Source organism: Melampsora larici-populina (assembly GCF_000204055.1).
Source record: "Melampsora larici-populina 98AG31 unplaced genomic scaffold MELLAscaffold_11, whole genome shotgun sequence".
Lineage (NCBI taxonomy): Eukaryota > Fungi > Basidiomycota > Pucciniomycetes > Pucciniales > Melampsoraceae > Melampsora > Melampsora laricis-populina.
Genome location: NW_006768775.1, coordinates 1,136,322 through 1,272,160, shown reverse-complemented (window position 1 = coordinate 1,272,160; position 135,839 = coordinate 1,136,322). Strand labels below are relative to the sequence as shown.

At 40.6% G+C, this 135,839-nt stretch overlaps 21 protein-coding genes across 21 annotated transcripts; 12 read left to right on the top strand and 9 right to left on the bottom strand.

Annotated features, from left to right (window-relative positions):
• Positions 1-8,337: 8,337 nt before the first annotated feature.
• On the top strand, positions 8,338-9,696 carry MELLADRAFT_104944 (uncharacterized protein; the record flags this gene model as incomplete). The annotated part of the gene is made up of 2 exons (XM_007408154.1): positions 8,338-8,960; positions 9,642-9,696. 2 exons carry the CDS (start codon positions 8,338-8,340, stop codon positions 9,694-9,696), a joined length of 678 nt encoding a protein of 225 aa, XP_007408216.1.
• A 5,194-nt stretch (positions 9,697-14,890) lies between these two features.
• Positions 14,891-19,677, top strand: MELLADRAFT_115985 (uncharacterized protein; the record flags this gene model as incomplete). The annotated part of the gene is made up of 11 exons (XM_007408155.1): positions 14,891-15,471; positions 15,582-15,698; positions 15,761-16,582; positions 16,681-17,297; positions 17,373-17,548; positions 17,618-17,866; positions 17,938-18,069; positions 18,146-18,454; positions 18,541-18,673; positions 18,747-18,898; positions 18,973-19,677. The coding sequence occupies 11 exons, from the start codon at positions 14,891-14,893 to the stop codon at positions 19,366-19,368; spliced, it is 3,684 nt and encodes a 1,227-aa protein (XP_007408217.1).
• A 581-nt stretch (positions 19,678-20,258) lies between these two features.
• Positions 20,259-21,978, bottom strand: MELLADRAFT_104942 (family 61 glycoside hydrolase; the record flags this gene model as incomplete). Its single annotated transcript, XM_007408049.1, has 6 exons — positions 20,259-20,348; positions 20,423-20,472; positions 20,554-20,695; positions 20,783-21,233; positions 21,315-21,548; positions 21,626-21,978. 6 exons carry the CDS (start codon positions 21,976-21,978, stop codon positions 20,259-20,261), a joined length of 1,320 nt encoding a protein of 439 aa, XP_007408111.1.
• Positions 21,979-24,819: 2,841 nt separating this feature from the next.
• On the top strand, positions 24,820-26,452 carry MELLADRAFT_77338 (uncharacterized protein; the record flags this gene model as incomplete). Its single annotated transcript, XM_007408156.1, has 4 exons — positions 24,820-25,343; positions 25,452-25,781; positions 25,862-25,961; positions 26,050-26,452. 4 exons carry the CDS (start codon positions 24,926-24,928, stop codon positions 26,150-26,152), a joined length of 951 nt encoding a protein of 316 aa, XP_007408218.1.
• A 1,731-nt stretch (positions 26,453-28,183) lies between these two features.
• On the bottom strand, positions 28,184-28,792 carry MELLADRAFT_124053 (uncharacterized protein; the record flags this gene model as incomplete). Its single annotated transcript, XM_007408048.1, has 2 exons — positions 28,184-28,275; positions 28,342-28,792. 2 exons carry the CDS (start codon positions 28,790-28,792, stop codon positions 28,184-28,186), a joined length of 543 nt encoding a protein of 180 aa, XP_007408110.1.
• Positions 28,793-30,083: 1,291 nt separating this feature from the next.
• On the top strand, positions 30,084-31,653 carry MELLADRAFT_84706 (uncharacterized protein; the record flags this gene model as incomplete). Its single annotated transcript, XM_007408157.1, has 3 exons — positions 30,084-30,266; positions 30,340-31,395; positions 31,477-31,653. The coding sequence occupies 3 exons, from the start codon at positions 30,084-30,086 to the stop codon at positions 31,651-31,653; spliced, it is 1,416 nt and encodes a 471-aa protein (XP_007408219.1).
• A 958-nt stretch (positions 31,654-32,611) lies between these two features.
• Positions 32,612-34,148, top strand: MELLADRAFT_71427 (uncharacterized protein; the record flags this gene model as incomplete). The annotated part of the gene is made up of 3 exons (XM_007408158.1): positions 32,612-33,030; positions 33,096-33,838; positions 34,056-34,148. 3 exons carry the CDS (start codon positions 32,938-32,940, stop codon positions 34,138-34,140), a joined length of 921 nt encoding a protein of 306 aa, XP_007408220.1.
• A 743-nt stretch (positions 34,149-34,891) lies between these two features.
• MELLADRAFT_84704 (uncharacterized protein) lies at positions 34,892-38,243 on the bottom strand (the record flags this gene model as incomplete). The annotated part of the gene is made up of 8 exons (XM_007408047.1): positions 34,892-35,127; positions 35,195-35,942; positions 36,020-36,935; positions 37,029-37,342; positions 37,418-37,620; positions 37,693-37,925; positions 37,992-38,176; positions 38,238-38,243. The coding sequence occupies 8 exons, from the start codon at positions 38,241-38,243 to the stop codon at positions 34,892-34,894; spliced, it is 2,841 nt and encodes a 946-aa protein (XP_007408109.1).
• A 2,334-nt stretch (positions 38,244-40,577) lies between these two features.
• On the bottom strand, positions 40,578-41,543 carry MELLADRAFT_124116 (uncharacterized protein; the record flags this gene model as incomplete). Its single annotated transcript, XM_007408046.1, has 5 exons — positions 40,578-40,651; positions 40,739-40,810; positions 40,894-41,004; positions 41,091-41,195; positions 41,282-41,543. The coding sequence occupies 5 exons, from the start codon at positions 41,541-41,543 to the stop codon at positions 40,578-40,580; spliced, it is 624 nt and encodes a 207-aa protein (XP_007408108.1).
• Positions 41,544-48,280: 6,737 nt separating this feature from the next.
• On the top strand, positions 48,281-49,611 carry MELLADRAFT_104936 (uncharacterized protein; the record flags this gene model as incomplete). The annotated part of the gene is made up of 5 exons (XM_007408159.1): positions 48,281-48,490; positions 48,566-48,672; positions 48,738-49,070; positions 49,158-49,210; positions 49,511-49,611. The coding sequence occupies 5 exons, from the start codon at positions 48,281-48,283 to the stop codon at positions 49,609-49,611; spliced, it is 804 nt and encodes a 267-aa protein (XP_007408221.1).
• Positions 49,612-55,351: 5,740 nt separating this feature from the next.
• On the top strand, positions 55,352-56,436 carry MELLADRAFT_71426 (uncharacterized protein; the record flags this gene model as incomplete). Its single annotated transcript, XM_007408160.1, has 1 exon — positions 55,352-56,436. The coding sequence occupies one exon, from the start codon at positions 55,649-55,651 to the stop codon at positions 55,970-55,972; it is 324 nt and encodes a 107-aa protein (XP_007408222.1).
• A 2,752-nt stretch (positions 56,437-59,188) lies between these two features.
• MELLADRAFT_115980 (uncharacterized protein) lies at positions 59,189-63,724 on the bottom strand (the record flags this gene model as incomplete). The annotated part of the gene is made up of 7 exons (XM_007408045.1): positions 59,189-60,161; positions 60,240-60,404; positions 60,516-60,843; positions 60,956-62,685; positions 62,743-63,045; positions 63,137-63,293; positions 63,389-63,724. 7 exons carry the CDS (start codon positions 63,722-63,724, stop codon positions 60,130-60,132), a joined length of 3,051 nt encoding a protein of 1,016 aa, XP_007408107.1.
• Positions 63,725-78,103: 14,379 nt separating this feature from the next.
• On the bottom strand, positions 78,104-78,880 carry MELLADRAFT_104933 (uncharacterized protein; the record flags this gene model as incomplete). The annotated part of the gene is made up of 3 exons (XM_007408044.1): positions 78,104-78,242; positions 78,294-78,415; positions 78,818-78,880. The coding sequence occupies 3 exons, from the start codon at positions 78,878-78,880 to the stop codon at positions 78,104-78,106; spliced, it is 324 nt and encodes a 107-aa protein (XP_007408106.1).
• Positions 78,881-79,266: 386 nt separating this feature from the next.
• Positions 79,267-82,646, top strand: MELLADRAFT_61811 (uncharacterized protein; the record flags this gene model as incomplete). The annotated part of the gene is made up of 14 exons (XM_007408161.1): positions 79,267-79,580; positions 79,640-79,781; positions 79,865-80,096; positions 80,179-80,281; positions 80,381-80,419; positions 80,499-80,643; positions 80,701-80,749; positions 80,813-81,032; positions 81,097-81,207; positions 81,321-81,442; positions 81,525-82,197; positions 82,320-82,381; positions 82,497-82,571; positions 82,603-82,646. 14 exons carry the CDS (start codon positions 79,267-79,269, stop codon positions 82,644-82,646), a joined length of 2,331 nt encoding a protein of 776 aa, XP_007408223.1.
• Positions 82,647-84,127: 1,481 nt separating this feature from the next.
• On the top strand, positions 84,128-85,675 carry MELLADRAFT_55582 (uncharacterized protein; the record flags this gene model as incomplete). Its single annotated transcript, XM_007408162.1, has 4 exons — positions 84,128-84,762; positions 84,829-84,949; positions 85,026-85,185; positions 85,248-85,675. The coding sequence occupies 4 exons, from the start codon at positions 84,321-84,323 to the stop codon at positions 85,260-85,262; spliced, it is 738 nt and encodes a 245-aa protein (XP_007408224.1).
• A 4,785-nt stretch (positions 85,676-90,460) lies between these two features.
• On the top strand, positions 90,461-90,894 carry MELLADRAFT_34889 (Non-catalytic module family EXPN; the record flags this gene model as incomplete). The annotated part of the gene is made up of 2 exons (XM_007408163.1): positions 90,461-90,594; positions 90,687-90,894. Coding segments are annotated over 2 exons (342 nt in total), but the record flags the coding sequence as incomplete, so codon positions are not given.
• Positions 90,895-92,292: 1,398 nt separating this feature from the next.
• On the bottom strand, positions 92,293-93,308 carry MELLADRAFT_104929 (uncharacterized protein; the record flags this gene model as incomplete). Its single annotated transcript, XM_007408043.1, has 5 exons — positions 92,293-92,425; positions 92,532-92,587; positions 92,855-92,946; positions 93,035-93,116; positions 93,285-93,308. The coding sequence occupies 5 exons, from the start codon at positions 93,306-93,308 to the stop codon at positions 92,293-92,295; spliced, it is 387 nt and encodes a 128-aa protein (XP_007408105.1).
• A 2,056-nt stretch (positions 93,309-95,364) lies between these two features.
• MELLADRAFT_74506 (uncharacterized protein) lies at positions 95,365-96,501 on the top strand (the record flags this gene model as incomplete). The annotated part of the gene is made up of 2 exons (XM_007408164.1): positions 95,365-95,646; positions 95,720-96,501. 2 exons carry the CDS (start codon positions 95,393-95,395, stop codon positions 96,117-96,119), a joined length of 654 nt encoding a protein of 217 aa, XP_007408226.1.
• A 1,370-nt stretch (positions 96,502-97,871) lies between these two features.
• On the bottom strand, positions 97,872-99,012 carry MELLADRAFT_52166 (uncharacterized protein; the record flags this gene model as incomplete). The annotated part of the gene is made up of 8 exons (XM_007408042.1): positions 97,872-97,914; positions 97,983-98,053; positions 98,118-98,179; positions 98,263-98,348; positions 98,425-98,519; positions 98,578-98,601; positions 98,666-98,752; positions 98,821-99,012. The coding sequence occupies 8 exons, from the start codon at positions 99,010-99,012 to the stop codon at positions 97,872-97,874; spliced, it is 660 nt and encodes a 219-aa protein (XP_007408104.1).
• Positions 99,013-129,733: 30,721 nt separating this feature from the next.
• Positions 129,734-130,444, top strand: MELLADRAFT_104926 (uncharacterized protein; the record flags this gene model as incomplete). The annotated part of the gene is made up of 4 exons (XM_007408165.1): positions 129,734-129,843; positions 129,934-129,971; positions 130,066-130,255; positions 130,333-130,444. 4 exons carry the CDS (start codon positions 129,734-129,736, stop codon positions 130,442-130,444), a joined length of 450 nt encoding a protein of 149 aa, XP_007408227.1.
• A 3,223-nt stretch (positions 130,445-133,667) lies between these two features.
• MELLADRAFT_104925 (uncharacterized protein) lies at positions 133,668-134,857 on the bottom strand (the record flags this gene model as incomplete). The annotated part of the gene is made up of 3 exons (XM_007408041.1): positions 133,668-134,178; positions 134,697-134,711; positions 134,847-134,857. The coding sequence occupies 3 exons, from the start codon at positions 134,855-134,857 to the stop codon at positions 133,668-133,670; spliced, it is 537 nt and encodes a 178-aa protein (XP_007408103.1).
• Between the last annotated feature and the right edge of the window lie 982 nt (positions 134,858-135,839).

The window sequence follows — 135,839 nt, the reverse complement described above, 5'->3', positions numbered from 1 at the left end:
AGCTACCCATCTAGCTTTGTATTTTATGATGTTTCCGTGTTCGTCACGTTTCCTTTTTAAACGCCACATACCACCTATGACATTTGCTTCTGAGGGGGCATCGACTAGTTCACCAACGTTGTGAGAGGTTAATGAATTAAATTCGCTTTCCATGGCCTTGATCCAGTTCTCTCGTTCGCTTCCTCTCATTGCCTCAGTGTACGAAGGACAATCGGCACTTCTTTTTGCTGCGTAGATTGTGAGGTTTCCGTAACATAAAGGAGGTTTTCTATCGCGGGCAGGGCGTAGAGAGGTAGGGTTGGAAATGATTTTTGGTTGTTGTTTATTTGATTTTTGCTCTTGAGGTTTCTCAGAAGGATTGGAAGTATTGTTATCTGATTTGTGTTGGTCTTCTGATATAGGATCTGTATTTTCATTGTTGGTATTTGTTTCATTCTTCTTTTTCGGAATTTCTTTTTCTTTTTCTTTATTGTTCTGAATTTCATTGATATTGTTATCTTTTGGTCTTTTGATTTTGATGATTATTTTGGGTTGTTCTTTTTCTTTTTCTTTTGCTTGTTTTTCTTCTTCAATTCTTTGTGTTTCTCTTTCTTTCTCTAATTTTGATTCTAATTCTTTTTGATATCTGATTTGGTTTTGTTTTGCTGTTTCTAATTTTAATTCTAATTCTTTTTGTTGTTTAATTTGTTTTTGTTTTTCTTTAGCTAATTTTAACTCTAGTTCTTTCTGATGTTTGATTTGTTTTTGTTTTTCTTTTTCTTTTTGTTGTTCTTTTTGTTGTTCTTTTTGTTTTTGTTGTTCTTTTTCTTTTTCTAATTTTGACTCTAGCTCTTTTTGATGTTTGATTTGTTTTTCATTTTCATTTTGTTGTTTTGATTTTAATTCTAATTCTTTTTGATTTTGATTTTGATTTTGAATTTCTTTTTCTTTTTGTATTTGTACTTGGTTTTCTGTTTCTTTTGATGACGTGGTTTTAGGTGCATGTATTGATTGTGACAGAGGAATGAGTTGCTTCGGGGTGAATTCAATTACTGATTCGGGACTGCGAGGTGGATAATTTTGGATATCAGACAGTGAAAGTTCCGAGAAATTTGGAGAGATGGGTGTCAGTTGTTGAGGAGATAGGAAAGGGGATGAATTGATTGATATGGTATCATTTTGGCGAGGAATTGACTGCAAGTTTGTTTTGTCAAATGGGAGTTGTGGATCATGGGATGGTGGTTGAGAAGGATGTTGAACTGGATTATTACCTTCAACAATTTCCAATGTACTTTCTGAATTGTTGACGGGTGGCTGAGTCGTATCATTTGTGGATAGTGTTTCCTGATTAAATGTCAGGTTTGATGGGAGAAAGATGTCATCAGTGTTAGATCTTTCTGCAACAGTGTTAAGTTTGTTTTTGAACGGAAATAGTCGTTCATTAAAAATTACGTTACGTGATACGATAATCTTTTTGGTTTTGATATCCCAGAGACGATAAGCACGAGCACCTTGTTCGTAACCAACATGGACACATAGGCGAGACCTTGGTGATAATTTATTGAATTCTGATGATTTTAATAGAGGATACGCAGCACATCCAAGTGCTCTTAGGAAGTTGTTATTGATTTTGTGGGCGCCAGGGATGTCTGAATTCCAGAGTTCATAAGGACTTTCCATATCGATTGAAGCGTTAGGGGAAACATTAAGAAGAAAAGATATTGACATTATAATTTCTCCCCATAGATGGTTTGGAATATTTGCTTCTATCATAACAGATCTTGTTCTTTCCATGATTGTTCGATTGAATCTTTCCGATACTGAATTTTGTTCAGGGGTTTCTGCAGGAGCACGCTCAAAGGAGATACCCTGTTGGGATAGGAATTGAGAGAATTGATTTGAGGTATACTCTCCACCTCTGTCAGACTTCAAGATGACGACTCTCTTATTGTGGTATCTCTCAAATTCAGTAACAAATTGCACAAAATTTGAGTATACTTCTGATTTCGATCGCATGATTTTAATACAATTATACCGAGTGGCATCATCAATGAATGAAACAACATATTTGCCACCACCAATGGATGTGGTGGGCATAGGACCTAGTACATCACTATGTATGCGGAACAACGGAGTATCGGATTTGGGAAAGTGAGATGAAAACGGAAGGCGGTGAGATTTTGATAAAGAACAGGGTTCACAGTCAAGCTTTGTGGACGAAGAGGGAGTGACTTTAGACAGGGATCTGTAGTTTAGGTGACCATATCGTCGATGCCAAATGTCAGCAGGGACATTTGCAGGAGCAGCGAAAAGATTTTGAGATTGACGTGCCTGAACTAGAAATAATCCATCTGTTTCATGACCAGTGAGGATAAAGTTTTCTGTCGAGTTTTTAAGAACGATAGCAGATTTTTCACTTGATAGGATAGCTCCGTCTATGATCATTGATGAGACTGATATGATATTAACTCCAGCATTGGGTGTCAAAAGTACATCCTCTATGGCAATAATTCGTGGTTCACCAGAAATGGTTGTTCCTTTTATGTAAGCGGTGCCAGCTAATTTCGCAGAGACTTGTTTTTCATGTCCTCCTAGTCCGGATATATTGACATAGGGAATAGTATGTATATTAGAAAGTAAGTCTGCATGACAAGCAATATGAGTATTGGCTCCACTATCGATTAAGAAACAGTTGTTTTTAGTGATTTTTGTGGAAGCGTTATAAGCAGAGTATGTGATGAATTCATCGGTGGGATGGTTTTCAACAGCTACATGGGCAGATGCTGAATTCGAATTGTTTGGTTTAGTTTGATTTGAATTTATCATCATTGCTTGATATCGTCTAGCCATTTCTTCAGTAGACAGTGAGCTTGAATCCTTGTTCTCATTTTTCTTTTGTGTGTGACATTGTTCGTTTGTGTGTTTGGAATTAAAGTGAATGTGACATATGTCTTTAGGAGACTTTCCTACACGTCTGTTGTCGGATCGCATAGGTTTTTGAGTTTTAACTGAGTATACTTCTTTTGGTTTCTCTTCACTGCTGATAGTGGAACTAGCTTCGAGTCTCAGACGAGCACAGACGTCGCTTGTAGAGATTGTTTTAATGTTTGATAGAAAATGTTGGATTATAAGTCCGAAATCATTACGAGGAAGGCTGTTGACTAGCAGTATGGCAAATAGTCGATCGGATAACTGTAAGTCTTTATCTCCAGCAGTTAGATCGCGAATCTTGCTGTGCAGGTCTTGGATTTTGGCGATGTAGTTAGTGATCCCGATGGAATGGTCGTATTTTAAGCTGAAGAGTTCCGTGAGAGTGTTTGCGGTTACAATGCCATTGTCAGATCCGTGTTGAGATATGAGAGTTTCAAAGGCCTTTTTGGGATCTTCGAGTGATTCGATTGAGGATAAATTTGCTGAATCAATAGTGTTACAAATCGCGTATAGAGCGGCAGCCTGTCGCATGTCAAAACGAGACCGTTCTTGAGAGTCGGACGGGCGTTTGATTTCTTCTTCGATAAACTCGTAGAGGCCATTCATCTTGAGATAGATTTTTAATTCGGTTTTCCATGCATATATGTTCCCCATGGCTAATTTGGGAATGGATGAGATTGCGGATGTGCTGAAACTAGTAGTTCCCGAATTGGAGTTCGACATTTTGTAATCGATTGGAGGTTCGGCTGGTTTGGTGTCAAGGATTTTCGACATGAGAAGAAGGACGAGTGTAGTCTTGAATGGAATTTACTTTGTTAGTGCCTTTGATGAGTCAAAGGGTGATATTTGATATAGAGGGCGCGTCTAGAGCGCTGGGCTCATAACCTATAGATGTAAAACGTCGTGTGACACAAGCGTGAACAGCTGATCCAGAGCTGTCACTTGAATGCGAAGAGATGCGAGGATGAAAGTGTCACGAAGGGAATACTCCGAAGAGCGAAAGCATATAATGTGGATCTAATAATGATATTAATTTCTTATCTGTGTCAAATAGGAATGAAATGAATCACAAGAATAGATATATTATATACAAGAGTTCTGAGCTGAGGCAAAGGATCAGGAAAACTGATTCTTACAAGATGAACAAAAGAAAAACTCAGCATGTGATTCTGATCACAAGAAGACTGAGTGCTGAGACTGAGGATAAGTGTCGAGTATTTTGTGATACACTATTGAGAGTATCAACAGTAAGGCATGTTTAACTTCCTGATTTGGAACTTTTTTCTTTTGAAACTACATTCAAAGCCACAAATGAGGCACTTGAAGTTTCTTTGATGATAGTGTAATGTAGACCGACAAATTCCCCATAGGTTGTCCCGACAATGTTCAAACAGTATTGATGGTTTTAACAGCTGTTGAAGATGTGTTTCTGTTGTCTTACCCAGAGGTGATGTTAATTCTGGTAACCTAAAGCAAGGCAATTGTGGATATAAAAAGGTGGTTACAAGAATGCTTGTGAGAATTGAAAGGAAGAAATGTCCCATGTCACAAATAAATTGATTGTTTTCTGTGTCAAGATCAATTGTGTAGCCACTTACAACCCATTCATAGTGAACTTGCAAGAGGTCCTGCATTGCAATCAGGCTTCATACTGGACATACATAATAAGCTACCTTGAAAACTATCATCTATCTGCCTATTGAGGAAACGGTTGGCAAGGGATTGGTGAGGAACCATTTTTGAAACACATGACAGAAGTATTGCAATCTATTTACACCACTATAGCCACAGCTGTGGCCTTGTCATAGGACTCTTCTTGTACAGTATAAAACTTGACAATGATTTCTAACTTGGAAACTGTGGTATTGTTTGCCAAAAAAACCTTTTCTTTTGGTGAGGTTTCCAAATTTTTATGTTCAATTTCATAGAATTAAATCTGAACACTGTTTTCAACATTTGAGGCCACCATTTTAGACTTATAAAGAACATAGACCCCATCAGTCTTCAGCAAGCTATATTTGTTTGAGTATGCTGAAAGTTTAATTTGGTATTTGTAGGGATTATTCACATCAACACACCTGCATAAAATTGAACTACTTACATCCCCAAGTTGGTGAGTTGCAGTTGAATTTGTCTCCAACTGAGGAGACACAGTGGAGGTATTGTTAAAAGAAAAACATTGAAAAAGATTTGAGTATGTTGAACAACATAACAATCTGATGAGAATAAATATGATGTCCTTCTGATGTGTCAATAATGATTGAGATTAGCTGCGAGTTACTTGGGTAGTCAAAGAGGGACAAAAAAGACTGACATATATGTCTGTCATTAGCTGTCTGAACAAGGCTTCCAATTATCCACTAACCTGACCGGCTCGAAGTCTTAGCTGGTGGCCCAAGACGTGTTGAGATCTGACCTATATGATCTACAAAATTTAATGTTGGTTTTCCCATGATATTTGGCCAGCCATCTCCAAGGGTCACTTGATCAACATTGACCAAGGCACCAAGTACCCTATCTCCTTACACAGCATGTTGGAACTGGAGAGCCAAATCTGGTCCTTGAAGTTCATTTGTCTTTGGTTCTATTTGGTCAGAAGCCACATTCTGTTCATTCTTCTCTGGAGAACTGCCCATAATTTTGTAGACACCATCAGAAGTTCTTTTGAAATTCATCTGAAATTGCTTTTGAACCTACCCCAAAACATTTCTCTGAAATCACTTTGAAAACTTCTTGAAATAGTGGTAGTCTCTGGCCTGCCAGTGACTAGTAGCTGGGGGCAATGAGGTAGATATCACCAGAAATCCAGCAAAGGTATTCCATCACAAGTCCAGATATTTCAACATGTCATTTTTTGTGACATGACCAATGAACCACTGTAAACTAAATGAGTATTGAGAGGACCCCAGATAGCTCCCCATAATCCAATCAATGTCTTTGGTATGATCCGAGTGGTTGAGATCTTGTCATGTTACCAAACAAATTGGTACAAAACTGGCTAGTTGATTAACAAACTTACAGATATGGCCAGCATGATTCTCAGGATCCTTTTCTTGTAAGTACAGCATACCAATGTCTTGGGCACTGAATGGTATGGAAACATAGCTTTGTAGAGTAAACCAACAACACCCACGGCGCTCCGCTCCGCTGCGCTATATGGGCTGTTTTGCCAAGTGGAGCGGGTTTGCGCTAGGTAAGAAAGCACTACCGCTCCCCTATTAAAGTTAAATTGCTCCAACATCTCAAAGTGGTGCGGCTTTAAAAATTGCTCCGCTCCGTTAAAAAGGTTGAGTGCTTTCTTCTGATGGGCAATATTACCATGTTTGAGTTGCTTTTGAACCGCACAACTGGCTTATTGTGGTCTGTTGAATAACAAGAACAATCAGTTTTTTGTTAAATGATTGATTGAGATGAGAGAAAAGATTACCAACCCAGTTGATTGTAGGCTGATAACATCAACTCTGCACACTATGGGTTGCTATGTGACCCCGTGGCACTAAGCGCTTGTGGGCGCTACGTCACCACATAGCACTGCGGATGTCCAAACCGCTATGGTGGTTGGGGGTAGGACCATAGCTATAGCAAGGCCAAGGACCCGCTATCCGTCAAAAACCATAGCGTGAGAGGAGCGGGAGCTGTGCTACTGCCCCGCTGCCGCTATCTTGGGTGGAGCGCTGGTGGCGTTGAAACCAATATCTATAAGCCTTCTGCTTCTGATTCTGGCCAGTGTTGAAGATTGTAATAATAGGGCGGTTCAAGAAGAACCTTTACAGCCCTTTTTTAAATTTTATGTGTTGCTCGGTGCCTTTAAAAATTAAGGACATTTTTAACTTTTGCAAACCAGCTCTAGAGATGGTTCACGATTTTGCGATCTCTTATTTGGTCTTAAAAATCTTATGATAAAAAAAAGTCAGGCCAGCAAAGCCGATGATTTTTTTGTTTTTTTTCCTATTTTTTGTTTGCCGTCTTTTTTTTTCTGTGCCTCAATCTAACGTTGTTTTCAAAAAAAAAAGAAGTTTTTTTCTTCACCTCCTTCATTAAGAACCCAAAACGGTTTCAAATGGTTCAAACCAAACGATACCCGGAGCTCGACCATCATAATCACGGCCTCATGATTACCCCGGTTCCGAGGGCATGCAGTTCCTCCCACTATCTCGCCACAAGCTTGGGTAGCAATCCCTGGTCTCCCCTGTTGCCTTCCTTCTATTCTCTAGACTCACTCAACTACAACTATCGGCTTCAATACTTCCCTCTACTCGCAACACATCATCTCTCGACTTGGTCTCCCCTGTTGACTTCATTCGATTCTCTAGACTCACTCAGCTACAACTATCGGCTTCGATACTTCCCTCTACTCGCAACACATCATCTCTCGACTCCTATCACCGTTCACCGCGATAGAAGAACCATGGCACCTAATGTACAACCTAACGGAAAGGTCAGTGATTTTGGAAACTCACTGCCTGGTTATTTCAAAATGCTGAGCACTATGACCTTCTTTCGATTCCTAGGCTCCTCCAAGAACTCGTTGGACTAGAGCCCAAATCGAAGAGGACCTCCTTGCTTCCGGCATACCCGCAAACGCTCGGGCGACACCTGCCGCTGTCAAAAAATCACGTTTAGCCGCCCAAAAACGGGCTCGAAGTGCTTCTGTGTCTGCTTCAGCTAAAGCCCCGAACAGAGACAGCCCCGCTTTTGAACATATCGATTACCAATCCATCGTCGCATACCTCGGTAAACCAAATGTTTGTAACTCTCTTTTTGGTGGTGGAAGTCACACTCGCGTCTCTGGCATGCCTATGAATCCCAAGTCCATTTTGAACTGCCTCGCTATTAAACTGAACAACAATTACAACATGCGACACAACTCCACCGACATGCGGCTAAATGGGCGCGTCTTACATCAACGTCTCAAACGGTATAAGTCCAAATACTCCACCACTAAAGCCTTCTCCTTGAAAACGGGCAGCGGTCTCTCCGCCAAGAATGTTGCAGATGGTCTTCGTATGATGGAGGACCTATTAGAAAGCATGTGCCCATGCTTCAACGAAATGGACGTCTTATTCCGTGACAAAGGAAATGTCAATCCTTTTGGTGTCCTCGACACCGGTGTTGATTTACCGGGAAGTTCTGACGACTACGAAAATGACGACAATGGCAAAAATGTTCCCAGTGATGCAGGAAGCGTTTCCGACGGCCACGATCACTCTGTGGTGGAGAACACGGCTTCAAAGTTGAGCAGTACAGTCAATCTGGCTCGTGGTAAGCAATTTTGTTCTCTTGTTCAGACTATTTGGATCCTGAAAACTCACCCTGATTTTTGTTGATCTCACCCTGATTTAATAAGTAGGTCCTCCCATCGGCACCGTTGCAAAAATAAATCCGCCTCGTAACCTTGAACGATTCTCCAGTCCAGATGCTGACGAAATGGAAGCATATCAAGAGCTTCTGGATTCACAAACCACCACCAATGTCATTCCCACCCCCGACATGGCACTCAATGCTCACTATCGCGATTTCCTTGACGGAAACGATGACTCACCGCGACCTACCCCTGAACCAGTCGAGGACACGTTAGCCAAGGCCTCCAATGTGCAACCAAAGCCTACTCAGACAATCACGCAACGTAAACGCTCCAAGAAGGATGGTCTCACTGCTGAAGAACGCGCTCTAGATAGCTCGTCAGAAGAAGACTTTGCTTCAGTCAACAAGGCCTCCGCTGTGCGACCAAAGCCTACTCAGACTAAGACACCCGCGCGGCAAATCATGCAACGTAAACGCTCCAAGAAGGATGGTCTAACTGCGGAAGAACGCACTCTAGATAGCTCGTCAGAAGAAGACGGCAACACCGCTCCAACTGCGTCCACCTCGAAACCCGGACGCAGTGCCAGTCGAGCTACTCTTGCACGCTGTGCAGTAGATCCTCTGCCTTCTATCGACCCTTCAACTGTGCGCGGCAAGGAGCACAAACACCCGGTTGCAACTGCAATGCAAATGGGCAATGCGGCAAAGATCGATATGTTATGTTCGGCCAACGAATGGCGCCAACAGTTCGACGCTGCTAAACAGCATTCTGAGTTGGAAGCGCGCCAATCCGACCTCAATTGGGCAAAGGAACGTTTTTTTCTCGAACGTGAAGAAGAGCGCAATTGGATTGCCCTCGTGGCCAGGAACGAGCGCAAAGCTTTTTGTGAAAAGCTTGTCCTTGATGGCAAAACCCCTCAAGAGCTCAAGGCGTATCTTTGCCTGGTATATCCAGAAGAGGCGCAAACTTAGCCTATATTTTTCTTCCCTCTATCTCGTCTCTGGTTGTAGTGTCCCCTTATTTAGTTTTGGTTTTGTCCTTTTTCTCGTCTCTCGTCTCTCGTCTATTTTTTTTGATGGTGTACCGTTATTCAGTTTCGCCTTTGAGCTTTTGCTCTCTATTTTGTTTTAGACCTTTTCTCTTCTCTCTATCTCGTCTATCATGTATCAATTGGCTATCCTGATTTGCTTTCAAGTCCTAGATTCTCTTTCAACTTCTCGCTTCTCAGTCTTTTGTTTAAGAGTTATTTATACATGTCATCCTTTTTTTCCACTTGTCGATTCTCAGTCTCTTGTTTAAGAGTTTTTTTAACATATCATTTTTTGTCAACTTGTCGATTCTCAGTCTCTCGTTTAAGAGTTTTTTTAACATGTCATTCTTTTTATTTTCCCTGTTGTTTTGTCTACTATCCACTCTTGTTTAATAGGTGCTGTTACCTTTTTAGCTTTCTGTTTTCCTCTCTGTGTATGTGGAATGAGTAATACATGAACTGAAATTTAACAATAAGTCAACCTGAATACACCAAAAGTCCTTCTCATCACGATAAGATGATTAGAAAAAGGCCATTATGATGAATTTCAAAAGTTTCAAACTGAAAGAGCACAACCTAAGTTTCAATTGCAACGAATACAAACTACAAACCACAGAGACACAAATGAATTCAAACACAACATTGAAACAAAACAAGAGAAGAACATTCAAACACCACATTCACACAAAACGAGAGAAAAACAAAAACATTGAAATACAAATTGAAACCGAGCGACAAGAACAAAAAATTGATTAAGTATATATGTAAACGATGTGAACCAAAAGATGGAGATTGAGAACCTGAAGATAATATGAAATCTTGCTCATTGAACAATTGGAAGCCCGCCGCTTTCCCAGTTGTATGCCACCGCGAAGTCTCGCACCGCCTCACGCCGAGCTCTTCCTCTTTCCACGAAAGCTATGTCTGCCTCCAGTTCACGAAATCTGTCCTGCCCCGCCCCACCTCGTTCACCAATTACAAGTTCTTCGCCCTCGTCCTCCCGTTGTAGTAGCTTTGACGCTGCAGCGGCAAACAGTACTGAGAGAAATGAAGGAACTCAACACCTTGGTAGAAGCCAGTAATCAGGCTATGATACGTCTAACAGTTCTGAACACTGTGACAAAATGTAACACACCTATAAAGGTGATAACAACATATGATAATCTAAACAACATGATAGAGTGAGCTGTATTCAATGAAGATGTGATAAAAGATAAGAAAGAGCTTACACGCCAATCTTCCTCAGTGAACTGGTGAGGAAGAGAGGCGTGTGTAGTGTCTGTGATCTAATTTATATGTGATACAATGAGATTCAGTTAGGTTAGATATCTTGATGAATTAGGTCTGAGTTTGAATAATTAAGTTTTGAATTTGTTTGTAATTGAATTTGACTTAATGTAGTTTGATTTTGAGATAATATAGTTTGATGTGTTTGAAACTGGAGTTTGTATTCTAACAAGTACTCGAGAAGGTTCAACTAGCACTCGAGAGAAAGTAAGGTGAGTGATAGTAGTGTCAGAGACTGCCCTCTCTTGTTAACGATGAAGTTCAACACCTGACAGGATGTTATTCCCTTAAAGCTGCTTCACGCGACGAGATAACAACACTCAGATTGAATTACTAGCCAAAAAAAAAAAAAAAATGTAACGAGATAAAGAGATAAATGAAATATAACTATGCTTAAAATTAAATATCTCCCTCGTTCTGAGGGGGCGGATTTTTAAAGTGACCTGGGACTACAAGCTTGTGTTCTAATACTACTATAGATTGTAACACTAGCACTGCGATGTCAAAGATGATCCCCAAAAAAAAGAAAAAAACCGACTCTTCAGCGCGTCCCACCTCTTTTATACCCGTCTATTCTGTCCATTCACCATCCTTTTCCCAATAGCGCGAAGATAAGAACCAATGCTAACGCACAACCAAAGAGTAAAAAAAAGCGAGAAAAAAACCAAAAGAAGAAAAACATAGGCAGAAGGAAAAGAATCTAAAGAACTAAAAGAAAACGGCCACGGTCTCACTCAAGTACCAACTTCATTCACTAACCCCTATCGGTCTTAGCTCTCCCCCTGTACGTCCTTTCACAACCCTCTTTATATCCCAGCTCCGCACAGCAACTAAATTATCCAATCGACACTCCGTAAATCCAGTAATTATTTGAGCATTCGTACTAGCTTCTTTCACAATCCGGAATTCCCGGTTGACTTGTCATTTTCTAATAAGATATTCTCATTTGTAATTTATTATTATTCTTTTTTTTGTTGTCGAAATATCCTCTTAAGTAAACCGCCGTAATTGCCAGGATCAGATGTTTAACCATGTTACAGTCATAAGGAGAATTGGGGCCCTCGATTAGTTCGTGATAAAAAATAAAATTTAGTCAAGTGCCTCTCGGTAGCTAGAACGTATTATGACCAGATTTATTAATCTAGAAGAGAGTTTGTTATACTTTGATCGTAGGTAACTCAGTATGTCTAATGAAACAGACTATTGACCTAATGCTCAATATCCAGGATAAGAGAAGAAAAAAAAGAAAAAATATCTGAAGTCTGGCTGGCTATAAAGTCAAAAGTTTTCTTGGTCCCAGCTAATGCTCACCACACCGTGCATTTCCAAGACGAGCTAACATGTTATGAAGGATGATACAGCATTGTACCCATCGCAGGATATGATACATATCTTCTCGTTCATTCAGAGCCAATCGTAAGCCTTGAAGAGATGCCCATCTTGATTTCAGAATCCCAATGCAATGTTTGTTGCGAACACGAGCCTTCGCAACACACCAGTTGAACTGTCTGTTTCTCTCAACCTTGGCTGCCTGGCCTTTGTATGAGGGAACAACAGTTTCCGAAGGCATATACACTGAATCCGCGATTATATATTCGCCTGATAAGTCATACATCAGTGTCAGACAAGTAAGTGGATCAAGAAATATTTTGACATACCTTTATCAAAATATTTATGTTCATCATTAGCCACATTGGCTTTTGAATATACGGTGCTGTCACAGCAAGAGCCCGGCCAACCACCGTAAGCATACGTGATTCGTCTGTCACAGTCACAGACAATCTGAATATTAATGGAATATTGGTGCTTTCAATCAAAGAATACTTCGCCATCACGGCCTGGTCGCTGGAAGAGCGGGATCGTGGTGCCATCAACGAAGCCCACACAGCCTGGGAACCTGTCGCGTTCTAAGACCTTGGAAATCGCTTTGCGTCTTTCGGAATTGGGCCAAGCGACATAATGAGCACCTGCGGTGAGAATAGCAGAGATCACCCTGCGGGTACAGTTGACTACCGAGCCTTGCCCAACCTTGTAGTTTCTCGCAAACCTTCCAACTGACGCCCCATTTCCATTGCTTCCAAGGCGTTTGAGGGTGATTGCGAGTTGTTGTACCACGGGAGGTTGGGGATTGTTGGAGTTTGAAATAAAGATTGGGTCTTGATGAATCAACTCCAAAAGGGCACAGAAGCCTTCCGGTGTGGTCCTCATCGCTTGTCGGAAGTCAGTTCTTCTGGTAAGCAACATGTCACGAAGATCGAAAGCGTTTGCAAGTGGTACACGAAATCGAGGCTCGAGATATCGCCGCGAGATGACAGTACATAGCATATCCGCCCACTGGACTTCCTCGTCAAAGAGGTCATCGTACAACGTCACCATAAGCTCGTCATGTGGAAAAAAGATTCGTCCATCGCTAGGGTCCGGTGGATGTTCATCACCGCCAGGTGTGTCAGTCGCGGCATCCATATGAGCAAACATGCACAAAGTGGTTAGATCTCGTATCGCGGTGACTCGGTCAGATACTCGAGGCATTAGGATGGTTTGAGTGCGGTGTAGACAATGGGAGACAGGTGAAGATGATGATGATGATGACCAGGAGCAGGCGATGAAGAGAGTAGAGAGTTCAGACTGAGATGAGAGATCAGATTTGATTGACTGAACTGACCTCTCTCACAAGTCCATCTCTCCAAGGTGGTCACAGAGACGTCACAGTTGATCAATCAAAAAAAAAGATGTGAAAAAAAGTATTAAAACACCCCTACCGTTGCGTTTGAAACAAGGAAATCAGGACCATATTTACATTTTTCAAACGTTGAACCTTTTTTTAAGTGGCCATAAAACTTATTTTTACGGTGTCTGCCACTCTGCAAACACAAAATTAAAAGACCGGACACACCTAAAATTTATGTTTGGCAAAGTGCGGCGCATTGTCCGCTAAAACTGACTTGAACCGCCCTAATGTATCCTCAGCATAACCAGCAACAATATGGTCTTGACATATGCAAGAGCACACACCATTAGGGTAGTTCAAGAAGGGCTTTGACAGCCCATTTTCAAGTTTTATATTTTGTTTGGGCACCTTAAACTTTCAGTAAAAGTTTGGTTCACAGTTTTAAGATCACCAAATCAGTCTTAAAAATTATAAATTGCCTCCCTGCCATCCCAAAAAGGTCAGGGACAATGAGCAAAAAAGATATTGCTTCCACCTTTTTTTCTTTTTGTTCTTGTTCCTGGATCATAATGCTTTTTGGTCAAATACAAAAGATTGGGTACTTGCTGGGCTTGAAAGGTCACGTGTGGGAGATGATGTGCTTCCGCTGATCTCATCACAACCACTTAATCAGGATGTTGAGTTTCATAAACACCATCAAAACAAAAAAATGAACTAGAAAAAAAAGACGTTGGAAACAAAGTCCCTGAAATTATAGGTCCTTAAAATATAAATTTAGAGTGTTTGGATTTGTGCAATCAATCTTTCTAAGGACCAAACAACCCCAAAAAGAGTGATTGCAAGTCAGTGCCCATGTGGCTTGTGTCACTGGACTTGGACCACCCTATTCAATCAGGCCAACAAGCCATGCCATCCTGACCAGCCACTGTGGCCAAATCCTTCAGATCTTGCAAAACATGCAATTATTGCCCTTTGGGTGTTACTAATGTGGCTGGGATGAACATGAGGTGCTTCTTTTCTGATCTAAGATGTTACTGACAAAATTGGTATGAAAGATCCAAAAACTCGAGATTTTCAAGTATGAAATTTTTGAAAATCTGGGATTTACGTTGGTTGCTTCAGGAGGACCTTTCTGGGGTCCTGTACTGAGAGTTCTCCCCTTGCCACATGCCTCAATATGGGTCAAATAGCATAAATTCCCAAGACTCAGGTTTGTATCTGGGGTGAAATATTTGTTTCTGAGTGCTCGCCGGATATTTGGCGAGGGATCTGGTCGGGTGTCGGGCATGGATTTTTCTTTGCAAAGATACCAATTGGTCATTCCGCGATGAAGTCAGATGGCAATTTGTCAGTCGGTTTGGGGGTCGGATGAGCCAGGATTGACCGGCTTGTCACCGGATCACAGGTTGGATTCGGGATGAAGGTGTTTTTTTGATTCGTTGGATTGAATTTGAATGAAGAAGCGAGTTGAGAATGGGATGGAAGTGGAAATTTGAATGATGAGTGTTTCCTTGTCAAGATGAAGTAGAAAGTTGTTCAACTCTTTTACAGATTAAAAGCAAAAATTCAATTTCGCCCTTGAAAAGTTTGTACATACAGTCCGTTCGTCAAATATTCTGGAGTTTTACACATTTACAGCCAATTCTCAACAACACCAAGATATCATTTCATTCGATTCTCCTTCACCAAGATGTCTCGTATAGCTAAATCATCAAACAGCCTCAACAGTTCAACCAAACCAACTCAACCTACCACAGCCTCAAGTCATCCTCCAAGTTCAACAAGACAATCTACTCGAACTCGTCTTACTTCAACTTCAAGTCTCACTCGTCCACCATCCAGAGTCAATCAACCTCAAACACATTCACGCTCTACAACCTCTGCAAAGAGAGTCCCAGAACCTAAACTATCGCAATCCAGTCATCATTCAAACTTTGATTCTAAAACTTCTCATACTGAAGCAACCGATGGACCCATCAATTCTCAACATCCTGGCGCGAATATCAAAGTGGTAGTCCGATGTCGTGGATTGACCGAATTAGAACGCGATCAACAAGTTGTTTTGTTCACCGGAGGCGTTCGTGGTCGCGAACTGACTGTCAACGTCAACAATCAGCCCACCGGAGGCGCAGGAGACGCGACAGGTTCAAACGATGCCAACTGTCCTCCCGATGATCCCGTGCCGCTTGACACAGGTTATGGATCCTCTTTGGTTGAGGACCCTAAAAAGAACGCGAATACCAAGACATACCCTTTTGATCACGTTTTTGGGTGAGTTATTTGTTTGCTCCGAAATAAGAGTTGGATCTACACGGCCCGATGATTAAAAAACCTCAGTCGCGCTAACAGGGACATCATCATCATTTATCTTTATCTGAAAGGCCTGATGCCGATCAATCCCTTATCTTCAACGATGTCGTTTCACCTATTTTGACAGAAGTACTTCAAGGTTACAATTGTACTATCTTTGCTTATGGTCAAACCGGTACAGGCAAAACGTAAAGCAAATCACTACATTCTTCATGAAGGCCTTGTCTCACATTTGGTTTTCTTTATTCAGATATACGATGACAGGTGATTTGAGCATTCCCACCACCACTACCATCATGCCAACTATCAAAAGCTCAGAAGGTTCATCCTCTCCAATGAATCCAGATGGACTTCAAAACTTATCCCCTACCTCAGATCCTACACCTCTCATCATCCCAACTTCACTTACTAAATACTCTACCGAAGCTGGAATTATTCCTAGAGTACTTCATTCACTCTTTAATTTATTAGAAGATTGTAGTGAAGAAGAAAAAGTCGAATTTAGTGTAAAAGTTAGTTTTGTAGAACTTTATAATGAAGAATTAAGAGATTTGAATTATATTGGAACAGATTCAGAAACGAATACGAACAATAATACTGGAAATTCGAATACCAATGGAGCCCCTCCAATTGGTTCTACTAATTTGAAAATCTTTGAAGATGGCACATCAAATAAGAAAGGAGGAGGTTCAGGAGGTTCAGGAGTTTATATACAAAACTTAACAGAAGCACCTATCAGTTCAGCAAAAGAAGGAATCAAGATTTTAACATTAGGTTCAGCTAGAAGACAAATTGCAGCCACTAAATGTAATGAACAATCATCTAGATCTCATTCAGTATTTTCTATAACGATTCATGTTAAAGATACGAATGGAAAAGAAGGAAAAGAAGATCAATTGAAGATTGGAAAATTGAATTTGGTTGATTTAGCTGGGAGTGAGAATGTGGGAAGGTCTGGGGCTGGAAAAGAGTTTGGTAGAGCACGTGAAGCTGGGATGATTAATCAAAGTTTACTGACTTTAGGGAGAGTGATCAATGCATTGGTGGAAAAGAGTAGTCATGTACCATACAGGTAAGCGTTGCCATTGCTAGCTTCTAATTCTGTTGACTTCTCGCCATAGCTGCATCTGCGGAATGGTCACTGATCAATTGCTTGTTCAACCATCGTAGGGAGTCCAAGCTAACCCGACTCTTACAAGACTCGTTAGGAGGAAAGACCAAGACGTGTATCATTGCGACGGTTTCACCAGCTCGAATGAATATTGAAGAAACCCTTTCAACATTAGATTATGCACTTCGAGCCAAATCGATCAAAAACCGACCAGAATTGAATAATAAGATTAATAAAGCAGCCCTCATTAATCAATATGTACATGAGATTGAAAAATTAAGACATGATTTGATTGCTACACGTACGAAGAATGGAATTTATTTTAATGAAGAAAGGTGGTCAGAGATGGTAAATGAATCAGAAGGTAAAAACCGAATGATGATTGAATCACGTAGAAAGATTGAATTGATTGAATTGGAATTGATGAGAACCAAGAAAGAGTTTGAGAAATGTTTAAGAATGTTAAATGTTAGAGAAGGAGAGATTAAAAAAATTCAAGATGAATTGAATAAAAGGTTAAATGAATTAGATGAATTGAAATCGATTAGAGATCATTTAGAAACCGATTTGGTTCAAGAGAAAGGTGCAAGAGAGGTGAGTGAAAGAAGTAGGAGTAAATGGAAAGGTAGATGTCAAGAGGCTTATGAAGAGAATGAAGGATTAAGGGCCAAGATTGGTGTGTAATCAGTTTCAATCTGATATGGTTTGTAAACCCGAAGCTTTTTTCTGACTCTATACATCATTATTTTAGGTCGAAAGGCAGCAGTTGAGGCTCTTAATCAAGATACAATCAAAGTAGTCGATCAAAGTATGAAGGCAACTAGTAGTAAACTTCAAACTGAATTAGACGGATTTAAAGTCAACTTTAATCAACTTCATAAGACTATGCAAGACCGACTTACGAAATTTGGACAAAAGCATTCAGAAGTAAGTTGTCTGTTATTTGTCTTTGTGATTTAAGTAGTGGATTTTTAACTGACCTTTCTTGACGAGTAGGAAATTTCAGCATCGCATACACATTTAGAAGAAAGACTGGAAGGTTTAACACAATGCCATACGAAAGCAGCGGAGATGATTGAGGATCTTGAAGGGACCGGTCAGGATTTGATTGGAGACCGACTTTTGAGGAAGATGATTGGGGAAGAGCTTTTGAAGGCTCATTCAGATCATCTGAATGAAGTCAACGCAAGAGAATCAGTAAGGTTAAATGGATTGCAATCTATGATTGAAGAAATCAAAGAAGAGGTGAATGCTTTGTGGAGTTTTGATGCTAGGGACTTTGGTATTGATGACTATCTTTTCACGATTTGTAAAAGGCTTTGAACTATAGTGATCGGATGTGGGGATGTGCAGAAAAGACGGTAGAAGTGATTCGGAAGAAGTTTATAGAGGATCGAAAAGGATTGATCCAATCGCATGAAGAAGAGAAACGAGAGTTGCTGGAACAGGTTCGCCATGATTATGTAGCAGAGATGCAGTGTTCATCTTATTGGTTATTGACACGAATGTTTTGTTTCTCTTTAGACAGATTTACTTAAACAACAAATTGAAAAACTTCAAGAAGATTATAGAAAAGAAGAAGAACAAGGATATTTAGATACAGAAGAATTGATGAGGATCATCAGTCGACAAAGAGAATCGAATCTGAAAAGGAAATTGAAAGAAACAGAATCAATTGTTCAATCACTTGAAGATTTAAGTCAAAGACAAGATCATAAGAGAAGAAGGATTGATGAATTTCAAGAAGGTTTTGATTTGGCTCACAATCGATTAGAAGTTCAATTATCTACGGAGTTAGATGGTACACGGGTTACTGTACAAGGGTTTGATGAGGTGAGCTTGGTGATCGATTCTTGATTCATTCTTGTCTGTTTTTCCTTTCTTGCGATATTCATCTTTTGGCTCTCTGTCTATTGTAGAACTTGAAACAGAAAGCTAAGGCGGCTTCGAAAGCGCTGGTGACCGATCACGATCAAGCTCTTGAAGCTTCTCAAGTCTATTTTGAAGGAGTAGATCAAATCGAAACTGAAATGAAGACTACATGTAACCAACGTAAGTTCTAAGCTACTACCCTTTCTTTGGAAACATGTAGATTACATTTCCTGAAACGTTTTTGGTTCTTTAGTCTTGGACGAATTTGAACAACGTGGCGAAAAGCTTGAGTCCAGTTTGACAAGAATGTTGAATGAGACGAAAGAGAGTTATGGAACACTAAGGTCTAAGATGAAAACGGTTGAAGATGCAGTGGAGGATGTAGTTGAAGAAAGTAAGAAAGAGGTCAGTAGTATTGATTTGAAAGATCTATTGAAGTTTCCAAAGTTACTAACTGTGATGTGTGTTATTTTGGATAGTTAAATGTACAATGCAATTCAACAAATGAATGTATAGAGAAATCTATCAACTTAATGGCCAATATCCAACAAGACGTTCATACTTATCTAACAAAAGAAATCAAACAAGACGTTGTAACAGGACAAACACCGAGAGCTAAACGAGTAGTACCAGAAGAAGAAGAGGAGGAGGAAGAAGAGGAAGATAATGAGAATGAAGTCAAAGGGAATGAAGAAGAAGAAGAAGGAGAAGGAGAAAGGCTAACAATGTTAGGTATGAAGAATATGTCTTCTGCTTGTAAAAGGAAAAGATCGATTTCTGGTTCATCTGGTAATGGTCATAGTCATGGTGGAAAACATAGAATTCATATTGGAATTTTACGTGATAAAGCTAATCAAAGTCTTTCAAGGAAATAATTCTTTTCTGATTCCTTTGGTAATTTTTCAATACATACATTTATTTTTTCAAAAGCAAATATACAATCACTTTTTGAATGTTTAATTGTTTTGATTTAATTACTTTTTTTTGAGTTTTTTGAAGACTTTTTGTTAGAGATTGTAATTAGGTTCTGGAAAAAACGGACACCGTTTCTTTTTGGTTTTCTTTCTTGGTTTCTTCTCGTAATTTTTGATTTGATTAGTTATATTTTATTTATCATCGTCATCGTCATCGTTGTAAAGTTCGGTTTTATCAGTCTTTGTAATTTGAATGTTTTAGTATTTGTTAAAGAAAGAAAAACAAAAACATACGCTTGGACTTGGACTTGGACTGTCTCAATTTCTAAGGCACATAAAGTCGTTAAAGCCTCAAGCAGTTTCTGCCTGATCGTGAGTGTGATAGCGAGTTTCACCATAATATGTAGTCAACTATCGCAAGTAAAGCTCATTGGATTTATCTTCCTCATACCAATCCACTTACAAAGCTTCTTGTTCGACAGGATTATGTGGAAACGCTGATCTTAATTTTGAAAATCCATCACTCATGAAGATTGTATAGAGAAAGAGGCAATTGGGTTTTCTTCTAGGCTACCTGCGCAACGGTTCCAGTTCAGATGATGGAAAATTGATGAGGAATGAGGAAGGAGGAGTGAAACACATCTCAAAGGTAATCAACGGCAATGTCTCTCATTTATCGGGCTTTCAATTTCTTTCTCAACTTTGAATCATGAGACATTCAAGTACCCTTTTGATATTGGAAGTTCTCTTATTGAGAATAGTCAGATATAAACGAACAAAAATAGACATAGGCGCTGCCTTGCAATTCAAATTATATACGATAAAAACAAATAACTAAACAAAAGAATGAACTATCTATTTCTTCGAACAGGAGAGCTGGTAATCTTATAACATTTTTCATAAATCGCATCCGAGGCTAATCTGATGGTATCGGTGTTGTCCTACAAAAAAAAGCAAAGCAGAAGTTGTATCAGATGAGTGAAGAGATTGTCAAGTGAAAGGTTTTTCAACTTACCTGACAGTTTGTCTCGGCACATTTGGCCCAAGCACAAACGGCTGCGTGGTCTTTACAAACACAGTCCAAGTCTCCAGAACGACAAGTAGAACGACCAAGTTGTTTTCCAGATCCAAAACACTTGTTCATACAACTTTCAGATTTTGAGATCTCCTTTGAAGATGGATTTTGATGTTCGGGAATATAATCGGTTGTACTTAAACGAGAACGTGAGGATAAGATCGCTCCACATTTCGAATAAACTTCATCAGATGCCTTTTTGCTCTCGTCTCCCTAAAAATCACAATTGATTAGAATCTCGTCAGTTCATAAAACTTGGAATATGAAGGAACAGTGGAAAAAATCAGAAGAAGAGCTTACCTTGCAGTTTCCTTCAGCGCAGGATACATATGCACAAATCCATTTATGAGATCGACATAGACAAGAGAAATCTTCGGGTGAACAAGATGGGGCTAAATGCTTGAGTTCGTGAGCAGTGGTCTTGGCTTTGAAACAAGTACCATCACAAGCAGTCAGTTTGGTTAATTGATTAGAGTTGAAGGTCGATTTTTTCGGTTTGCAGTCCTTGGATTTATTTCCCTTGGGCTGTTTTTCTTTAGATTGATTTCCTGCAACCTTTGAGATCACCTTGGGTCCTGGAAGATGGTCTTTAGGGATGTTCCCAGACTTGTAGGCTCCGGGAAATTGAACCGAATCGAGACGACTGAGATCATGGGCGGGAGTTCGCGAACCTGTGACATGGATCTGACCACAGTACACGTAATATTGATCTTGTTTTCCCTCCTGGTCGCTCGATTGTCCGAAAGTAATCCTAGAGAACGAAAAGAAACATTTGAGCACGTTGTGATTGAAAAGATAATGAGAACAGAAGGAGTGATAAGAAGGTACCCACAATTCTAATCTCATTATATAGCTACCTGGAGGAATAAATGAAGGGATCGGTATGTTCCATTTATTGCCATCTGCCTTGTGATCAAAGTTTGGACGCAATTTCTCAGAAATTGCGTTTACCTCGGCTTGAATTTTAAAGTAACTAGCTTTGGCAGCATCGAAGTTGGCACATGAATTCGCTTCGGCACCACAATAACCAAGATAAGTTTGAATATGGCCATTAGGGTGAGGAAATCTAAAGAAGAGAAAAAGTCAGTGATCAACAGACAAGAGGGAGTAATGGTCATCGAATTCGAAGAAAGAAAGTCTTACCCTTTGCCAGGTTCACCGGTGATCACAAGGTCAATTTCTCCTCCAGCTTTAACTGATAAAGTCTTCTTCGCAGCTTGATCAGACGTGTGGAAGAAAGGAGCGATAGGGGCGGCAATTTTTCCTTTAGGAGTATCATTAGCACCACAAGTAATAGCTGGAGTTTCGATAAATTTACTACCGATCCATCCAGTATTCTTTGAGACACCTCTGAAGGCTGTATTACCTAAAGGTTGCTTTTGAGCATTTTCAAATTTACCACCATCGGCCGACCAAGTTTTGATGTAAGCGTGAGCAGAAACTGTGTTGAATAAGTGAAGGGCTTGTAGAAAGGAAATCTTCATGATAGTATGCATTTGTTTGTTGTGTGACGTGGGTTTAGATAGTATGATTTGGAGCGTGATTATCGGTATTCAGGTTTTATGAGCTTGACCGAAAGGTTTATTGATGTTCGGAAAGCTGGAAAGGTCGTATAGATCTTTGGCGTATTGTGGATTAGATTGAGTCTGATTGACCTCACTTATATACCTGAACAGTCTGAGAATAGCGCTCAGCTTAGAGCTCCAAAAGCGCGATCATAAAGTCAAATGAAATGAGATAAAATAAAAAAAGTTGAGGGAGTTTAAAGAACTTTTCATCCTCTCAATTCGCTTTCGATCAATTAAAGTTTTCCTTTGGAATCGTAAAGAGTGTTGTCACCCCCTTTTGAAGTTCCTCAGATGAGTTGATACAAAGGGAATTTGTTACGCATTTATCATAAAAAAGCTGAGTGTTCAAACGCGTGGATCTTCATAAAGAAAAACCCCTTATGTTTTTTCAAACTAAGCTTTTAGTGATGATTAGCTTTTGTGATTCACCTGAGCTTTTATTTGTGCTTTGGAATTATTTTGTAGGTACGATTGGAAAAAGTATAGTAAATGCTTTTGAAAATGATAATTAGAAATGTATTGGGCATTCGGACTAAATACGAAATATGTAAGTGGAAAATGACGCTGAATAAGCATTGAAAGAGCCATACGTAAAAAGCACATCTTAAGACTGTTGGAGTGATGGTGAGGAAATGCTATGAGAGTAGAGATGGTATGTAGCCATTGCCCATGAACGCGTTTGGCTATGGGAGAGGCCCTGTTCATGACTTATTAAATAATTATCCAAACTATACCGTAACGGTGTATGTAACACAAGTGACCATCGTTGGTTTGATATGGAAAACTCGTCAAGCTCACGCACACATTCAAGGATCGATCTGTTATGATCCCAAGCAAAAGGTGTGCTCACGATATATGAAGATCTCACTGACCCCACTAGGGTCTGGAATAACGGAGAACTTTACTTCAGAAACTATGTACCACTCCTCATCTTGGCTTAGTCATGTTTAAAGCGACTTTCAGCAACACTCTCGTCTGAGCCCCGGGTGTTAATGATGACTCAAAAATAAGCTTACAAACTAGCTCATTCCGAGAAATTCTCACAACGGTTAAGCGTGAGCTTCATTCAAAGTATTTTAATTTTTCACTACCTTATAAATAAATCTCGCTACTCTAGGAAACACTGATACCGGAAGGCAAATGTAGAGCAACAAACCCAAGAAGAGAAGTAAACCTTTTATAAATATCTGTCACCGTCTATCCAGTACTTGAAAAGGACAAATGAGATACTATGACAAGGGCAGAGCTCTGAGATACATAGACCTAGGAGGTTTGACTGAGAAGATAAAAGACAAACTACATACATCAAGCTAATTCTCGAGTCCTGGCAGAATATCAGGTTTTCTACATACCCCGGCTTTTAGCAGGTCGAGGATGATCAGCTCAGCATTTGACAAGAGTGACTAAGATACTACAGCGAGAGAAGAGATCTAGGCTCATACAGACTTGTAAAGTAAGAGGGATAAGATGAAAGACAGAATACTGACCAAAGTGATAAACTGATGACCAGATGATTGAAATTTAGTGAAGCGGAGTAAAGGACTCAGGAGGAACAAGATTCAGAACACATTTCAGTAGGTGGGTACCCAGATTATATTCATGTCAAGCAGCTTGATCAAACAAAAACACATAAATCCATGACTTGTCCAAAATTGTTCTCCTCGACTAGGAAGAAAAGGAATCAGTGACACGAGGTGGGCTAGGGCCGGGTTGCAATTTTGTATGCCGAATAGCGGGTTCGGACCTGAAGGAGTAAAAAACTGCGATACAAGAAGGCTTGAAAAAATGAGAGTGCTGTGGGAGGCCACACACGGCGCTGACACTGACAGTCTCCACTGGAGGCGTCCCCTACGCTGACCGAGTTACATCTTGCGAAGAGAAAGTGAGAGCCCTGGAACTTAACCCCTGTCTGACAAGAGGGTGGCGGGCAGGAAATTAAAAAACTGAAAAACAAATTGAACTATTGAGAGCTGGAGAAGTAGTTTTCGATGTGATTAGGATACGTATTTCTATACTACTACGTGACCCCTTTAGCCTTACTGATTCCCCTATGTTAATAGCAGTACCAATTTCAATTCTTTTCATAGGTAGCCTTCATCTTTCAGCTATATGGTTTGCTATCACAATCTTCACGGCGTACAAACCACTTTGGATCAGGGTGACTATCGAATAATCCCTTGAGTTGGAATTTAATTTCTTAATCTATCATTCAGTTATCGGTGAGTACAAAATCCCGGTCACTGAACCCAATCACATTCCTGCTATTCAAGCATCGCATAAATGGGTGATCTTTTGGGGGTCATATCATTTATGCTGATTCAAATGATACACTACATCACATTTTCTGTGATGGATACAACATTTCAAGTCTATGATAATTTCAACAGGAGTTATGTATGCAAAATCAAGTTCGTAAATCGGGAGTCAGGTTTAGTGAGTTACATACTTTGGGGGTTAGAGAAAGATTTTAAGATGATGAATGAGTGAGTATTTCAACTGAGATGAGCTCATCTGCGGTCAGTCTGCTTTCACTGAATATTCTACTAGATAGCACTCCTTTTGGTGAGCTTGAGATTGAGATTGATGGTGATTCTGATTTCTTGAGACTTAACATCCTCCAAGATATATAATCGATCTTCTTCCTTTCTTCCCACATTTTTTTTTGTTTCTCAGAATTACAAACTGAATTAAATTATAATCCAGTTGAGAAGTACTGTTGAATTTAATTTGACGAAACCAATTCGATCGACTTTGACACCACCGTGACCTACACAACCACTTGGAACCTTTCTTTTCTTACTTTCTCATCGAAACACTTTCATTTCTTATCTTGCTTTTTCAAATATACCATCATCATCATCAAGAACATCAAGAAATGATCAAAGATCTCATCACAATAATCGGACGGGCTATCATCCTAACCATCTGTCTTGGCATCCTTCACATCTTACACCTATTCACTCATGCAACTCGAGTGATCATCGGATGTGGAACTCGTCTTAGAGATATGTTGGAAGATGGTTTAATTCTAGCTGGATTCAAATCAATGAATTCAAATGAAATATCAACTTTAAAGAAAAAACCAAATCATATAGCCATCGTTTGGGTTCCAATCAATACAACTTTAAATCGACTATTCTTCTTCAAGTTTTTATTTGATCGTTCTTCAACTTCGGATCCAGAGAAGAAACAAGATTTGTATGAAGTTAATGCTATGGCAAACGATTTACAATGTCTTATTACTTGGTCTAAACTTAGTGGGGTTCAAGAAATATCATTTTATGACGAAAGAGGTGAGTTACAATCCAATCCATACATTCTTCAAATCTATCAATAAGATAATCTGCAAGCGTTACAAATTGATATTTTTTCAACTGTTTTTACGGTTTAAATCTATGTAGGACTTCTCAAAAAATACCAATATGACGTACTAGAATCACTCGCTTCAACATATATAATCGGTGTAAGAGACTCGGTTGAATTGATTTTACCTAATCAAGAACATGGTGTAGATCAGGCAGACGTATTAACTAGTTTCTTAATCAAATATAATATTCATGGATCAAATTCACAACCTAAACAAACCTTACGTCTCAATATCCTGACTCGTCAACATGGTCATGCACATCTTGTTCAAGTGGCTCGTCAACTGGTGACTTCAATGCGTAATAAAGATTCATCTCTTTCACTAAATGATCTGAATGTGAAGATTATTGGTGATCAGATTTGTTGTAAGTTGTCTTTTGTTTTTTTGGAATTTTAAATTATCTTTAGCTTGATTGACTCTTTGCTTCTTTTCTTTGACTTTTAGCTACTTCTATTGGTCCTCCTGATCTGATTATGGTACTTGGAGGTCGATCACTTCGATTCCGTGGTTTTCCACCTTGGCAATTAAATCTCGCTGAGATTTAGTAAGCCAACTTGTTCTGATCTTTTTCATTCTGTGAATCTTCTTCTAGAGTGATAAAAAACTGACTCCTTCCTTTTTTGGTTTATTAGTCATGGTAGATCATACTCTATCTTACCTTATCAAGTCACTTATCGAGAATTTATGGCAGCTATGAGAGTTTATAGTGATTGTGAACAAAGAAAAGGTGCATGAAGAGAAAAAGACAAGAAAACAATCAAAATGAAGGAAAAGGTAATTAATATAGAATAGAATAGAATAGAAAACAATGAATGACAGATAAAGAAATCAAACGAAATGAGCTTTTTTCATCTGAATGTCAAAAACTTGGAACTTTTTCCTTTCAATTCTCAAAGATTTTTTTAACAACAAACTTTGTATCATATGTACATGGGCTTTCTAAAAGCCTATTTGTGTAATCCGTTAATTCAACGTGTTTTTTTTTCTTACGGTGATGTATATAAGAGAATGATTGTATCATGATATTCATACTAGAAAAATAATCTCAGGGATAAACTTGGAGAACTAACCAAGAGAGAGGAGAGATGAGGAGTGCTTGAGGTTCAGATGAGGTAAAATTTTATGGTGGAAGTTGAAGATGTTTTCTAAGTAAATCATATAGATCTTCAAGGATTGGTACGTCGTGAGTTTATTTTATCTAGGGAAGGAAAATAGAATGAGGCAAGTCTAGCTATTCCATGCTCAATCTCAAATACCATCTTCTCTGCCTTTTCTTTTGTATTCATTTGGTACCATACTCTAATGATTTCTAACTAAAGATAATATACGCTGTATCACCTCAAATGGTTCAATCTTCAATCTTATGATCATACCAAACCCTTCTAAAAATTGACTGGTGATCAAATTCTAAGAGATCATATATGAGCTGATTTTAATTGTATTTCAAAGCTTTCCAAAAATGATTAAAATCTTTTAAAAGTAAATGTACTTCACCTACAATTCTGAAGTCATTTACCAATCAAATTGAATAAAACATGGTGACTTGGGGTTTTGTTTACACTTTTTTCTATTAAATAGTTGAGATCTTTTTTGTATATATAGGAATAGGTTTAGAAATTTATGAAAAAAGGAATTGAGATGATTCAGATTTTCTGACGTATCAAATTTGTATTACTTGTTCAACCCTTTCTACATCATGATTGTAGAAATTGAATTGATGAACTTCAAGCTAGGTTATGTATTGTACATGTATCAGACTTTTTCTTTACCTTGAAACATTCAAGTCTATGTTTAGTATTTTGACCTGGAATCATGAGTTCTAGATCAACTTCTAGGAAAAAGGCCCAAAGATACCTCAAGACCTTTTTCCCACTCATTCAACACTATGAAGAATTTTTCAAGACTTATCCTCATTGATTTGTATGAACTCAAAGAGACTGGTGATACTTTGGGATCACAGACAGAGTTCAGGAGAAATGTACTGACGTATAAAAAAGTATGGCCCAAGATCAGAAAATCCTGATAGGTGGCCTACAGAAAATCATGATCATAACTCAATCTGAGAGCACCTCACTTTTAATGGGAATGTGAAGGTTGAATTACATCTCATGCTCATTGTGAACTCCTTAGCGTTTGAAATCAAGTCCCTTCAAAGTATCATGATTGTTTACAAAGTCAGTAAAGCCTCTGATATTCACGATTTCATGTGTTCAAGACCATGTTGTTTGGGCAACTCAAGCGGCATCGATCGGTACGGTCGTTATCTGGTTGTTTAGAGACAACTTTGTTTTGAGGCAAACGAATTCTTACCAAGCGTTTTTATTCCACAATCACGCCGGAGGGAAGGTCTGTGCTTGATATGTAGCAAAAATCGTTTTACAGGAGTTTGGAACTCTCTGACTTGTCAAAGATCGAGAGAAAATCCAGAAGTTGTTGTTTTACAATAATGAGCCTGATATCTACACAACCAATGGAATCAAGGTATCAAAGATTCAATGAGATACCACAGTAATAACAATCATTTGAGTACAACTTTGATGGACAACAAGTACATAACAGATAGGCTTTAATTTTATGTATATGAAACGCGAAAGGATAACTAAAAGTCAAATTTAATGAAAGTTATATAACATCAACAATAAAAACGCTTCAATTGAACCTGAAATATTCAATTCTGTAACGGAAAGAGGAATCGTCAATAAAAATTGCTTGTGAACTTGAGTTGAAGGATGCAAGAATTGGAAATAGAAAGATACCTAAAACCAATCAAGAAAAGCTCCAAACAAAGCACAATTCATGAAATGACGTATCCGAAAGTCTTTTGAGAAACAAAGCCATCCATCTTGCTCCTTTACGTCCTAGAATCAAATTATTAATCATTAGCAAAAAGAGCAACAGATAACAAGTAAGAATAGAGGACATACTATTTGAAGACCGAGATCTAGATCTAGAATTCCCATTGCGTCTTCTGCGACGTCCAGATCTAAGAAGAACCATAAGAAAGTTTGCATCTTGTTCTTTATATTGAGGAGGTAAATTTGTAAGATGAGGTTCACTAGGAGGAGTCACAATGATAAGAGGAATAGATAAATGAAGCAAGTCATAGAGATCATCATCAAACTCCTCATCGTTTTGATTCGAGAAGGAATAGACAGCTAAGAATCCAATAAGGATAACACAGATTATGAGAAGAAGTAGAATTGCTATGAAAGAGCCTTCTGAAGGTAAAAAAGTTAAGATCAGAACACCAATTATGACTACTGATTGGAATTTTTTTGGGAAGAGTAGGCGAGCGATCACACAAAGTAGAATTATTGGTAAAACAGAAATCAAGAAGGTTTCAAAGAGCTTATGGTGGAGTGGTGAAGGATTCATGATGAAAAGAAGAGTGGACTATTTGGATAATGGGAATGTAAAGGTAAAGATAAAGGTAAAGTTTGAAAAGACTATCAAGTTTTGAGATGGTAGAGGTGATGAAAGGATACGACAGCTCTTGGCCTGAAGGAAAAGTTTAAATCCCCCGTCTCTTGCTGATCGTGATCTGATCAGCTTTTTCGAATGTAGCATAAAATTTAATACACTGCTACCATGAACGGGTCATATATAAAGTCCCTTTCACAATATCTATCCAAGTATCGAAGACCAGGTCTTTTGGTTGAACTTGTTGAACTTGACAAATTTTTAATCTGTAACTCCAAACCAAAGTTCTTGATGCTGTTGTTTTTCAACGAGCACATTTCAATTTGATAAAAAAACATCAGCAGTGGTTGTATCTTTGACAATCACTTCAAAGGGAAACAGTCTTCTGGAAAAAGTTCAGCCTGCATATGTTCAGCCTCAGGTGATGTCTCTGAGTTATCAAATATATGTTGTATCACTAGTTCAAAGGCCAAAAACAATCATCATCTCCGGACTCTTTATCCATAAAGTCCTGCAATCACTTGGTTTGATCTTTGGAGGACTTTGATCAACAATCCTTGTTTGTAGAATTTTTTAATCTCTTTCAAGCAACATTCAATAGCTTCTCAGGCAAACAGAATACAAAGGCGCCGAACTTCTACCGCAGCTGGTGACTTTCTTCAAATATTTCCATACTTTGTACTTTCCATAATATCCTCATGAGTAAAGCCATGAGACAAGAACAGACGCAACTTCTTCAACCAGTCCCCAGAGACTCCAAAACGCACTGTTAAGCACAACATGGATAATCCCAAAAAGCCGGCTTGCTTGAAACCAATCTACCCGAACTTATTGAGTCTCTCCACGAAAAAACCCGCGCAAGTTGTGGTCTCCCAGCTGCGACCGATTGACCGCCGTTGAATCTCTTGGGTTGATAAATTAGACACGGCAATCGGATTGGATCTTTCCAATTGGCAGTCTCTGAAGCCGATTAGAAGAAGTTTGAATTCCATCATGTCCAAATTTCCTGAACTTATCGGATCAAGAAAGACAAAGCTGATGGCACCGGATAACAAGTAGCTTTGTGTTGTATTGAAAGACTGAGTGCCAGGTTCAAGCAAGGTGTTTAAGAGTGAAAGCTATGTGACAGGTTATGTGACAGTACATTTATCGGATCCCGAGTAACCGGATCGAAAGTCCAAATTCTTGTAAAAAGCTTGTTGACCAATTTGGAATTCTAAAAAACCATCAGAAACGAAGTCATAAAATGTCTATCACACCAGAAGAAGTTCCTAAACCTGAAAACCATTTCGCACCGATCGGAGAAACTGCTGAAGCTATTCAAGCTCATGAGGATTCAGTTCAGGATGACGATGATGGAAATGGAAATGAAGAACATGTAGAAGGTGTAGATTCAATCGAAAGTCTTTGTATGGACTGTGGCAAGAATGTAAGCTTTCAAGATCATCGATATGGTTTTTATAATCTTCAGGAAAATGATTGCTAATATGATTGCACTGTAGGGTATGACTCGAATGTTGTTAACGTCAATTCCATTTTTTCGAGAAGTGATTATCGTTTCCTTCAAATGTCCACATTGTCACAACTCGAATAATTCAATTCAATCAGCTGGTCAAATCCAACCACGTGGATCAACTTATACAGTCAAACAACTTTGTTCAGCAGCAGATTTAAATCGTTCGATTATTAAATCTGAACATTGTGTTGTGAAACTACCAGAACTTGAACTTGAAATACCAAAAGGAAAAGGAAAGATGACAACAGTAGAAGGATTGATTAAGGATTGTATTGACGATTTAAGTTTAAATCAGCCGGTTCGTCAACACACTGAACCGATCGTTTATGAAAAGATTGAAGCTTTACTCGAAAAATTACAACGAATCATTGGTCCTGATGCTGAACCTGTGACTGTTCAACTTGAAGATCCTAGTGGGAATAGTTTTATTGAAGCTATCGGAGGTTTAAGTGATCCGAAATGGTCGAAACGCGAGTTTAATCGAACTGCTCAACAAAACATGGAACTTGGCTTACTACCCGATGCAGATCAACCTTTACCTGAGACGACACTAACGGACGATTATGAGGTTGAGAAACCTGAAGAAGTTTACTCATTCCCTTCCACCTGTACTTCATGTGGGAAGACTCTTGAAACTTATATGAAACCTATCTCGATTCCTCATTTCAAAGAAGTCATCTTAATGTCAACCAATTGTCATTCTTGTGGATATAAAGATAACGAAATCAAATCAGGAGGTGCTATCTCTCCTTTAGGCACTCGACTCACTTTAAATGTTAAAGATAAAGAAGATTTAAGTCGTGATATTTTGAAGAGCGAGAGTGCATCATTATCATTACCAGAGATTGATTTACATCTCAATCCAGGTACATTAGGTGGGAGGTTTACGACTCTTGAAGGATTACTAAATCAAGTTTATGAAGAACTCGATCAAAAGGTCTTTGCAAGAGGTGATTCAGCTTCTGTCAACGTAACAGCTGACTCGTCTGCGCCCAATGCGAATAAGTCAAATATGGAATCCTTTTTGGCTAAATTGAAACAGGTGAGTCGAAACTTTCCTTCAATTGATATTTTTGAAACTGTTAGGATCTTAATCTTGTCTTTTTTTTCGCAAAATCAATAGGTTATAGATGCTGAACTGCCTTACACAGTCATCATTGATGATCCATTATCAAACTCGTATATCCAAAATATCTATGCACCAGATCCAGATCCAGAATTAACAAAGGTAGAATATACACGCACGGCAGAACAAGATGATGAATTAGGATTAAGTGACATGAAGACTGAAGATTATTAAATCCTCAAATTGATGTTCAGATACTTTTATGTAAGGTGCAAGATTGGTTTGAGTTGAGTTGTTGCAATTAAAATAAAGTATCAAGATTAGTTTTCCATCCCTCACCTTTTTGGTTGATTTATAGATTATGTTGTAGAAAGCTATTCTTTCAAATTTGTTTTTCTTTGAGTGATAAAGAAATTAGATTTCTAATGTGTATCAGAATTTAAGCTTACATTTGATTTCTTCAAAATTATGTGTTTCTTTTACTTTTTTCCCTTTCACCATTCAACATCTCAAATATTGAACATACGTAGCACTTTCAAGCATATTTCGTCATAGGTCTTAATCTTGATCTCTCCTGCATCCCACACTATCGAATTAAACGGATTACAGTTTGCAGTAGAGTCAATTGCTACAAAATAAGAGAAATACCTGCATTATACAAGTTGATCAACTGCAACGGTCACGTCTTCTTTACAGGTATGTACATACTCAGAGTCGACCATAACCCGATGGTTGGAGAATGACAATGACTGCTCTAGATCACTTCAAGGTTAGTCTTGGATTGGATTCTTTTTTACTTGTGCGCTTTCGCATGTTTGGCATCTTTTAGCATTCTTTTAGCTTTCGGGGAGAAAGCGAACTACTACACGTGTATATTCCTCTTGCGTCAAGCTAACCACTCAAGCTATATTTTGACATAAGTATGTGTTTTCATATGCAGCACTTCTTTCGGTTGTTTGCAGCAGAGTGGATGCGTTGGATAGTTTGTTTTTTGACCTGATCTAAAATGCATGTTTTGGTGTGGAAGATCATCATAGACCTTCATGAACGGTCGAAGCCCGATTCTTTGACATCTTGTCATAATTATATCTGTCGCACTGATCCCTTGGTCTCATAATCTGCTGCCATTCAATAGACAAACTAATGATCTTTTAGTAGTTTAACTTTGGATTTTAAGTGTCCATGCTTTCACAATCCTAACATTCATCCTTTCCTTACCGAATTCTGGTTCCGACTCGTTCAATCAAACTTGGTCGGGGTTTTTAAAATCGATGGAGATTATAAATACTCAGACTTGATTCATGGTGGCAGTGGTGAAGTCAAGACCTCCTGATCTCTTATCTTTGATTCATAATTTTCTATCTTGACCTCTTCGTAAATTCATTAAAATCCTCTTTTCAACTTCATCCCATATTTCCTACTCCCAATTTTTTTTTGCAACTGAAGCTCAACAATATTCAAAAGTTTATATATACCTTTTAAACATTATTTCTTGCATTCTTCTTGTCTTGAAAAGATATGTCATACATAGGATTCGTCTTCAATGGTCCCTTTTGGTCAAAACTCACTCGTAAGAACCGATCTAGAAAATCAACACCTTCTAGTATAAGTGTGAGTAAAACTTGAATGATTAGATTATCTGATCAACTTCTGACTAATGATGATATGATTTTTAGAGCTCTTCGAATTCCTCTATCGAATCTACACCTAAACCTCAAAGAACTAGGAGTTTCATTCATCAAGGACGTGAACCTTCTAGAGTTTCAATTTATGGTACTTGCAGACCTTTAGATTCATCATATGATCCAGTTTACTCGTATGGAACTCCACAATCTCAACCGTCTACTGGCACTCCTACATTTGCAATTGATAGTCAAATTTTACATGACTCACCTAAACTTATCGATTCTCAACATCATGGATGCCATTCTTCTATCCAAGTAATGTTCAGCCTTTCAAGTTATGAAGAGAAAGATCAAAAGCTCGTAACAGGTGCTTCATTACTTATTGGACCTAATCCACCAATCGAAGAGATCGAAAAACCTCAATGTAAATCAAGTCTTCAACAAGTTTTTATACCAGATCAAAAAGATTTGGAATCAGAAAAAGGTTCACCTACATTAGGAGCAAGTCTTGTGACAAGAGAAAGATCAAATCTGAGTCTTGAGTTACAAAGTTATTTTGAAGATGATACCAAATCAGAAACAAGTTCATTATTAGATTATCAAACTGAGATTGAATGTTTACCAAGATCGATTTTTGAAGATGATAGCGATGATGAAGCAGAAGGATCGATTTTAACTAAAAGTAGAGCTCGATCATCTTCAGTTGGTACAACTAATACTACTTCGATTTCGATTCCTTCGATCGTTTTGTCTATACCGGTTGGAGATGATTCTTCACTTGTTGATCAACATAGGTACCGCATCAATTATGATCCTAATTTTCTTATGATCCCTTCTCGTTTTTAATCATCAATCAGAAATGATTCTAAAAGAAACTTTGATTCTCTTTTTTCCCATTAACTACGACCTGCTTTATTCATTTATCTTTTTTGTTCTGTGTTTTGTGCTCTGTTTCTGTTTTTTTTTCTGTTTTGGATTGGGTCAATTTTGGTTTCTGTTTTTTTTAAACAGGTTTCGGATTAGGAAGAATTTGAGTGAGATTTCACTTCGATTGAAAACTAGTTTAAAGAGGACAAATAATAAAAATGTAAAATGAATGTCTCCAGTTCTAAAAGGGAGTCTTTCTCTTGTAAAATTGTATCTTTACTATGACGACTACATCTTTTCTGTTTATAGGATTTTTTGTTCAACAGATCCTTTTTTGATCTTGTAATAATTGTATTGCATGCTTTTTCTTTTCCTTCTACTTGAATTTTGTTGAAATTTTGTGGCGAGGAAATGAGAGTGGTTAAAGAATGGGGAGGGGGAATTTTACACCGACCCGTTTACACCGAATCATTCTGTGCAAAAGCGGGTCAGTGTAAAATTCAAACAGGGGGGGGGGGTTCTTAGAAATTTACACATGTTTTTTTTTTTTTTTCTCGGTGTTAAAAAAAGTTGTGTGGAAAAGACTGTGCAAAAATCTTCTCGCCGGAAGAGACATTTATTTTTACATTGAATATTTTACACCGGATGGTTCAGTGTAAAAAAAAACAGCGTAAAATTCAAGACAAGGCAACCAAATCTCATTTTTGCACATGAAAACTTTACACCGTAAAAGTCTGTGTAAGCAACTCACGTGCAAAAATAATTTTAGGTATGCCTAAAATGAATTTTGCACCGAACCGTTTACGCAGACTTGAGAGATGAAAACATCAGATAACCGCGCAGAAAACATGTATTTGCGGTTTGTAGTCAACACTTTTATAGCCAACATGTATTTGGGGTTTGTAGACAACAACTTTATAAGCCACAAAACCAAAGGAAAAAGAATAAAAGTAAAAAAATCCAAAAAGTAAACACCATTATTACTCCTCCCGCAACTTCTTAAGCCGCATGCGCTTCTCAGCTGCAGCCTTGCGGCCCTCCGCAGCTGCAGCCTTGCGCTTCTCAGCCGTTGCCCTTCGCTTTTCTGCCGATGCCTTTCGTTTTGCTGCTGCTGAAGCGTTGTCCACGTTAGACTTAGCAGCGGGAGCCTTCCTTTTACCTGCGCTGTGGTCCGCTTTCAAGGGAACAGACTTAGCCTGGCGAGCGCTTTGGGTACCTGCGGCATTGAAAGACTCAGTCAGTGCCAGCAGTTGATGGACGCTGCTAAGAGGTAAGTGACTTACGAGGTGGAACAAATTCCTCTTTCACATGATCAACCTTGGGGACCGCCAACTTGATCTTGAATTTCACAGCGTTCAAAGGTGGCCCGAGTTCCTCAGAATCAGAAGCTTTCTCAGAAGAATGTTGAGAAAGCGCATCTTCATCAACGTTGGCGGCGGCCTCCTCGGTCCCTATGATGTCATCCTCAATGCAACGGTGTAGATTCCCGTAGAGAAGGTCTTCATTCATTTGATTATGATCAATTTCGTGTCCCGCATTTGAAAGTTGACGTGGTGAGATGTCCATGTTAGTACCAAGGTCCATTGTACCTCCATCGGGCAAGATGGAGGTACTTAAAGGGGATTCAATCGGCTCTTCAGCTGAGGGAAGCCCTCCTCCGAAAGGTGAGGTGTTGGTCGGCATTGAGAAAGGGATCCTGAAGTGCTGGTTAGGAAACTTGTTCATCATTTCAATAAGTGAATGCTTGATCTTGGTTTTTTCAGGTTCAAAAGGAATCCGCATGTAGCACGTCCAGCTGGTTTCCGGAATACACCCAGCAATAGTGTCCACGTCGCGGGAGACCAGCTGGGCAAAACCTCCGTTTTTAAGCTCGTCGTAATGCCAAACTCCTAAAACGCCTTCCACTGAACGCACCAGCTGACACCAATAGTGATTACCGCCCCAAAAGCCACGTGTTATCAACTGATATTGAGCCACTCCAATGATGATTCGCGCTGGCCAGTTGGCGTCGCCCATATAACGTTTTCTTTCCTTCAAATCTAACCCGGCGACGTTGTCCAAAAGAAAATAGAGGTGCAAAGGTAAAGATGAAGTTTCAATCTTCATACGTTGTTCGAGCATTGTTGGCTCTTTGACTTCGTCGCCTTTGAGCGTCTTTGGATGACATTGACGGCATACCAAGCCAGGTTGGGTGATGATACATCGTTGATCCATTCTTGGAGCAAAGTGTCGAGTTCTCCATACGCAAGGGAAGTTTCTCTGAACATCAAAGGCAAAATCCGTAACACAGCTATAGATCTAGTTGTGCTTCGAGTATGTTGGATGTTGGAAGGGCAGATCAAGGTCTTCGTTACGTCGAGTGCAAACATTGGCCTGATGTAAGCGTGCTCTACTATCATATCCATGAAGCCATCGGCAGAACAGAACTCGTCAGACTTGTAAGACTCGGGTTTGATCTTTTGAATTTCCTTGTGAATTATGTTCTGGCCTCGGGTCAACAATCCAGCGAGGTGTTTACCTTCATTCAATTCAACGTCCAATCGCCCAGTGAAATGTCGGATAATGATAGTGACTAAAGATGTTCCATTAACATGGGTACGGTCGCTCCAGAGAGGTCCCCAAAGCGCGTATAATGATTCGAGTGTGGCCGACATCCAACAACGGTTTCGCGATCCCACAGTCCTTCCCGCGGTATAAGACTGATACGTGGTTAAAGCGCTTCGATTAATGTTCTGGGAACCTTGAGGGCGTGCAGGGCCTTTTTTCTTTGACGCTTTTTTTCCTTTCGATTTGTCGTAATCGAGGAGTTCCTTCGTGGTGTCTGGAGCACGGCCGTCATTGGCGACGAAACGACGTTTGGTTGGTTTGGCCATGCCTAAAGAGGTTACAACCTCTTGCCACGTTTCCTTGCTGGAACCATAAGTGACAGGAATACCTTTCAACCGAGCCTGGTAGTCGCGCTCTAAGCAAGAGACAAAGGCAAAGAGTTGTATCATCCCTTCGATGATACTACACTTGCCATCACTAACACACCGCCAGCACCACAGAGGACGATGTCAGTCAGGCTTTGTCAAAGGTTATTCGATTGAAATCAAATGAGATCCAATTGAGACTTACCAGAGCATGTAATAAACACGATGTAAAGATTCTTGTGCATTCGTTGTTTTTGGCAATTCAGGGCGCCTGCGTCGCTTATCTCGATTGCCTGTCTCGTCTTCTGAACTGTCCTCTTCGGGCAACGGGGGGTCATCCTCAGGTATGCGTTTGCGCGCCGGGAAGAGCATTGCTTGAACATCGGCCGCGTGCCACCAGTCTATCCACCTTTTCGCTAAGGGAAACAATCGGCGCAACTCTTTGAATCGAGTTTCGAGGTCTTCGCGGCCAGGTTCGTCCGGAAGAAGGAGTTCTCTACATTTAGTCTTCCAAGTAGCCTGTAATGATGGAACATAGCAAACATGTTAGATTGCAAGAATTCGACAGATTAAGATTAAATGGGTTCGACTTACCACCATATTCACCTTGACAATCTTATGATTTTTCGAAATTCGAGTGACTGCTTGTTGATAGTGTTGTTCGCATCCATGCAGCTTCAAGAATGCAATTTTTCGATCATGGACGTTGAACACCTCCATGTAGGCATCTATGAAGCCATTTTTCTGCGCTGCTGAAAAATCTACTACCTGTTCGACCAGTCTTCTTTTTTCCCGATCTGACAAATCGGTCTTCTGGATTTGTTTGAAAAGTGTGGCGAAATGATTCTTGTAATGGGAGTTAGACAGACCTCCTAGCCATGACAGTAGGATGGGGACCCAGCGCTGGAGTTTTTCGTTGAACATCGAGGTAGTTAACAAGTATCCGTTTAAAAAAAACTTGTATGTCACATCCGAGAGGAGGCCGCCTGAGTATGCCTCGCCGTCTTCTTCTTTAAGGACTAACATGTCGGCCATCCACGTTGTTTGAAAAGTGAAATGGTCGTCGTCGTCCATAGATATCGACACCATCTTCATCCCTTTCCTGTTGTCGGACCAACAAGAAAGGTCAGTATATATATATCAGTATATAACATAAGATCTCACTTACTTGGACCAATACTTGATCTGCGTATACCATTTGTCTTTACCTTCCCTATCATTTTTATCGTCCATTAACCCGTGTTTACAGAGAATCTCGCGGCGCAAATACCCCAGGCGGTCCGTATGGCCAAAAGACGAATGTAAGTCTGTGACCGAAGCAATCGGATGGGTACCAAGATGGGCACGTCCAACCTGACACAGACTCACAGTCAGGTGCGCATTCAAACGGCAAAAGAATGAGTATCAAACTTACCTTCATAGCAAGGGGTCCCCTTTTCGGATCATTCAACACAGCCTCTTTCAGCTTCTCCTTTGCAAGAGGATCGGCTTTTTTGGCGTCTGGCCATCGGTGGTTGTGTTGTCCTTGATGACGCAGCAAACACCAGTTATCGACAGTGTCCTCGTCGACCCGACAGCGTGCGTTACACTCCTGGTGATTCACAAGACCTGGACATCCGGAGACGGTGCAAGAAGGATACCTAAAACCAGAAATTATACGTGAGTGACTTATTATTTGCAAAGTAAGGAATTAGACGACTTACTTTGCGAGATGTTTCTCGATTGCCTTGTAGCCGGTCGGTGGTGAACCAGCGAAGGGACACTCTTTCTCAGAGCACGTAAGAACACCGAGGCAATAATATCTTCTGATGGTCCAATTGTCGTTGTGTTCAGTTCGCATGGTGTGAGTCCACGCAATCGTCGCCATGCCCGTGGAAAAGTTGGTGATTTGATCTTCTGCTCTCTTCACAAACACAGTATTGCCGTTTGGATATAAAGGATAGTGCTGTTCATCGAGCTCACTGCCGTGATCGATCCATGTCACAAATCTGTTCTTCTGGATTGGAAGCTGCAATTGCCGCGGCCTGACTTCTTCGACTTGAGGGGTTTCACTTCGATGAGATACTTCGTCAACGTTGTCGGAGTCGGAATTATATTCCAAGTTGTTATTATCTCTGGATAAATGTTCAGACATTCGGTTCATTGTAGGATAACTGATAAGTCGTCTAGATAATGGGCTTGATTGTAACGGACTAGATTCTAAGGTATCAGACAAAGAGCAGTCGGAAGTAACGGTGATAATGCTAAATGGAGAGCTAGGTAGGCTAGTAGACAGGTTTCTCGATGAACCTCTAATAGAAAGGACTTCTGATGGGATATGTGAAGTCAACAACTCTCGCTTTTCTCCCGGATGTTCCGAAGAGACGGGCGATGGAAGGGAAAGTGTATGACCCATGATGAGCACTTGATAGATATGAATGATAATTTCCGAAAGCGTTAAGAACGATAAGAATTCCTTCAAAAGTCGACAACGGAATGGCCGAAAGCGTCGAGAAAGACCTCATAAGCCAACGAAATAGCGGTGGCTTTTGAGGAATTGACAAAATCTAGGGATGGTCGTCAACGAGGGCAATTGACGATTTAAATGTTCGTGATGAATTCCGGGAGACAAATCCCAAAGTGGAGGTTGCCAATTTCCGATGCGGAAACTCTATGTTGATGGATACGTGAGAAAGTAACGAGGTATAAGGGTATCGTTGCGTTTCGGTTTGGGCATTCTTCCTTTGATAACGGTTTCGATCAGGTATATATATACGGAACTGATGTTTGTTGTGTGGTATTCGACATTCAAGGATATGCGTTGGAGGTATGTGGTGGGTGTAAGACGTGCGTGTAAAATTGCATGTCAGCTTGGCCAAAGGGCATTTTTGCACCGACCCGACCTTACACATGAATTTTCGGTGTAAGCCACCCAGTGTAAAATTACAACTCGGGTCAGGGCCCGAGATATTTACACCGCCTTTTTTTACACAGGCGTAACACGTGTAAAACTTTCAATGTAAAATTACATGTTACCACCGGCCAAGAGATTTTTACACAGAATTTTCCACATCACTTTTTTGAACACCGAAAAAAAAAAAAAAACATGTGTAAATTTCTAAGAACCCCCCCCCTGTTTGAATTTTACACTGACCCGTTTTTACACAGACTCATTCGGTGTAAACGGGTCGGTGTAAAAATCTCCTACCCCTTAAAGAATGATGGGTCAATTGTACAGCTTGTGATGATTAGATTTTGTTATCAAAAAAGATGGTATTCCTCATGTGTATTCAAAAAAGTGTTTGTGGATCTCTATAACTTTTGTCTCATAGCTTTTTGATGATTTGAAAGAATTCAAAATCCCTGAATGGAAATTTCAATCCACTCAAAAATGATGACTCGGAGAGGAGAGGAAGACAATCAAGCAAAGTTGGGTTGACATCTAATGATAAAGGCGCTTCTTTGTTGGGTCGATCCATCGACTTCAATGTGGCCTCATTTCATCCTTACATTTGTCCTATAGTAAAAAGGAGTGAAGAACAAGAGAGGGTCAAATTGATTTTTGTATTTGAACACATTGAATTTGTAACATATATTGACATATTTGGAAAACACATTTAAGGCAACTTGGAAAAGAAAAGAGTGTGTACAAGTTATGAGGTGATAAATCTTATGTTAGGTAATTTTTTTGGGTTAGAAGTTTTGATAAAACAGGATAGAAAAGATGAGTTTTTTTTGATAGTTTAGTATGATTGACTGTGAAATTCAAGGAGGTTCAAGGAGCACTGGTTCTGAAGATTCCACCTTGGTCACTCTTATCTGCTTCATACAAAAGACAACCAGTGCAAGCTGTAAGGATGGAAATCAGAAAGAAAACGAGAAGAAAGATTAGTGAAAAGGTAGTCATCAAGAGTCTTTGAAAGAGATTGGCTTAACAAATTCTGTCAAATGCTGGAAAGTTGTCACCGATTGAACATTCCAAGTACTCAAAAGTGGGACTCAAACAATCTAAAGTAAAAAACAAATGTTTCTCAACATCTTTAATATCTATTTGGTTTGGATGATTTCACAGATAGAGTTGAAAAACTTACGAATTGTACCAGCTCCACCATCTGCAATACTATAAGCAATGCAAGTCGAATCACCAACTTGAACTGAAATACCTCTTTCATTCTTGGCTGTACAACTATATGCTTTACCACCTACATAAGAAAGAAAGAAAAGTTCAAAATCGTGAGTGAGTATGAATTCAAGATAAGATGAAGTTTTCTTTTTACAAATACTCAACTCATTGTTGTCATTCTTTTTCTATCTGATGGTCCAATTGGATTTGGACTTGAAACTAATCCACAACCTCCACATCTATAACTTAAACCACCAGAATTCTTACAATCTATGGAATCCAAAGAGAAGATTCAAATGGGTCAGAGATCAACTCATGTGAATTTAATCAAAGACGATAGTAAGAAAAAAACTTACAGAAAGTAGGTGGTGTAGTTGTGGTTTGAAATTTACCACGAATAGCTTCATTTGACCAAGTTAAAGCACATAGTTGCTCACTAGGACCAAAAGTATGACTAACGGTATTCGTGTTGGTATCATAAGTATCATAATTTATTGAATTAGGATCAGATGTGGTCTGTTTTTTCACAACTGGTTGTTGAGGGACACAAAGACCAGGGTTTATGATGGTGAGAGAGAGAAGAGTGAGTGTGAGGAGAAATGAGTGTCGGGAGTTCATGTTTTGTAACGTTAGAACTGAAGAGAGAGTATTAATGAACGAATGGATTGTTTTTGATTTTATTTTGGTAACAAACTGATGGGCGACTGAGATTGGATGACAGGACCTCCTTGCCGTCTTTGATTTGTTTATATATCTTTGCTGACTTCTCGACCCTCAACGTGTTCAAACGTTGTTTCATTCTGTACGTTGAGCTTCGTGAATAAAGTTCGGATGCATGAAGTTTTACCTTTCGACATGCAGAAATAGTTCAGAGACTTTGTCGACTTGTCTGGTTGTCAAGGGAAGAAGAACCTCGTGACGCCTTTTTCTTTACATCTCGTTTCAGTCTCGCCTCTTTGAAGATTTTGATAATTCCAGCTGTGGTGATTGTTGCAGAAGCTTTGCAACCACAGGAGCGTTTTGATCGTCGCTGTGGTCGTGATCTTCTAAGATCGCATCTGAAAGAATTCGATCCACGTCTTTATCTGACATTTCTTTGAAGTTCAGGTTTCGAAGCTCAGGAGTGAACCCTGCTGATGGAGGCAACGTCCTCCAAAACATGTGACTCAGCTTTTCGATTCTTTCTAGGCAAATAATTATAAACAAACCCCTGAAGCCTCAGATCGGGAAAGATCAGGATTTCCTCAGACTCCACTTCGTGTTGGGGGTAAACAGTATCTGGGAAGACCGCCGACCGAGCAATCCGAATGGCAAGCGTACATCCCCCTTGACTAGAAGGTAAAATGGAGGATTCGTCGGCGACGGCAATTTCGAGGTGCAGTGCCAGTAGTCAAGTTCCATCAACTCAGGACTGGTGTGAGCGCATGATTTAAATACCACTTGTGAGACTGAGAAGATTGAATTCGAAAGTCAAAATCTAAAGAAGCAGGGAGTTGTTAAGGATAACAGTTCTGAGTTCGATAAAGAAGAAATACTTCTCGAATGCTACGTCATCGAGAAAGCCAACAAAACAACCAATGCGAGAAAGAAAAATACCATGACATAGTATGTAATAAAACAGCAACACAGTGTGTCATGAAAAACCTACACTAATAATAAACACACATATCTCAATCCCCCTTATATTCCCCACCATCATTCCGACTTCCCATACCTGGATTGAGATCATAATATTTTCATTGATATCTGATCACAAGATTGTGTTTGGATCAGAAGCGCATATTGTTGCCGCATTCCATGAAAAGATTGAAATGTACAAAATCATCAAATCACTCAGAGACATGAACGTGAACAAAACAGTTAAGTGGTTGCCCAAAGGACCTTGATATGAGAAAGTGCGAAAAAAAGGAGCTTTACAACAGAGCCCCAGCGTGTTGAGCCATTTCCATCGGAAGAATGACCTGTGAAATGAGCTGAGCCGGTCACGGGAAAGATGAGTGACAGAGACGGAGTTGGCTGGTGGCAGCTGTCACCAGGGATGCAGCAGTGAGTCTACTCCGACTCACTTGCCGCGCAACCTGACTCGGTACTCCACTTGAGTACCGAGACACGTGAGTTACAGAGAGAGTCCCGGACTCCACTTTCAATTGATGTTAGAGTCAGGCATGAGTTCAAGACTCAGCTTGGCCCCGTATGTAAGTACTACAGTGGCTAAGTACTCACTGAGTGAGTAGACTCACGTGAGAGACTACTCACTATGAGTCTACTCATTGTGAGTAAGATCGAGTGTACTCATGAGTAATGAGTACACTCAATCGGAATGGGGTAGCAAACTGGTTTGGGGAGGTGATATCAAATTGTATTTAAAATTCCTTAGATAATTTTGTAAGAGAGGGGATAATCATGTGTTAAAAAGAACCACAGTTAGATCATTTTGTAAGAGAGGGGATAATCATTTGTTAACAAGAACCACGGTTCAGAGGGAAAAACAATAGAGGACAAAACGGCAGGGCCCTTTGAAAACAACGCGTGACTCAGAGTCAAAGCAGACCAAATAAAATCAACATGTCTAAGCCACATCCTCCACATTCACAGTCGCCTCCCAATTTGTAAGCCAGTGTCGGACGAGTACAAGGTGGCAAATCGTCTCAGGGTCGAGGCGGCCTCGGGAAGGGACGGCTATGTTGCCCGAGATAGAGAACACCCTCTCGACTGATGCGCCAGCTGCCGCGATCATGAGGTGTTGAAGGGCTATCTGAGCCAAGACCGGTAGTCCCGAAGGCTTGGACATACGCTGAAATGAGGACGGTGGTCAGCTTGGTTCTGGGCGCTCAAAGGATTAGGAAAGTTACTAACCACCCAGAACTCCCCAATCGTTTCATTGGGGAGCACAGGATCCAGGCGTTGTAAGTATCGCGTGACTTTGTCCATTTCATGACTGGAATGGCTCAAAGGTTGAATTGCCGAGGTACCCAAGAGAGAGTAGATTTCTTGAAGTTTCCTGTCGGTGGTTTTTTTCGGCTGAGCAGGAACAGGAGGAGGGGTCTCGCGGCCACTTTCCGTGGGGCTGGGCTTCCAAAGGTTGTACTCGTCTCGAAGGCAGCGCTTGGCCTGGACTTCTACCTCTAGATGATTACGAAAGATTGAGTCTCTCTGGACCGGATCCAGGAGAGTTGCAACCAAGGTCTGCATGTTGCACTCTTCGCGGTCGAGATACTTCACAAGTTTGTCTTCCGCTCGTTTGCAAGCTCGGCCCCAAGCTCCTGGAACACTCTGGTGTTTCTTCAAAACCGTTTGAAGCGCCCAGAGTACAGGAAGAACCAACTGCTTAGTTGCGTCATTGGATTGAAAAATCTGAGTCGCAGTTTCAAACATCTCTAGAACAGGGTGCATATACTCGATAGTTGACCAGTCCGCTTTTGAGATGGCCAGGTGAGTCCTTTTCGGGTCCGCAGTGTAGAGTTCAAGTGACTTTCTGAGGTTGAGGGTTCGTTGGACCTGAAATGAATCATGGAATGGTAAGAAATGGTCAGATTGGAACCAGTTAAAAGACTCATTGACCAAAAGCAGGGCACTTACCACATAATAGAAATAATTCCAGCGAGTAGGAGGGCAGCTGAGGGGAAGAAGTTGCGGATCTTCGACTTCATCGCGGATCTTGATGTGTGACTCAAGCTCCTGAGGACTTTTTCTGATGTGAGTATCCAAAGCACGGATGCGGGTGAATATCGTCGACTTTTTCTTGCGGGCGGTGAGGAGGACAGTTGGCGAGTCTTCTAAGAGTGAATCTTCTGGGGCAAGGGTTTCTTCGTTGTTCAGATGGGACAGGTCGACATCGGTATCTTGGGTCTGGGTCGGGCCGTGGACCTCGAGGGAGGACTGAGAAAGCGAAAAAGAGTTTTGAGGCCAGGATTCGGTGACAGGTACGTTGTAGTCGCCCGTGATAGGTAATTCGTCAGGTTCAAAAGAAGCTCGTGGTTCGGCCATCCCCGAGGTTTCATATGCGGCAATGTCCTCGTCCGTTAGCTGACCCATACCATCCAAGAAGTCCTTTGCCACAAGATTGATCACGTGGCACATGCAGCCATGGAACCTCGATTCAAACGGCCAGTGGATTCCAAGAGTGGCATAACGGTCACTTAAAAGCTTTGCCATCGCACGGTTCAAAGAGGCATTGTCCCCGGTGATCAAGTAGTGATTCCGAAGTGCGCCAACATGCTCCAGCGCCTTCCAGTAAACCTTGGCCAGGTTGTCACCAGTATGTTTCCCCTCGAGCTTCTGCCACATTGCAAAACAAGGCTCATTAGGCTCCAATTCCGTTCGCATATGTAATTTCTTTTCAGAAGGGCACTTACTTTGAACGCCAGGAGCCGACGACAGAATTTGCCTTCCGAGTTGAAGAAAAAGCCATTGATGGCCATGTACGTATGAGAAAAGTCGGCGCTGGTCCAACAGTCCGTCGCAGTCGAAATTGAACCAGGAACCGAAGCAACCTCGTCCAACAGTTTTTGTTCCAGATCCAAAAAAAGAGCCTCTGAGTCAGCTTTGACAGCCATCCGAGCCGGCCAATAAAACGATGGTGCAATAGCGCGAAGCGCCTTCTGCATTAACACGCCCTCAAAGATAGAGAAGGGTAAATTCTTGCTAATGACGGCCCCGACGAGCAGGGTTCGTAACTCTTTCTTTCGATCCGCGGCGACAATGGGATCGCTTTCCGGTTCGATGGCTCCAGGTTCGTGGTGGTACCAAGCAAGCGCCAAGCCGGGGCACTTGCGTCTGTGCTTGTGCAAGTTTGAATTCGGACGGCCGGAAATCGAAAGCACAACACTGCAAATACGCAGTTAAAGTTAGCTTACAATAAGTATGGGCATTGCTATCCGTAGGTTGACTTACGGACAGTGAAGACAAGGGTACGACATCACACCCTCACCCTTGGACTCGTCTGGCGACTTGTTGGGCTCCTAACAGTGTACGTTGGTCAAATACGCACTGAATCAGCATGAAAGCTAGGTGTTGATGAGACCGGTTGAATTACTCACATCAAAATACAGGTAAACATCTGATCGGTGTCGGTGAGATCTCAACGTCGCCTCCTCGCCATCAACATCCGTAGTATCTTGCACGATGAACAATTTCGGTCGCGATCTTGGTGTCGCATCGACTCGGTTGGAAGAGGATGAGACTCGTGAAGCCATTCCAACACCAACACGAGACGTCGGCGTTATACAGGAGGCTGAGACGACCCGCGACGCGGACATTGGGGTCACACGTCGAGCATAGGGTGACACCAAGGCGGGGGGAGGTGATTTGGCCATATTTCGAGGCATGCTGGCTAGGTATTCGGAAGGTCTAACGATTGAGAAGGGAAGAGAATCACGATTAAGAAAAATGGACGGGTGAGAGTAAAAGAATCTCCAACAAGGGAAAAGAGAAATGGGAGAAACGTAAGGGGGAGTTGTACGAGAAAGAAAATTATAAATATGGTAGCGAAATTGCTTACCTGAGGTCATACGACCAATCCAAAAGCCCAAAAGCCTCGATATGAGCATTCACCCAAGCCAACGCCGGCCACAACACCTCGATCTGGCCACCAGGATCTATAGATTCTGTTCCCATGGGTCGATTGATGTTAATGAAATGAATTAAGAGATAAATATGATTCAAATGTCTAGTCTAGAAGGTCAAGTCTACAACGTCAAGCCACTCATCGAGATTACGAAGGCCAAACGGATGGATGGATTGAGGATAGGGCCTGAAGAGGTATGGCAAAGGTGGAAGGTGTGGAAGTGGGCAAGACGTGGTCGATTGAGATTCGATATTGAATTTAAGGAATCGAGGTGGTGGCGGTATCTTGAGAAGGTGGATATCGATATCCAATCGATGGTTGATAAATAATCTGGATTTGATCGATGAATGGGGATCTGGTGGAGGCCTTGTTTGGCTGAGTATATGGTGAGTATATACTCATCCAAACAAGGTGGCCGGTGAATGTGGGTTAGTGAGTCTTTGGCCCGGATGAAGGGCGAGATTGAGTACGTGTATTCTATTTACACATACTACTGAGTTTTCCGAGATGGAGTACGACTCATACAGTCAACCCCGGGAGTACATGTACTCGCGTACGGGGCCAAAACCCGTCCTCAGTGAGTATGAGTTGGGTATACTCATACTCACTGCTGCATCCCTGGCTGTCACTGGTGTCAGTCTTCAGACCACAGAAACAAAGCCCAGCAAAGCCCTCGACGCGACCGCCCAGGGAGGGCTTTGTTAAGCTAATGTCAATCCACATTCCTCTTCTACAATTTACGGCCAACGTCAACTTTATCGCATCGACTTTGAATCCCCTCCATAGCAACACCGGCTGATATGATTTTCGTAAGAAATCGTGTCTTTTCGACATCCCCTTGAGGCCCAAAGGGACGCTCATCCTCACATATTCCAACTTGGTGGAAAAAGGATTCCTGAGCGCACGCGGTTCGGAACAAATATGTAGAATGGAAAGAGCATTTTCTTCCTGATCAAAAATCATTTCGGTTTATCATCATAGTATCCCATCTCTTTCAGGGTTTAAGCCGTTTATCAGTTATCACCTCGGATTATGTTTATCTTCACGTCATAGATGGTAGGGATCTGCCGATCAATTCAGACCTCCACCTTCATAGTTTCTCCTCATATTTGTCTTTCCCCGGTTCGAAAATTTGACGGGTTACCAACGGTCAATATTAGGACAAGCTACTAGAACGCTGCATCACCAATTTGATTTTCACAGCTTTGGTCAAGCCATTGAAGACGAAATTGACCGATGGAAAGCTGTCAGACTCATTCTTTACGTGTTCTCAAGAAGAAGTGAACTCTTGATTCGAAGTATAAGATTCGTGATTACTCTGCATATAAACAGCAAGGGATGTGTTGAAGTTGAGGAAGGCATACCGTACGTGGAGAGGGAGTAGAGGTTTCAATGTGTATCATTGCTGAGTGATAGATCAAGCTTAATGCCAATCGCTTGGAAAATCTCGAGGCACTGACAATCAAAGCCGTAAGGCGAGAAGGTGTCATATTTTTGGGCGGAAGTTTCGCGTTCTTTGCGGAGGCTGTTGGCTTTGAGATCAAGATGGTAGAACCGATTTCGGTCATCAATCTACAAATTGAGTGTCATATACGATTTTCAAAAAATGGTTTCTAGATGTACTGTTTCATTTCTTAACTATAAAATCGTCATAATTCCTCTAGGACATCGAATGTAAGCTTTCGAGAGCGCGAGGACTTGGTTGTACGCTACGATAGTTTTCTCATTGACTGAACTGAACTTCTTCTTGGAGAGAGTCTGGCTTTGAACTCAGTAAAGGATCGACAACATGGCACCCGAGATGGCGAACACTTTTCCTCACAACATCCAAATCTCAACTATGGAACCGTTCTTATGCTTCTTATCTGGTATCGTCATCAGCCAGTTCTTGCGGTTCTGTGTAGTACGGAAAACCGACGCGAGGAAGGATGGGTGTGTCAAAGCTCTTGCTAGAGTTTCGTTTGGACTTCATCTTCTTCAAGTCGCGGCAGAGATCTGGGTAAGTCCTTTTTCGGTGTCGAAATCGAATCGAGTGTTCTAGGAAGAAATTTTTATGTGACTTCGTTCCACTCAGATCTTATATGCCTCTTTAGTATCGCAAAATGTCGGGAAAATCAATAGTAATTATATTTTCGAAGCCATTCGGACGGGCTTCACACTCTGTGTGGCTTTGATGGTTCAGTGAGTATACCACTCTCAAATCTGTCGTTTGGAAAGGATATGATTTGATTTTATCGACCTCTCAGAATTCACTTCTCGCGCATTGCTTATGCACTTCTCAAAAACTCCAAAACCTGGGTGATCATTGCTTCTATCCTGGGACTCTTGACTTGTGGTGGAGGTATAGGAACAATTACTCTCTTCCTACTTGAATCTGTGAAAGAAGCTGAGGAAGTTGGACATAGAGCTCAGTTAGGTGGAGAATTGACGGGCTTTTACTTAGCCTGGCTCACGGCTGCTTTAGCTTTCAATGTTACCATAAGCTCGGTCATCATTTCAGCACTTCACTTACAAACAAGGTCGGGACTTAAGAAAACAACGAGGGAGATCACGTTTCGATTGATGGCTTTGACAATGGAGTAAGCTCCTGATTCAATTCTAGAAATGTATAGTCTTTGGGGGTTTTGACTTATTTGCGTATTCTTGACTTTCTACTACTGCCAAAGGACTTTTGCTCTGGCTTCGATTACCGCTCTTCTTTCAATTATCTTTGTTTCCTGTGAGTGTGATTGAAAAATCCGTCCGTGTCTATCCCAATTGATGGACGAGTTACCGAGTTTCTGTCTCTTGAATTCAGTACCGCGCGTGTTTCCTTCACTTGGAACTAGAAGGAATATATGCTTAAGACACGCTTCTTTTATGATGAATTCGGTTGCACCTCGTATTTACTTAATCTCGTTTTGTGAGTTTCTTTATCGTTCAGGAAAAACCCTATTTATGATTAGCGAATATGAAAGAAGACTCTTTTCATACCTTCAGCAGTTGTCAAGTTGACTAACTCTCGGATTTTGATTCTCAGTTGGAAGCTTTGTGGACACCAGAAGCAGACCTCATTCAATTGACTTCGAGAGCTGTGTCGCTTCGTGGGCGTTACCTGGTGAAGAACTAATTGAAGCCTAGTCTATAAATCTTCGCGACAAGAAATTCCAGATGAGAAGGAAAAAATACTTAAGGCTATCTAATAGTTTCAGAGCGGATTTTGTTTTGAGCTTGATCATACCATTGACGTTGAGGTATTAAGATAATTGAAGAGATGGGTGTCAAAAGGGTGAGACAGATATATATTGGGTCTGTGGTACTGGAAAATAAACTGTCTTTTTATCTCAGTTAATCGTCCCTCAACAGGACAACTGATCAGTCAAAGATTACGCTTTGAGGAATGGAGAGCTATAAAATGAGGATAACGGACCGCAAGCAATGTGTGTTGGTGATACAATTTTTTGTAACAACAGATTGGATTGATTTGAAGCAAAAGGAGACCAAACAGGACCACATAGAGATTGTATAGGCCCTAATATCTCTGATATAAGGGACTTCATGGAATGGGGTTTGGGGTTTCAGAACAATGGCATTTTGCTTTTACTTTTTCAAATTTAAAGACTTGTATCTTTCTTGAATTTGAATACACACAATGATCACTTGATAAGTTTTGGTAAGATGATGACTGGGAGAAATGAAAAGCTGATGTTTAACCTCTTTACAAGGTTCAATAGATATAATTGAATTCATAGAAGAGAAAGGAAAATAAAGTGGTGGGTTTGAAAAGAGCTTAACTGCACATTTAGTGGTTTCTTTGAGGACCATTTGAGAGAATCTCACACAAAGACAAATGCAAAAAGTTGAGTAAGCAAATAATGTCAATGCTTTAAAAGCAAAGGTGAGACCCAATGGTTTCAACAGTGCCAGCAAAACCTGGTTCACAATTAGCGGATTTGAACAATTTATGTGGCAGAAAAGGGTGCTTTTTGTAATGATGGGGGATTGGTTAGATTTGAATAACGGTTGCCCTCAGTGGTTGATGCTTTTGGAACATGATTTTAGAAAAGTACATAGTATTGGGCAGGTACAAGGGGTGATTGCACTTGTGAGTGCTTTCTGAAAAGGGTTACATCAAAGAGAGCGGGAAGAAGAAGATATAAATAGATGGGCGGAAGGTAGTGAATGAATCCCCATCATTCAATGCTACCCATCACAACACTAATGTGAGAAAAGGTCCTGGTGTTCAGTCACCCAATTTTCCTAAAGCCCTGCTGTCATGACAGGGTATAGAGATTTTTTGGGAGGGGTGAATCCAGATTTAATAATATAAATGGGAGGGGTGAATCCAGATTTAATAATACAAAGAAATATGCATGTTGTTCCCAGTGTTGAGAGTTCAATCTAGGTATTGTTTGTATTGTTGAATGTACTAACAAAAAACCCCATGATCATCAAATGTACACCTGGAACAAATGCTCAAATTTTGCTCCCAAGTTTCATGACAACATTTGCATTTCTGGAAATGCTCATAATTTTACAATTCTTGGTCAAAGGGCTCAATTTTGGGCTCATTAGAAAGCCAAAACCTCTTTCTAATTGTCCTGATGATGGTTCAAAGCTTCAGATCATCTCACAAAGCCGTTGTTGTTGAGTTGAATTATTTTCTACAAAGCCACATAGATTCTTGGTGTGGCTAGGGACAGCCTTATTGCCTGAATGGAAGCACTGGGGACTGAGTTAAGCTCTTTAATGAACCAGGAATTGAGTATCTCTCTTGACAATTGCAAACATTGTGAGCATTTCCAGAAATGCAAATGTTGTCATGAAAATTGGGAGCAAAATTTCAGCATTTTTTAAAGCAATTCTGCCACAGGTACAGTACCTATAACTAGGTAGCACAAAGAAAGGTACTATAGCAACCCCTGATGCCAGGGCAGCACAGTTCTCCACAAGAGTGCACTGTACAGATGATTGGACTTTTGGGGATTTCACTGTGCTTTGTGCTGCAAAGTAGCACAGTGTATCAAAAATGGCAATGCCCCTGCTCTGCATTCATAAAATTGGAATGAAGTGCAGCACAGGCATGATGATTGGGCAGGAGAAAACAGCTGGCACCAGCCGCAAAAAGACTGCGGAGCAATTTTGAACAGTGGATGTAATACGGCCAGGACCCTGTGGTGCAAAACCACATAGTAGTCTGTCTGGTGAATTCCAATGTGCTGGTGACCAGCACATCACACTGCCACAATAGATGCCTTGGGTTGAGATGTCTCCCCTCAAGATTGGATTGGTTGGTAGTGGGATGGGCTTGCTTTTGCACTAAATCATCCTTGTTGTCAGAATTGCAAGTGAGATCCACCTGCTCTGGATCTTTAGACTTTCTTGATAGGTGCACATAAAAGTTAAAGAAAAGAAGATATGAGAATTCTCAAGATGATGATAGAATGGACTTGAAGCAAGAGACATACAGGTGGTTCAACTTCTGGACTTTCTTCTTGAGTTGGATTTTGTTTATTTGTCTTCTTCTTGTTAGTATCTTTGGTTTGAGATTCAGGCTCTGATCCATGATTTTGGTGTCTGTTTTTACTTTTACTAGCAACAAAAGAAGAAGAAGACTTTTCACAATCAAGTACATTTTGATGTAGGAAGTTCTTCTCATAGTCTTATAGCTACTCAGCCATATATAATATCCCTTAAAGGGATGTTAAGGAATATTCATATGTAGGCATCTTAAGGGTACGGGCAGAAAACTCCTCTCGAAGCTCTCCTATTTCTAGAGGAGAGCTTCCGGTGAGGAGTTAGTTTTGGAGGCAAGGAGACCTCTTCTCATCCCGTAGGTAAAGTGTAGGGAGAGAATCTCAGGTTTCAAGAGAGGCTCTTGGGTCTTACCTCTCCCCCTAGTAGATACCTATGGTTAGAAGAGTATTGTACGCTAAAATGTTACAAGTTCTACCCCTGACGGGCAGGTGGGTGGATTTGGAAAAGGACTATGTAGTTAAAACTTCAAGGCTATCAAGGAGAATGTGATTGTAAGTGAGAATGGATTCAAGAGGAACCTAAACAAGAGAATATGAAGTAGAGGAAGATGGAACAAGCAAAGGGATGAACAGAGGGGGAACTCAGGTCCTTCCCTTATATCAGAGGTTCTCTTCGAGACCTGCTGGGGTGTGACACTATGGCTTGTGTCTTTGTTGTTTGCGTCATCACTTGGCCAAGAAATGCCTTGTCAAGGTTTTCCTGGGTTGTATTGGACAAGTTAGGGGAATGGTTTCCTATTGAGCTTTGATATCTTGCTCTAGGTTCCTTTTTGAAGACAACCATTCTCATGGACAAGTCTCACATTTTGTGCCTTATGTAAGAGGCAAGGAGAAACAGATATCAGGAGCTGTGCAAATCAAGGAGTTTTTTTGAGTGGGGTTATTGTACAACTAGATCTATATGAAGGACCAGGAGCTTAGCCTGAAGAGCTCCTCTGAGACGGGGGTGCCACCATGGCAAAGCAACAATGGAAATCTTTTGAGGAGGGTAAAGTAATAGTATGACCAATGGGGGTCTTTCCAGACCAGCTTGAACAAAAAGGTGTGAGAACTCAAGGTGTGAGGCAGATGTGAACCAACCACAAGTTGAACTTGCACATTGGGGTTGACAGGATATATGATTATCTCATAATATATCCTATCAGCACTATCAGTTGGACCCAAAGTATGAAATCAGGGATCTTCATCACCTTCAAGAGGTGAAGTCATTCAGTCAGCGCAGGGGTATGCTGACCCAAGCTAACAACTATTTTCAAACCTCAATGGCTGTTAATGCAGATGTACAAACCCAGCTAATGCTGCAAACATAGTGAGACCAAGTTAACACAACTTCAACAATCTGGTAGCGTACATCACCACATCTAACAGACAGCAATGATGTAGATGAGTAAAAAAGTTACACTACCAGCTTCTCTGATGCCTTTTTAGCGTAATTGGTCCAGTGTTGCACCTGGTAACTAACAGTGTGCCTGCCCTTTGATCATTCTGGCTCTGTTGAACCTATATATTCAAAATACACAGTTACTAACGTACTTCATCTGTGTCGATGAACAGAAAAGTACATACCTATTCCCCGTAACCGGCAGAATACTTGTCAGGAGTGCAGTACAATTGATTGACTAGACCAATTGTGAGTAAATCAGACAGCCACCCTGACAGTTCCAGTGTGTTTTTACTGGGTGCTTGGCATAATTGGTTTTTACATTGCAGGATCTCAGTTGCTGTCCTTGATGCCTGACCAAGTTGTTGATTGACCGGGCATTGAGGGGGTTGGCAGGGCTTTGGGGACAGGAAGGTCTGGGTTGGAATCAAATGAAGGCTTTCAGTGGTAAGATACACACCAGAGTTTGTTCCACTGGTAGACTGGGGGGTGGGAGTGCACCACCAATGGGGTACATAGTGTGTCCGTTTTTTTTGATCAAGTTCTCTGCCTGACCTGCCAAAATCTGAGAGCTTTGTTAAGAAGAGGGGGCTGATGTAGGGTATGATTGCTGTGAAGCAGTTACACAGGGTTTTGATGCTGTTTATTCTACTGCCACCTTTTGTGTTGAAGGTCTGAAATAGATCAGCCTCTTGTTGTTGAATGCTATTCACATTCTGACAAGTGTTTGTTGGGTGATTCTGATCATAGTTTCCAAGGATATGTCCAAAATCCATAAACAAGATAGAGCAATGTCAAGCAAAACTTTAAAATGAAGGCTTGGTGAAAGGATTTGTGGTGATTGATAAAAGGTTTGGAAAACAAGATTATGCATTTTTAGCCTGGGCAAATTTCACATGAGGTCAAGCTCCTGTTGAGGAAAGCAGGAATTGGGGGGAACTGGAGTTGGTGGGTACATATATTCTGCGGTAGCCGTGTTGCTTGTGTGAGCATTTCTGGGTGATTCATGTGTTTTCTACTTGACTACATTGCTGTGTGATATCCGTGCTTTGGCTGGTGTAAAAGTCGTGTTGTTCTGTTTTGCTAGCCTAGGCATCTATGTTTTTGAGAAAGTTGCTTAAAGAGAGGTACATACCTGAGCCGGCGCTGAGCGTGGAGCCCATGTGAGTTTCGTAACATGAGGTGGGCTGACTGCTGTACACACTCGTCAGTAGGTGAGGCAGAGAGAGAGAGAGAGGACACTTGACCAAGCGGTTGGGCTATGTAGATGTTTGGGTCTGCATTTTAACAAGACATGATCCGGATGGACCTATCCGGAGGCTTCCAAGTCAAACTTTATAGGCGGATGTGAAGAATTCTACCGTGGGAGGACTCTACCAGTGAAGGATTCTATTTGGTGAAGAATTCAGCAAAAGCTCCGCCTGCTCCGCCTACATTGAACATATTGAGGTCACGTTCTCTTAACTTTTCGGCGGTTTTGGTGGAGCAAGAAAGAGGGTCTTTCCATGAAAACAATCATGTGATACTTATACATACCAGACTCTTCAACTTCCACTTGGCCAGCCTTGGCTTTACATAATATTTCCTCGATGCTGTGTCGGGTGTGAGATCTCTCGAGGATCCTTTTTAGAAGTGATGGTAGAGAAAAAATTGGCTTTTGTTTCGAAAGGTTGTACAAACTCTCCGATCAACTCCAAAATTTCTCCTCTCTTCCAGTTTTTTTGTCCATTCATCATGCTGTGCTTCTTTGTTCGGCGCACATGAGCTGTGAGCATACTAGCAGATTGAGTAACTGACGTATCTTTGTGAATGAATTGTGAGCCAATCCTTTGATCCGAAATTGTCTTTTTTATCTCTAATTGCCGAGAACGCATGAGAGGATCCTCAGTCTAACCGCTTATTCTTTTTTCGCAACTGGGGATAGATTACTCGATTAGCTTTACAGAACATATCTCCGAGGCAAGCCATTTTGAAAAACTGCTTATTCCGACTCATCAGCCATTCAGCATTCGGGACTGGATTGGCCCAACATTGTAAAAGGCCTGCATATAGAAAATTGTACCATTTCAATCTCACCATTCACATACGGATCACAAGAACGGTTTGTCTGTCGAAATCAACCCATCAGTTCTCTCGCATCAAGAAAGTGAAGATTGTAATCCAAATATCTAATCACCTGGCGAAAACTTGAACACCTCCACTTCAACGGCACTATCTCATTCTGCTCAAACCTCGTCTAATCAACACAAATCCGGTCAAGATGGTTCGATCAGAATCCACGAATCTTAACGCAACATTGCCTCCATCAGCGAATTCGATTCAAAGCAGAACTGTCACTCAAATCGATCATACTAAAGCTATTCATCCAACTCTATTAACCTCTCGTCGATCCCTCAAAGCAAAAGGCACCCGATTAAAAAGAGATGATTTCGGATTTAAAGAACCTGTGACAATCATGTCAAGATTTCACCTTGTTTTACATCGAAAGAGATCAGCATCAGCATCAACAACATCAACATCAACAACAACATCATCAACATCTAGTTTATCATCTTCTACTAGCTCAAATGCTTCTATCTACTGAGTCTTATCCAACATTTACAGTGTAATTTGGAGTCTCAATTTTATATCTCAACTCAATGCATCAATTCAACTGTTTTTCCTTCTTATTTGTCCATTTGTTTTACTATCGAAAGCCACAGTCAGCTGTCCTAGTCTATTTTTCTATTCCTCACCTTTTCATTCGATTTGTGTTTTTATTCATCTTGATCGAATTTCTTTGTTTCAGTTATGGTCTTCTCTTTCTCTCTCTGTGAATTTTTCTTCCAAACGCATTAAATCTACACTCCTTACATTCATTTCAAATATAGTCTTCTAAACTCAAATTAACCATTTTGTAAATTCATTTTTTCTGACAAACCTTTTTCCAAATCTATCCTCATTGATATTCTCTGTTTTTCTCTCAGTTCTTTTTTGTCAGGCTTTGAAAGTATTCTTTCTTTCTCATTGTTGTTGAAATGCAAATCCTCCTTGAACCTTGGTTTAATCAATTTGACATTCAATTTATGGCAGGTTAGACATAAATTGATTTCTAAAGTAAAGAAAGAAAACTTTTCACAGTTTTTGGATAATTGTTGCATGGGATCTTGATATCCTTGAGTTCAACATCTCCCTTCAAATTTCCTGAACCTAGGCAAAAAAGGCCTTACTTGTATAGCTACCACAGTAGAATCTGAGGCATCATTGAAGGCAAATCCTCGGACAGAGCTTGTATAAGGCATTGTTTTGCACCAACAAAATAAATATCTCATCAAATTCTTGAAAAGATTTTGTCCAAGGATTTGAGTCTGATGATACCTCAGATTAAAAAATCCAAGGCAAATTTGTTGGCTGCATAGAGCAGTTTTCAGATCTATGATTGCTACTGTTAAAGGCTTATGAATTTCAGACGGATACTGCAAATGCCCAAATCCAATGTCCTGACTCAAAAACTCAAGATTCTGAACATCTGACTCAAAACTCAAGATTCTGAACATTTGAGGGCAAATTTGAGATCTCAAATATTAACCTGAAGTTGTCCATGGATTGTCCAGGTGTTGTTTTTGAGTGGAAATTTTGGATTTGATAATAAAAAAACAAAGGAAATGAAAAGAAAACCAAAGTTCTGATCAGATCTTTTAGAAAATCTATAGATGGAAAGCAACCAGGTTGATCAGTATTCTGGAGATGGTCTTAGGAGCTTGAAATATTGAGTTTTGAACAAGAACATCCAATTTGAAGGTGTGGGTTGAAATTCATATATAAAGCCTTTGACAATGGTAACTATAGAAAGCTTTCTTTTGGATTTTGCTATCTTTGGACCTTGACTGAATGTGGGTTTCATTGAAAATTAAATGTGTTAGACCATCATTCAATATATGTATATTAGACTGGTCTCATGACTGATCATAGAATACAACCACATTTTTATAACACACATTGTCTAGTAGTAGTACATGTGTTGAGGAATCAACATCAAATAATACAAACAGGATAAGGGATAAGACATTAAAGCTTTATAATGACTAATCCCATCTTCTACCAATCTTGATCTCAAATGCCTTCCAAATTATCCAAAATCATTTGATGGAATTTCTTTTGGTAACTATTACTATTCTTTATAATAGAGTTAGTACCACCAAACTCTGAATTCCAATCAAAACCCAACCCGTTAAGTATGTAGACTGAAATATATGGTTTAACAACAACTTTGTTGAAAACTTTCATCATGGACAGAACCTGTGCCAGGTTGATATGACAGACATTTGGGATCTTTCAATATCTCATAAGATTCATCATGATAGGCAAGCTAATCATTTTCCTAGTGATCCCCCTAGTCTTTGAGCCACATAAACCAATAATCAAGCAGACCCTATGTTAACAAACCATTTGATAGCAAATAAGCATACAGGTGAGCTACTTCAAACCATAAACAACACATACCTTACCTCAGGATATACCCAGATCATATCCACCTTGGTGAAGGATTCTACAGCATCTGGAACCTGGAATCACCTCACAGGGCTTTCCAGCTGGTTCTTCTTATTCTAGTGATAGATATCAAAAGTTTTCTAAATCTCATGGATCAGACTTGTATGATGATCTCAATCCACATTGGAATATCTACACCTTTCTAGAAATCTCAACAAAACTTAATCCATCAACTTTTGAAATAATCAATCCAACCAAAGACCCTAGACCAGATTTTCTTAAAAGCATCAAGATGTATATCATAGGAGCCCATTCTGAAGCATGTTTCCCTGCCCTATCATGTATTTGGTTCAATCAAAGAAAAGACATTCTCTCATAAAAAGTCCACAGGTACCCTAAAAGCTTTGCATGCTGAGATAAAGAAACCATTACTAATAGTTCTGGACTTTTTGGATTTTCAAACGTCTCAGAGATCTCCTTATAACCTTATTGAATAACATCATCAAGCCTCAAGTACACCAAGTGAAAATAATATATTGACTGATCCAATTCAGTTCACCTCAAACATTGCAGAAAAAGGGAACAAGAAAATTCAGTGGTCATATTATTCACCAAGATCTACTAGAAACTTTCTCAAAATTAAAATTTCCTCAAAAAGATTCAAGGAAGATTGACATGGATGTATATAACAGACCATTTGATTCAGAACTTGGAAATGAGAGAGTCCCAATGCAAACAAACTCAACCCATAAGAAAAAATCAAATCTTCACACAAATTACTTGAAAAGAATAACCAACACCCACTAGAAATGTCAGTACAAGTTGTAGACATTCCAGATCAACTAGAATTCCAATGATTCCTTCATATTTATTTCTCATCATGATTCTCAGTGTTTAGAATGAAATTAATGCAGATCCAAATCTTTTGCTCTCAGATGTATGTGAATCAATCACACAAGTTGATTCAATTGGCCTTCTTTTCATATACAACACCAGGGCAAGCCTCCAGAGATGTAAACTGTAGGAAACCAATTTTCAACACCACAAAAGAATGGGTGTATTCTGTGCAAAGAATGTACAAACTTTTGGCTAATATCACACCACTTCTTTATTTGAAAAATCAAATCACAATTTTCCAAATTGTTATAAACAAAACTCACATACATGAAAACTTAACATTTTCAATTAAATATAAACCAATTATTTAAACTGAACCCAAAAACCCTCTTGAAGTTCTTAAACCATCAATCAAGTACAAAATAAAAATCAATTGGTTTTTCATTCATTCATCATTAAAACCAAAAAAACCCATATATATATGTATATATATGTTATAGACCTATAAAAGAAAGACACTATCACATTGCAAAAGAAGCACAAAAAACAAAGCACCAAAAACAAAAGAGAAATGAAAAAAAAGAATTATAAAACAATCAAGAGAAAATGGAAAGAAAAGAAAGACTTTAAAGGATTCAAATCATGTGAAAAATAAAGATCAAAAGAGTATGTAATAGTAATAGTAATAGTAATAGTAGTGATCAAAACCAAAGTCAAAGTCAAAACCAAAGTCAAAGTCAAAAGTAAAGTAAAACAAAACAAAAACAAAAAAACTTCTCCATTTTTTTTTCTCAATTGATAAATAAAGGTTCAAATAAAGTTTCAAATAAAGTTTCAAAATAAAGTTTCAAAATGAAGATTCAAAATAAAGATTCAAATAAAGACTCAAATAAAGATTTAAAGATTCAAATAAAGATTCAAATGAAAAAAATTGACTAAGCTAAGCTAAAACGAAACCATAAATTTATTTTTTTTAAAATAAAACCAAAACCAAACCAAAAAAAGAAAGATATAAAAGTATAAAATTCATGAAAGTTTAAAAAAGGAAGCAAAAAAGAGTCAAAAAAAGTGAAAGAGATTGTAGATTGTATATGATAAAAAAGGAATTAGAAAGATTAGAAAAAATTAAAAAAGATTGGAAAAAATTAAAAAAGATTGAAAAAAGATTGAAATTTAAGAAATTTAAAAAACCAAACCAAATCAAAGCAAGTTTTAATTAATCAAACAAACCATCAAAAGCAAAGAAAAAAGACGGATCCCAAGATTTCCTTGTACCTATTTCCTTCTTTTGTTCTTTTCAAAAACCTAATCCTTCATTAAACCCCATCCTTCATTAAATCCATTAAATCCATTCATTGATTTTTGACCATTCATTGATTTTTGACCATCCAAATCCGATCTTGACCATTCAAATCCGATCTTGATCCAAACACCTCACAACTTCAATTCCTGTAAAATTCTCTTAGCTAAAAAAAAACCAAAACCTCTCATCAATCTCTCATAAAACCTTCTGATCAAATCTTCAAAAAGAAACAATAACTAACCAAACGTTTGATACTGCCAAACATTACCTGAAATCCTTCTAAACTGTAGGCCATTAATACCAGGTAACAAAGGCATCTTAACAATAAAGATTTCAAATCGAACTACCAAATCATCTTTTGTCTTCTTACTAAAGTTTCCTTTTTGATGATTTGATAAACTTAACGCTATAAATCGTTGCCCATACCACGAAACACAAAACAATAAAGAATCAAGATCTCAGTAAAGAAAAAAAAAAGTTGAAGGGAAATGTTGATTGAGAGCTTCTTTTTACTTACCATCACTACCACCATTCTCAATAAAAGATCCTCTGGACAACTTTCTCTTAATCATCGCACCTGTCCCACCTGTCCCACCCCCAGCTGATCCAACCCCAGCAGTGGTAGATTCTTGAGGTGGAGAAGAAGAAGAAACTCTTTCGTTCGAAACACCTACTCGATCTCTACCTTTACCTAACCTAGAAAGATCAATCGAAGGAGCATGAGCACATTCGAATCCACCTTTGATTTCACGATTTTGAACTCCGATTCGGTTCAAAACTTTAATTAGATCGGTTCGTAAGACTTGTGGTCCTCTGGTAGATGTAGTTGCTACTGAAAATAATCCCTATTAAAAACAAACAAACGAAAAAAAAGAAAAAAAAAACACATTTCTCAACATCAGTTTTTGCTTTTCATTTTTTTTTTTTGAATCAGAGAAAAGTGGGAAGGGAATGAACTTTTAAATAAATCGGTTTTATCTTATCTCCACGACTAGGTGAAGCCGTTCTACCCGAAAATTCAACTTGATACTTAGAAGAAGGTATCATCCCACCACTTTCCGGTCTCTCATTCTCATTCTCCACTTCTACTTCTCGATGATGATTGGTGATTTCTTCTTCTTCACTTTCCAATAAAGTTGTACAATTATTAGCATTAGGAGCTTCAACTCCTCCGTTTCCCATTGAAAGACTTGTTCCTTGATCTTCTCCTTCACTTGGGGTACTTGTTGGATTATGTAATGAATTCAACCTAGGTCTCCAAGATGATCCAGCTGAAGCTGAATGTGGAATAGTTCGATTGGCAGCAGTAGAACTTGATTCTTTGGTGGTTCCGGCTCCAGTTCCAGGAACTCCAATCGTACTTGCTCTACTAACTGGTTTCCCATGAGCCGGTGCACTCAATGGAACATCATCTGGATCGATCCTTCTAGTCTCAGTGACTTGTGGTAAAGCACTCAAGGGTGTCTTAGTCGACGATTTATGTCCAGATCCTCCAATCGACGTTCTAGGCCGATGTCGTTTATAATCATGATCAGGATCTACCACAGATGAAGATCTTCCCAAGAATGATCCAAACCGTTTAGCAATACTTGTAGATTGATGATGAGCTTGATCACTAGTTTCAATCATACTGAGCACTCTTTCGGCTCGACTGGTAGGTGGTTTAGATCCTAATTCAGATCTTTGAGCATTGGCTTGTGTACTTCTTCGAGGATGATCGGTTTCATCACCTGGTCTAGCAGGTGAAGCAGGTGCTGATTTAGGTGCTGTGCTCATCACTGCTACGGCAGTAGATGGTCGAGCAGATGATCTTGTTCGATGGTTTCGATCTTCTTCTGCTGTTTGATATCCCGACGTACGATGTTTGAGAGCTGATCTAGGTGGTGGGTTATCATTATTCGTATTCACAGCAGCAGCCGCCGGTGGTCGAATATCAGGAAAATCCGGTACCGTAGGTGAATAAGCACTCTTGTATGCTGAGGGAGGAGCAGGTGGTGGTGGTGGTCCAGTCACAGAAAGAGTAGAGGAAGCAAAGAAACCAGGTCCATAGATCTTTTCCCTTTCAATCTTTTCTCTAACTAAATAATAAATCGAAATCAATGGATGAAAACCTCTAGTAGGATCAACGGTATCGAGTGATTGACCATTCAACAAGACAGAGGTATCCAATGGATTTGATTCATTTGATTTTTCTTCATGTTTAGATGTAGAGTTCGATCCAAGAACAGCTGCAATCTTCTTTCCATAGAATCCGAATCCAGAAAACCTTTTGGCCGATTTATTAGTAGCCTTTGGTAATTCTCGATCCCCTCGATGTTCTTTTTTGATTCCATTGGCCGCCATCGAAGCACTTGAACCACTTTGAGATGAAGAATAAATATCAGGATGTCCATCTAATCTAGATCGTTTTGAATCATGATTCTTCAATACTTTTTGATAAAGTTCACTGGTCAGAACCGCTCGGAGATCGGCTTCAATCTTTTCAGCTGTTCCGAATTCAAACCCGGTCATTCCTTTGACTACTTCTTCTTGTATCTCATTGATCCTCAATGGTTCTCGATGTGGAATATGTGAGTCTGGTGGTCCGTCAAATCCTTTGACCATCCATGGATGCGATAGAACTTCGGTTAAGCTAGCTCGATTTTGCGGATTAGTGACCAACATTCTTGAAAGAATATGTTTACATTCTGAGAAAACAGGGTCAGTTGAATGTCATCAAAGATAAATCAATCATCCAAACTCACCAGAACTCAGCCAAGTTGGATAATCAACATGACCACGTTTGATTTTAGCATGTAGAGCAGGCATCGATTGATCATCAAATGGAACCTTTCCACAAACTAACACAAACAAAACGATTCCAAAACTCCAGACATCTACCTCTGGACCGATATACACTTTGGCATTCAATAATTCCGGTGCAGCAAAATAGAGTGAACCACAAAACGTTTGAAGATTTGAATTAGGTGAAAAGAGATTCGATAGACCAAAGTCGATGATCTTGATATTGCCAGTCTTGGAAATCAAAATGTTTTCGATTTTGAGATCTAAAGTCGAAAGTTTCAAACGATCCAAATGTGAGAAGACCTGTAAGTGACTTTGGAACATGTGAAAGAGAGAAAGGCTTTGATGACGTACCTCGATGTACGATTGAATTGGCATGACAATATTCTAATGCACTACCCATCTGTCTTGCAAACTTCCTTGCTGCTCGTTCCCTCAGTCTTCCATGAGAAATGATATAATCTAACATCTGACCACCATTAACGTATTCGAAGAGCATGTAATAATGATGCTAAGATGAAAGATAAGATCTGATCAGTTTGAGTGATAAGAATGAAAAGATGATGGGGTAAGTAGGTAGTCGACGATCGAAAAGAAATCACTCACAGGATAGACCAACATACTCTTCATACCACACACATAAGGATGATGTAAGAGTAAGACGATACTAGCTTCTCTGATCGTTCGAACTTCTTTACCCTGATCTTTAATCTTGGCTTTCTCCAGATAATTACTACCATTCACACCATCTTCTTTCAATTCTTTTGATTTCTCAACTTGTTGTTGTGCAGCTGTGAGTGAGGTATGACGAGGAATGATCTTGATAGCAATCTTTTCTCCTGTAACAGATGAGATGGCTAATTTGACTTTTCCCATACTTCCTGCTCCCAAGGTTTTACCCAAACTATATTCACCCAACTGTCGTCTAGATCGATTAGTCATGTTGGCTGACTTTTGTGGCTCGGGTTTTGTTGGTGGTGAGTTTGATGGAGTGTGGGTAGTACGTTTTGAAGTGGATGAGATAGGAGCCGAGGTTGAGACTGGGGTAGGATCCGGAGTTGAGATTGGAGTGGGTTCGAAGATTGGATAAGCCACTTGAGTTTCAAAAGTCGGTTCAGTGGTTGTAGTATGATTAGCTGATGATTCGAGTTGGTCTCTTTGTTGATGATGGTTTTGATGAGATGGATCGTTTTGATTAGATGGATGGTTTTGATTAGATGGATTGTTTTGATTAGATGGATTGTTTTGATGATTATGATTGGATGTTAATTCCTTTTGATGGTGATAATTGGATTTGGGTTCTTTTGTAGGTTCAGTTTGATTGATAAGAGGTGTATTGAGAGTAGTAGTTGGGGTGTTAGGTTGAGTTGATTGAGGAATTAAAGATGGAGTAGAAGGGATTTGAGTTTGAGTTTGAGAAGAAGATTGAGATAGTTTCTGATCTGAATGAATGATTTGATTTAAATTAGGATTAGAAGAAGATGATGATGATGGAGATGATGGTGATAAGTTGATTGATTGATGATTGACAGTCGAGGGAGATGAGGTAGATTGAGAATTGAATTTAGAAATCAAAACTTGAGATCTTGAGGTTGATGGGATTGAGTTTGAGATTGAGATTGAATTTGATGGATGATGATGATGATGATGATTTTGTTGTTGTTGTGGGATTGAAGTTGAAGTCAATGAAAGACTTGAAGATGATAAAGTGATTTGATTTTCAAGAATGGCTTGTGGTTCAGTAAGATTTAGAATAGGCTGGTTAACTGAAATTTCTTCAACTTGATCTGATTCTGATGAGATTAGGGTCTCAGTTTCTTCTGTTTCTGATTCTGTTTCTGATTCTGGTTCTGATTCTGGTTCTGATTGAATTTCTTCTGTTTCAGTTTCTTCTATTTCAATTTCTTCTTGATTCTTCTTTTGATGATAAGTTTGTGATTCATTTTGATTTGAAGATGATCGTTGTTGTTGTTGATGATGAAGATGAAGAAGTCCAGATTGGGAAGAGTTTGAATTTGAATGTAAGAGTGAAACCGAGGTATTAAGATTAGAAATCAGATTGAGATGGTTAGTAGTTTTAGTATGATGAGGTGAAGTAGGTGGAGTAAGTTGAAAATTTGAACTTTTCATTCTGATAGATTTAGATTTAGAAGAAGATGATTTAGTTTGATGATTGAGACTGAGAGTACTCATCATTCAATTCGATTTGGTTAATGGTCAAGAAGTCTTCCTATCTAGCTGTTGACTATAATATCGATTAACAACAGATTGGTAAAGTAGCTCAATCGATCTTCAACTTTTCATCTCAATCCAATCAATCCATCCAAACAATCCAATCAACTGTAACACTCACTTTCATCTTTCATCTTTCTCTCTACATACATACAAACTTTAATTCACTTTCAATTGATTTCATATGTATTGAACTTCAAGTTCGAAATTGGAAATTACAAAATCACTTTCAATTTCAACAAGAATCGAAACTCACCATCCACAAACTACAAATACATATGTACATATGTACATTTCATCTGTCTATTTATCTGGAATTTAGAAAAAAAAAAAAGACTACATACAATTTATTTATTGTTTGGTGTGGTAGTTTTGTCAAGTAGTTTTGTTAAGTTTAAGTGCTGTGAAAGCTTGAATGATCACTTCAGATTCACATCTTCACATCTAGTACTTGATCATCATGATCATCTTATTTTAAATTTAACTCGATTTCAGAAGATCTTTCAGTTTATCATTCCAGTCTAGATGTTCCTGGACTGACTAAATCCTTTTGGCTGTAAGCTGATCCTCCAGCAAAACACTGGAATTCACCTGATTAAACTTTTAAAAATATTCAATCATCAAGATAGAATGGTTCACCAGTAGACTTGAAGCTCAACCTTTCCAAAAATATATGATCACTAGCAAATTGAAGCTCACACTTTCACCATCAAATCTTATCACTCACACAACAGTCTTCTCCCAAAACCCATACAACTTGGTGGGAATCTGTGCCACCTATCTTTCAATCAATTGCACTTGACATAAGTTTTTGTGGTGTAGCAGACCTGTTACTTTGATAATCTGGTAACAAAGAAGTAAGTTCAATAAAGGGGATTTCAAGTCAGAAAATATTTGTGAAACTTTTTAAAAAACAGAAAAAGGTTTTATAAATTTTACAGTGTGTGTGTTTTTTTCCTCCAAATGTATGGTCAATAGCATTTGGAATACCTAAAAAGGTGTCCTGATTTTTTTAAATTTACAGTATGTTTTGCAACATCAGATAACTTGTTGGACTGTAAAATACTGTTAAATTTCTTGACTTGAAACTCCCTATTGATATTTCTTTAGCCTTGGCTTTCAGCTAGAGATTTGCTTGAGTTTTAACAAAGTCGTCAAGATCATCAGTTTGATCAGAGGTGATGATCAAATAGCGTAAGATCAAGCATTACAAGTGCACAGAAGTCATGGCCGCGCCTGCATGATGTGACCTTTCCTTGGAGGTTTGGAATACATACCTCTTGAGTCTCCAAGGCTATCTAAAGGCATTTGTAATGGCTATTCCACTGTGTTTCACAAGGTTATTTAAGCATGCAACCCTTGAAGACCATAGAAGTGAAACATGCCTTGAGAGCACTGTGACAGAAAGCACTACCAGCAATTTGACCTGAGATTCTATCAACTTGTATGAAAAAACAAAGGGTTAGTAATCATAGTCATAATCAAAAGGAGAAATAAGAGAAAAAGATGAGAATGAGTACTCTGACTCAGCTTGGTAAGGGCCAATTGCAACCACATACTTCTGTATGTCCTTATTTTGTTCTCCGCTGTCCTCATCTTTGAGGCTGTGATCAATACTGTCACCTTGTCAATGACACCATCAGTCTGGTCAGGAAGACCAACCTCAACTTCTTTGTACTCTGGATCATCAACTTGGATCTTCCCATTGTAAGGGTGTATGTGTGTGCACTGTGTGTGAAAGGTGTGATGTGGGTTATGGAAGGGTGTGACAGGTAGTCTTATCATACAGCCATTTCAAGAAAGGTTGATCACTTTTTTTAAAGAAAGTTGTTGCTGCAGCAAACAAAACCAGACAAAAGTCTTGTGTATACACTACGGGGCGGCTGGCAGGTGAGCATCAGGTGAAATTGGCCTCTGCCAAGAAATCCCGGGCTCTCCACCTGAGGCCACACTGATTGAGCTACAGGTGAAACTCAAGGTGGCCAACACCTGACATGATCATGTATCCACAATGTGATGGCTCACTCAAAAACTGCATGATCTATCTCACCTTATGACGAGGTGAAATAACTCAACCTTTTGTCTACCTGCTAATGATGGGTGATAGGTTATTTTGCTCGATTGCCAAACTACTCAAATTGGGCTTGGTTCTTTATTTTTACGCACAAATTACACATAAAATAGATCATCTACTCTTTGCATTTCTAAACAACATGTACTATGATACAATAACATGAGAAATAACGGTGAAAAAGAAAAATCTTGGATAAAAGGAATCAAATTGAAAACAGTCCAGACTTGAATGAGCTGCACATCTTTGTGTCAAGAGGAAAGATGATGATGCCAGTGAGTATGAGTTGACAGAGACCTGAAGTGCACAAAATGCATCACTTACTCAATAGACAGGTGATTGAGCCAGTGATCAAAGAAGGGAAGAACAGTCTATGAACAAAGGAAAGATAGATCAAAAGTTAAAGCAGTGAAGTCAGTGACAGGTGATTGAGAAGTACAAGAGAGAGGAAGATGAAACACATACCGATTGAGCAAACAAGATCTGTAAAGCTGTGATGAAAGATGATCAAGTATGGAAATCCTTGAACAAATAAGATGAAAAAGAGAATGAACTTAGAACAATCAAACTAGGGGTCTTCAAGAAGAGAGAAGGAGAGTGACCTACAATGATGAAAGGGATGCAATGGTGACAAAGAAGAATAGACAATAGTAAGATGAAAATAAACAATTGATCAACAACAATGATAAGAAAAGATAGATGTGAAAGAAAGAGGAACTTACCACAATGCTCTCCAGTTTAATATCACAATCTGATACATACATTGATGTGGTAGTGGATGATGCAGTCGATAAACCTTGCTATTGATGACATGAGAACAAGACTTACTGGTGAACGATTGAAGTGATGACTCAGAGTGGGTGGTGTGCGGAGCAATACAGAAAAGGGACAGTTCTCAATTCTGAACAAGTCTAGTTAAGCCAGTGACGTAATTATTCAAAATAAAAATAAAAAATAAAATAAAATAAAATAAAATCAAAATAAAATCAAAAAATCAAAAAATTGTACAAGTACAAATAATTGCTATCAATGATTTGGGACATCCAAGCTTATGTGTGCTGAGCACCCTGGATTCCAGGTTGTTCTCAGACAAATCCACTCACCTGCTGATCGGCTAGTAAACCATGTTGGCGGAACATGAATCTTTTTGGGTACGTGGCAGCCAGGTGACGGCCTGGGTGAGGGCCACGTGACCTCACCCACACTCCTGTCACCTAGAAATGCCCTTTTTTTCCCAAGACCTCCACCTGAGGCCACACTGATTTGATTTCAGGTGGGCTCAGTTTAAAGTCACCCCGTGGTGTAGGTTTTATTTTTTCTGTATTCTCCAGATTAGCAGAGAGACAAAACCCAGGTTTTGGACTGTGACAAGATTTCCAAAAAAAAAAACTTTGTTGAAATGGCTGTAATTCATCCCCCCTTTCTGTCTTATCTATCTTTGTGGATTCTTTCTGGTTTACTTTTGTGTCTACTATTACCTTTTCTTCATGATCTTTCAGTGGTGTTGCTTTTCTGGGTGATGATTTTCTGAACTAGAAATTGAACAAGGGGATTTGAATAATCTCAGCTTGTCTAGAGCTTGAGCCATCAAGAATTTGGACACTTAGTGAAGGGAGATATCACACCCTTGACATGATTTTATTCCCCCTTATCAATTCATCAGTCAAGAGTTGTTGATCATTGTTTAATCCAAATTTCAATCAATTTTGCACAGTTACCTTGCCTATGTATCTGCATAGTGTTTCATGTTTTCATCAATTGATTTAGTCTTGGAGTGGTGTTAGCCTCCAATCTGTCACCTGCAAGTGCAACTGATGTCCAGCCAGTCTTGTCATCCTTGCAGTGTCATCCCTGAGCCCTGATTACACAACCATGGGCTAACAGACACATGTAATATTATAATATTGTACAAATCCATAAGAGCATCCACTATCGTTACAGTAAAATTTCAGTAAATTTTACAGTACAGATTTCACAGTACAGTAAATTTAGGTACAGAAAGGTGGAAATCCACTATCGTTTCAGTAATATCGTTCTGTACGGTACGTACCGTACAGAAATGACCCTGCCCCACAATCATAGAGAATTGTACGTTCAGTAAATAATCTGCAAGCTATTGACCTTGGCTCAGAAACATGGATAGTCTCAAAGTATCTAGATTTACGAGATGCTGAGATCCATCATGGTCTGATGAATGACCTCAAGGATCCATCATTGTCTGATGGACGATTGTACAACAACAAGGACAATCAAAAAAAGCAAAAAAATAGCACAAGATGTTCATTTGATGAAGTCACTTTGATTTGATCAAGTCTATTATTGAGAAGATTGGTTGAAATGGTTGATTGACAAGAAGGCAAGAAATTTGATCGATGAGAAGATGAAAAATTTGATCGATGAGAAGATGAAAGAGTTGATCGATGAGAGGGTGATAGAGATTGAAGGATAGTAGAGGGTGATTTTGGGAAGGTGGTGATGAATCCCTATGTAGAATCGGTAGATTTGGTGGATACCGATTCGGTACAGATTCTGTAGAGGTGCAGTAGATTTACTGGACCTCTACAGATTTTTGACCGAATCTGTAGCTACCGATCTGTACTTTGTACACGATTGGGGATTTTTGGCCTTGGTACGGTAAATTTCAGTCAAATTTACAGTACCGAGGCTGTTTACAGCAACGATAGTGGATGCTCTAAGTACATCTCAAGGCTCAGTGTCAAGAGCCACATAAACACATGTACATAATGTATCAAATACATAACAAACCTAATCCAAGCGTCAACCACAAGTGGGACAATAATCACACGCCAACCACAAGTTAACACTTGACCCATGAATATATAAACCCCCCTTCTTCCCTTGATTCATCCCCCAGCTTTGAACGCATCACAACATCAGAATCACATTATACTTGAAAACCTATTAAGAGGATCCTTGAGTACGTGATTGGTTGTGTAGTCTAAAGACCAAACTTGAGCATCACATATTCCATTGCTGAGCACCCCAATATTGATTTCAACAAGCACTGGGCAATCATAGTCTCTATAAATAAACCACAAAGCTTCCTCCCTTACCGCCTGTCCCTTACACGGAGTCTAAAGTAGCCTTGAAGAACTTTGGTTGACCAAAGTGTAAAGCCTGCCCCTCACAGTCTCACAAGGTTAGAGTGTACTAGCTCTTTGCTGCCCTTATCATTTTGTCTCTTCCTCAAATCCTCTTCTTAGAAGTCGACTAGCTGTGGTCTTCACTTGGGTGTACCACACAAAGACCACACTTTCTCTTCCCTACTCCATAATCAGTGTGGAGTACACCCAACAGACGTGCACTTACTCCTCACATGCAGCAACCCTGCAACAGACTTGCTAGAATTATCAATTTCCCTTTTTCTCATAAATTTTTAAAACAAAAATCATTATGAAAAAATTATTGTCTCTACTCATCCATTTCCATTATCGAAAAAATAGTCTATATTCTATATTTTTCAATACAAAAAATCATCTACCACCCGCCCACCCTGACAAAGGTAGGGGGGATAATTCACAATGATATCATAAAAAGTCTAAGGGCCCGTTTGGCTGGTTTAGCCAAAAAGTGTTACACAAAAACACTTTTTCAATCTGCCCCTTTTTCATGAGGCGGAATGAAAGACTTGAAATTTGGTTTTTTGATTACCAAACACTCAACCACAGATGTGAGGGTTGGGTGCTCAGATGAGGACTCAAGACTCACTAAAATGGCTAAGGATTGGTTTTTTCATTTTTAATAATTATGTTATATTTCAAATATAAGATATTTACAATAAAAATCAAAGGAAAGAGGGGAAAAAGTGAAAAGAGGACTGGTCTGTTTGGATGAATCCAGACAGACTGCAGTTTATAAATGACTCCTTAAAAGGAGGTTTTTAGTTATGAATATAAATAATAAATAATGAAAACTGGATCCAAGGTTTTCCTTTAATCTTCTTATTTGACAGATTAAAGAGTGAGGTCTAGATCACTACACTGGTTGTTCTTGTGGTCACCAACCTCTGGTTGTTCTTATGGTCACCAACCTAAGTACTTGTATATAGGCCACTACCCTTTGAGTTGTTGAAGGTCACTAACCTAGTAAAGAATCTACTTGGGGGAAGTAGAGGATCCAGAGATTAGGTTAAGGGTATATTACTTACTTTTAGTCAGGAAACTGTCTAAAGTAATGAATTAAATTACTAGTCCTAATTTATAAGACTCTTGATTATGACCTTCTATATTACTTTAAAGGTGTTCTTCAAAAGTGATGTGTAATAAAAGCTTGGGGGAGAATCTCTGAAGGTTGAGAGAGGAGGAGTTTATATACTCTCCTCTCCAAACCTAACTGTAGTGATATTTTTTGTATCACTACAGTCGTTTAGGGTTTAATTATTACTATTAGTTATGATTATTATTAATACTACATAATTACATATACATGTTATGTAATTTATGTAGTATAAGTATTTTAACTCTTGACACTGAGTTATGAGGTGTAATTAGTGTTTTATTACATATTACATATGATTTTAAATGAATATGTATATGTAATTAATGTTGGTATATGTTCTATTAAGAGTTACATGTGTTTTGTAAGCTGTATGTACATGTAATTAGGTTTATAAGTGGAATTTGTATATTATAAGTTAGTTTTGGGTACATGTATATGTATCCGGGGCTGACAACAGAGCTCATAAAAAAGTTGAAATAGAGGGGCAAATAAGAGCAAAAACTCTTTGTGGTCTCAAAAGCAGCAAAATTGATGACTTTTTGATCAAAAACAGGTTTTGATTTTGATCAAATAAAGTTGCCAAACACCAGTGTTTTTGATGAGGATCAAACATGGTTTTTGTCTTTGGTGGTGTTTTTGACCAAAAACTGTTTTTGGGTTTCAGCCAAACAGGCCCTATGTAATATGTCAGACATAAGTAGCCACCGGCTGAATTTCTGCTTTTTTCTCTGAAGTTTGACCGCTTATTGTTATGCCTGTTCTCTTTTCTATGCTTTATTCTTATGCTAATAAAGCAGCCTCTGTGGCCGTTGAGCGCAAACCCAGATACCTAGTATCTAGAGCCAAAGACCCATTTTAGTTAAGGAATGGGTGAGATGAACCACCATAACACGGTTGGTTCTGACATCTGTGAAAGCCTGCGGTGAGACATAACAAACAGATCTGTGGAAACTCAGCACCAGTATCAGACTGAGATACCAGGCCACCAGTTGAGATTTTTCCTCAGTAGATCTGACTCTCAGTTCCTGTCACCCAGCCACAAGATTTCTTGCAATCACAATTGTTATCCAATTTTTTGTGCACCGCCCACCCACCATCCCTGGTGGACACGGTCCAAAGCCATCTTTGGTGTCAGAAAACCAAGACCTCTGGGCTGGGCCATTCATCCCCTGTTCCTGCCCTCTTGACTATGATAAGAAGGGGATCTTGGTGGGTTTTTCAATATCCACACACTCTACCAGATGGACCGCCTTGTGGAGGGGCTCAGGACATCTAGATTGATCCCAAAAACTCCCACAGCAAGTCAGGGAATGTAGTGTGAGCTATGATCTCAAAGACCTTCCCAGTAAATGTCTTCAGATTGTGACTGTTTAGGGTATCTGGTGCTCTTGGTTGTTGGGATGGGGATATTGAGGCGTGCCGGGGGGGGGGGGGGGTTTTAAGGAGCCACATTGCTTTTGTGGCCATGTCAGGCATATACCTAGGGCGCACCCTCCCCATGTCTAGCTCAGTCTTTTTTTTTGTTTTTTTTAAAGTGCATAAGCGCATATTTGCATGAAACACTATCTAAACTGTTACAATATGATAGGATATTACAACCTTGGGAAATATGGCCATTTATCAAGACAAAGAAATTGATGACTAGAATTTTGAAGAGGTTGCTCCAGTTTTGAAAAAAATCTTTGTTTTTCTAACTTTTTGGGAAGATTTGACTTCATTTGGAATCACCTTTGTGCATTTAGCACACCCACAGGAAAGCGGTGACCCTCTGTAAACGTCTTTGTGCAAGCACACCCGTCAGGAATTCAACGTAAGTACAGAGTCATATAGTCTTGAACTTCTTGGGGGACTCCACAGAGCTGAGCAGGCATTTGATCCTCCTCTCTAACCCCCTATCTTAGCGTCAACCGGAGTCACGGGGGAGAAAGAGAGTGCTTTATGGGCGTGAGGAACAGTGATGAGATCCGTACTGAGATTCTGGAATTTGACCACACAAGTTGGTGTTGAGCTATGCATGTGTACTGTCTGCCTCAAATGTTGTTATATTTGAACCCTTGTTTGGGATTGGACAAGTCAACACGAATTAGATTGATACTGTTCCGGATGTATAACATTCCGACCCTTTTGGGTTTCAAACAGATTGTGGTTGGTGTGATTTTTCTTTTTTTTTGAGACAGCTTTCATTTCTTAGTATTGTTTTTCCTTGTCTTGCGGCTGTTTTCTTTGGTTTGATCCTGTAGATAAGAATGAAAATGTGGGAATCTTTTAGTTTTTAAAATGAAATTTGCAATGTAAGGAAAAGCTTTGGGCGTATCCAGCAGTCTTTTTGAGTTGTTCCAATCAACTTTTATCTCGTTTTCTTCCAGTTCTGATCTCATTTGTTTTCTGAGTTTTGAGTAACGTCTACAGAACAGAATAAAATGGTGAGTATTCTCTGTTATTCCACACTTTTCACATAGGGGGGAGTTTGACAGGTTCCTTTTGAATAAGTGGCTGTTCAATGGGCTGAAACCAGCTCTGAGTTGAAAGATGGCGGCTGTGCTTCCCTTCTCTAATCCTGCAAGGCCTTTTGCAATCTTCTTGGGTTTTGTGTTGAATGCGTTCTTACCCGGTTTAAATGGGAAATTTCTGATATTGAACGTTTCTTTAGTGCGGCGTTTTAAGCTACCTAAACTAGTGGGGAGATCAATCAGTGTGGTTAGTGTTCTAGCTGCTTCTCCAGCTACTTGGTCAGCTAATTCGTTTAGTTCCACTCCTTTGTGGCCAGGGGTCCAGTAAAACCGGATTTTGTTTCCTATTGGTAGTTGTTTCAAGGTTGAGCGTATTTTGATTTGGAGGTGTTGTCCCGATGCTTGTTTGGGGATCTCGTGGATGAGACTTAGGGCGGCTCGATTGTCGCAAAAAAATGCTACTCCAGAGGGTGTTGGTTGTTGTTGGTTAGTTAGATCTTTTGCCAGTTCTGCCCCAGTAGTAGACCTAGGAGTTCTGTCTCATAGTTTGAGAAATTTTCTTAACTGATTGGGCTTGGCTGAATACTTTGGAGACTGCTGCTGCGCCTCCCCCTTCTGAGGTCACTGATCCATCTGTGAATATCACCAGCGCATTCTTGTTTTTCTCCTCGTCTTTGACTTGTCTTGGAATCACTTTTGCTGCATCTTCTTTGTTCAATTCAAAATTTGTTAATGTACCTATATTATCAACCCACGGGGCGATGGGATGAGCATAAATGGTTTTAATCTTTTCCACTGCCAGTTTTTTAAAATCATTCAGTTTCATGACATCTTGGATAGGGCCCGGGTGAGCTTTGGGAGTGTGGGATAATTTGTGGTTTATGAAGATTTTGGTTGGATGTGAAGTTGATGCTGAAGTTTTGTGATTTTGATGCTGAGAGTTGCTTCAGGAGAAAGTTGTGGTGCCTTTGGTAAGCTATCCATGAGAACTGTAACACATAGGTGTCGTGATTGATCATTTCTGTTGATGTGCCTTTGAAAGCACCAATTGTTATTCTGTTTGCACTGTTCTGTATTGTTTGCAAAATTTTGTTAGCTTTTTTGTGGGTCTTTTGGGTTAGCCAGACTATACTGCCATAAAGGATTCTTGGGATGAGTGCCACCATTATTAGCTTTTTGATTTCTTTGGTTGCTAGTCCTGAGCAACATTTGTTTAGTCTTTGTAGTTGTTGTAGCGTGAAATCAGCTTTTTTCTTTACATGGTGGAGGTGACTGTTGTATGATAGTTTTGGGTCTAGCCAGAGGCCTAGCCATTTGACTTCACTCTTTGGGTTAAGCCATATGTTGCCGAATTGGAAAGGGAGGGGTTCCTGTTTTCGTCTGTTTGAGAAATGGATGAGCTGGGCCTTCTTTTTATCAAAGATGGCTCCATGCTTGTTAGCCCAATCAAGAGATCTGTCAGCTTGAGTTTTCAGTTTGGTAATGTTTCCTTTAAGCGACTGTGAAGATACTACATGAACAATATCATCAATGAATCCTATTGATAGTTGTGTGGATTTGGGGTTTGGTGTTTCTTTACCAAGTATCTCTGAGTTATAGATGATGTATAGAATGACCGAGAGAGGCAAGCCCTGTGGTAGGCCATTTTCGATGGTGAAAGCCTCAGATAAGCCGTCTTGTATACGCAGTTTGGTGGATCTCTTGGTTAGGAATCCCTTGATGATTTGAGTCATGTATGATGGACAGTTGTTCTGATGCAGGATGTGCAAGAAGTGTTCTCGATGCACTGATGGATAGGCCGATTTGACGTCTAGGAAGAGCGCTGAGACTACATTTTTGATTCTCCATTGGTTCTTGATCCACGAGATGAGGATTGTGAGGGTGTCTTCCGTACTATGTTGTTTTCTTCCGCCCATATAGTTTGGCGAGATAATTTGATCACTTTCAGCCCATTGGGTTAGCCAGTTTGTGACTAATTTTTTGAAGATTTTACCTAAGCAGCTGAGGAGGGCAATAGGTCTATAGGCGTTGGGATCTGAGTACGAATCTTTGCCTGCTTTCCGAATGATAATTGTGATTGCTGTCCTCCACACATTTGAGAAATGGATGAGTTCGAAGCACGAATTGAAGAGTCTACACATTTCTTGTTTGATTGCTGGTAATGCTAGTTTTATCAGTTCATTTGACACTTCATCTCCACCTTTAGCTTTTCTGTTTGGCGTGTTGGTGACGATCTTTTCCAGTTCGGTTGGTTTAAGCAGTGGGAAGGAGAGTGGAACTGTTTGTTGGCAATCCCATAAGCCTGTCAGTATGTCAGAGAGATCAGCCTCTATATGGGCAATTGAGGTACCTTTAAAGAGCAGTTTGGCTTGTCCGTCGATATCCGTGGCTACTGATCCATCTTGACAAAGAAGAGGAGCTACTTCACTGGAAGAGTTAGGTTTGATGTATTTGTAGGCTCTAAAGGTTGACAACCGCCACGTGACCTTCAAGTTACTTCAGTGCTTACACCAAGCTTTCCCATCAATGCACGTCACAATACGTTGGTGTCCCGGTCACAACGGCATACCAGGAAATGAAGAAGCAGATAAGATTGCTAATACACTAGCAAAAAGATCCTTACCGAGCACATTTAGTAACATACCAAACACAGCAGGATTCATAGCAGCCATAAAAGAATGGCAAACAGAACAAGCAAACTCATTCACCGAACCCAACATCAAGAGACTCGGACACAAGCCTCAACCCAAGAAACACATTGATGGACTTTCTACACTCCTCAAACATGAAATCGCCACTATCACTCAACTGCGCTCAGGACACGCTCCTCTCAACACCTATCTTAACCGCTTTAAGCAACCAATTGACCCAGTCTGTGGGTGTCAATGCGGGCTTGAAACTGTTGATCATTTTCTTTTTATCTGCCAGAACTACAAACAACAACGAAACACACTCAAACACGCCATCCACAAGCACAACACAAAGATGGACAAAAGAATCCTGTCCAACCCCAGCAGCTTTAAAGCCATTGCCAAATACTGCAACTCCATGTGGAGGTTTGCAAACAGATGGATCTGGGCCAAGGCCACAGACGAACCACGACCGCATGACAGACCACAACCACCTGAATGAATTCTAAGATTCCTTTCTTCCCCCTACTTCACCGCCCCCCTTCTTAAAACACAAAAATGCACATGTATACTAGATGAAACAGCCAACAGCTACCTTTCCCTGACACAGCCAGAGGGGTTTTACCGGTGCTGAACATATTACATAGTGCTTGATAGCCTGGCGGCTCCAAAAGCCCTTAAAGCAATGCAAAAAAAAAAGTTTTCCAATGGTTAGTCTTGGCCAGGATGATTTGGGCTTTGAGGAATTTTTGCCATTCTGCATAGCATTTGTGTGCTTCCGGGAGATTGGACTGGATCATCCACTGTCGAGCTTGGTTTCGATAGCTCAGTCTGGCGCGCCCCGAAGCGCGCTTTTTGCGCGACACCCACTACACGATCGCCCGGGCTTGTAAACCGGGCCCCGGCTCACAAAATAACAAACCCGATATGACCTCCTTCCTTCCTTGTTTTTCAAGTGCTTTTGATTTCGGCGCCGGGCCATCCGCTCATCCATCCATGTCTGTCATATTCAAAAAGCTTGTCCAAGTTTTCCCGCGAGAGTCTAGCAATTTGGCTTAGATGTCTCGGCAAGCTTTGTGAAACCGATAGTATTGACAATGACCAAATCAAAATGCCAAAGGAACACTTCTACCAGGTCTTCCCCGTGTTGCATTTCAGGAAGTTAGCACTCCACATAGTTGTCAAAGCCCAAGGTCGAAAAAAAACAACCTGGCAGATGTGTTCTCCAGTCATGTCAGTTTTGTTTAAGGGGTCTATCCCCATCTTGAAATAAGCTGGTGTGTTTCGATAAGTATCAAACTATGTGATAACTTGTCCCTTGTCATATTCCCGAAATATGTATGTTGTATCAACTTTCAAGTTCATTCTGTATCTGATATCATACTCAATATCGGACTGGAGATTGGAAAGCTTCGTTTCGCATCACGATCCATCAATGGGACTCAATTTTAAGATTTGGGTTTTTCCAAGACAGCTGAGCCGAAAGGAAAAATTTACCTGGTGTGATTCGAAATGCAGCAATACATACACTAGCCACCGTGACCTGCCAACTTGCAACGCGCGGCAATCTATTCATTAATTGAAAGGTTTTTGATATTGTCTCTCACGTTATAGCCATTGAAATTACCGCTATGCGCCACCTCGCATTGCAAGAGAGGAGCTCCAGTCCAGCACGAGCGCAGAGTGAACCGCGAGTCAATCACAGCCTCACATGAACAGAACCTGCATCCATTATTGAGTCATCGATCGCAAGGTCTATTCTGGTCGACGGAAAGTCTTCAAGCTGTCGCAGGACGAAGATCGGTTCGTAGCGCTGAGTACTATTCCAAAGTTTGTCTCTATGATTCTTGATAACAAATCAAGGTCACTTCGGGTTGACTGAGACGTACAAGTCCACCAATCCTTTCGAAGCTTCCTTTACTCTGGCAACTGTCTCCCCGGACGCATGCTTCGCGGATTGAGAGGTGTCCAACAAGATAGGTGAGCACATGATCACCTTCTTGTCTCCCCTCTAGATCATTTCAGGCAATGCCTGTTGTCCAAAGCTGATCACTGACAAGTCGCACTTTTTGTGCCGCTCCATCCGTCTCACTCTCCGCTCGTCTTGCACGGGGAAATCAGATCGCTTGTACTGCACCAGACTGCACCCAATCTGTCTCACTTCTAGTTCACTTTAGTCCACTTATCAGCATTTTGAGGGTAATCCCGAAGTAGGTTGGCTGGCTTCGATCGGCCGGCCCATGAAAAAACCCCGCACGTTAGATACTTATCCACACTATCGTTTTATGCCTGTGTGAACATAGTTACGCACTGCGACGCGCCAAAGGCACGGGGTAAACCGAGATATTGCAGGCGAAATAACTATATCCTACCACTCAACATCTTGTAAAGGTGCGTTTCATCCTTTTCATACCATTTTAGCTACACTACCGCCATACACAGGTGCTCGTCTGCCTCGAAGCCCTATTCGAGCCATGCCGATTTAGATATGACTACACGGCGTCCGATCGTCATATAGCTGTTTCCTACTTCTACCTCTATGGCGCAAAAGCCTGCAATCTGACGACGATCGGATGGGCTTCAATTCAACGATGTAAAACTACTGTATCCACCTAAACCATGTTGACTGACATGAGGTCACATTGCACTTGACAAAACATCCAGGCAGAGCTTCCCAGAAAATCACGAAACATAAACATTCGCATCACTTTGGTACCTGGGCTGTTTGTCATTCAACGTGAGTCAATGATACATCATGGCGTGCTCTTGAACAGAGGTGACTGCCTGATCTCCGAGATTAGCTTTGCTTGAATACTGTCTGATAATTATCTATAACCATTCTGTTTTTAGCACATCTCCACGATGTCAGAACACTCGAGCTATAAATCTGGCACTCCTTATTCTTCTGGTCGGTCATGCTCAGATCAGCACACTCACTGCGGATCATCCGAGTCGCAATCAGACTACCAAAGACCATATTTCTTGTCTTTTGACCTCTCGACGGAAAAACTGCGAGTCCAAATCATCGATGACCTCCTTGATGTGATTCTGGCCGATGAGGTTCATTTTGATGTCGATCTTCCGGAATACGGGCGAGTACCTAGCTCTGTTGCAGTTTTGGTGTACCAAGACGTACCGAGTTCCTACCCCGTGTCTGCCAATATACTAATGATACCGTGATTTGGGTCCGATAATTTTGACTCCTCAATAACTCGATGGTCTTGCTAAATATCAGAACTCAGCATGGATGCCACACCGAAGGAGAGGTATCCACTTCACCGACTCACATGCATGTGAAAGCTGTTGACATCATACTGGAGCGGGTTGCATCCAGAATTGACCTCAAGCGGGTCAAATGTATCAGTGGTTCTGCTCAGGTATGACCTAAATATCTCATCTACCGGTGTCCGCTGGTCGATCAAAGCTGATAGCTGCTCTTTGATGACATCGTTTTGAACAGCACCATGCATCCGTCTGGTGGTCAAAGGCAGCTAGCACACTCCTTTCTCGCCTCACGCCCCAGAAACGACTTCATGAGCAGCTTCCACCTGAGCAGACTTGGACCATGCCAAATGCCCCGAATTTTTACGACATGTCAACGGTCACACAGGCGCAGTCCCTTGAGTGGATGGTAGGCGGTCCACACGAGATGGCGCGCAGAACTGGGGGTCGTGCTTTTTGCCGCTTCACTGGTAAGCTTCCTGAGGCCTAGATAGAAACCTTGACAATGGGTGTAACATGTCAATTGACTCCGTCTTCATTATCATTCACCAGGTGTTCAAATTATGAAACTCCAACAGACTCGTAGAAACATCTTGGAAGCCACCGAACGAATCTCATTAGCCTCATCATTTTTGGCTACATTATTTTTGGGAAGGTGCAACGGAGATCTCGATATTGTACTTGCATTTGTCGCCTGTTACTGATTTCGTCACTTTTCCCGCGGCTCTTCATCTTCCTCTGTATCACTACCTAGCATGGCACCTTTGAATGAGGCCGATGCTGCTGGCACAAAGTATGTAATCTGTTACTTTGCCATCTTCTTTGCAGTTGACTTGTAATTTGTCCTGATCGCAAGTATCTATTTCTTGAAGTCTTTGGAACATCTCAGAACGTAGATGGGATCATCATCTGCTCAGTATCGTCATGGGTACTGATCCAAACCTACCCGAATCATATCAAGAAGCCAGCAAGCTGAAAAAAAAGCTAGGAGACCCGCAACTCGATGGATCAATACCCGTATGAAACCTTATCTACTTTTGAGCCTACCTGGAGTGTGACATCTTTCATCCGTAGATCGGCCCAATATCGAGTTATTTTGTGCGCCGCTATGAATTTTCGCCTGGTGAGCTCAGCCATACCTATCATGGTCAATATTGTAGCTAAGAGAGACACGAGTTTTGCGCAGATTGTCAAGTCTGTTCTTTTGTTGGTCATCACCTGGCGACTTTCCTGAGCTATCGACTCGGTCCTCAAGATGCCTTAGTATGCTTGGGTGATTCTGACACGGACTCAGTGATTTTACCTGTTCCAGGGTACATACCTGATCCTGCGCGACAAATCTTACCTCATCCCGCGTCAACCAACTCGGGCACACCCAACGAGATATCCGGGTTGGCGGTTTTGGAGTAAGTTAAGATCTTGATTTGACAAGAATGTACATCATCACTGATACGTAATAAACGTAAACAGGTACAAAGACGCTGGCTTGGCTCGCTGCTTCGTTCGGGATGCATACTGCAATGCCTCCTGGCAAATTTTTGATACTCTAGTGACCTTGATTGCCGAAGGCGGACGCATAGGGTTTGTACCAATGGTCTCGTAGTTTCTGCTGAGTACAACCCCTCGCGCACCATGAGTCTTATCTAATCTTTTTGGTTTGCGCTTGCACATAGATTGGACGACAAACTCTACAGCTTTTTCTGGCCTCAGGGTGAGCTTGGAGCCTGGCAAGGAATTTCGCGATTTGAGAGTGGCCAGAGGACAGAAGAGTTTAGGGACCGGAGGGCGAACCCGCGTTCCTTGCTTGAATCCCAATGTGAGACCGAAACTTCCACCTTTCAACAGTGTGCAGTGGCTATAGTGAGGTGGCTAAGCAAAGTGCCTAATTGCCTCCCTAGTCATGAATATGCGTGTGCAGCTCGCGCGGATATATCAAGCCGCTAGACAATTGAAGAATCCAAACCGCAAGCCCTCTATGGTGTATAGCTCGCTTGGGTTCAATCCATATGACCATACAATTCTTCCGCGTCGTCTGATTGTCATGGGGAAGGCAGCAGACAGCCGAGTCATGGTTGATATGCTTTCGTCTATACTTGGTGCACCTGTTTATCAACCTACATCACTATCACCTTCAAGCTACTCGCCGTCTTTCAGTGGAACTGAAGGTGCCATCAGTCCCTCCGGCCTGGGAGCCGCGTACAAAGCGGCATGGACTCATGCGCGCCAGTTAGGCTCGACAGACTCGTATGGCACATTCCTCTCCGAAAGGCTACGACATCGCGCTGAGCGACTTCGAGGAGAGACGTTCGATGGACGTCGCCCATCTGTTTCAATCATCACTCCCTCTATTGCTAGCTTTGAGGCCCCTGAACCATCTCTTTGTGCCACCTCCCCTCTCTCGCCGCGTCGGATGAGCTTTTCGACTGTCAAGATTGCGCCAGGCCTCGGTATCACTCGTCCAGGGTCCCCAACAACTCCTAACAGTACTTCTATCCTCATCGTACCAATCCGTACTGACCCGGATGATGCTGAGGCCGGATTGATAAAAGTTTCCGAACCCGACGAAGATCTGTATGTTCTTGTTTTGAGAAATCTTTCCAGGCACCCAGTATGAGATATACCGCATGACCTGACCATACTTGTCTCCAAATCTGGGTGCTCAATATGTTTGGGAACAATTTCACGGCTGATAGATTCCAACAGTACGGTGGCTTGGTAGAGGAGTTTGTGAGGCTAGAAAACTTCGTCTCTAAAGGTATGCTTTAAACAACAAGCGAAGCCACGGCGGGGTTCGAACGGAAATTTTGTCAGAAAAACGGACACAGAAGCTTTTTGCCTTATGCCCATCGATTTTACATTACAACTGGTAGATGCGATCAAGACGCTGCCTTCACCCACCCCATTGGTACTGTCGTACCTGTGGAAATCTTCAATCGTTTATGTATGTATGTGTGGTAGAATCTCGCCTTAGGCTAGACCCGTCGATTATCGCAAAACTCAATATCGTTGAAACAGACTAGTTGAGAAGGACCACCCGGCTATACATCAGTTATATGATTCACTCAGACTTATCTCCTTTCACTTTCACCTTCTTTTTCTCTGTTATCAAATGTAAATACATATTGTGAGATGGCTATGGAGCCTGAGGAGTTGTGTCATTTGGTTTTCTTGTACGATAGCCTTTTTGTAGACAGCTTGAAATTTCGTTCTTCTTCAACCAAGCATTATTTCAATGAATTTAGAGGTGGATGTCGATAGGGCAAGTGGCAGGCTCTCAGGCTTTTATCCCAAAATCCCCACGTTGCGGATTTTTGTGAAGGATACGTTGAGCCAGATCCAAGAAATCCTGAAATATTTGAATATCATCAAACCAAGCGGATGTCGCTATGTATGCGAGCACTTGCCGTGATGCGCCGCGCATTCATTCATTTTGCAACTATGCTTCGCACCCCGTTTGTTTAAGTGTCAATGCTACACGCTATCATGTACCCAAACTTACCAAAGTCCCTCGCCAAACATGTCCCTCAGGCTCTATCGTATCGCAAACCTTTGAGGAATTCTAGCACATTGGAAATCCATATCGACACAGTCGTTCTTGGATCATGTGATTATCGCAAGCGCATCACGGGAGGATTTTTTATGGCCAGATATGAGTCCTGCCTAGACGAAAGCTTAACCCACAGTCCAAAACATCACGATCTCATCTTGGCGAGATAGGAAGTCGATTGTATTTCTTTATCGAGTTTGAGCTCTGGATCAGCCCGGATCTTTTGAAGGACAGTGCCATATTTCAGACTCATTTTGCAGGCAGTGGTTCAGGCTTTAGTAATGAATAGTCTGACAAAGTGGAACGAGACAAAGCCAGTTGCATTTCAGTTGTTGAGCTGAGCCATTGACATTCATCAAATAGCGGGTACATATAGCTTAGACAATTATCCAGTCTTTTGGCTACACTGTGTTCATCCAACATTCCACTCTCCTTTCTTCTATCAATTGCCATCGGCTTTGGAAAGCGGTCCGGCAACAAATATTCGTTAAACATCCTCTAGTGTCGCTTTTTTCAAGCCTCCTCTTCCAAGATTTGTAACTTTGAAAACCTATATTATCATCCCGTCGTTCTCTCCCTCAAACGTTGTGTGCAATTATCAAACATTTTACTTTGAAAATTTTATCTTCACCCCAGCTATCATCATCTATTCAACTTTGACCCCAACTCTTGCTCATCCAACTCGGACATCCCAGCGGCATTTATTCACCAATTCGCTTTATTATTCGCATCGCATCATCCTAAGCGCGTCGACTTGAACACGCTTATCGTCTGCCGCACCCCAGAAGTCTTGGCTCTTGCCTCTGTCCCTTAGGCACCCCACATTTCATTTCTCGCCGAGCGTTGACCTTTCTGTTCGCATCATCATCATCGTCATCTGACCGCTCTCCAGCGCTTATATACCTTCTTCAGGCATTTCGTAAGTCCCTTTCTCCCTCCCGCGTCGACTTCCTGTTGCCCCAATATCACAAACATTACCACCTTCAAACATTTTACCAGCTGTACCAACTGACTTGCCTTTCTATTTATCGTTTCATCATCACAGATTTGCGTCTCGAAGACTTTTTACCACTCTCTTTCTATCCACATTGTATCTTGATAATCTTTCTCCCCTACACACTTATCAAGATTATCCTCTATTTTCACCATGTTTCGAAACGTTGTCATCGTTTGTCTCGTCAGTCTCGCATTATTCACCTTCATGTTGGTCGAAACGCGGGCAACCATATCACTACCCCAAGTTTCGGAAATTTCGGATAGTCCAACGCCAATCGGTCAGCAGCCGGTCTCGACAGCTGTGGACACTTTGGTGTCCAACCAATCTTCAATTGAGCCGAAGGAGGAGAAGGACACTCTCCCAACCTCAGTAGAAGACGAGTCGGAAGAAGGCGAGGCGGAGTACTTGGAGCGCAACAATCGACATCAAGCTCGTCATCGACGCCATGGGTGCAGTCGTCGATCCAAGCACAACCGCTGTAAGAAACACAAAGCTTCTCACAAGAAGAAAGTTGTTACGGCCATTGCTGCAGCCGCACATCGCACAGTCAGCCTGGCTGCCACTGGCATTTTACGTTCTGGTGACGCCACTTGTTAGCTAATAATCCTTATCTATGACATCCCAAACAAGCACTCTAACCTCTTCTTCTTCATGTTAGACTACGGCACTGGACTGGGAGCATGTGGTATCACCAGCACCGATGAATCGATGATTGCAGCGGCATCCATGCATCTTTTCGATAACTTCCCCGGAGCGACTGCGAACCCGAATATGAATCCGTGAGTACCACATTACAAATGCCCTGCCATTGTGTGAACAAAATTTATTGACGTTGAACCACTCTCTCCCGAATAGAATCTGCGGGCGCAAAGTCAGGGCCACATACAAAGGAGCAACCGTGATCGTACAGATAGTAGATCGCTGTGTTGGATGCGCTATCTTCGACTTGGACTTTTCTCCTACTGCCTTTGGCCTGATAGGTCCCATGGACAAAGGTCGTTTACACGGAATGAATGTCAGTGACTTTCTCTTACATTTCCTGTAAAACATTTATTGATATCACATTGGATCCTACAGTGGCATTTCATGTAAATTTCATTCGATTTTTCCCCAACCCTCACAATGTCAAAAGTCGCCTGGCCGGCAATTCAATTTGTTAAAGTTCCTAGTCAGATCATTTGTAACCCAGAAGTGCTAGTTCACAGTTTTTTTGTAATTTCCTTTCGCTCGTTCAGAGCATAGAATGTCTTTCATTAGTCTCTTAGGTAGCTCTTCGCTTTTGTTTTTCTCAGTTCTATGTGTGACCATGTGATGTCCATATATCTTTTTGCTATTTTACCAGCCGCGCACGAAATTCAGCGTTAGACGTGCACTCTTTTTATTCGCACCAAAGTTAGTCAGTGTGATACATTCATTGTTGTACGAGCTCATTCATCATCTCAAAACTAGCTACTTGTAAAAAGCACTTTGCAAATCTATTTACCTCTCATTCGGAACCCCCTCATACGTTGCTTGCGTAGCATTCGAAATCGCGATTCATGGTAGTCTGTTCGTTGTACACTTCAGCAATTGAGGCGAGTGCTTCGCATTGTCCGCAAATGCCATGACACATCTATTTACTTTTTTGAAGCCTAGCAATAGCTGCTGAAGAGACAAGTATCCGAAAAATGACAATGACGTCAGATAACAATTACTCGGACGGTTTGAAACCGTCACTATCCGATCGGAGTCTGGGGGACGCGGCCGCCCGAGGCACGAGGAGCTTGAGTTCACGCTTGCTTGATCAGCAATTGTTGACCGTTCTTTTATGTCGCCGTGGAAATTCTCGGCCTGCACTATCTGCTCACTTTCTTTCGTGCCAGTCATTCAGAATGTCAATGAGATCGATCTCCAGCGTCAGTAATAATTTCAAGATGATGTTATGTACTGCTCCAAAGGCAAATGTCGATCAACTTGCCACGGGTTTAGTTGAACAAAAGCTTTGCGCATGCGTAAACGTCTTGGATTCGGTTTCTTCGGTGTAAGCTGTCAACAGCTTTAGTGATTCGTTGGGAAAACTGATCTGAGGTTTACTATGTACACGTCTGGCCTTGCTTACCTTGGATATATGTCGATGATTGGGCTTCCCAACAGATATTGATGGAATGGTGAGATTGAGCTTCAAGTGGTTTGGTGAAACAGTTGTGCTTGATAGCGCTGATGCTGATATATATGCAATTAGGTAAAGTGACCAAGGATGAGGAGGCGTTGATGTTGATCAAGACCACGGAGGAGAAATGTCAAGAACTGAGTAAGTGTTTCCCAAGTCACTGTTGAACTTGTCTGGTGTCGATTACGCGAACCATGGACTCTCAATGGAGGCCAAGTAATATGCCAGTGATACATAGAATCCTTAAAGCTCTATCTCTGCCTTCCGCTTGGTCGATTTCAGTTGCGTGGATCCACGCTCATCATCCTTATGAAACGCCGGAGGTCGTGTCACTAAACGTAGGTGACTTTAGGTCTCTGTTGATTTTGCTCTTCAGCCCTTGTGGCTTGAGTTCGATGTTGGTCTCATGACGGCGTAACTCATGTTGATTTTTGACCATGGAATACAATACTCGACCTGACTGAAGATCGATGAAGGGAACAGTTCATCAAAATATCTCAGTTGGATCACTGAGTCTCTTTCTAAAGACTGAATCATTCTGAAGGCATCGCTTCACCAATTCAGATAGGTCATGTCGATTCAAGACGTGGTGATCAACGAGTGCATATTTTCCTGACAAAGAAGAAAACATCACGTCTGGAATATGTGGGCGTCTCTGTCTACTTGAAAAGTACAGGGTGTAATTCACTCGCTCAACTTGATGGTCACTGACCGGCTCGGCAGTAAAATTTGATAGTCTATAAACTGGCTTTTGGGATCGCCGAGGATCGCCGCCTTAAGTTGAGCTACCTGCGAGCTTATGAGTCATTCACGATGCAATAAAAACGTCGTAAGTAAGAGTATTGCAGGTTGTGAAATGAAGAGGGTTTGAAATCGATCTTTAGAGTATTTATTACGAAAAAGCAGGTCCACAGAACATGTTTGTACATGCATGAAGTAATATAAGTGAGAAAGAGAGATAGAGAGAAAAACACGAGTAAACTAATGGCTTACCTATGAGTCATTCACGATGCAATAAAAACGTCGTAAGTAAGAGTATTGCAGGTTGTGAAATGAAGAGGGTTTGAAATCGATGAGGATCAAACCCTTGACTCATAGATGGCTTATAAAGAAAAAGATAACACATACGCAGCTAAGAGTTAAAATGAAAACAAGACACGAATGAAGAGCAGCATGAGAAGATAGAGGAACATATCAAATGAGATCAAACATAGCAACAACGAAAAGAGAAACATATCAAAATCAACACTCGTACAGAAAACACAACACTATTCGTAGTCTCAACTTCCAACAGAGCTTCCTATCCACATTTCTATGTGGCCTGCCCCGAGGAAACGGGTAGATCGGGATTCCGGATTATGGCTGAGAATTCTCAGAGCCCAGCTGAGAATACATCTGAAACACGTACAGAGGCGTTAGGCCCGATGCTTGTATCCAAACTTTTGATCCTGGACTGCGGCACACGTGACCCTCAGCTGCTGCAGTCAAATCATTTTCATGGGTCTACAGTACACTGACATACATAGTCGTGTACCCATCTGACCTCATCTGACTCAGTATCCCAGCCATCTCGTTCAAATTATACGGTCTTTGATCATCTTTGATCAATATGAGTGAATCATCACAAAAACATCTATTTATCATGTATATACCCTCAATTTTGTTGATTCAGGTCTTGATAAGAGATTCTGGTATCAATCCACCATAGGAATTAAAGCAGAAGGAAGGCTTCAGATCTACAGCATTGTCATGAAATTGATATAATGAGTTCATCCCATATATCAATACCCCCAAAACACACACAAAAATGAGGAAGATATCAGGTTAGAGACAATCAAGATATAATGTAATGAGAAAATATAAACACTGTCATCTCTTAGGTGCACCAGTCTGGGTAAATGCTGAGCAAAGGAAACCTCAATTCTCGTTTCGGGGGTCTTGGTAAAAACACACACACCTCAAACAAGACACTCAAAGATCACCTGCCAAAAAGTAGAAATGCGAAAGAAGACAAAGACTTTGATTGTTGTTATTTTGCATTCTGATGATCATAAAGAAGGACAACAAAAGAGAAAAATAAGACAAAGAGAAACATAATAATAATTACACTCCAGATGAAGCGATTCACTCAAGTTTGATTTTAGTAACTCGATCACCTTTTGATGAATTTTTCTTTTCAAACTCATTCAAATTTTTTGGATCCAAAAACCTTTTTATACTTGTTTTGTGCTTTCTTGTTAAATATAAAGTTAGTCATCCAAAAAAACAAAACAAAAACAATAGAATGGTAAAGTTAAAGTTAAAGGCAAATAAAATTTAAAATAATTCATCAGTGAAATTCCTCATGTCAATCACAAGATGGACATATACAATAAACTGCATGCTTCGACTTACACCACAGTCCCAGTAAAATCTCTAATTCCATACCTCTCATTGACTCATTTTTGGTGATCAAATTGAAATTCAAGTGAAATATCGCTTGAAGTTGAATCCTGCCACTTTCGACTCAAATCAGTCAGTATTTTGCGAGCTTCCATCTCTTAAATCTTGATTGATGATATGTTGAGATAAAGAGGAAGGATTTTGAATCTTGATCTGTTGAGTTGATCGTTTTCTATGTCTATTGATTTGAACAAGCGCATCTAATTCAATCTTAAACCGTTTTCTATTTTTTTGATTTCCATCTCAAGCAAAAACATGAATGATCTCCTGAATTGAATTCGATTATTTCATAAGTTTGTCATTCAAAGATCCGACTTTTTGTTGTCCTCATTGTGATTTAGCAGTTTTTGATGATTGTTCCCATGTTTCTGGCTCGATTGAATCATTGATTTGGTATGTTGGTTCATCTTGAATTGAACATGAGTTCAGTTTTATTCATTTGATGTGGGTTGGCCAGGGACGTTGAACTTGCAAAGATGAGAAATTCAGACAGGTTGAAAAGTCGCGTGGCATGTGAACCATGGGTTGCTGGAGGTGTGACGCTCGGGGCTACGGAACTCACGCGCAGCAAATTGGGAGCGGTCCGTCCGGCTACAAGGATATGTGAAAATACATGTATGTCTATAAGTGGTTCTGTATAATGACCTGAGAATTCTCACAGATAATCCGGAATCCCGATGCTCCCGAGGAAACGCCCATCGGGCGCGCATTCCTTTCCAGCGTTGGTCTACTTCAAAATTCAAGAAATTGCCAGAGAAGGTGGATGTTCTTGCTTCTCTAGCGCCACTCCGACCAGAAAGATTGCTCAGCAAAAGCGAAAAATTACAAAAGAATGATTGAATGAAAAATTGAAGTTCTGTAGGCCGAAGATCCAAGGTGAGCTTAAGACAATCGTTCACCCACCATTCAGAGAGCAGAAACTCCGAAATGGTCTAGGGCTGAGGTATAAGAAACTGACAACAGCGAGGAACAAGAAAAGTCGGCTGGAGGCTCCCCTAAAAGACTCAGAAGAGAAGATTGTTCAACATTTAAATGTCAGCTGGACGGTTGAAAACCGAGTTAGAATTTCAAAATGAATGGGCTGTTAAGCTTCATTTAGATCCGCTACTCCATTCCACAAAGTAGAAGGCAGAACTCAAAAGGCTTCAAATATCACTCATCAATGAGCCGACGAAAAGCGAATGTAAGATTTCATCCCACATATCAAGACGTAACCTAAGCCTTTGCTCCTTATCTCAATTAATTATCTGTCTTATCTCTCTACTCAACAAAGAGCTTCTGCCTGGCTGCACAAGATATGAACATAATGGAATTTCAATCGTCTCTCAAGCTTATACTTGCCCTGATCGCTTTAACAGATCGATCTGTTCTCGGTTTACCAAAACAATCAATCTCTTTACTGGGATTTGTCGAATTGACGGATTCTATGGACGTCTCATTTGGTAATCCAGAAACACCTCACTTACTTCATCCGGAAACACAACATATGGCTCATCCGGAAACACATCAAATGGATATGTCTCATCCGGAAACATACCATATGGACGACTCTTATCCGGAAGCACGTCACATGGCTCGTTCGGAACCAAACCGCGTGGCCCGGCCAACAGAAAGATTCGCTGCTGTGACCTATCATGGGGATGCAACATGTCAGTCAACAGAAAACATTGAATACCGGTCAGCTTTACTAACGCCTTGATCCACGACTTTCACAGTTTACTCCCCAAGTCTTGGCTCGTGTGGACGACAAAGTGGAAATCAAGATATGATTGTAGCTGTTAGCCATACTATATACGATTCCTTTTGGGCAGGTGCCAACCCTAACTCAAATCCGTTCGTATATCTTTGAAAACTATGATGAACTGATCGGAGAGATAGAGATGAAAAGTTGACCAAGATGACGTACTTTTTCCTTGATATCACAGGATTTGCGGAAAACGGATCAGGGCAACCTACGGATCTAATAGTATTGATGTGGTGGTGGTAGACAGGTGTACAGGATGTTCTCACTTTGACTTGGACTTTTCACCTGGTGCATTTGCAAAGCTAGGATCACCAGACCAAGGTAGATTGCACGGTATGCAAGTGAGTAGGATGTCTCATGGCCACCAATTCTTTTGTTTGATATTTTAGTTGAGGTTTTCTGACTTTACTTTTATTAAATCACAGTGGCAATTTGCCTGATTAGCATTGAAAGATATCACAAATACCAACACGTCCTAAGAATATTTAATATACAACTTACTCAACGGCTTCAACAATCATCGATCGTCTTTCCAATTTGATGGAAACAGAAGCGGATGTTAATTTTGGATGGTCTTTATGGTCGCTCATATCTTCTCTTCTAAAAGCCCATTTTCCACACTTTCGTCTTTCATGTACAGAATCACTTTTCAGTTAGTTTTCTTTTCAATCCATTCATTTATCTGTCTAACTAAAAGCTACTTCAATTGTAATCGAATCCTATCAACTAGTTTACTACTATTATCATGTAAAAGAGCTCCTAATATTTAAGCAATGATATTAATATGAAAGCTTCACTAAGAAAACTCTAGAATCATCATATGGCATAAACCCCCCTTCAGTTGTGTTTCTTGTTTTACCAAAATCTCCAAAATTCATGGACACTAGGAGGAAGCTTCTAGACACGAGAATTGGTTATTTACAGGTGCCATGTGTGCCACGACGAAATGATGTGTAAGCCAAGTGCGTGATTTCATTTTGATACAATCTTTGCAATAATCCCTCATTACCTTTTCGTAATGAGATGCTGTTGACCATCGTTTTGATGATGACTTATGATCAAGTGAATGTTTTCGGTTCTCACTTCTTCACTTGTTATTCTCAAAGGAAATCAATATATATATAAAATATCCATCCCACCCGCCTATAGCCCTCTTTTATCTTTGGTAATACGTTTACTCAGTCTCCGCCCCATATTGGACCTTTTTGTTGCCTTTGAATCAGTTGCACTGTCCTTGGCTTTAATCCTGCATATCTTATCCTTTACAATCCAAGTTCAACTATGTAGGTCTCTATGCGACGATTCAGGCTAAAAGCTTTTCTCATGAGTTTTAGCTCGAATCACCCAGACTCCCATACAATAGCCTTTCTATCTTATGATTGTGACTAGATTCATTTCACATCACTTCACTCTAGTTTAGGTGATTTCTTTTTGCCTACTAAAACCTTTCTTGAATAGCTGGTAATGCACAGATCAGACGATACAATCGATTTCCTAGATCCTATTGGAGTTTTTTTTCTATTACTTTGTCTTCAAATACCTATATGAGATAGTACAGAGTCAATACGAAAGTCCCATTCCTGAGCTTGATCAACAGCAATGTAGTGAACCAAGTCTTCTTTAAAAAAAGACAGATGACCTTACTAAAAACAAGTCATAATATACTAACAAAATATTTTGTTAAAAAAAAGTTATAAATCCAAAAAAAACCATGAACCCTCGAACCCTATCTTGCAAAACTCCAAAACAAGAGGGAAAAAAAAGATCATGAATCGTTTTTGATTGGTTTATTCGGGTACTTCTTTAGGTGAAACGATTCCATTTGATAATTCATAATAAACTATTGATGAATCATTTGATATAATTGCTAGTAAGATCTTTTGAGTTGAAAAACCAATCTGATTAAATAAATTTTTTAACCTACCATGAAAAAGAAAAAAAGGAAAAGAAATGGATTGAAAGTTTTAGAATACTTTGGTGATGAAATGGTTTGGAATGGAAAGGGAAAGATTGGGATTTGACTTACGTTTTGAAATTGGTGGATTGGGTTAAAGAAATTGGATAAACTAATCTTTCGGGTTCCTATGTAAGTTTGAAAAAGTCATATATATAAAAAGAAAATGAATAAGATTAAGGAAAAAAAGAATGAAAGTTTTAAAAGGTTAGAGGATTCCAAGAATACAATAATGAAGAAAAAATGATAAAGAATGAAGAATGAAAAAAAAATCAACTCGAAAAATCTTTTGATCAGGAATTAAAAAAATTCATTTCTAAACCGATCATTCCACTTCTTGGTTCTACAATCATGATAAGTTCGAAAAAAAGATATGATAGAATGGATTGACTTACAGTTAGATTAGGTTTTCCTCTAAGTAAAACAACCTTGGATGAATTTGATTCCAAAGAACAAGTTTGAATACGTAAATCAATCCATTGCTGTGCTATTCAAAACCCAAAGCGAAGTTAGAGTGTTAAGCGAGATGAAATTTGATTGTACAAGGGTAAGGGAAAGAAAAAGAATTTCCTTACCGGCGCTTAGATCGGAATAAGCTTGTATTAAGGCGGATGATTGGAGTGGGTATTGGTTGGCTATCGATTTGATCGAGTCGATCTACACAGAGTCAAGCAAAGAAAAAAGCATTTCAATTTCTGGATTGTATTGAACTTCAAATATGGGTAATTGTAGAATCAAAATAATGTGGATATGAGGTTTAGAATATGGATATTGAATGTCTTGGATGAAAACTGTTGAAAACACACACAAGTAAGATGAATTTACCGAACTGATCATATTATCGTCCATGGAGTAAGCAATAAATGGTGATGAACAGTTCTGGTTCCAGAAATAATTCTTCAGACTGGGATCGTCAAGTTTTTTTGAAACTCCGAGTGCGAATGAAGACCGACTTTATCAATCACTGTTTATAAGCATATTATCGTGATGAGTCGAGTATTGGAAAATGAAGTGAAGTGTGTCCCATGAGCCATGAAGAAGTAAAAAGAAATCCAAATTGTAAAATGAAAATAAATTTATCAAGAACCACCCAGAAGACTGCCAGTTTCAAAAATATCAGAAACCAATCCAACTCATCTAAAAGAATACCAAGAAGAACAACAACTACTAACAACTCATCAAATCCACCACTTTGGTTTAATCGATCGATTCCTCCTTATGGTTATCCAACTCATCAAATCGATCCTATCATCTTTCCAATCCATTCAAGTCCAATCAAATCTCATCAAACCAACTCAAACTCAAACTCATCTCATCCACCAAGACCTTCGTTTCCAAAACCAACAAGAAACTATCCGATCCCACACCTAAGTGCATCAATCGCATCACTCCACAATGCTGCCTTAGTCCACCTACACCGTGGTTTATCATTACCTACATCACATCCTGAAGCCTTTCATTCATCTATCATCAAAGGTTTTCATGAAATCTATAAACTAGATACCGGACTAGAATTCTCTATCCAACGTGAAACTTTATTAAGTTTATTAAATCTAGTGTTGATTAAGTTAAAGACGACTTTACCTGAAAACTTGTCAGAAGAAGAATGGAAAGGATGTTGCCAAGTCTTGGTTTTGGTAGGTGATCGACCTACCATTGGGGTACTTGGTGAATGGGCTTGGGAATCGATTTCGAAAAACCAATTTGAGAAAGTTTTACAAGTTTGGAATGGGATTAAAGAGACTTCTAAACGAAAAGAAAGGATAAGAAGATCAGGAGATGCTAAGTTTGGACCGGGTAGTGGAATTGGATCAGTTGAAACCCAAGAATTAAACCAAGAATTAATTTCAATCGATGGACAATTCTTTACAGGTTTGATTGCTATTTCAGCTATGATGACCAAGGGACCTAAACTAGAAACTTTAATTAATTCTTTATTAACTTCGATTTCTTCTACAATCCAATGGCCAAAAGAAAAGTATATAAACCGATTATCGGATTCAGAAAGAGTCAAATATTTTATAAGATCGATTGAATTAGCATTAATGTGGAAAAGACCAACGACAAGTTACGTAGGGGAAGAAACAGATCATGGGGTTGAGAGTGATGAAAGGATGATTAGGTTTATGAGAAGAACGTTTAGAGGAGAAAGAGATGGTGGAAGAAGATCAGCTGAAGATCTTTGGTACAGGATTCGTGAAGGGTTTGAAGGACCTGATTCGTTGCCTGATGAACCTGGTTGGATTCAGCTAGATTGGAAAGAACCTGTGATTCATTTAAATAGTTCTAATTTGATAGAAGATGGAATTTATGTTGAAGAAGATCCATTGAGTTTAATTCAAGACCAATCAGAAGATGACCAACTGAAGAAATCGAAATCGCCTAAGAAAGTTTCTAAACCGATCTTACTCACTCAAAGGATCATTGGTGTCTTTCTCACTACGTTTGCTAGATTAGGAGATCTAGAAAAAGTAGAAGAAGTGATTAGATTCGTACGCAAATCTTGTAAAGGAATGTCACTTTATTTATGGGCATCAATCTTACGTGGAACGATATGGAAACAAGATTATGAAGTGACTAAAAGGTTTTATGATCGAATGAGACTTGAAGATCGACTTGAAGCTGATTTAAACATTAGATGTTTAATGATCAGTACTTCTTTTAGTTCTGCTTCAAGTAAATCAATCGATTTAGGATTAGAAGCTATTGATTCAATCTTACTTAATAAAGAATCGATTAAACTTTCAAATCAGTTTCCAATTGAAGGATTCAATTTAATAATTTCATCTCTTTTACGATACAAATTAATTGAAAGAGCTGAAGGATTAATCCAAAAGATGATCATCAAGAAGAGTGATCCAAAATTAAATTCGACTACATTAAATCATTTTTTAAATTTCTATTCGAAATCTAATGATTTAAATTCAATCCTCATGGTTTTAAAAAGATTTGAATCTATTTCAATTCAACCTGATGTGATTTCATTTACAATCTTATTAAATGTTTTAATGAAATTAGGTGGTGATCAAACTTTGGCTAAGAAATTGTTAAACTTAATGGATAGTTTAGGTCTTAAAGCTAATGCGATCACTTATGGTTCGATCGTACATCATTTATGTAGATCGGGTCAACTTGAAGAACTTGAAATTGCTGTTGGATTAGTAGATGAGATTGAACAGAAAGGAATGTAAGTTTTCAAATTATTATTTGGCTGGTTGATTTGTTTGTGTGTTTTATAGTACTGATTTTGTTGGATGTAGTGCTACAACTGCGATCACGTATACTGCTCTAATTCAAGGTTACTTACGAGCATATGTGAACGAATACAGATCAAGTGAGAACCAACTGAAGAGTACCAAGTTTAAAGAAGCAATGAAACTGATAGATCGAATGAAATCACATGGACATCAAATCAATGAAGTGATCGAACATGCTTTATTAGATACACTTCTTTCTACACATCAAATTCAAGAAGCCATGGAATTCTTTAAATCTTCTTGTAGAAAAGATTTAGATTCTTATGGGATCTTATTGAGAAGATTAAAAGAATTAGGTCAGATTGGATTGGCTAAGAAATTGATTGTCGAGCTGAGAGGTCGGGATTGGTTGATTCCTAGATGGATCGAAAGAATCGTTTTGGATATTGAACATTCTTGGTGAACTATTTGTGGTTTCTTTGTTTGATTTGGGAAAAAATAACGATGTTTTTTTCATTGGGTCATCTTTTGGGAAGAAAGAGAGAGAGAGAGAGACGAAAGAGAAAGAAAATTGGTTGAATGGGGTTTTGGATTGTATAAAAGGTTAAATGTAAAAACTTTTTGATTTTAGTTTCTTGAATTTGATGGTTTTGAGAATCAAGAGAACCAAAGAATGAGTTTGAGTGATTTATGTTTCAATCACAGGCAAAAGAATGTATTTATACCTTGTTGCCTTTTCTTTTTGAGCACTCTTGTAAGGCTGTGATTTATGGAACAGTCAACCTCGAGGCTGAGCTGACAGTCAAGGTAAATTGGGGTTCGAGTCTTGACTTGAATCGTTTACCAAACTCAGATGAGCTCAAACCCGGTCTCTTAGACTATAGTGATCCTAGATACAACACTTACAGGTTGGAGGATCCGCAAAAGAATCTCTTCAAGCCTTTTCCCATTCTAGGTCTCACATGTGATTATATCCATTGAAATCTTTGTGTTTCAAGGCCGCGTTCAAGCTTGAGGCGCGCCTGGCTGTGGTTTTGGTTGCATACATATTGTCAAAAGAAAATGGTCAACTCTTTTAACGATCCTGCTTGAGCCCCCAATCCATAATACATATATATCAAGAGACAGATCCTCTTAATATCATGATCTAATACAAACTACGCAATACTTTATTCATTGTTAGATTTGTTTTTACTCAGATTTGTTCAATTATGTTGTCCAGTACCTTACTTGGTGGGCTCTTGGTACTCTGATTAGTGACAAAAGATGAAAAGTGTCAGACTTGGAAGCCACAGCTCCTGGAAGCTGGTAATCTAGCTATCGTCGAGCGAGTACTCGTAGTACAAGGAAGGGTTTCTTAAAACGGAATTCAGAGTAAAGGTTGTAGGTTGATTGAGGTTCTGATCTGATTTGTTGTTCAGAAGTGGTTCAAATATCCCTCAAAGAGACTTATAACATCCAAACGTAAGATTTTTTCGCTAACAGTTGTTCATCTCATGAGTTGCAGGACCCTTAACTTAGTTCTTCAACAAAACATACATATCTGTAATTGTTATCTTGAAAGGGTGGTCATCTTGACCTGAAACAGAGCTCTTCCCACATCCCCATTTGTGTTTGAGCTTCATCATAGCCTTGATTGCTGTTTCTGAGAAGATTTTTGTATGTTTTTAATGTTTTTTTTGCTTCAAAGGCGCGCCCACCACCTGAATCAGTACCCTCTTTTTTCGATTCTTTGCCTGCCTGCCAGAAACCCTCACCAACCACTGAATGGAACGGCGTAATTGTACCACGGTCAAACCGTATGCAGGATGCACGTTTTGAAGTCTTACACATATAGTAAGATCCTACTACCTAGGCACTAGAACCCAAGATCATAAGGCGTCTTGGTCCTCTTCAGTCCTGAGAACAATCGCGGTCAGCAAGGCTAGGTGAAATTGTGATCTGCGTGGTTAGAATGTCTCTCAAAACTTGAATGTCGAGGGCATCAAATACAAAAATCGATGAAGACTAGGAAAATACGATAGTAAGGTGAAATAGACAAGGATTGCGGAAACAAGATAATGAGGAAACGACTGATGAGTGTTATCAAGCAGTCAACATTAAGGTCATTCTGAGAGTACATTGAACGTGTTCAGGCATATAGGCAGTTGTGTACTGAATGCGGAAGTCATATTGATTGCATCACTAAGCACATCATGGAATGAATGACCTTGTTCTAAACAGGTCCATTTCGGGTGTGCTGACCACTGAGGTTGTCGCTGTCGATTTCAAAACATCAAAAATCAACAAAAATCAAAAAGAAACAAACCAAAGTTGAAATACTCACAAATCCCAGGTGAGACCAGTAAGGTAACCTTGGTTCTTCTCTTCTTCTGTAGGTTGAAGAGCAAAGAAAGTCTATCCAAGTACCACAAAGTCAGATACAACCATTCAACTTGAAGATCAAGATTCAGAAACTTACAGCTCTAGTCACACCGATATGAAAACATCCGTTGTCTGGGGTTTTGACACCAAAGTCACATCCTGAAAAGAACCGAGAGTTATCTTTAGATGATACCCAACGTTTGTCTCGCTTCCTCATTTCGGTAAGATAACCAAGGACGAACCATCAACAACGGGGACATAGATTACCGTCTCAGGTCGTTTCTCCCGCATGATATAAAGAAACTTGCCACAATTCGAGGTCTTCGTGCTGATTTGACGAACAAGTCAATAAAAATCTGCAAGAATGGTTTATTTGAATCTTTTTGAAATTATGTGATATTTACTCATTTAACCATCCTCCTAACGGGTTTCCTGCTGCGTCCTCAGCTCCAGTCCAAAGACAAGCACCGGGGTTATTGGTATCATAGAAACCGCAGATCTAAAAATCAAAATTATTGGTTATTGAAAGACAAGCCAGAAAGTCTCTTTCTACTCACTCCATTTCCACCAGCAACAAAAAACTGTAGTAGATCACATGCGAGTTAGTTTCAAATAGATTTGAAGAATAAATAGCATAATACTAACACTTTGAGCGCCCTCAGGAGTATCGTAACGACGGTCTAGAGTATGTTCCTCACGACGTTGGTGAGTTTGCCCTGCAGGAGGTTTGAGCTATTGAAGATACAATCCATAGGTCAGAATGTGCGGCGGACAAAGAAAAGATTAGGAATGAACCTTACCTCACATACACCCTTCTTGGGAGGGTGACCATGGATATCACAACGAGTACGCGGATCAGCAGTTGAAAAGACACACCCATCCTTCTGCATGAAATAGTTGAAGCAGAGAGTATGCTCAGTAGCCTTGACAGTTGGGTTGGCCACGATAGCCACGAGGGCCGCAATGGCAATAGGAAAGCTGGTGGCGAGCATTATAAAAAAATATCAACGGTGAAACAATCCTGAAGTGAAGCAAAAGGTACAGTGAGGATGAGATATTTATGTGATGAGCTGGGGGGATATCGACCTCTTTCGCAACCAAAGGTAGCTGCTCATTATAAGCCATGTACCAGCATGTGCCATCTCAACTCATGTCACTACATCTCATACATAGATTGCCGAAATTCAAAATTCGAGTGACAGAATTATCCTCCCAGTGATTGGAACAATACGTGCGTGCGACTTTCTTGAGTTTATAATTATTACATCACATATATCTGATGATATCATGATGAAAAAAATTGTCAATCTGATCTATTTTAAACAGACTTCATTCTCTCATAAGGCCATTGATGTGAGACTCAACTCCCGAGAGGTCCTCGATGGGAGACTGAAGGTGGAGGTCAAGGCACGGGCTCTCCTTGCCGAAGTCGGACGCAAAAGCTTGCCTGGAGACTCGGACTTTATGCAAACAGAAAATCCGGAGCTTCATTCGCCGAATCCGTGGGACGGTGAGTGGCAGTGCGTCTTGACTGTCTGACGGTACAAGTCACATTCGGATCCGTTGGGCTATGAGAAAACGGTGTGAGAGACACGATGTTGTCAAGGACAGCACTGCCACTGGCCTTGGTCTGTCGTTCCCGAAAAGCTTGCCACTTCGACAAAGATTTTTTGTCGAGGTGGTCTGTGCGCGCTGTCAGAAACAGACAAGAGAAGTGAGCACGTGAGATGAAAAGAATCTCCCTGTCAAAGAATTCCATAGCCTCGACTAAACTTAGCAAAGTCCCACGCTCGCGCATCCTCGCGAGGCGTCGAGCGTGTTAAAGCTAAAGGTCAGCGCTCGTCGCTTCACCCGATCCGAGAACAGTTCCAATCTTCGATGGTCTTGCAAAGCTAACTAACCTGTTAAAGCTAAAGGTCAGCGCTCGTCGCTTCACCCCATCCGAGAACAGTTCCAATCTTCGATGGTGAAGAAACGGAACAGATCGGGTGGAGCGAGCGCTATCTAACCAAACTGCTACCCCCAGTACAAGACTATGCTACTACGCGTACAAGGTTTTAGTCTAGTCATGTACAGTAGACTCTAAAACTCAACACTCCCCCCCAGGACTAGACAAAAACCTCCACAAAAAGAAAACAAAAAATAGAAAAAACAAAACAAGAAACAAAAATAAAAAAAACTAAGCCCTCATTCCCAGCATTTTAACAGCTTCCCTATGTTTAGTTGGTCCTAAGGGTTTGGTAAACACGTCTGCTACTTGCTCGGCTGCTGGTATCCATTGAATGTTGACTTTCTTCTTAAATAGTTGTTCATTTATGTAATAATATTCTCTGTCTGCATGTCGAGTTCTTTTGTTCGCGGAGTTGTCCTTTGATACATGTACTGATGATGAGTTGTCACAAAGTAATAAAGGTGATGGTAAGTCTGGAAGCATATCCGCTGCCAGTGAGTGTAGCCAAACCGAATCCCTACAAGCAGCTCCTATTGCCATGAATTCCGCATGACAAGTCGAAGTCGCCACACAAGCCTGTCTCCTCGCTACCCAAGCCACAGGTACCCCAAACAATTGTGTTACATGACCGTAAGATGATCTCCCGAATTCTCCTCCCCAGTTCGCATCCACAAATGTTTCCATCGGTGCTCGGTATTTGTTCGCCTTGGGATTGATAATTAGTCCCATTCCTGCCGTATTCCGCAAATATCGTAGCAGGTGTTTCAAAGCGTTCCAATGAGCATCTTGAGGTGTCTTTGCATATCTTGCTAAGAAGTTGACCGAGTAAGACAGATTGGGTCTGGTGCCAACAGCTAAGTAACTTAAAGATCCAATGATAGATAAGTATCTCCCCCCATCTACCGGTGGATAAGACGAGCAGGTCTCAAGTCTTGTCAATACTTGAATCGGGTTTTCAGCGCTAAGTACGGAAAGAAGGTCGGCGTTGTCAGAGATGATTTGGTTCGTGAGCTTGGGTTGTGACAGTTCAAAAGTAGAAGGTGAGGTTCAGTTGATTTCAACTCCCACCATCGATTTCAGCTCAGTCCCCCATTTGATTTTGATCTCAGCGTGTAAGCCTTGTTCTATCTCACGCAGTAAGGGGATGCTGCTACCTGTAACCGCACCGTCATCGACATGCAACCAGAGGAGACACGTATCGTTCCCTCGTCGAAAGATATAGAAGCTCATATTGAACTGGCTTGGCGTGAATCCCATGCTTTCTAATTTGGCCGCTATGAACTTCCACCAACATCTCCCAGCTTGCTTCGTTCCATATAAAGCTTTCAAGCACTTCATTACTCTCGATCGATGACCATAGCCAGGAGGAGGTAGGACCCAGATGTCTTCGTCCATATCGCTGTGAAGGTAGGCCGTGGTGACATCGAATTTGAGGGTGTGCCATTGGAGCATCGCGGCAACAACTACTAGCATCCTCAGTACGGCGAAGCTGGCGGTAGGTGCAAAAGTCTCCTTGAAATTGATACCTTCAATCTGGGTAAAACCCTTCGCAACATACCGGGCTTTGTAAGTTCCGTCAGATTTGATGTCAAATACCCATTTGGCTTGTGTTACTTTTCTTCCAGCAGGCAAGTCACTTTCTTCCCACACACCCATCTCATCAAATTGATCCATTTCTCTTTTGCATGCTTCCATCCACTTATCTGCATCGGGTCTTCTCATGGCCTCCGCGTAGGTTTTTGGTATGGTAGGATCACCATCCTTCAGGGCGTTTTTGACTTGTGCTACGAGAGCGTCTTGTTGCATCACAGCCTCCTCAGCGTCGAAATCACCAAGTTGTAGAGCATTTAGGATATGAGTTAAGCTACCTTTGGATAGGTTCGAATCGGGTGTGGCTTCTAACATCGGTGTCTTGTCTTCCGTGAAAACAGCCATAGAAGACTCGACGACTTTGTTGGAATCAAAGTTGTAAAACCTCCACCCTTTACTACCTGCTACATAACCTATGAACGTACATTTTTGAGCTCGTGGTTCAAGTTTTCCACGTCTCTCAGATGGTATATGAACGTAGGCTTCTTCTCCAAACGTGCGTAGTCCCTCAAGGTGTGGTTTCACACCGAATAAAAGCTCGAATGGGGTCTGATCTCTAGTGTTCACGTTTGGTAGTACGTTGTGAAGGTAGCCGGCAGTGAGGTAAGCGAAACACCAAAAGTGTCGGGGTAACTTTGAGCTTATCAGCATGGTTCGACCCATATCACCTACTGTGCGGATAGATCTTTCGGCACAGCCGTTCTGGTTGTGCTCGTAAGGTAGGGTCTTTTCCTTGGTGATGCCTTGAGATTTCAGCCAAGCGACGGAAGTGGTTGAGGTGAATTCTCCAGCTCCGTCGGTCCGTAGCGTTTTGATCTTCCTCGAGGTTTGTTGTTCCATTTTTGCAACAAAATCCTTGAGAGCTCCAGGTGCTTGGTCTTTTGACTTCAGGATTGTCACGTCGGTGAATGTCGTAGCCACGTCTCGGATAGTGAGCATGTAGCGGTAGCCAAAAGATCCAGCTTCAAAAGGTCCTGCAATATCTGAGACAATCAATTCAAGCGGTTGGGGCCGTTCTCTTCCCAACGGACCCAGCGTTTGATGTCTCAGACTCTTGCTAAGCAGACAGTCAGAACAGGTGAATGGTGCGTTTTCAATCTGTTCGGGAAGTCCTGTCATCATCTCCTTGCTTAACAATTGCTTCACCACCCTCAATCCAACGTGACCAAAACGTTTATGCCACTTGAGGGCCTCATTGCTCTGCTCTACGGTGTAGGTTCGGCAAGTTGATACTGGTGGTGGTTTGATGTCGGGCTCATGGTTGAGTTCACACGGGGTAAACATAGGCAGCAGCCATCTTCTTTGCTTGTACATAGAAGTCAAGACATGAGATCCTAAGTTTAGAGACAAGTTGAGACCAGAAATTGAAAAAGTATTCCCTTCCTCCACCAGAGCAGCCAATGAAATTAATGTGCCTTTTGCCCGTTCACAGTAATAGACATTGTGCATCAAAACAGGAGATCCATCATCACTTCAGAAGTTCAATGACCCAGTTCCTGTAAGGAAATTTCCGTCTGATTCAGTTGCTACGTGGAGAGGAATTGGTTTTGACAAGGTGGTATAGTTGATCAAAGCACCCACCTCATTGGTCACGTGGTGTGTAGCGCCAGAGTCTAGTATCGCCTCGCCTTGATGCCAATCTTCAGTGACAGCTGATTCAGTACTGTAGACCGAGTGAGGTAGTGGGGAGGATATATTGAATCCGTGGCATGCGTCAGCGACGTTCGCTCTGAAAGGGCCTCTGGATGGAGATTGTTGGGAAAAATCTTGTCGAGCTAGTTCACGATCGTAATTTGGTGACTTGGGGCATTGAGGCGTTTTAGACCAGTGTTCGCCACCACAGTCAAAACAGTTCTTCAGGTGGGCTGGTGTGTTTGGGCCGACCTTGAAGTTCAACTTAGATGTGTACGTTCTACCTGAACTCTGAGTTGGGGTTTGGTAACGTCGTTGAGATGGTGGACTCGCCGGCGGTTGTACTCTAGGCTTTCGATTGTTGATGTTCAAAGCTGAGATGTTCGGTAATAAATCAACTGCCGACTCCGTCAATCGATGAGTTTCATTGCAGATCGCCTCTTCAGTCTCTCTAGATGTGATTGGTGTATCAGGGCTGTTACGCAATCTGGAGTCCAAGATGGTATTAACGTTCGCAAATTGTTGAGACAGACCGAGTTGCATAACGACGCTAAGAAAGGAATCTTTGGTAAAGAGAAAACCGGTTCGTTGTAATTCTTCAATCTTAGCTTTCATCTTTGATAGGTGAGCTGCTACTGCATCTGGTGAATCTACTTTAGATTGAAGTATCTCTTTCCATAAACTGAGGTGAGTAGAACAAGTAGGAAAGTGAAATAGAGCTTTCAAGCTGTTGAAAACGGTGAAGGCTGATTGTTTGGGATCAATTTGTAATCTAAGTGATTCGCAAACTGATGCCCTTATCATTTGAGTTATCACATCATCACCAGTGGTTTGTTTTCTATCTTGATCTAAGTAATCGGGAATCTTGGTGATAAAATCAACTAAAACATATAGGTTGTTTTTCCAGTTAAGGTAATTCGATCCTTCATCATCTAGCGTGGCCACAGCCTTGTTAACTAGTGTTGGCATCTTAACGAAGAAATCCATCAAGGTGTAATGATCAGAAACTTTGTGGGGTGGTGGATCTTTAGACATATCTGAAACTTTAATCGATGGTTTTAAATCTGAAGCTAAATCTTGCTCTTTGGGTAGCAAGTCAACGTCCTTATCGGAGTCGGAATCGGGATTGGTAGTGTTCTCGGGTGTTTGGGTGTCGTTGTTGTTATCTGAAGGTTTCTTTTTAGAATTAGAGCTTGAACTTCTGGTGATCATTGATTGTTAAAAAAATTTTAAGCAGAACCGTTCATCTACAACAAACTACAGCTGGTATCGCAACTGGGACTCAAAACCTGTTAAAGCTAAAGGTCAGCGCTCGTTGCTTCACCCGATCCGAGAACAGTTCCAATCTTCGATGGTCTTGCAAAGCTAACTAACCTGTTAAAGCTAAAGGTCAGCGCTTGTCGCTTCACCCGATCCGAGAACAGTCCCAATCTTCGATGGTGAAGAAACGGAACAGATCGGGTGGAGCAAGCGCTATCTAACCAAAATGCTACCCCCAGTACAAGACTATGCTACTACGCGTGCAAGGTTTTAGTCTAGTCATGTACAGTAGACTCTAAAACTTAACAGAGCAAGGGACTTATGCCAAACTCGTACAAACTCATTGCTCAGGGTTTGATCCTTTTGCAGAAGAGCACCTTCAAAGCCCTCTACAGCCTTTTCCTTCAAGTAACGGTTCCCTGGACCCAAGAAAAAAAATGTGCGCTGTTCTTTTCCACACATTGTACATGTTTTTTTTCCGAGGAAGTTGCTCCCCTCCTTCCTTAAATGTATCTCAAAGTTTCTAACAACTTATATGTAGATGTAACATGTGTGAGTTGTATGTAGGTGGACTGCGGTGGAAAAAACATGACAAAACTCGCTGCCAAAACTGTGAATTTTTTAAGGAATTGCTAAACAACGCTAATAAGACCAGGAGGAGTACCACAAAATCATGGATCACACATCCTCAAGCATACTAATGGCCATATCCTTTTTCTAGAGCGCTCTTACAAAGGGCTATACTCACAATTGGTTGTGAAGTCCAGCTGAGCTTGACTTTAAGTCACTTACTTCGGCAAAACGGAAAAAACTAAATGAATCAAACTTAACTAAAGTGACTTAGCACTCGCAGCAGTTTTACATGTTACAGCTCAGAGTTTTTAAAAAACTTTAGATGATTTTTGAGGAAGGAGGGGAGCAACTTCCTTGGGAAAAAAACATGTACTATGTGTGGAAAAGAACAGCGCACCTTTTTTTTCTTGGGTCCAGGGAACCGTTACTTGAAGGAAAAGGCTGTAGAGGGCTTTGAAGGTGCTCTCCTGCAAAAGGATCAAACCCTGAGCAATGAGTTTGTATGAGTTTGGCATAAGTCCCTCACTTGACGCCTCGCGAGGATGCGCGAGCGTGGGACTTTGCTAAGTTTAAGCCTCGACAGAGAGAGAGCCCTCTTTTTTCAGCTGCCTGATTTCCGACTCCAAATCCATCCTTGCATTTCCTCCCGACCACCCAGTGCCTCATTATCCTCCAAACCACATCATCCGCTGATGGCTTCCAAGAAATACTCTGAAGAAGTCTTCATTTTAATTGCAACTGATCAGATTTTTCCAAAACAGTTCTTAGGAGTTCTTCGACTTGAGTTTTGAGAATCAGTCTTCATTTTCATTCAAACCAATCAGTTTTTTACAAAACAGTTCTTTGTTTTTCTACTCCTGATGTTGGTTGTACATACAAAGAACTGCTTGTTTCCTTTTTGAATAACTTTAGATAACCTGGATTCTTGTTTGATAACAATCAACCACATGTCTTTCTTACCTTTGTTAGTTTTGGTGATAACAAGCAACCAATTTTTTGGCTACATACCTCCCTTTTTTTGTTTAACAACAAAGTTGATATGATGAATCGATAGCTAAACAACTTTTTTTTCTGAATACTTTACTATTTTTCTTTTGACAAAGCAATTTTGTAAAATTTCTTTGAATAAAGAATAACAAGCTCTGGGAATTTTTGATATCATAAAAGCACCATCTATGCTTTGTCTCGTCTATCTTGTGAAGCAATTTAAGCTTCCGATCATCTTCTTAAAATCAAGATCACCTTTGACTTTAGGTCTCTTATCAAAGGTTGTAAAGCTTTGATAAGTCTGTGCTTTGTCTCATCTATCTTGTGAAGCAATCCAAGTTCCCAATCAGCTTCTTAAAAACAAGATCAGGTTTGACTTACAGCCATTCCGATATTTCTTGTTGCTCCGTTTTGAAAAAGAAAAAGTGAAACTCAGTGAAACCTAAGGGTACATTTGGTTGCAATTACAGAATGTAAACTCTGTTTGACCCCAGGTACATTGCCCTGGGGCAAATGAGTTTATTGTTCAAATCGAGTTTTTTTCAAATAAACTCCGTTTTCAGAACTTTTTGAGTAAACACGTTTGGTTGAAAATCCAAACGAGTCCTCGTTTGAACTCATTTCATCCCACAACCGATCATAATACCACTCAACCATCCATCCACCCACATCTGTGTTGGAATAACTTACTCGACTTCATAGATACATAGTATTTTATTCCCGAAGTTACTGATCCTTGAGGTGTGCTTTCCCAGCTTACCTTAGATGATCTACCATACTACACACTCACGGATCACATGTATCAAACTGCTCCTTGATTATCCTTCTTTAGTTATGTCTACATGTTACGTAAGAATTACGTATACAAAATTGTATATAAACTGCCTAGAGCCACAACAAGAAAGGGTTTCTTTTCCTCACCCTTTCTGTCTATCTCGTTGTGCGCTCTAGGTAGGTTTCTCTTTATCTGCTGATAGTTTGTTATGTGTTTATTGTGAAATATTAAATCTCACCCTTTCTGTCTATCTCGTCGTGCGCTCTAGTTGATTGCAACAGGTTATGAGTCCCATCTCTACCAACTGCTAAGACCCTATCTCAAATCTTATATTGCGCCAAATCTCAGGGTCCCTGGTTACTTTCTAGTATATCAGTGCTATCTTTAAATGCCTCGTCTGATCATTGAATCAAAACTGGATTTTCCTATACTATACACATTTGTAGTCTATCCGCCTACCTCAAACTCAATTTATCCCATATCGTTTCCTACATCTTCCATACCTTCTTCTTCCTTCTCGGTAATCATGGAATTGGTCTCGACCAATGATCGATCATCTACTAGACTGTCCGGCATCACCGCCCTGACGGCACCTGGTGTTGATTCCAACTACCTCAATTGGGAGTTTGCTGTCGAACTCTACCTCACCAACACCAAGATCCTTCACACTATTACTGTCACTGATGCAAAATCCAGGACATCCACATGGGATAATGATAATGTGCGTGTATGTTCCCTCATCAGCCAAGCTGTGGAGGATGTGAACTATCAATTCATCAAGCCTCACAAACGTGATGCGGCCGGTATGTGGGCAGCACTCAAGCTGGCTGATGAAGACTTGACGTCTGGTGGCCGGATGCTGATTCTCCACAACCTAATCACATCGAAAATGGGTGGAAGTGATCTTGATTCTCATCTTCAGACAATGACAAAGCTATTTGAGAAGCTTTCATCTCTCATCACTACGGAACACCCATCAACGGCTGACAACATCTTTACAACCTCCTCAATCAACTTGTTGCCCAATGATTGGGCTCATGTCATCACTCCCCTCATGCAAAAGCAGGACGTTGACTCTGCATCTGTTGTTTGTGCGATCAAAAACAAACAAATACGGCGTCAGGCTACTGGGCATCAATCTCTCTTGTCCGTTGCTAAGGCTTTCAACTCATCTGATTGGACTGAACGTCAAGGTAGGAACACTAAACTGTGCTCCCATTGTGGTTGAACTAATCACGATGTTGATCATTGCTGGGTGTTGGGAAAACTCTTTGCTGATTGAAAAGCTGCCAATACTTCATCCAAACGTAATGGAAAAGGAAAATCTCGTGCTCCTCAGGCATCTTGTGCCGGAAAAACATCAGTAGTTGCATTAGACTTTAGTGATTCCAAAGATTCAGCTGATTATAATGAACCTCGAGTGAAAGTCAACTTTGCATCTGCCGATGTTGCAAGAGTCTCTCGTCTTCGTGAGTGGAACATTGACTCAGGATGTTCCACAACTATGACCCCCAACTCCTCATCCTTGTCTCAACTTTCACCAGTCAATCGCTCCATCCATCTTGCTGATAACTCAATCATACAAGCGACTCGCTCAGGGAATGCAGACCTATTGATCCCAGGTTTATCACATCATAAATCACTACTTGTGCCAGAACTTCAGGAGCCGTTATTATCTGTATCCTCTCTATGCGATGATGGATGCACTGTGATCTTTTCCAAAGATGGCTGCAAGATCTATGATGAGGATGATGTAACTTGTTCAAAGCCTATTGGTCACAGTGTCAGACGTGGTAATCTGTACTACTTGCCGGAGAAGGTTAAATCCCCATCTCCCATCTCATGCTTTTCAAGTATGGCTGACGGTGGTCTTTTTGACTGGCATACCCGTCTAGGTCACATTGGACTTTGACCTCTCAAGACCCTTCCAAAATCAAATTGTATTACTCCTAGGATTCTCAACAAAATCGAAGTTTAACAATGTCCAGTCTGTGTAAAAAGCAAGATGTTTTGTTTATCTTTTCACTCAAGAAGTCCATATTGCTCTAATGGTCCCGGTGTTTTAATTCATTCTGATGTGGCAAGTTTTGAAACTGTATCACGGGAAGGCTTCAAATACTTTGTAACCTTTATCAATGATTATTCAAAACATACTACCATTTACCTTTTGAAATTGAAATCTGAAGTTTTTTTGTATTTTAAAACCTACTGTGCCATGTTCTTCAACCTTACCTCCTCCACTGTATCTCGTTGTGCGCTCTAGTTGATCACAACAATCTGTACCACCAAACCAATGTCAGACAGCTCCATCTCTTCTGTCGGATACACATCCTACTTGTTGTCTGATGAGGAGGATGAGGATCTTGTTTTAAATCTCCTTCTTGAGCATGCTTGAGATGTTGCTCAACCACAGGGCCTGCCAAAGCAGGCATTTCATACCTCGGCTCTTCAAGGTCCTGTATGAAAGAGAGCTGTTGGAAGGCCATCCAGGACGCTTCCAAAAGGTATGCCAAATGGACAAAGCCACCTTTAAAGGTGTTATGAAGATACTTGGCCCATTTCTGAGGATACAATCCATGTGTCCGCCAATGAACAAGTAATGATATTCTTATACATCGTTGGAAACGCTTCAACCAACGCAACTGCTGCTGAACAATGGCCTCACTCTGGCAAAACCATCTCGAGATACTACAATAAAGTGATTGACGTGCTTGAGGGCTTGAAGGATGAAATTATCACTCAACCAGGTCCAGATTCACCTATCCCCGATGAAATCTCCGAAAGTACCAAATATTCTCCATTCTTTGATGGATGCATTGGCACCCTCGATGGATCTCATATTCCAGTGAAGGTTCCAGTTGCCAATCAAACTCCATATTGAAATCACAAGGGTGGGCTGAGCCAGAATGTTCTGGCAGCCTGTGACTTTGATCTCACATTCTCTTTTGTACTCGCGGGTTTTGAGGGTAGTACGTCTGATCCAGACGTGCTATATGCCGCAAGACACAATGGTGACTTTGTCATCCCTGGAGGTGAGCTCTAGATCTGTTTTTCACTACAATCCTCACTATCAATCATGAACTAAGTCAATTTTTTAGGTCAATTCTATCTTGCTGATGCGGCCTATGCCAACGGTAATGGCATATTATCACCCTATTGTGGCTTTTGTTACCACATTCAAGAGTGGGCTCGACGTCGGACCGCACCACAAAATTATCAAGAGCTCTTCAACTTTTGCCATTCTCAACTTCGAATGATTATTGAGAGAATCTTTGGCGTATGGTAAATATGATTTGTCATTCTGGCCTTGATGCGCCGGTTCCTGATTCATCGACAGGGAAGCTTAATCATAGCGCTTGCGGTCCTTCACAACCTCATCATGTGAGGTGGTGAAGATCAATTCTTTGATGAATACGATGAAGAGCAGTGTGAACGTGACTGAGCGTGGGTCCAACAGGCTCAAGAAAAGTTTGTGCCACCTGCAAGACACAATTGAGATGCTGCAAACGCTCTGAGAGATCAAATTGCTCGGGATATGTGGGCTCACTATCAAGCTCATCGGAATCACCATTGAAGAAAAAAATCATATCTTATTACTTTTTCTCACACAAGTTAACTCAATGAATGAATCTTTTGTAACACCATTCACTTTCAAACAGCAACATACGTATTCATTTATTGTCAGATGGTCAACAGTCAAATACATAGGCTTGAGAATTTCAAACTACACATTCAATAGGTTTTATACACCACATCTCTACTTATAATACAATCAAAAAAAATTAAGCAAATTTCAAACTACACATTTCACATTTTGTTATGTTGATCTTTGATTCAAATCAGATCAAGAGTGAATTCATTCACTTTGATAGTACTCACATTCAATGACCTTTTGATCTTTTGATAGTTTCTTAACGCAGTAAACATGAAATACAACAATCAAATTCTCCTATTCCATCAACTTCTTCTGTTTCAATACCTGTCTCTTGAGCCAAGTCCAGCGCATATTATCTAATTGCACAAACATCGCAGCTTCACGCTCCTCTTGTGAGGGTAGAGTATTTAAAAGGGTACTCTATGCTCACTAAATTTGGAATAAGGTTATGGTTTATGGAATAATTCTATTTTGTATTTCAAGTAAGTAGTATCTACAATTGAAGTAAGAAGAGAAAGTAGGAACACTGATAGTCTGTTTGGACAAATCCAGACAGACTACAGTTAGGTGACTCCTTAAAAGGAGATAGAAGTTGCAATTATAATGTATATAGAGTAAAGGAGCTGGATCCAAGGCTCCTCTTTAATCCTTTTGTAACAGATTAAAGAGTGAAGTATAGATCCACCAGTCTGGTTGTTATAAAGTCACCAACTTACGGTTGTTCAGAAGGTACACCAACCTGTGAGTTGATATAGGTCACTAACCTGCAGTTGTTCAAGAGGTAACTAACCTTGAAGTTAATTGGAAGGTCACTGACCTAGAAAGAATCTACTTAGGGGAAGTAGAGGATCCAGAGGATGAAGGAAGAGATTACTTAATCTTTTAGTCAGGAAGCTGCTTTAAAGATATGAAGTGAATCACCAGTCTTATTATTATAAGACTTTTGATTAAGTACTTCAAATGAACTTTAAAGGGTTCTTTAAAAGAGGTGTGTAATAAATTGCTTGGAGGAAAGTCTCTGAAAGCTGAGAGGGGAGGGATTTATATACTCTCCTCTCCAAACCTAACTGTAGTGATATTTGGTTGTATCACTACTGTTGTTTAGGGTTTACTGATCACTATTAGTTATTGTCATTATTAGTCTGACATAATTACATATACGTGTTATGTAATTTATGTAGTATAAGCATCTTAACTCTTGACACTGAGTTATGAGGTGTAATTGGTGTTTTATTACATGTTACATATGTTTTTAAATGTATATGTATATGTAATTGATGTTTGTATATGTTTTATTATATGTTACATGTGTTTAATAAGCTGTATGTACATGTAATTCGGATTGTAAGTGAAATTATGTATTATAAGTTAGTTTTGGGTACATGTATATGTACCCAGGGCTGACACCTCTGCTAACACATCAATGGTGATTAATCGTTCCTCTTCATCAGTAAATTGGTCTTCACACTCCTTATTGAAGATCACAATGGCCTCTTTTTGATGAGGATGTCGCTCAGATTTGATACGAGCGGCTTCAGTGAGTGAGGCATCTTGATCAGCAGAGCGAGATGCCTTACTGCTGAGTTGATTGGCGGAGCGTTCGAACAAATCTTTAGGAACAGACGCTATTGCGTTTGCAAGAGTGCCTGGCTTGACCTGACAAGCCGGGATCTTCTTCTTAATCCTGGATCCAGCAGGTTTTTGTTCACAATTGGAACCCTTGGACTTGTCCAAGTCATGATCATGGTCTTGAACCAAGGGTATGGTGCGGTTAGATGTAGCAGTAGAAGTCGATGCAATTTTTGACCTCTTTGAGTTTCCTGGTTGTAAGTCGTTGGTAGGATTTGGATGCTCATCTGTGAATATCATGTAAATGAAAAAGGGAAAATATGATAACAATCATTAGTATTGATACAAAACCTTCCAGACCAAGCGTGACCAACCTGTTTTCGAGGCTATGTTATGAACGTGGCAAGTGCTGTTTGTGAGAACCTTCAATGTATAACATAGATTGCGGTATGAGGAAAACTCTAACTCTACAAATGTGGGACGGGAGTTATTCCTCTCCTCCTGTGACAGGTCTACACAGTCTACGTGACAGGTTTGGATCATAACAGTATCCTCCTTTTAACGCCCAGGCTCTGTGGTGATTGCCCTGCACCCTTCCCCCAAACCAGCATTAAAAAACCACACGGGAAAAAGCTTGGTTCTCACATACGCCTTCTTCTCCTATAATGTTTTGCTGCATTGGGATACTTGATCTTGAACTCTTCTACTAATTCCTTCGAATTGGCTAAATTTTGCGCCGGTTCCCATGAATCATGCTCCCTGCCATACCCCTTCCAACAGACTAAGTATTCTTCTTTCTTGCCTTGTATTCTTCTATCTAAGACTGATTCAACCTCACACTCCTCTTCTCCATCCAATTCTATTGGTGATGGTGGTGGCTGATTTCTTCCTTTGATTGTATCTTCTCTATACTCTTGTAGTTGAGATACGTGGAATACTGGGTGTAATCTGTTCATACTGGGGGGCAATTCAATCTTATAAGCAACGTCAGAAATGATTTCTTGAACAGGTGTAAGTACTTATGATAGCGCGTAGGAACCAATTCTTCTGTCTTCCTCTCTAGATTTGAGGTCTTGGTCTCCGCTGCAATGCGCGCTGATGTTGACCACGATGCCTTAGCCGCTGAGATTGAAGTCCTGTAGTTATTTTGGAGGTGTAAAAGCTTGCCAGCTGTTTCTTTTGTAGGTGCAGGATTAATGGACGTATCGAACTCACATTGTGGGGGCGTTAATGTACCATCATTATGGATACACACCCCCGGATCACTTTGCCTAGCTTTCTCCTGTACCACCTCTTTCAGGTCTCCAGGAGGGTTTTCCGGATCTTGTGATGCCATTGATTCTGGTATAGTTCTCTCGAGTTCGTAGTCTGATCTATTTAGGAGGGAATCATACTTGCCAGCTGTTTCGATTTTAGGATTTAATGAAGGGCTATCACACTCACATTGCGGGGGTGCTAATGTACCACCAAGTGTACACACCCCCTCGTCACAATTCTTAGCGTCCCCAACCACGGTCTCTTGTTTGACTTGGGGTTTTGTCAGATCGGACAAAGCCTCTTCTATGGCTGCAATTTTGTCTTTAACTTCCTTGAACTTGCCAGTGGTCCAGTCAATTCGATTTCCATGTTTTCTGATCCATGGCATGCCTAGAATGGTGTTGTACAAATCTTTCAGTTTTGTGACAATAAATCTGGAGGGCTCTTCATCATCGTCAATGATCAATCTTGTGTCTTCAGTAATCTTTTGATTCACTCCGTCAAATCCTCATACGTTTTTGGCTTCAGGTAGGGTCTTGGTTTTGATGTTGTTTTCACAGGCGTAGTTCTTCCCTAAAACTTCATGAGTAGAACCGCAATCAATCAGGGCTGTAGCGTCAATTTTGGATGTGGGGCACGAGGGATTGGACAAGGTTATGGGTGCGAATAATTGCGGATCATTAGAATTGCATATAATTTTTCCTGCATCAACCATAACTAAATCTTCACTCTCCTCTATCACGCTCGAGTGGGACACATCCATCCCGCTCAAGTGTTGCCATTTTTTGATTTATCTGCTTCACTTCCTTCACCCTGAGAATTGCCACCACTAGCACCACCTCTTCCTTCGAATTCAGCTAACCTCGCCTCCAGTTCATTGCTTATTACAAGAGGCACGAAATGTGATGCTAGTCCATGTGATAGGATGATTTTAAAAGGAGTGAATTCTAGAGAAAGAGTAACAAGATCACCCCCTTTGGGTCGAAGGATTACACTCTACAAAGACCCTATGGGGATACAGACGGAAATCCCCAGAGTCGCGTAATCCCTATCTACCCAGAGCGCAGACCGTGATATAAAGCTGGTATACATAGGGTGACCCTTTTGTCCCCTGACCGCTTTCTATCGTCTGATTTATCTTATTACCATTTTATTCTTTATCTAAGTCATTCTCCTTAAATCACAGTCTAGCAATCTTTTCGAATCTCTAATAGCCTTCTCTAAGTTTTTCAACATAAAGAAACCTCAGTCGGTACACCTGCCCTAGTTAGTAGCGTCGCCCCGCCTATTCGAAAAGAGTGGCCTGATTTTTGAGAGGCCTTTCCCCAAGCTCGTTGAAGTGCCTTCGTGATTGACGGGTGATAGGCGTGGTTCCGCCGTTTGCCCATGTCATGAACAGATGAGGATCTTTCATCCGTGTCAGGCAGGCCTCCAAGCGTCTCAACGCTGCGACTGGACATAGTACGCCCCCGGTGGCTCGTAAGGTCAAGTGTTGCAATTCTCCTGGTCCCGCAGTTTTTGCGTTTCGAAGAGTTATTCGTGCCACTTCCAGGCCTCCGATTGTCGAAAAGGTTAGATCCGACCAAAGGACTCCCTTTGGTCGATTGTTGGTATGGGTTCATCGTAAACTAATTCGCCGAGACGTGCGAGGCCCCAGTATGCCGTAAGAACCAAAGCCGTTAAACCTTTTGCATCGGGCTCGTTTTCTGCAAGGTCCCCGACTAGAGTAATTAGGTCTTTAGGAGTCACTGGCAACCTAGGTTTCCCGTCTGTTTTGTTGTTAGATTTGAGTACCAAGGAGACTCGCAAGATCGTTTTGAGTCGAGTTAGTTGTATGTCTGGGAAAAAGAATCCGTGGAACGAGTGCCAGGTGCGTAGTGCTGTGAGATATTTGCAAATGGTTTTAACCTTGATTGGTTTATTTGTTGCTGTTTTGCCAAGATTGTGTCCTGCCCAAACGATAAACTTCTCGACCGTGTTTGACAATGTTGGTATCGCCCTCAGCCTCCTCTGCGAGGCGAAAGATTTGAATTTCTTCACGCCCGAAGCGTACGTTTCGACTGTTGATTTCGCCCAACCTGCCCTGATCATGTGGCGTTGAGTTCGGCTTAGTCGTCTCTGGATGTTGTCGTTCAATGTTAAAAAAGGTCGTAGGTCTTTCATGGTGTCTATCAAAGAGGAGACCGTTCGATGTCAGCAAATTTCACTTCTCCTCCAGAAACTTATGGATTCTAGTTTAAAACTTCCTCACGTTCGTTAGATCTGGGGGTTACTGCTATCAAAGAATGGTATATTAACAAGTCTGTAAGACTGGGATTTGTGTTGGATGTGGTACTTGGTTTCGAATTAAGGTGGAAGAGAAATTATTATGAAGAAATGTTTCTATATTTGGCGTTTTTCTGTTTCCTTAGTAGCTTGTTAAGTGATTTACTTGGTATGGTGAAAAAGGAGTGGATTTTCTAAGAAATACTACTGGAACGTTTTCTGAGATTCGCTTCTATTTGAGCAAATATTCAACTTGCTATCCAGTTTTGTTCTGCTAATAATCTCCCACTCACCTCTGCTTCAACATTCTTCGAGCCAAGTTGAGAGGTCTTCTGGTACTTTCACATGTACTTGAAGGTACCATTCCATCGCCGTATCTATTCCTCGGGATAGGAGGTCGGCGTCGTTGTTCTCTGTGGATACTCTCTCTTGCTCTAGCTGACAGTCGTGTGAGAAAAGGAGGTGCGTAATCTCTTTCCGTTCCTTGTTAACCCAAAAGTCTCGTGATTTCTTGTTACGTAAAACTCCTTCTGTTGTTGTGTTGTCAGTTAACACTTTAAACCGGTGTCCTGTTATGTCTCGTAGAGTCATCAATGTCAGAATTCCTAAGCGGATGGTTACGGTTTCCAACCATGCGATCCCTCTTTTGGGTTTTCCTGGGGGATACTCCCAGTTGTCTTTCAGCTTGAACTGTGACCAATTTTTCCCTATCAAAATTCCAATGCCGAACGAAGTCGATGCATCACCTACCCAACCGACATCTTCTATTTCTCTCTTCTTCAATAAATGGTGCTTTGGGAAGTTTCGTAATTCTGATAACCATACTTTCATATCGCCTGAGACGGATGACGGCATTTTCCTTCTCGCAAACCGGTTGAACCATTCCCTCAGCCATCGGTAGTTGTTTTGCAAGTAGCACCTTAACTGCGGTGCTATGTAGGCTACGTGACACAGTCTTCCGTTCATTTTTTCCACTTCTTTATAGGTAAAATCCTTCTTTTCCATAAATTCTTCTAGTCGTTGGATTCTGATTTTCAGTTTCTGTTCTGGTAACTTGACCGTTTTTGTCGTCATGTTCCAAATGAATCCAATGTATTTTTGTTCATCTTTGAAATGTGAGAATTTTATCTCATTCGTTTTTACTCCGAGTTCCAAGCTAAATTCAACTATATCATCCATACTTACTCTGCTTTCCTCTCTTTTTATCAAAAGATTATCATCTACCCATCTAAACACTTCCTCTAGGTTAAAGTGTCTCTTTACTAATTCTTTCCAGGCATCTGCAGGACCTCCAAAGCTCCCGCAACCCGCAACTCCTCCAAAAGTTATTCTTGTATCTATGTAAATCTTCTTATTGAAATCTGAGATTAGTAAGTATGGCCATTGCGATGGATGAACTGGGATTTGGCGATATGCCTTTTCCCAGTCAAACAGAGCTATTAAAAGTTTTAATTCTGATTGTGAAATAAAAGTTGATACGATCTCAAAATTATCCCATGAAGTTTTAAATTCATTCTTATCTACGAACGAGTTTACACTCGGAATATTTTTGTCGTATTTTGGATAAGATAAATCATTGATTGGCCTGAAAGATCCATCGCCATTTATCACCGCCCCCAGAGGACTTGATCTGAAGAACTGGAAATGTTTTGCTATTGTTTCTAATTCGAATGGTCCGTACATTCTTCCTGCCTTTACCTCATCTCTTAAGTTAGATTCTATCTTTTCTTTTGCTTGAAGAGCTGAGTTATGATTTGGAGGTGTAAAGTGACTCATGCCATCTATTGTATGTTGCGGAATTCCTTGATCAAAGCCTTCAATGAAGCCTTTTATTACAAAGTCATACTTCGGTAGTAGGTCCTTCTTTCTCAATTCTTCTTTCCATTTTTCTATGTTCATTTTGCATTTCGATTCTGACGGCCATGGTTTCTCTTGGGTTTTGCAATCGCTTCTCTCTATCGTTGTTTTAATTCTTTGCAATGTTGGTGCTACTACGTAGATCGAGTTCTCTACTTTCAATGTCTCTAGGTTGTCCAATTGACTTGTTTGTGACCTTCTCATTACGTTTTCTCTGTGTGCGAAAAGGAAGGATCATCACTTCAATATTTGTTTTCACATCTTTTTGCTTCTTGGATTATTAAATTGAAATTCTTAATTGAATTTCAAAAAGGAACGAGTTTGATAAGGATGAAGATTACATGAATAAAACTTTACATAACGAGTGTCGTATAAATTATTAAAGAGAAGAATTGTCTTTGTTAACATGTTTAATCGTGTATTATAGCGTAAAAGATTGAAAGGACATTTAATATGAAAGAAATAATGCTATTACTAACTGGATGCAACTTGTTTGCTAGGAAATCTGGAAAAATTCTGAAACTTGGAAAGAATACATAAAAAGAAAAGATATGGGTTATTTATTTTGGGATGGGGAAGGAGTTTATTTTGGGGTACCATAAGTGGTCCCAAACGTCTTTTTTCATCAGCGATTATTTTTAAAAATAATCGCTGTTATTCAAAATAAACGCTGGAAATAAACACTACCAAACGTACCCTAATCAAAAACATAAGGAATCAAATGGATTTTTAATCAAGTGTTTAGTTCACAGTTGAAATCACTTTGGAACCATAATAAAAAAAACAAGGTATCAGAAAGACATTGGACTTGAGAATTAAAACCATTCTAATAGATTGAAAGTAAAAGAAACTACGGGTTTTGAGAGTTGTGTGCGGACAGAATCAAAAGTGTTCAGTAGTTTTGAGTAGACTGAATCAATTGAGATGTGGAGTTTTGTTGGAGCCTGGAAGTGCTGCTTTGATGGCCGTCCTGAAAAGCCCATTCACATTCGTCTTTTTCTATTTCTTTGTAACAATATCTTGAGTAGTACATGAGATCAAAAGCTGTACCAGGTTCAACACCGTATTTGATGAGATTCTTGAGATTGATGGTGTCTCAAAGTTTCATATTTTTTTGGCCAGTAGTTTGGTTGCGATTGAAATGAAGACTAATTATGAAAAAAGAACTCCTAAGAACTGTTTTGGAAAAACCTGATCAGTTGCAATTAAAATGAAGACTTCTTCAGAGTATTTCTTGAAAGCCATTAGCGGATGATGTGGTTTGGCGGATAATGAGGCACTGGGTGGTCAGGTGGAAATGCAAGGATGGATTTGGAGTTGGAAATCAGGCAGCTGAAAAAAGAGGGCTCCCTCTGTCAAGGCTATGGAATTCTTTGACAGGGAGATTCTTTTCATCTCACATGCTCACTTCTCTTGTCTGTTTCTGACAGCGCGCACAGACCACCTCAACAAAAGTTTTTTGTTGAAGTGGCAAGCTGCTTTACAGCCCAAAACCAATCCACATGCTCAAAGATACTTCAAGAGTTTCAAAATCAAGCAAATCAATGGATCTTGGGAGAATATCAACAACATTACCTTTGACACAGATAGAGCAAGCATGACCCCTTCATGCAATCAACACACGACTTCAGCACAGAACCGCACAGAGTGGGGTAAACTGCGCAGTGCCAAAAATTTTGAAAACTTGCCCTGTCGTTGCAAGGCGCTGAGGGCGCAGTGACCAAAAAACGATACCCCCGGCGGTGGGCAAAGGCTAAACTCAACTAAGTCCCTTGCTGACTCTCGCACGCTTCGAGCGCAGCGAGGGACTTATGACTCCCAAGCACATTTTCGCCTATGAGAGAAATGAAATTTGGCAGGGAAAAACTTCTCTCCTTATGAATCTTTTTCCCCTATTTGTAAAATTTCTTGGTACAAAGAAATGTTTTCTTTGCCTACCTGAGACGCTTCGATCTATTGAAAAAAAATCTGAGGAAATGGAGGAACCCTTCCTCTATGGGCTCCTGAAGTTTCATGTTTGAGGGTAATTTCTGGGAGCCGGACAACATCCGTCCGGCCCGCTGTAAATAGCGCTACATATTACATAGCGGAGCGCCATACACTATACTCATAGCGTTATATTTATAGTTGCCTGCTGGCCCGCTATCCGTCGATCACGAGTGGTGTTGTAGGATTTCTGTCCCGTTATAACGTAGTGATCAGTTGTATAGCGCTTCAAAGCGTTATCAAGCGCCATATGTAGCGCTATGTGTATTGCCACATGTAGCGCTATACACAGCGCTATGGGTTAGGACCGCAGAGAGCACCGGGGTCGAATGATGAAAACCCCTTGCTGATTTTAAGTAGGTGCATCCGAATTAGGCAACACAATCCCTCAAGCATGTCTCATACTACCAATCAGCACATTCCTCCCAATCGAATGTACCCAGACGCAATCAAGCCAGGGGCTAGACTCTACCAGGTGAGTACAAGTATCCTAGTTCCATTCACATTCCTTTCCATCATTCCTCCCCACCTCTTGAATCTTCAGTTTTTTTATTCTACCTAACTTCCATCGTCATTATTGCTAATTATCTTACCTTTCCTTCTTATTATTCATTTATATTTAATCTACATCTCTTATATCTTATTTTATATTTGATAGATATCTAGCCTCCAATTCCAGTTCCGTTTCCTAATTCTGCTCTCCATCATGTCCGGAACACAATCGACGCCTTCTAGCTCACTTCTTCGCCTGCCAGCTTCAACAGTTACCCCATCACATCAAAGCACACGAGCACGTGTACCTGTTATATCTCCCAATATGATTACTACATCGCAAGATTCTCGTCTATCTCTCTCTGTATCTCACCCAGCACATCTTTCTTCTTCTCGTAATCAAGGAGATCTGGACAAGGACACATCTTCTCACAACGAAGGAGAACTACAACAAGATCTAGGTTTGCAACAGTCCCCTACTCCAAAGACTCAAACAAAGAACGGTAAAAGACCCCGGAAATCAGTTGAATTGGACCCAGAAGGCCCTGTCTCTCACAAGCGAGGACGGACTAATAAAGTTAGTTGGATCCTCTTACCTTTCCTTTTGTTATTGTATTTTACTGACGATTTTGGCGTGGCCTTGCTAAGCACATACCTGTTCCCGAGGTTATTGATGTGGACCAGGACAATGATCATGATCAACCAAAAACTTCCACTCGATTGAAGGGGATCCGAATTCAATATCAGGAGGACGCCAAAAATGTTCAATTATACTTTCATGAGGCAGAATACATCAAAGGCGAGGTAAACAAATTCCATCCCTATCAAGACTTTCCTCGATTACAATTCATAAACCTGTTGCTATATGTCTTACTAGGAATCGACCGGGATCAAGAGGGGTTATCCGTGCAAATACTGTCCTGGAGTATTTGCCAAAGGACCTGCTGGATGGTCCAATCTCAAAGGCCACCGAGACGGAACCAAATCACGTCCAGTTTGTCCAGGCCGTCGACTAGCTTCAAAGGATTTACCCAATCTGCCACTTACTTATCCCGAACGCATGGCTGCTGCTGCTAGAGGCGCGAAAAATAATGCGACACTTGACAACTTTGTTTCAAAAAAGAAATTTTGTCAGGAAACATTGAATGGGGTAATGGTGATATGGCTCCTTCAACACGTGTTGCCATGGGCACGGATGGACGATCATCCACTGCGAGCAGCCTTCAGATTGGCTAACGTGTCAGCTGCTATTCGTTCGAGTGTATGGGCAGCACGGGAAGCTACCACCATATTCAATGACATGCAAAGTAATGTGGTCAATATGTTAAAGGTCAGAGGTTTTGCTCTATCTTGGTTCTCATTTGTATTCACATTTTTCTTTGTCTCAAACACTAGAACATTCCCGGTCGCTTCACTTTGGTCCACGACGTGTGGACAACCAAAGGAAAGCACCATGCCTTCATCGGAATCACAGCAACTTATATCGATAGCGATTGGAAGTTCCAAAGCGTCCACTTGGCTTTCAAATTAATCGCTTGGCATCATTATGGAAACCTCTTAGCTCGTCCTGTGGCTAAGTTCCTCATTAAGCACGGACTACATAAAAAGATGAATGTTTCCTTGGTATGAAAGGAAATTTGTTCCAAATACGATCCTGGATTGTTCACTTGCTGACTTGTTATCATTCATTTGTTTACATGTACGCACAGACAACTGATTCAGGATCCAATAATGCGACATTGGCCTCTGAGCTCGCAGATCAGTTTGCAGCGGCTCAGCAACCCGTCAAGTGGAATGCCGATAAAATGCAGATTCGATGCATCGCCCACAAGTTTGCCTTGGTTGTAAAAGACGGTCTGAAGTCTCTCGACCTTGCAGCCGGTCACATCAAACCTACAACCCCTCACAGTTCTCTTCCGACTTTCACCTTAAATCAAGGTCAAGACGAGGTTGTCATTCCTGAAAATGAGGAAGATTCAGATTGTGAAGATCATGGGATGCACGCCGAACTGAGCGATGACGAGGAGGGCACTGGAGTAGACCTAGATGAAGACGTTGCAGTTCGGGGAACTCCGCCAGCACCAGCGGACCCAGTAATGCCCTCTGGTGGATGGAAGGAGGTCGATGTACGACTCGCTGTCCGTAAGGTACGCTCGTCATCCTGTAAAAGAAACCTTCACCAAATCTTATGATCAATCTTTTTAACAACATGTATTAAATCGTTTGATTAATTCATCCGGTGGCAGGTGGACAAGGCAATCGCGTTGATATCTTCAAGTGGACCGCGCCGTGATCAATTCAAGGCTTTGAAAGGGGGTGGCAAAGGCATAGTCTCAGGAAGCTGTCACCGCTGGAACGGGAAGCATGACGCTCGGCAGCGTGCATGTGACGGTTACAAGGTATGTTCTCTGTCATTTCCCGTATGTATCTTGTCCTACCTACTGATTCATTTTGACTTTGGGTTTTCTTATCCAGGTTATCAATCAAATGATGTCGGACGAATTGGGTGGCTCTTACTACGGTGACCTTCACATCACCGGAAGCGAGTGGGCCGCTGTTCGGGCTCTCAATGAAGTGACCGAGGTAAGTGTCTTTCAAATTTGCAATCCGCTTGGTTGAATATTACTGATGTATCGAATGAATTATTGCAGCTTTTCTTGAAAGCCACTTACCGCGTCGAGGGGGATCATCCCACAGCTGCTATCATGTTGCGCGAGTATGAAATGATATCGGCTGCGCTGCGGGCTGCCTGTGCTAAATGTCCTTATTGGCAGATCCAGACAACCATTCAGCGAATGTTAGTCAAGTTGCATGGATACCAACGTGAAGCAATTGAGTGCGATGCTATTGCACTTGCAACTATCCTCAATCCTCGACTGCGAATGTCCTACATCAAAAATCAATTCCCAACCGATCATACCCGGATTCAAGACTTGCTTCAATCTGAATACGATAGATATGAAGAGGAGTGGATCGCTGAAGGTGGTGGCACTGCCACCCCAGAGACCCCTGTAGTCGAGACTTCGGCTGACCCACATCTGGCCGAAACGTGCAATCCAAAAGCTCGTGACTTGGCCAGTAGGACAATCAAGTCTGAGCTAGCAAGGTATCTCGACTGGGATCATGACTGTTCAGATCCAAAGATGACAATGCTTGACTGGTGGAATGTATGTGACTTTCTGTCTCAGATTGGAAACTTACTTACCACTGCTTCCAATTTGCAGGAACATGCACGTTCATATCCTGTTCTCTCAAGGATTGCGCGTGATGCTTTGGGATGTGCAGGTACCTCATGTACTGTTGAGAGGACGTTCTCTTCGGCGGCAGATGTCTGCACTACTCAACGTGGCGCAATGGCTCCAAAGCAGATGGAGCGAGCTGTGGGATGTCGCCTATGGTTGAAATCAGAGATCGTGAAGCCCGAAGGCGACTTCAAGGAGGCATGGGCCCTCATTCAAGAGGAAATGTTGAGGAGTATTGAGAAGAAAAAGGCGTAGTTGTTATTTGTTTTACTTCTTGTTTTTTCGATCTCATGATTTGTCCTTTATCATTTTGAATCTTCTCATTCTACTAATTACACTTTAATATGATTTTTCTTAACCTTAATTTCTCTTCTCTTTAATTACAATATATACTTTTTCTTCCACTTCCTACTTTAAAATTCAATAATCAAACCTTTTGGTGCTATGTTCGTTATCACAGCGCTACAATCTGGTCTCACAGCGCTGTAACTTGGGGTCATAGCGCTCTGTAACGGCGTATCTCCCGAGCGCACCAGAGCGCTAAATATCGTATAGCGGCGTGTGTATAGCGCCTCGGGCAAGCCGCTATCTTCAAAAGCCATACTAATAGGCATGATATTGGCCGATAGCGGGTCGCTATATAGCGCCCGCGCGCTCCACTACGAAAATTCTACAATATAGCGGCTCATAGCGGGCCGGACGGATGTTGAGCCGGACTTTGTTGTGTTTAAGCCGTCATATGTAATTGCTACAAGTAGATACAGTCAAAAATTACACCAAAACCAGGAACTTCAGGTGGCACCAGATGAAAAGTTCCTCAGATTCCTCGGTATATTTTGTGATAGAACAAAGCGCCTCAGATAGGCAAAGAAAAAAGGTATTTGGACCAAGAAATTCCACAAATAGGGCAAAGAGTTTCATAAGGGAGGAAGTTTTCCTCTGCCAAATTCCATTTCCCTCACAGGCAAAAATGTGCTTGGGAGTCATAAGTCCCTTGTAAAGTTTCTCGACGGAGAACTGTGACTTTCACAGGGAGTGCTTGATCCGGACGTCACTGCTGTTATTGGCGTAGTTCTGGGACGGAAAAATCTGAGGGCACAGAAGTCCTAGTGAGACTACAGCTCAAAGAAGCTAGGTGAACGTCGAGAGACACAAAACACACCTGAGGGCACAGAAGTCCTAGTGAGACTACAGCTCAAAGAAGCTAGGTGAACGTCGAGAGACACAAAACACACCTGAGGGCACAGAAGTCCTAGTGAGACTACAGCTCAAAGAAGCTAGGTGAACGTCGAGAGACACAAAACACACCTGCGAGCTCGAAAGAAAACGAAGAGCGCGCGTGAGACGATGTTGTTCAAAGGAACACGTAAAAAGACAGAAATTTAAGATTGATTCTTTTCGACACCGCTACTAACCTGAGGGCACAGAAGTCCTAGTGAGACTACAGCTCAAAGAAGCTAGGTGAACGTCGAGAGACACAAAACACACCTAAGACAACAGTAGCGAAAACACAAGATGAAAAGAAAGATTAGGATGATCAGAACAGGTCACATCTTAGTTAGAGGGATCAGATAAAAGATTGAGTACCTGCGAGCTCGAAAGAAAACAAAGAGCGCGCGTGAGACGATGTTGTTCAAAGGAACACGTAAAAAGACAGAAATTTAAGATCTAGTATGGTAGAGAAATCAGTAACTACGAGAGAAACAATTGATGATGATGATAATAGAGGAAAACTCACTGATTCTTTTCGACACGAAACGAATCAGAAAGGAGGGGGAAAGAGAACTACAAAAGTAATAAGAGACCCGAAAAGAAAATTTTCAACACCCCTTGATTCACACTTTTCTCAGCTAACCCCTTTGGTCCAATCCACACTATCTCGCCTCACAACCATTTCCTCTTTAAGCCAAGCCACATCTCATACTACCTTCTTTACATCCATCCAGAACACCATCCCAATTTGGTAATTGATATTTGACTACTTAAGTAAGATTACCATATCTTAACACCTTGCTGCGCTCAAAGCGTGCAAGAGTCAGTGAGGGACTTAGTTGAGTTTAGGCAAAGGCTAAAAACTGTGGTATGTAGGCCAATTAGAAGGGTGATGTGATATTGCAAAATGCGGACAATCACAATTTTTGGGGGCTTTGACAAGCTTACAGTGGAATACACAGAAGGTTTAAGGCAGAGTAAAAGCTCAAGGCAAGCTGGCAAACCTATGGCAAACAAGATCTGTGATTGAAGAAAGTCGTGGACCCATTCACCACAACTCTGCTCCATTGGGGTTCACACTTGATGATTCTTGCAGTGTCAAGAACAAGAGCAGGAGGTCAAAGATGCACCAGGCTCTGACCTGGACCCAGAGCTACCCAAGCCAACCCAAGCCAAACCCAATTAGGGTTGGCTTAGGCTTAGGCAGGTCACTTTGGGGTACCCAGTGCTTATGATGACTGGATTGCCAATGTAATGAATATCAGTAAGCTTAACTAAGCCCCCCTTCCAAGGACATTTTTGATCTTGAAGAGGGGCTTAGGGCTTCTACCCCAAGCTTGGCCTGATACCAGCAGGATTTTCAAGCAATTTTGCTTGAAGTGCCTTTTTGAGGGCTTGGACATTGTAAAAGCCTGCAGTAAGCTTGGTGGAGCTTCTTCAAGATCTTTGGCTTCTCCTTGTATCATTTCTAGCCTTTCACCACTTCTAGTTCATGAGGATTTTTGATTCCAATACCAAGTGACTTTGACGGGTTCAGCACACATGTAGGCCCACACACTGAGTATGACACAGATTTACAAGGACTCAACAGTTCAAATTTGTCCCTTTGCTCAAGTAAAATGGTGCTAAAAGTGGCCCAAGTATGTGTACAAGGCTTATAAGAAGCCATACCAAATTTATTGCAAGCTTTTACAACATTTAGAGCCCTCAAAAAAGATCTCAAGCAAAATTGCTTGAAAATCCTTCTGGTCTCAGGCCAAAGTCTGGGTATAAGCTCTAAGCCCCTCTTTGAGAGCGGACTGGTTGTTTTGGGAGAGGGGCTTAGTTAAGCTCAAGATATCAGATGGTTTTAAGTTGTAGGTGAATGCAGAAAATGTGATTGTTTATTTTTTTAGCAAAAAAATGGTTACACACTCTCTCATCACACACACAAGCGTAAAGACAAATAAAACAGACACACACACACAAAATCACATGTTACAAATGGGAGAAGAAATAGGATTTCAAAATCGATAATAATAAAATAGAGTTGTTAGAGATGTTGTAGTAAGAGCAAGAGAGATTGGAAAAGAGACAGAGCTATTGTCAAGAATGCAAAAGAACATGAGCTGATGTTAGAGAGATGAGAGATAACAAAAAAGGTGAAAGGGAAAAGGGGTGAAGAAGAAAACCAAAACAGTTTTTAATTCTTCAATGAAGACAAAAAGAAAGAAACAAAACACTGGTCTTGGTCTTAGATTGTGAATCTATATACTTGAAGAAATGTTCTTGCTGACTGTCTCCCCTAATCAGCCTTAATATTTTCTTTTCCCCTCTTTATGTGCAATTTACTTTACAAACCTCTCTACTGACCTATACTGTCCTGATACTCAGCACTGTATGGATTTTCTTTTCCACCCATCAGACTGCTCCATCAATGCCATTGCCTAACTACCCAGCTCCTGGCTACTAATGTCGCTGGCCAGTCTAGCTCCATGGGAGATTTGTGCATACTAGGTTCATTCCGCACACAGTCTGCCACCGGTACCCCCATGAATGCACTTCAGCGCTCCCTACCCCATCCATGACTATTGACCAGGCAGAAAAAAAGCAAACAAACATGACCTCAGCTGGAGTTTTTTTGCATCACTATCTTTGATCAATGCCTAGGCAACAAATTAGGTTAACCAGACCACTGCCTACTGCTACTTATCTACCTACCACTGTGACTGTGCCTACAAAAACCCTGACAAGGCAGGGTTTGTTCTGGTGCCCTTATCACCGGCCAGACTTTGCAACATCCAAGCTAGCTTATTAGTACAGTTACAGTGATCTGAAGACCATCAATCAATTCGCAACCCTTGACTACCAAAAACAAAACCACCAACATTCAAAAAGGTAATTGGAAGTTGGCAATAATGTCATTATCTGACTTCAAAACTTGCATGACCCTTCTATCATCATCACTGTGAATTTCTGTGATTTTTCAGTCAAGGAAAACAAATTGATTGATATAAACCACAGTACTCAAATTTAAATCATTCCATCTCATCCAAAATGATGTCATGGTATGTGATTCTCAACCTTTTGACTTTTCAATTTCTCTTTTCGTAAAAAGTTTCATTCATTCTTATCTTTTTGATACATTGCAAAAATGATGGGTAAATAAATAAGCCAAAATTATATTCAACAGCCCCAGTACAGCCTGACCATCATTGAAGCAATCATCCCATTGAGCTTGCAAACTCCCAGTGTCTGCGCACCCTGCACCCATGCAGGTCCAGCCCACACACTTTTAGCTTCACGCCTGGCTCACAGGCTCTTGGCTTCACGCATGAACTTGCAGTCTCTGATCTGCTGTACAAAATTCCAGGTTCCACTCCACTTCTGGCGCCACTTTGGGGTCCCCCCTTCATGCTTACAAGCTGCCAGCTTCAGATTCAAACTTTAGGCCAACTGTTCAACCTTCAAGAGATAGTTAAGTTGGTTTTTAAACACTTGCTCCACTTAGATAAACTTTTATCTTTGTCATCTGTCCATTTGAATTTGAAACCACTAAAGCTCATATTTCAGAAAAAAATGTGATCTTAGATGGCTCTTGACCTGTCAGAGTCTGGTGTTCCCCTTGAGCTCACTAAATTTGAAGGCAATATTTGTTCTCAGTTCCATTTCATTCCAAACAAATCAGCTCACAAGTAATTCTAGCACATCTTATTAAAACACAAAAACAATGTCACATTCAGTTTACCAGTGTACACTTTATCTGGTGACCGTAGTTCATGATTTTACAAGCAAACTTCCCTATTTGTCGTGTCTTTTTCTTATCATATATGTATGCATGCCAAGTGCAAAATGATCATGCCAAAGGAAAATCTACACTTGAAAAAGAAGGATACAAAGCCAATATTCCCTACTTGGAGGGAAAGAATCTTGATGTGCACCTCAAGAACACTGTTCAGTGCCTTGACTGCCTTGTACTCATCAGGAGATATAGTGATACCTTTTCAGATACAGAGTTACCCAATGAAATGTATCATCGAGATTGTACAAGTCCCATGCAGGGATTTGGAGCATCGTTCCAAGATATATGTAGAGGGTACTTTGAATATTAGATTTGGATTGTCCCAATGAGATACATCATCAAACATACTCTACATGTAGAGAAGTGTAGAGAAGTGCCGTGGATCCCAGAGTGCACTTTCTGAAAACCCGGGCTAAGTGAACGCGGCCAGTGGTCGTTATAACCGACTAGATGATCTATTTTTCCTGGTAAGCTAGTTTCCTTCTTTATAATTTGTTCATATACAGCTGTTTCAACAAAGATTGATTTTTTTAAAATCTCGCCAATGTGCAAAACCCGGGTTTTGACCCTCACTTGATTTTGTCTATCTGCTAATTGGAAGAATACAGAAAAGAATAAACCTGTAATCAAGTTTTGTCTCTGGTTTTAACCGCTGCGGAGACAACTTTCTCCAAAAAAAGTTGTCAACCTTTCTTGAAACAGCTGTAGTTATGCAATAAAGCAATTTCGCACTTTCAAGAAACAAGCTTGGGGTAGACCATTCTCCGAGGTGTTTTCTCAAAAAACTTCAACATAATGGATTTGTTTTGTTTTGTCCTACACTTCATGCCATTGCCAGAGACGTTCCGACACTGAAAATCCGAATTCTTCTATAGATCATTCAATTCGTTTGATGTAAGATTCGGTTACTTCAGATGGCTGATGAAATTCAACTGATCCGATTCCCATCCACTTTCACGAAAGTTGACGAATATAATTGGCTTTAAGGCATACATATCGAATGGAGAACGTTTTGATAAATCATTGGTTGACGTCATAGAAGGCCTTCTTACATCTCGAGATGTGAGAATCGAGACCAAGTAGATTGCTAGCATACAAATGAAGTTTGAAGTGAGTGGCGGGTAAGGGTCTTTGGAGGGCAGACAAAGATTTGGAAGGATAGACCGGTACCAAGTCAGTCTCGATGCTATGATAGCTTTACCTGCCCATTAAAATCAGGCTAGCTATGAGCATTGTGGATCGAGTGGCCTTCAAAGTGAAAAAAAATTGTATCACTGGCGATGGAAAGTAATTCAATAAAGCCTACCCGACTGAAAGATGTGGGCCATCTATGTATAACAAAACCAAAGTTGAAGCTTTTACATATAGCCATCTTTCAATCGCTCATCCCTTTGGAGTCGCTTAAATAACGATGACTCTTCTCCCAATTCTTGACTTTCTTTATCCAACCCAGATTCTCAATCATCTTTTGACTCGTGACCAATCAAAACCAATCATAACAAACCTCCTGATACTCCAAACTATTCCTAATTCTCACCCAATCTCCTTCATCTACAACTGTTCCTCAACATCTAATCATCACAAAAGAATATGCTTTCTACCTCTTCGATCAATTTTGTTTTTATAATCATGTTAGTCTTGAGTCCTGTGATCTTAGCGGATCATGTTCCAGGTCACGTGGTAATGTTTTTCGAAATGCACGGTGACAAAGTTCATGTGGTACCTCAAAATATGGGAGCGTACGTTTTTTTCAGTCTGCTTGATACTCCGTTCAATCCACAATTTACTTATCAGTTTCTTTTCTCTGAAATCCCGATTTCTGATTGTAGTGAAAAACATGAGAACAAAAAAGAATCACACTCAAAACGTAAGTAAATCAATAAATCTTATATGTACCAAGATGATAGATAAACTATCTTAAAAACTTACGACCTAATCTCAATTCTTACTTCGGAATATAGGATCACAGAAAGAAGAAATCTCAGAGCAAGATCCGTATACAACAGCCCAATCAAAATCAGATAGTCTAAGCACAATATTAAAAAGTGCATTAGGGTCAATTCCATCTGTTGACAATCAAGATGATGATGATGACGATGGCAAAGTTGAAAATCATATACCAGGATACAAAAATAATCCAGTTACTACACCGTAAGTCAATCCCTCGAAATCTGTAAGCTCTTCATCTTGAGTGTTGTTTTCTGATGATTTGATCTTTTTCCTTATAGACTTAGTGAAAGTATAACGGATGAATGGACAAAATTAATTGGTGATTGTGATCATAATTCTTCACTTGATCCAACCGCAACTTCAGCTTGTCATCAACGTAAAAAGAAATGAACTTTTTTTCCATTTGTTTCCTCAAAATTAATCCTTTCACTTCTTTCTTAACTAATTTTCGAATTCTAAATTCAACTTTCAATGAATCTTCAATTTAATGATTTTAATCGATTCCTTATCAATCAATGAGACAAAAACCATTTGTAATAATCATGTACTTTTCCGTTTTAATAAGGAGCGAAATGTTGTACGTGTAGAACTTGTTTTTCTTTGGACCTATCTAACATTCTTGAATCTCCTCAACAATTATAAGCTTGATCAAAGCTTCTAATTTAATCTAGATGTGATGATATTTGACTATGTTTGCATAACTGCAAGCCTGGCTCGCAGCGCTGCGCAGCGCTGCAAGACCGTATTTGGGAAGCGCTGCGGAGGACAGGTTGGGCCAAACTTGACAGCGGAAACGGAAGCGGGCTACGGGATCCCAAAAATTTCGGCAGCTAAAAGCGAAGTGATGTTTCGCAGCGTTTCGGAGCGTTGCAGGCAAAAAAAAGCTTTTATTTTTTTAGGATGAGAGATTGAAAAAAATCGAACAAAATTGATGTGAGGTAGTAAAGACCGTAAAGAAATTGTAACAATATGAGTTAATTCTAAAGGAAGTGAACAAATTGAAAAAACAAGAATCTCAAGGAGTGTATTGAAGAAAAAATTAAATAAAACTTTTTAAATGAAGGTATTTCAAACAAGTGTAATGAACCAAAGATAAACAAAAAAGAAAGGTCGGGTGAGGTAGAAACCTATAAAGTTATAGTCGATTTCGTCGAGTTTTCTTGATGAGGAACTTCTTTGCATACTCAAGCACCTTACCAACTTCAGCAAAGGCACCAGTCAAAGGTATCCCTTCAAGTACCCATATCTGTGCACTAACCAGCATCTCAATCATGCGAGGGACCAATCCACCTCGTTCGGCTGAACATACACGACCAGCAATCGAGAACGATCGCTCAGGAGCAGCAGATGCCGCTGGTGTTGCTAAGTAGTCACAAGCCAAAATTGATAAGACAGGATATTTACATCCATGAGTCTTTCAAGAGATCATAGGTTAGTAATGGAAACAAATGAAAGATAACATGGAAAGAGACATAGCTCACATTCCACCAATCCAGAGCATGTTCGGGGTTGTTTGCATCAGGGGAGACCATCGGATCTATGCCTTGGAGATATCGGTCGAGCTCATTGACATTGCTTGATGCGACTACCTTGTCGTATAGATGGAGGAAAGCCGGTCCAGAAGTTTTGACAGGAGCTTTGATTGGAGTATCTGAAGTGGCGGATTGATTTTGGGTGTTGGTTGCATCACGTTGCAATTTGAAAACTGTTTCTAATAAATCTTGGGCCCGTTGATGATTAAGTGAATCCTCTCCAAACACATGAGAAAAAAACCTGACTCGTAATCCAGGGTGGAAGACAGCAGCTAAAACCAGGGTGTCGCATGTGAGAGCTTCTTCCAGGTATTTTTTAATCTTATCGATCATCACATCAACCATGGGGTAAAGTGGATCGTTCAAGTGCATGTTCTCGAATCGGTCTTCCATGGAGGACTTGAGTTCCACGTACTTTGCTATCACCATGCAGCCGGTAGGTTTGTCACCTTCCATTTCTCGAGTCAGTATCTTGTATGGCTAAAAAGTAGATTCAAAGCAATCAGAATAATGTAATACAACTTTGAAAAGATTGTTTTACTTACTGTGAGGATGTCTAACATATCACGCATCGCCTGCCAATCAGCCACCAAGAATACAAGCTCTTCGAAGTAGCCGTGCTTCTTTCCATTTTTCTTCGGATGACGTCTCTTCGAGTGAACTTCAGTCAAGTCGTCTCTCATTACCCGATCGATCAGCTGAAGAGATTTGAAAAATGAAGAAACATCAAGCTCTCATCGCAAAAGCAAAGCAAGTAAAACAAAAAGGACCTACTTCACGAGCCTCCCACATTCGCTCCCAGCGTTCAGCTTGGATACCCCAACGAATACCGTGGCCGGACAAGAGGGCCTTCAGCGCCGGTAACTCCTCCAATTCCCGTTGAATGTTGGCTTGAGCTCGGCGTCGATTGAAATCCACACGATGTCCACTGGAACGGGTGAGTTTCTTATTCACCGTATCCATCTGTATAGGTTAATGAGGCAATAGTTATGTCAGTCATGCAAACAATCAATAAGAACAGATAAGGGATGAGAACAGTGAGAGATGAAAGAGAGCATTACTTACGTCCTTAGTCAAACTTTTCATGTAAGTATCACCAAGCAGGTAAGCAGTCTTGCGATTTCGATAATTCTCTGGCTCGTCTTCTTGTTCACGATCTTCCTCATCGGTGTTAGTATTGGAGTCTGATTGGTCTGAATCACTGCTGTGATTACTTTCACTACAAAAAATGTCATCTTTTCTCATGAGACTAGAAAAGTCACGTGACATAGAAAAGTTTTGTCCATACTTTTCTTTTCTCACTTTACTATGTTTGTACATCTGGATTTTACCTTAAGATATAGAGTAAATTTTGATTACCAAATTTGCAGTTGACTCCACGAACAAACCAAAAGAATGCTATACAGGACAAGATATATGATAACTGACTAGAAATGCTTAAGATGATGATTCAAACATCATGTCTAGTATTTTATAAGAAAAGATATGAAACCTAGCTAGTGAGTACTTGTACTGAAGTCAGATCTAAGTAATCCAAATGTATAATGAAGGCTTCCTTTGATCAGAAAAAAAATACGAAAAGGAAAGTTACTTAATCTTGCACAGGATCTTTTGTGCACACATATAATCTAGAGAAAATTGCTCTCAGATAATCACAAACAACACATTGCCAATCAATCATTTGACAACTTTTGACCCTTGCATATTCATCAATGTGTACAGTCCCAACTCAATACACGTTGATGCACATATTTGAACAAAAAACTTCTAAGTATGACTGTAAGACAAGGAAATTCGATACATCGATATCACACACCATATCACAAGGTCACAACAGTGGAATTTCAGATTTCAGTGAATCACTAGACTAACGAGATCGGAGGCTAGTGGTGTGGCAGGTTTGGAAACCGGTGAGGTGGGTTCAGGATTAGTTCGAGCTACACTGCAGCATCCTCAAAATCGCAAGTGCGTTTGCTAGGTTCAAGAAAGTGAGATGATCATAGATGATGTGACAAAATACAAGTAAAGTGAGTTGTGTGAAGACATTTATCATGATACGTTGTGATTTATTAAATGTTTACTCACTTCTCCCTAGAAAGAATTGCTCCACGTCTTGCCACGTCTCTGTTGTAACGTTTGAATGCGCGCATATACTCTTTACGTTCCGCGCGTGATTTCTTTAGTTGCTCCTTGAGTATATGATTATGGGCGGAAACTTCGGGATCAGGCAAACCCAATGCCATTTCTACATATCCCACTACACGTTCAGCATCACAGAGATAAGAAATAGTATCATGAATCTGATCCTGGATAGCACTAAGATGATCTTTTATCAAGTCGAGTTCTTGGGTGTTGAGAAATCGATAGCGTTCTACATGTTTTTCAAGAGCCTGAGGGACCAAATGGTAGCATCCCGAATCAAGGTGCAGTTCAAAACGCAGATTGAACAAGCTGATGCGCTCTGGAGAAGTCTGTTGTGAAAGTTCCGAGGTTGGAGTTCGAGTTTGGAAGGCCATGGCTCGTAGCTCAGGCATGACACTTCCCCGTGATTGACCATAGATCATGAAAGTTGGGAACATTGTGGCAACTTTCCTAAAAGAATTGTCAGAATAGAGAAAAGATAAACTGGAAATCGAGTGAAATATCATCGACTAACTTGAATATAGGTGATAATTAAACGAAACGGAGACAGGACAAATCACTCAAAGTGAGTTAGGCCCAAGCGAGGTTGACATGGTTTATTATCATAAGAACAAAAAACGAGATGGGTAGGTGTTTTCAGAGGTGAAAGGGCATTGTTAATTTGCCTTGGTGTTGATCTGTAGTTATCTTCTTACCCTTTCCTAATCTCGTTCCTAATCCCATTGCTTGCCCCACTCATGCACCACTTGCATGCATGGAATTCTTTATGAACATCCGATAATATATATTATATTTACACAAAGTCATGTTAATAAATCGGCTCTCTCGAAGATGGATATAAATTTCTTCCTTTATTATTTCCCAACTCGTGCGCTAGGGATCGTGAAGGTATTGTCATGATATAACTTTAAGTCTCGAAAACGGGCAACTCATTGATTCTGCACTTTGACCATCACACCCCAACTCACCCTTTCAAATGTGCACTGTGACATAACAAAAGGAAAAATATGTACGTGGTTTAACTTTCATGATCCCCTGTATGATGATATTTCAGCAATAGATCCCGCCACAACATAGAAAAGAACAATGTACGTGAACTAAAGCAATCACTGACTCACAAAAAATACATCTGTCTTTTATGAACCGCCACTACCTGTTCTTTTTTATATCAGATATCTAATTTCGAAGATTATAAAGGTGAATTTTCACATTCAGTGATGATACTAGATCAATACCTTCAGATAGTTTGTCTTTGTTAATTTTCTGATAATTAGCTGTTGATCTAATCGTCTGGATTCTTTCTCACAGATATGACGAAAAGTAAAAGCCGCAAAGGGTCGCTTAAGTCTCCTGGGGCTTTGATGGTTGCGGATCATAGTCTGAAGACGAAGGAACCAACTAGCCCTACCCCAAACTCAACCCAAACTGCTAAAGATCCCAGCACGAGTCAAAATCCTCAAGCAAACTTCTCAAATCTTTTCAATCATCCATTGTGGCCTAAAGTCCAAACATTACCTAAAGACCTCCATGTTTTTCTTGAAATCGACTTTGAATCAATGGCTTCAGGGATAAAGAACTTAAATTACTACAGGGTCTTGGCTCATTTCAATCCCGAAACAAAATCGCGTCCGACTCATAACAAGGCCAAGCTGACTCACGACTTTATGACCGACTTGCGACCACTTCTTGAGCCATTTTTGATCAGAACATCTGTTCCACCATCTGACACTCTCAAACCCGATATTGATTTCGATCCGCTCAGTCGTCATACTACCCGTGCGATGTTATGTGACGCCATCCATAGCCGTTGCCCAGGTGTTACAATTCGACAAGACGCCCGAGTCGATCAAGTCCTGGTACTCTACAAGGCTCATGTGGATCCTGATCTAGTCCTACCTTTTAGTAAGGAGTTCAGTTGCAAGCCCAAGACCCTCGCGGCTGGAAAGGCTCATAAAAAGACAATCGAATTCTTACGATTTTCACTCCAATGTCATGCTCCATACATATTTGTCCACTCTGTTGGTCTAGTACATCCGGGTCTGGTCGACTTGTACATAAAATTTGTTTGTGAGGAGGGATGTTCCCGAAGGACGTGTTATCTCGGGATATCA